The following is a 144,179-nucleotide window of genomic DNA, read 5'->3' as shown; positions in this document are numbered from 1 at the left end:
CCGTTCGTATTTCTGATGTTTCTCCTCGTGTTGTTCCTTCTTTGCCCCCGTGGAGGGTCCCTCTTCCGCGGTTTTGTACATCCTTGACTCGTATCACTAAAGCTTTTACCCCTCCTACAGTTCTAAAACGCCTTTTCCTCGAGCACTTTTCTTCTCACTCCCGCTCCGTTTCTGTCTTCACCGATGGGTCTAAGTCAGCGGACGGTGTTGGCTACTCTGTTGTTTTTCCTGATCGCACTTATATGTGTCGCTTGCCTCCGGAGACTAGCATCTTTACAGCGGAACTTTATGCTATTCTCTATGCTCTTCGTCTCCTGCTTTCTCGTTGTCAGTCTTCCTTTGTGGTTGTTGTTGACTCTCGTAGTGCCCTCATGGCTCTCGGGTGCTTTAATCCAGTTCATCCGGTAGTTGTCGAGATCCAGCATTGGCTGTTTCTCGTTCACAGTAAATTTAAGTCGGTTGAGTTTTGTTGGGTTCCCAGCCATATTGGCGTGTCTTTAAATGAGCGTGCGGATGCTGCCGCTAAGGAAGCTGTCCGCTCTTGTCCCATCTCTCGTAAAGGCATTCCGTATTCCGACTTTTACCCGGTTATCCATTCCTCAGTCCTTACCCGTTGGCAGGCTTCTTGGTTGTCTGTTACTGGTAACAAGCTACGTACTCTTAAATGTTGTGTTTCCTCGTGGCCGTCCTCCTTCCACCGTAACCGGCGGTGGGAAACAGCTCTAGCGAGGTTGCGTATTGGCCATACTCGCTTAACCCATGGTCACTTGATGGAGCGCCGCCCTGCTCCTTATTGTCCTAGTTGCATTGTCCCTCTTACGGTCGTGCATGTCCTTCTTGAATGTCCTGACTTCCAGGACGAGCGTGTGTCTTGCTTTCCGACCGCCCCTCGCGGTCACCTGTCCCTCGATAGAATTCTTGGTGACTCGGATACTTTTGATATCGTTCGCCTTATGCGTTTTTGTTCTCGTATTGGCATCCTTGGTGATATTTAGCGCCCTCTGATTATTTTGCGTATTTGATGGTGCTACATAGCCTTCCCGGTTTGGTGCCTTCTTTTGATAATTACTTACTTACTTCCGACTTTTAACGTATTTGGAAAACTGCAGGGGGGTTTGGGCAAAATATGACTTATCGCCGTTTTCAGAAATTGACATATTTTCGGTGTAAAAAGTCGTAATTTAAAAATGTAGATAGGTGCAGAGATCCAGAATTCGACTCAAAAGGGACGCTCAGGAGTCAAATTTCCGACATTTCACATATTTTGAAAAATGCAGGGGGGGGCAAAATATGACCCATGGCCATTTTCGGTAATTGGCATATTTTCGATATAAAAAGTCGTAATTTGAAACTGCACATAGGTGCAGAGAGTGAGAATTCGGCTCAAAAGTGACGCTTGGGAATAAAGTTTCCGACATTTCACATATTTTGAAAACTGAAGAGGGATTTGGGCAAAATATGACCCATCGCCGTTTTCAGAAATTGGCATATTTTCGGTATAAAAAGTCATAATTTGAAACTGCAAATATGTGCAGAAAGCCAGAATTCCGCTCAAAAATGACGTTTAGGAGTCAAATTTCCGAAATTCACATATTTTGAAAACGGCAGAGGGTTTTGGGCAAAATATGACCCATCACCGTTTTCAGTAATTGTTATATTTACGGTATAAAAAGTAGTAATTTGAAACTGCAAATAAGTGCAGAGAGCCAGAATTCGGCTCAAAAGTTACGCTCAGGAGTCAAATTTCCGACATTTCACATATATTGAAAACTGAAGAGGGGTTTGGACAAAATATGACCCATCGCCATTTTCAGAAATTGGCATATTTTCGGTATAAAAAGTCGTAATATGAAACTGCCAATAGGTGCAGAGAGCTAGAATTCGACTCAAGACTGAAGCTCAGGAGTCAAATTTCCGATATTTCACATATCTTGAAAACTGCATGTTGGGGGGGGGGGCAAAATGTGACCCATCGCCGTTTTCGGTAATTGGCATATTTTCGATATAAAAAAGTCGTAATTTTGACCTTTGGCGTGGTAACTAAAGGCCTTTCGCCTTTAGTTACCACGCAATGAGGACGTGATTCGCCATCTGGCTTATCAAGCGATGCCAACAATCACATCGTACGTCCCGGGAGAGTCGAATTTCAATCATTTCTACGTTAGGCCCTTGCAGTTAATCGGCCTATGAGCGTGCAATTGCTCCAGTAGCAATCTAGGATTGCTTCGGTGGACGTCCAGCAGGTTAAGTGTTTTAGTATTAGTTATATCATGAGATCTCTGTGCATATCTTTTTACTGTGCACTGTCCATCGTTACGCTACGCGGCCTCCCCAAACAATAAGTACGTCCATAAGGAATTAATTTACTCCTTCTATGGCATAGTGAGGATACTAGATAGTTGGTGTAAACAATTAGGATATTCAGTTGAAATTTCAGCTTGCGTTGTAAGCGGTCGTGGACCTCATGTTCCCACGCCATGCTCGAGCTCACGTGTTGCAGCAAGTAGCAGACGACGCCATTGCACCTATACCTCTCCGTTCACTAATACAGGTAAGCAGCTGAACCCTTTTCTATTATTTCTTTGATTGAGAAAAATCTAGAATCGATTATCAGTCGAGGATATTTAGTTTATTTGATTTGAGATATCTAACGTAATATGATAGCCTCATAAAAGTCAAGTGAGAATAATTTCTTGGTTAATCAACATTTTTTTTTTTTTTTGAGATATATACAAGAGTTGTTACATTCTTGTACAGCCACTAGTACGCGTAGCGTTTCGGGCAGGTCCCTGGAATACGATCCCCTGCCGCGAAGAATCGTTTTTTCATCCAAGTACACATTTTACTGTTGCGTTAAACAGAGGCTACAGTTAAGGAATTGCGCCCAGTAAATCCTCCCCGGCCAGGATACGAACCCATGACATAGCGCTCGCGGAACGCCAGGCGAGTGTCTTACCACTACACCACGGAGACTGTAACATGACCCACGGAGACTGTAACATGACCCATAACATATAATCTTCTTACCATTAATCAATTTATCTAATGTTTCTTAATATAGTATTAGTAGAAATTACTAATTTTATTCGAGGAAGAACCAGGCTCAATGAAACGTACTGGGAGTAGATTACTTCTGGTATTAACCCCCCATTTTGTGAAGGACGGAAAGTTTATTCTCGAACATTAATATATTATACAGCCCAGTGAAGTTTAATGAATAATCTTTAATAGTTTCTTATCCATAGGCACTGGTGTTTCAGTCCTTATCATTTAACTTTGTCTGTTTCCTTTTTCAGACAAAATAGGGTGGTCCTTCGATTAATTTAAATTAATCTATTAATTAAATATCAATCAAATAATAGAGAGTAAGCTTTCTTCCCAACACATATTTTCGATATAAAAAAGTCGTAATTTGAAACTGCACATAGGTGCAGAGAGTGAGAATTCGGCTCAAAAATGACGCTCAGGAGTCGAATTTCCGACATTTCACATATTTTGAAAACTGAAGGGGGTTTGGGCAAAATATGTCCCATCGCCGTTTTCATTAATTGCCATATTTTCTGTATAAAAAGTCGTAATTTGAAACTGCAAATAGGTGCAGAGAGCCGGAATTCGGCTCAAAAATGACACTCAGGAGTCCAATTTCAGACAATTCACATATTTTGAAAACTGCAGGGGGGTTTGGGCAAAATATGACCCATCGCCGATTTCAATAATTGCCATATTTTCTGTATAAAAAGTCGTAATTTGAAACTGCAAATAGGTGCAGAGAGCCGGAATTCGGCTCAAAAATGACGCACAGGAGTCAAATTTCCAACATTTTACAAATTTTGAAAACTGCAGCCAGGTTTGGGCAAAATATGACCCATCATTGTTTTCATTAATTGGCATATTTTCGGTACAAAATGTCGTAGTTTAACACTGCAAATAGGTGCAAAGAGCCAAAATTCCGCTCAAAAAAGACGCTAAAGAGTCAAATTTCCGACATTTCACATATTTTGAAAACTGCAGGAGGATTTGGGCAAAATATGACCCATCGTTGTTTTCAGTAACTGGCATATTTTCGGTATAAAAAGTCTTAATTTAAAACTGCAAAGAGGGGCAAAGAGCCAGAATTCAGCTCCAAAAGGATGGTCTGGAGTGAAATTTACGCCATTTCACATATTTGGAAAACTGCAAGGGGTTTGGTCAAAATATGACCCATCGCCGTTTTCTGGAATATTCATATTTTCGATATAAAAAGTCGTAATTTGAAACTGCAAATAAGTGAAGAGAGCTAGAATTTGGCTAGAGAATAACGCTCAGGAGTCAAATTTAAGACATTTCACATATTTTAAAACTGCAGGGTGGGTTTGGGCAAAATATGACCCTTCGCTGTTTTCAGTAATTAGCATATTTTTGGTTTTAAAAGTCATAATTTGAAACTGCAAATAGTTGCAGAGAGCCAGAATTCGGCTCAAAAATGAAGCTCAGGAGTCAAATTTCCGACATTTCATATATTTTGAAAACTGCTTTCTGGGCAAAATATGACCCATCACCGTTTTAAATAATTGGCATATTTTCGGTATAAAAAGTCGTAATTTGAAACTGCAAATAGGTGCAGAGAGACAGATTTCGGCTCAAAAATGATTCTATGGATTCAAATTTCCGACATTTCACATATTTTGAAAACCGCAGGCGGATTTGGCCAAAATATAACCCATCATTGTTTTCAGTAATTAGCATATTTTCGGTATAAAAAGTCGTAATTTAAAACTGCAAATAGGTGCAAAGAGCCAGAATTCGGCTCAAAAATGAAGCTCAGGACTCAAATTTCCGACTTTTCACATATTTTGATAATTGCACGGGAGTTTGGCCAAAATATGACTTTCGCTGTTTTCAGTAATTAGCATATTTTCGGTTTTATAAGACATAATTTGAAACTGCAAATAGGTGCAGAGAGCCAGAATTCGGCTCAAAAATGACACTCAGGAGTCAAATTTCCGACATTTCGCATATTTTGAAAACTGCAGTGGGGTTTGGGCAAAATATGATCCATCGCCGTTTTTAGTAAATGGCATATTTTCGGTTTTAAATTCGTAACTTGAAACTGCAAATAGGTGCAGAGAGCCGGAATTCGGCTCAAAAATAACGCTCAGGAGTCAAATTTCTGACATTTCACATATTTTGAAAACTGCAGGGGGGTTTGGGAAAAATATGACCCATCACCATTTTGAGTAATTAGCATATTTTCGGTATAAAAAGTCATAACTTGAAACTGCAAATGGGTGCAGAGAGCCAGATTTCGGCTCAAAAATGACGCTACGGAGTCAAATTTTCGACATTTCACATAATTTGAAAACTGCAGGCAGATGTGGGCAAAATATGACCCATCGTTGTTTTCAGTAATTGTCATATTTTCGGTATAAAAATTCGTAATTTAAAACTGCAAATAGGTGCAAAGATTCAGAAATCGGCTCAAAAATGACGCTAAGGAGTCAAATTTCCGATATTTCACATATTTTGAAAATTGCAGGGGGGTTTGGGCAAAATATGACCCATCGTTGTTTTCAGTAATTGTCATATTTTCGGTATAAAAATTCGTAATTTAAAACTGCAAATAGGTGCAAAGATTCAGAAATCGGCTCAAAAATGACGCTAAGGAGTCAAATTTCCGATATTTCACATATTTTGAAAATTGCAGGGGGGTTTGGGCAAAATATGACACATCGCTGTTTTCAGTAATTGGCATTTTTTCGGTATAAAATGTCGTATTTTACAACTGCAAATAGGTGCAAAGAGCCAGATCTCGGCTCAAAAATGACGCTCATGAGTCAAATTTCCGACATTTCACATATTTTGAAAACTGCAGTGGGGTTTGAGCAAAATATGATCCTTCGCTGTATTCAGTAAATGGCATATTTTTGGGTTTAAAAGTCATTATTAGAAACTGCAAAAATGGTGCAGACAGCCAGAATTTGCCTAAAAAATGACGCTCATGAGTCAAATTTCCATCATTTCACATATTTTAAAAACTGCAGGGGGGAGGGGTGGTTGGGCACAATATGACACATCGCTGTTTTCAGTAAAAAGCATATTTTCGGTTTTAAAAGTCATCTTTTGAAACAGCAAATTGGTGCAGAGCTAGAAATCGACTCAAAAATCACGTTCAGGAGTCAAATTTTCAACATTTCACATATTTTGAAACTTGCAAGGGGGTTTGGGCAAAATATGACCCTTTGCGGTTTTCAGTAATTGGCATATTTTCGGTATAAAAAATCGCAATTTTAAACTGCAAATAGGTGAAGACAGCCAGAACTCGGCACAAAAGTGACACTCACGATTCAAATTTCCGACATTTCACATATTTTGAAAACTGCAGGGGGGTTTGGGCAAAATATGACCCATCGCTGTTTTCAGTAATTGGAATATTTTCGGTTTAAAAATTTATAATTTGAAACTACAAATAGGTGCAGTGAGCTAGAATTCGACTCAAAAACGACGTTCAGGAGTCAAATTTCCGACATTTTACATATTTTGAAAATTGCAAGGGGGTTTTGGCAAAATACAACCCATCGCTGTTTTCATTAACTGGAATTTTTTAGGTATAAAAAGTGGTAATTTGCAACTGCAAATAGGTGCAGAGAACCAGAATTCGGCTCAAAAATTAAGCAAAGGAGTCAAACTTCCGACATTTCACATATTTTGAAAACTGCAGGGGGGGGGGGATTGAGCAAAATATGACCCATCGCTCTTTTCAGTAATTGGAATATTTTCGGTATAAAAAGTCGTAATTTGAAACTGTAAATTGGTGTAGAGAACCAGAATTCGGCTTAAAAACGATGCTCAGGAGTCAAATTTCCGAAATTCACATATTTTGAAAACTGCTTTTTGGGCAATATATGACCCATCACCGTTTTAAGTAATTGGCATATTTTCGGTATAAAAATTCGTAATTTGAAACTGCAAATAGGTGCAAAAAGCCATATTTCGGCTTAAAAAGATGCTAAGGATTCAAATTTCCGACATTTCACATATTTTGAAAACAGCATGCGGATTTGGCCAAAATATGACCCATCATTGTTTCCAGTAATTGGCATATTTTCGCTATAAAAAGTCGTAATTTAAAACTGCAAATAGGTGCAAAGAGCCAGAATTCGGCTCAAAAATGACGCTCAGGAGTCAAATTTCCGACCTTTCACATATTTTGAAAATTGCAAGGGGGTTTGGTCAAAATATGACCTTCGCTGTTTTCAGTAATTAGCATATTTTCGGTTTTACAAGTCATAATTTGAAATTGCAAATAGGTGCAGAGAGCCAGAATTGGGTTCACAAATGACGCTCACGAGTCAAATTTCCGACATGCCACATATTTTGAAAATTGCAGGGAGGTTTGGGCAAAATATGACCCATCGCCGTTTTCAATAATTGCCATATTTACTGTATAAAAACTCGTAATTTGAAAATGCAAATAGGTTCAGAGAGCCTGAATTTGTCTCCAAAATTAGGACCAGGAGTCAAATTTTCGACTTTTCACATATTTTGACCACTGCAGGGGTGTTTCAGTAAAATATGACCCATCGCCGCTATGAGTATTTGGCATAGTTTCGGTATAAAAAGTCGTAACTTGAAACTGAAAATACGCGCAGAAAGCCCGAATTCGGCTCAAAAAAGACGCTTAGGAGTAAAATTTCCGACATTTCACATATTTTGAAAATTGCAAGCGGATTTGGGCAAAATATGACCCATCGTTGTTTCCAGAAATTGGCATATTTTCGGTATAAAAAATCGTAATTTAAAACTGCAAACAGGTGAAGACAGCCAGAACTCGTCTCACAAATGACGCTCCGGAGTGAAATTTTCGACATTTCACATATTTTATAAACTACAGGGGGGTTTGGGCATAATATGACCCATCGCAGTTTTCCGTAATTAGCATATTTTCTGTATAAAAACTCGTAATTTGAAAATGGAAATAGGTTCAAAGAGCCTGAATTTGCCTCCAAAATTAGGATCAGGAGACAAGTTTTCGACTTTTCACATATTTTGACCACTGCAGGGGGGTTTAAGCAAAATATGACCCATCATTGTTTTCATTAATTGGCATATTTTCGCAATAAAATGTCGTAGTTTAAAACTGCAAATAGGTGCAAAGAGCCAAAATGCGGCTCAAAAAGGACGCTAAAGAGTCAAATTTCCGACATTTCACATATTTTGAAAACTGCAGGCGGATTTAAGCAAAATATGACCCATCGTTGTTTTCAGTAACTGGCATATTTTCGGTATAAAAAGTCTTAATTTAAAACTGCAAAGAGGGGCAAAGAGCCAGAATTCAGCTCCAAAAGGATGGTCTGGAGTGAAATTTACGTCATTTCACATATTTGGAAAACTGCAAGGGGTTTGGTCAAAATATGACCCATCGCCGTTTTCTGGAATATTCATATTTTTGGTATAAAAAGACGTAATTTGAAACTGCAAATAGGTGAAGAGAGCCAGAATTTGGCTAGAGAATAACGCTCAGGAGTCAAATTTAAGACATTTTACATATTTTATAACTGCAGGGTGGGTTTGGGCAAAATATGACCCTTCGCTGTTTTCAGTAATTAGCATATTTTTGGTTTTAAAACTCATAATTTGAAACTGCAAATAGGTGCAGAGAGCCAGAATTCGGCTCAAAAATTAAGCTCAGGAATCAAATTTCCGACATTTCACATATTTTTAAAACTGCTTTCTGGGCAAAATATGACCCATCACCGTTTTAAATAATTGGCATATTTTCGGTATAAAAAGTCGTAATTTGAAACTGCAAATAGGTGCAGAGAGACAGATTTCGGCTCAAAAATGATTCTAAGGATTCAAATTTCCGAGATTTCACATATTTTGAAAACCGCAGGCGGATTTGGCCAAAATATGACCCATCATTGTTTTCAGTAATTAGCATATTTTCGGTATAAAAAATCGTAATTTAAAACTGCACATAGGTGCAAAGAGCCAGAATTCGGCTCAAAAATGACGCTCAGGACTCAAATTTCCGACCTTTCACATATTTTGATAATTGCACGGGAGTTTGGCCAAAATATGACCTTCGCTGTTTTCAGTAATTAGCATATTTTCGGTTTTATAAGTCATAATTTGAAACTGCAAATAGGTGCAGAGAGCCAGAATCGGCTCAAAAATGAGGATCAGGAGTCAAATTTCCGACATTTCGCATATTTTGACCACTGCAGGGGGGATTTGGGCAAAATATGACCCATCAATATTTTCAATAATTGGCATATTTTTGGTATTAAAAGTCTTTATATGAAACTGCAAATAGGTGCAAAGAGCCAGAATTCGGTTCGCAAATAACGCTCAGGAGTCAAATTTCCGATATGCAACATATTTTGAAAATTGCAGGGGGGTTTGGGCAAAATATGACATATCGCTGTTTTCATTAATTGGCATATTTTCTTTATAAAATATCGTAATTTAAAACTGCAAATAGGTGCAAAGAGCCAGAATTCGGTTCACAAATAACGCTCAGGAGTCAAATTTCCGATATGCAACATATTTTGAAAATTGCAGGGGGGTTTGGGCAAAATATGACCCATCGCCGTTTTCAATAATTGACATATTTTCTGTATAAAAAGTCGTAATTTGAAACTGCAAATAGGTGCAGAGAGCCAGAATTCGGCTCAAAAATAACGCTCAGGAGTCAAATTTTCGACTTTTCACATATTTTGACCACTGCAATGGGGTTTCGGCAAAATATGACCATCGCCGCGATGAGTATTTGGCATACTTTTTGTATAAAAAGTCGTAATTTGAAACAGAAAATACGTGCAGAGAGCCAGAATCGGCTCAAAAAAGACACTCAGGAGTCAAATTTCCAACATTTCACATATTTTGACTACTGCATGGGGGGGGGGGGAGCAAAATATGACCCATCGCGGTTGTGAGTAATTAGCATATTTTCGGTATAAAAAGTCGTAATTTGAAACTGCAAATAGGTGCAGAAAGCCCAAATTCGGCTCTAAAATGACGCTCAGGAGTCAAATTTCCGACATTTCACAAATTTTGGAAACTGCAGCCGGGTTTGGGTAAAATATGACCGATCATTGTTTTCATTATTTAGCATATTTTCGGTATAAAATGTCGTAGTTTAAAACTGCAAAAATGGTGCAGACAGCCAGAATTTGCCTAAAAAATGATGCGCAGGAGTCAAATTTCCGTCATTTCACATATTTTAAAAACTGCAGGGGGGGGGGCACAATATGACACATCGCTGTTTTCAGTAATTAGCATATTTTCGGTTTTAAAAGTCATCATTTGAAACAGCAAATTGGTGCAGAGAGCTAGAAATTGACTCAAAAATCACGTTCAGGAGTCAAATTTCCAACATTTCACATATTTTGAAACTTGCACGGGGATTTGGGCAAAATATGACCCTTCGCAGTTTTCAGTAATTGGCATATTTCCGGTATAAAAAATCGTAATTTAAAACTGCAAATAGGTGAAGAGAGCCAGAACTCGGCTCAAAAATGACGATCACAATTCAAATTTCCGACATTTCACATATTTTGAAAACTGATGGGGGGTTTGGGCAAAATATGACCCATCGCTGTTTTCAGTAATTGGAATATTTTCGGTATAAAAAGTCGTAATTTGAAACTGGAATAGGTGCAAAGAGCCAGAATTCGGCTTAAAAATGACGCTCAGAAGTCAAATTTTCGACTTTTCACAAATTTTAAAACTGGATTGGGGAGGGGCAAAATATGACCCCATCGCTGTTTTGAGTAATTAGCATATTATCGGTTTAAAAATTCAAAATTTGAAACTGAAAATAGGTGCAGTGAGCTAGAATTCGACTCAAAAATGACGTTCAGGAGTCAAATTTCCGACATTTTACATATTTTGAAAATTGCAGGGGGGTTTTGGCAAAATGTAACCCATCGCTGTTTTCATTAATTGGAATTTTTTAGGTATAAAAAGTGGTAATTTGCAACTGCAAATAGGTGCAGAGAACCAGAATTCGGCTCAAAAATTAAGCTAAGGAGTCAAACTTCCGACATTTCACATATTTTGAAAACTGCTGGGATAGGGGGTTGAGCAAAATATGACCCATCGCTCTTTTCAGTAATTGGAATATTTTCGGTATAAAAAGTCGTAATTTGAAACTGTAAATTGGTGTAGAGAACCAGAATTCGGCTCAAAAACGATGCTCAGGAGTTAAACTTCCGACATTTCACATATTTTGAAAACTGCTTTTTGGGCAATATATGACCCATCACCGTTTTAAGAAATTGGCATATTTTCGGTAAAAAAAATCGTAATTTGAAACTGCAAATAGGTGCAAAAAGCCATATTTCGGCTCAAAAATGATGCTAAGGATTCAAATTTCCGACATTTCACATATTTTGAAAACAGCATGCGGATTTGGCCAAAATATGACCCATCATTGTTTTCAGTAATTGGCATATTTTCGGTATAAAAATTCGTAATTTAAAACTGCAAATAGGTGCAAAGAGCCAGAATTCGGCTCAAAAATAACGCTCAGGAGTCAAATTTCCGTCCTTTCACATATTTTGAAAATTGCAAGGGGATTTGGGCAAAATATGACTTTCGCTGTTTTCAGTAATTAGCATATTTTCGGTTTTACAAGTCATAATTTGAAATTGCAAATAGGTGCAGAGAGCCAGAATTGGGCTCACAAATGACGCTCACGAGTCAAATTTCCGACATACCACATATTTTAAAAATTGCAGGGAGGTTTGGGCAAAATATGACACATCGCCGTTTTCAATAATTGCCATATTTTCTGTATAAAAACTCGTAATTTGAAAATTCAAATAGGTTCAGAGAGCCTGAATTTGCCTCCAAAAATAGGATCAGGAGTCAAATTTTCGACTTTTCACATATTTTGACCACTGCAGGGGGGTTTTAGAAAAATATGACCCATCGCCGTAATGAGTATTTGGCATATTTTCGGTATAAAAAGTCGTAACTTGAAACTGAAAATACGTGCAGAAAGCCCGAATTCGGCTCAAAAATGACGCTCAGGAGTCAAATTTCCGACATTTCACAAATTTTGAAAACTGCAACCGGGTTTGAGCAAATTATGACCAATCGTTGTTTTCATTAATTTACATGTTTTCGGTATAAAATGTCGTAGTTTGAAATTGCAAATAGGTGCAAAGAGCCAAAAATCGGCTCAAAAATGACGCTAAAGAGTCAAATTTCCGACATTTCACATATTTTGAAAATTGCAAACGGATTTGGGCAAAATATGACCCATCGTTTTTTTCAGTAATTGGAATATTTTCGGTATAAAAAGTCTTAATTTAAAACTGCAAATAGGGGCAAAGAGCCAGAATTCTGCTCAAAAATGACGCTCAGGAGTCAAATTTCAGACATTTCACATATTTTGAAAATTGCAAGGGGGAGTTTGAGCAAAATATGACCCATCAATATTTTCAGTAATTGGGATATTTTCGGTTTTAAGCTTCATAATTTGAAACTGCAAATACGTGCAGAGAGCCAGAATTTGGTTCACAAATGACAGCTAGGAGTCAAATTTCCGACATTTCACATATTATGTAAACTGCAAGGGGGGGGGGGCAAAATATGACACATCGCTGTTTCCAGTAATTAGCATATTTTCGGTATAAAAATTCGTAATTTATACTGCAAATAGGTGCAGAGAGCAAGAATTCGGCTGAAAAACGACGATCAGTATTCAAATTTCCGACATTTCACATATTTTATAAAGTGCGGGGGGTTTGGCAAAATATGACCCATCGCTGTGTTCAATAATTGCTATATTTTCGGTATAAAAAGTCGTAATTTGAAGCTGCAAATAGGTGCAGAGAGCCAGAATTAGGCTAAAAAATGACGCTCAGGAGTCAAATATGCGACATTTCACATATTTTGAAAACTGCAGGCGGGTTTGGGCAAAATATGACCCATCGCCGTTTTCAGTAATTGAAATATTTTCGGTATATAAAGTCGTAATTTGAAACTGAAAATAGGTGCAGAAACCAAGAATTCGGCTCAATAATGACGCTCAGGTGTCAAATTTTCGACATTTTACATATTTGAAAACTGCAGGCAGGTTTGGGCTAAACATGAACCATTTTCAGTAATTTGCATATTTTCGAACAAAAAAAAATAATTTGAATATGCAAATAAGTGCAGAGAGCCAGAATTCGGCCTAAAAAGGGCGCTCAAGAGTCAAATTTCCGATATTTCAAATATTTTATAAACTGCAAAGAGATTTGGGCAAAATATGATCCATCGCCGTTTTCAGTAATTGGCATATTTTACGTTTTAAAAGTCGTAATTTGAAAAAGCAAATAGGTGCAGAGAGTCAGAATTCAGCTCAAAAATGACGTTCAAGAGTCAAATTTCCGACTTTTTACATATTTTGAAAATTGCAGGGAGATTTTGGTAAAATATGACCCATCGCTGATTTAAATAATTGCCTTATTTTCGGTATAAAAATTCGTAATTTTAAACTGCAAATAGGTGCAGAGAGCCAGAATTCGGCTCAAAAATGACACTCAGGAGTCAAATTTCCGACATTTCACATATTTTTGTAAACTTCAGTGAGGGTTTGGGCAAAATATGACCCATCGCCGTTTTCAATAATTGCTATATTTTCGGTATAAAAAGTCGTAATTTGAAGCTGCAAATAGGTGCAGAGTGCCAGAATTCACCTAAAAAATGACGCTCAGGAGTCAAATATGCGACATTTCACATATGTTAAAACTGCAAGGGAGGTTTGGGCAAAATATGACCCATAGCCGTTTTCAGTAATTGGCATATTTTTGGTATAAAAAGTCGTAATTTGAAACTGAAAATAGGTGCAGAGTGCCAGAATTCACCTAAAAAATTCAGCTTAGGAGTCAAATTTCCGACATTTCGGATATTTTGAAAACTGCAGGGGGATTTGGGCAAAATATTGCCCATCGCTGTTTTCAATAATTGACATATTTTCCGAATAAAAATTCGTATTTTTAAACTGAAAAAAGGTGCAGAGAGCCAGACCTCGGCTCAGAAATGACGCAAGGGTTCAAATTTCCGACATTTCACATAATTTGTATACTGCAGAGGGGTTTGGGCTAAACATGAACAGTCGCTGTTTTCAGTAATTTGCATATTTTCGGTAAAAAAAATTACTTTCAAACTGCAAATAGGTGCAGAGAGCAAGGATTCGGCTTAAAAATGGCGCTCAATAGTCAAATTTCCGATATTTCATATACTTTGTAAACTGCAGAGAGATTTGGGCAAAATATGACCCATCGCCGTTTTCAGTAATTAGCATATTTTCGGTTTTAAAAGTCGTTATATGAAACTGCAAATAGGTGCAGAGAGTCAGGATACGGCTCAAAAATGACAGTCAAATCAAATTTCCGACTTTTCACATATTTTTAAAACTGCAGGGAGATTTGGGCAAAATATGACCCCATCGATGATTTCAATAATTGCCTTATTTTCGGCATAAAAATTCGTAATTTCAAACTGCAAATAGGTGCAGAGAGCCATAATTCGGCTAAAAAATGACAATCAGGAGTCAAATATGCGACATTTCACATATTTTGAAAACTGCAGGCGGGTTTGGGCAAAATATGACCCATCGCCGTTTTCAGTAATTGGAATATTTTCGGTATATAAAGTCGTAATTTGCAACTGAAAATAGGTGCAGAAAGCAAGAATTCGGCTCAATAATGACGCTCAGGCGTCAAATTTTCAACATTTTACATACCTGAAAACTGCAGGCGGGTTTGGGCTAAACATGAACCATCGCAGTTTTCCGTAATTAGCATATTTTCGGTATAAAAAGTCGTAATTTGAAAATGCAAATAGGTGCAGAGAGCCAGAATTCGGCTGAAAAATGACGCTAAGGAATCAAACATCCAACATATCACACATCTTAAAACTGCAGGAGGGGTTACCTTGAGGTTACCTTGAGGTTACCTTGAGGTGCATCCGGGGCTTAGCGTCCCCGCGGCCCGGTCGTCGACCAGGCCTCCTGGTTGCTGGACTGATCAACCAGGCTGTTTGACGCGGCTGCTCGCAGCCTGACGTATGAGTCACAGCCTGGTTGATCAGGTATCCTTTGGAGGTGCTTATCCAGTTCTCTCTTGAACACTGTGAGGGGTCGGCCAGTTATGCCCCTTATGTGTAGTGGAAGCGTGTTGAACAGTCTCGGGCCTCAGATGTTGATAGAGTTCTCTCTTAGAGTACCTGTTGCACCTCTGCTTTTCAACGAGGGTATTCTGCACATCCTGCCATGTTCTGGTCTCATGTGATGTTATTTCTGTGTTCAGGTTTGGGACCACCCCCACAATTATTTTCCACGTGTAAATTATTATGTATCTCTCCCGCCTGCGCTCAATGGAGTACAGATTTAGGCTCTTTAGTCGGTCCCAGTAATTTAGATGTGTACTGAGTAGATTTTAGCAGTAAAGGATCTCTGCACGCTCTCCAGGTCAGCAATTTCTCCAGCTTTAAAAGGGGCTGTCATTGTGAAGCAGTACTCCACTCTAGCGAGCACAAGCGTTTTGAAAATTATCATCATCGGTTTGGGCAAAATATGACACCATCTCCGTTTTCAATTATTGCCATATTTTCGGTATAAAAGTTCGTAATTTAAAACTGCAAATAGGTGCAGAGAGCCAGAATTTGGCTCAAAAATGACGGACAGGAGTCATATTTCCGACATTTCACATATTTTGTAAACTGCAGGGGGGGGGGGGGCTAAATTTGACCTATCCTTGTTTTCAGTAATTGGCACATTATCGGTAAAAAAAATTAATATGAAACTGCAAATAGGTGCAGAGAGCCTGAATTCGGCTCCAAAATTACGCTCAAGAGTCAAACTTCCGATGTTTCACATATTTTGAAAACTGCAAGGGGGGGGGGGGTTTGGCCAAAATATGACCCATCGCCGTTTTGAGTAGTTGGCATATTTTCGGTAAAAAAAAAATAATTTAAAACTGCAAATAGGTGCAGAGAGCACGAATTCGGCTTAAAAATGGCGCTCAAGAGTCAAATTTCCGATATTTCAAATATTTTGAAAACTGCTGGGTGGTTTGGGCAAAATGTGACCCATTCCCGTTTTCAGTAATTGGCTTATTTTCGGTATAAAAAATCGTAATTTGACACTGAAAATAGGTGCAGAGAGCACGAATTCGGCTTAAAAATGACACTCAGGAGTCAAATTTCCAACATTTCACATATATATTGTAAACTGCAGGGCGGGTTTGGGCTAAATATGACCCATCGCCGTTTTCAGTAATAGGCATATTTTCGGTCTAAAAAGTAGTAATTTGAAACTAAATAGGTGCAGAGAGCCAGAATTTGGTTCAAAAACGACGGCCAGGAATCAAATTTCCAACATTTCACATATATATTGTAAACTGCAGGGGGGTTTTGGCAAAATATGCCCCATCGCCGTTTTGCGTAGTTGGCATTTTTTCTGTATAAAAATTAGTAATTTTGAACTAAAAATACGTGCAGAGCGCGTGAATTCGGCCAAAAAATAACGCTAATGAGTGAAATTTCCGATATTTCACGTATTTTGAAAACTGCAAAGGGGATTTGGCATTATATGATCCATCGCTATTTTCATTAATTGGCATATTTTTGGCATAAAAAGTCGTAACTTGAAACTGAAAATACGAGCAGAGAGCGTGAAATCGTCTAAAAAATGACGCTCAGGAGTAAAATTTCCGACATTTCGAATATTTTGAAAACTGAAGGGGGATTTGGTCAAAATATGACCCATCGCTGTTTAAAGTAATTGGCATATTTTCGGTATTAAAAGTCGTAATTTCAAACCTGCAAATAGGTGCAGAGAGCGTGAATTTGTCTCAAAAATGACGCTTAAGAGTAAAAATTTCGACATTTCACATATTTTGACAACTGCAGGGGGGTGTTTGGTCAAAATATGATCCATCGCCGTTTTAAGTAATTGGCATTATTTCGGTATATAAAGTCGTAATTTGACACTGCAAGTAGGTGCAAAGAGCCAGAATTCGGCTCAAAAATGACGCTCAGGAGTCAAATTTCCGACATTTCACATATATATTGTAAACTGCAAGGAGGGTTTGGGCTAAATATGACTCATTGCCAATTTCAGTAATAGGAATATTTTCGGTATAAAAAGTAGTAATTTGAAACTGCAAATAGATGCAGAGAGCCAGAATTTGGCTCAAAAATGACGGCCAGGTGTCAAATTTCCGACATTTCACATATTTTGTAAACTGCAGGGGGGGTTTGGGCAAAATATGACCCATCGCCGTTGTGAGTAGTTGGCATATTTTTTCTCTAAAAAGTAATAATTTGAAACTGAAAATATGTGCAGAGAACGTGAATTCGGTTCAAAAATGACGCTCAGGAGTCAAATTTCCATATGTCACATATATTGAAAATTGCAAAGGGGATTGGGCAAAACATGACCCATCGCCGTTTTTAGTAATTGGCATATTTTCGGGATAAAAAGTCGTAATTTGAAACTGAAAATACGTGCAGAGAGCGTTAGTTCGTCTAAAAAATGAAGCTTATGAGTAAAATTTCCGACATTTCACATGTTTTGAAAACTGCAGGAGAGTGTTTGGTCAAAATATAATCCATCGCCGTTTCAAGTAATTGGCACTATTTCGGTATAAAAAGTCGTAATTTGAAACTGCAAATAGGTGCAGAGAGAAAGAATTCGGCTCAAAAATGACGCTCAGAAGTCTAATTTCCGACATTACACATATTTTGAAAACTAAGGGGAGGGGGGGTAAAATATGATCCATCGCCGTTTTAAGTAATTGGCATTATTTCAGTATAAAAAGTCGTAATTTGAAACTGAAAATAGGTGCAGAGAGCCAGAATTCGGCTCAAAAATGACGCTCAAGAGTCAAATTTCCGACATATCACATATTTTAAAAACTGAAGCGGTATTGGGCAAAACATGACCCATCTCCGTTTTTAATAAGTGGCATATTTTCGGTATAAAAAGTCGTAATTTGAAACTGCAAATAGGTGCAGAGAGCGTGAATTCGTATTAAAAATGATGCTAAGGAGAAAAATTTCCGACATTTCACATATTTTGAAAACTGCAGATGGTGTTTGGTCAAAATATGATCCATCGCCGTCTCAAGCAATTGGCATTATTTCGGTATATAAAGTCGTATTTTGAAACTGCAAATAGGTGCTGAGAGCCAGAATTCGGCTCTAAAATTACGCTTAGGAGTCAAATTTCCGACATTTCACATATTTTGAAACCTGCAGGGGGGTTTTGGCAAAATATGATCCATCGCCTTTTTACGTAATTGGCATATTTTCGGTATAAAAATTCTTAATTTGAAACTGAAAATAGGTGCAGAAAGCAAAAATTAGGCTCAAGAATGACGTTCAGGAATAAAAATTTTGACATTTTACATATTTTAAAAATGCAGGGGGATTTGGGCAAAATATGACCCATCTCCTTTTTCAATAAGTGCCTTATATATTCGGTATGAAAATTCGTAATTTGAAACTGCAAATTAGGTGCAAGGAGCCGGAATTCGACTCAAGAATGACGCTCAGGAGTCAAATTTCCGACATATCACACATATTAAAACTGCAGGGGGGTTTGGGCAAAATATGACCCATTGCCGTTTTCAATAATTGCAATATTTTCGGTACAAAATGACGTAATCTGAAACTGCAAAATAGGTGCACAGAGCCAGAATTCGGCTCAAAAATGACGCTCAGGAGTCAAATTTCCGACATTTCACATATATACTGTAAATTGCAGGGCGGGTTTGGCTAAATATGACTTATCGCCGATTTCAGTAATTGGCATATTTTCGGTTTTAAAAGTCGTAATTTGAGTCTGCAAACAGGTGCAAAGAGCCAGAATTCGGCTAAAAAATGACGCTCAGGAGTCAAATTTCCGACATTTCACATATTTTGTAAACTGCAGGGGTGTTTGGGTAAAATTTGACCCATCGCCGTTTTGAGTAGTGTGCATATTTTCTGTATAAAAACTAGTAAATTTGAACTGAAAATACGTGCAGAGAGCGTGAAAGCGGCACAAAATTGACGCTCAGGAGTGAAATTTCCGATATTTCACATATTTTGAAAACTGAAGGTGGGTTTGGTCAAAATATGACCCATCGCCGTTTTAAGTAATTGGCATATTTTCGGAATAAAAATTTGTAATTTGAAGCTGCAAAAAAGGTGCACAGAGCCAGAATTCCGCTAAAAAATAACGCTCAGAAGTCAAATTTCCGACATTTCACATATTTTGAAAACTGAAGGTTGGTTTGTTCAAAATATGACCCATCGCCGTTTTAAGTAATTGGCATATTTTCGGTATAAAAATTTGTAATTTGAACTGCAAATAAGTGCAGAGAGCCAGAATTCGACTCAAAAATAACGCTCAGGAGTCAAATATCCGTCATTTCACATATTTTGTAGAGTGCAGGGAGGTTTGGGCTAAACATGACCCTTTCTTGTTTTCAGTAATTGGCATATTATCGGTAAAAAAAAACATAATTTGAAACTGCAAATAGGTGCAGAGAGCCAGAATTTGGCTTAAAAATGGCGCTCATGAGTCAAATTTCCGACATTTCACATATTTTGAAAACTGCAGGGGAAGGGGGGTCGTTTGAGTAAAATATGACCTATCGCCGTTTTGAGTCGTTGTTATATTTTCGGTATAAAAAGTAGTAATTTGAAACTGAAAATATGTGCAGAGAGCGTGAATTCGGCTCAAAAATTACGATCAGGAGTCAAATTTCCATGTCACATATTTTGAAAATTACAAGGGGGATTGAGCAAAACATGACCCATCGCCGTTTTTAGTGATTGGCATATTTTCGGCATAAAAAGTCGTAATTTGAAACTGAAAATACGTGCAGAGAGCCAGAATTCGTCTAAAAAATGACGCTCACGAGTCAAATTTCCGACATTTCATATATTTTGAAAACTGCAGGAGGATTTGGGCAAAATATGACCCATCGTCGTTTTCAATAATTGCTATATTTTCGGAATAAAAAATAGTTTTTTGAAACTACAAATAGGTTCAGGGAGACAGTATTTGGCTCAAAAATGACGTTCAGGAGTCAAATTTCAGATATTTCACATATTTTTAAAACTGCAAGGGGGTTTGGGCAAAATATGATCCATCGCTGTTTTCAGTAATTGGCATATTTTCGGTTTAAAAGTTGTAACTTGACACTGCAAGTAGGTGCAGAGAGCCAGAATTCGACTCAAAAATAACGCTCAGGAATCAAATATCCGTCATTTCACATATTTTGTAAACTGCAGGGGAAAGGGGGTCGTTTGAGTAAAATATGACCCATCGGCGTTTTGAGTCGTTGTAATATTTTCGGTATAAAAAGTAGTAATTTGAAACTGAAAATATGTGCAGAGAGCCAGAAATCGGCTCAAAAATAATGCTCAGGAGTCAAATTTCCGATATTTCACGTATTTTGAAAACGGCAAAGGGGATTGGGCAAAATATGATCCATCGCTGTTTTCAGTAATTGGCATATTTTCGGTTTTAAAAGTCGTAATTTGGCACTGCAAGTAGGTGCAGAGAGCGAGAATTCGGCTCAAAAATGACGCTCAGGAGTCAAATTTCCGACAATTCACAAATTTTGTAAACTGCAGGGGGGTTTGGTCAAAATATGACCCATCGCCGTTTTGAGTAGTTGGCATTTTTCAGTATAAAAAGTCGTAATTTGAAACTGAAAATACGTGCAGAGAGCCAGAATTCGGCTCAAAAATAACGCTCAGGATTCAAATTTCAGATTTTTCACATATATTGAAAACTAGAGGCGGGTTTGGGCAAAATATGACCCATCGCCTTTTTATGTAATTGGCATATTTTCGGTATAAAAATTCTGAATTTGAAACTGAAAATAGGTGCAGAAAGCAAAAATTCGGCTCAAGAATGACGCTCACGAATAAAATTTTTGACATTTTTACATATTTTAAAACTGCATGGGCATTTGGTCATAACATGACACATCGCCGTTTTCAATAATTGCAATATTTTCGGTACAAAAAGTCGTAATTTGAAACTGAAAATACGTGCAGAGAGCGTGAATTCGTCTCAAAAATGATGCTCAGGAGTCAAATTTCCGACATTTCACTTATATATTTCAAACTGCAAGGCGGGTTTGGGCTAAATATGACTCATCGCCGTTTTCAGTAATAGACATATTTTCGGCATAAAAAGTCGTAATTTGAAACTGAAAATACGTGCAGAGAGCGCGAATTCGTCTCAAAAATGACGCTAAGGAGTAAAATTTCTGACATATCACATATTATGAAAACTGCTGGGGAATGTTTGGTCAAAATATGATCCATCGCCGTTTTAAATAATTGGCATAATTTGGGTATAAAAAGTTGTAATTTGAAACTGTAAATAGGTGCAGAGAGCAAGAATTTGGCTCAAAAATGACGGCAAGGTGTCAAATTTGCGACATTTCACATATATATTGTAAACTGCAAGGCGGGTTTGGGCTAAATATGACACATCGCCGATTTCAGTAATAGGCATATTTTCGGTATAAAAAGTAGTAATTTGAAACTGCAAATAGATGTAGAGAGCCAGAATTTGGCTCAAAAATGACGGCAAGGTGTCAAATTTCCGACATTTCACATATTTTGTAAACTGCAGGGGGAGTTTGGGGAAAATATGACCCATCGCCGTTTTGAGTAGTTGGCATATTTTTTGTAAAAAAGTAGTAATTTGAAACTGTAAATTGGTGTAGAGAACCAGAATTCGGCTCAAAAACGATGCTCAGGAGTTAAACTTCCGACATTTCACATATTTTGAAAACTGCTTTTTGGGCAATATATGACCCATCACCGTTTTAAGAAATTGGCATATTTTCGGTAAAAAAAATCGTAATTTGAAACTGCAAATAGGTGCAAAAAGCCATATTTCGGCTCAAAAATGATGCTAAGGATTCAAATTTCCGACATTTCACATATTTTGAAAACAGCATGCGGATTTGGCCAAAATATGACCCATCATTGTTTTCAGTAATTGGCATATTTTCGGTATAAAAAGTCGTAATTTAAAACTGCAAATAGGTGCAAAGAGCCAGAATTCGGCTCAAAAATAACGCTCAGGAGTCAAATTTCCGACCTTTCACATATTTTGAAAATTGCAAGGGGGTTTGGGCAAAATATGACCTTCGCTGTTTTCAGTAATTAGCATATTTTCGGTTTTACAAGTCATAATTTGAAATTGCAAATAGGTGCAGAGAGCCAGAATTGGGCTCACAAATGACGCTCACGAGTCAAATTTCCGACATACCACATATTTTGAAAATTGCAGGGAGGTTTGGGCAAAATATGACACATCGCCGTTTTCAATAATTGCCATATTTTCTGTATAAAAACTCGTAATTTGAAAATTCAAATAGGTTCAGAGAGCCTGAATTTGCCTCCAAAAATAGGATCAGGAGTCAAATTTTCGACTTTTCACATATTTTGACCACTGCAGGGGGGTTTTAGCAAAATATGACCCATCGCCGTAATGAGTATTTGGCATATTTTCGGTATAAAAAGTCGTAAATTGAAACTGAAAATACGTGCAGAAAGCCCGAATTCGGCTCAAAAATGACGCTCAGGAGTCAAATTTCCGACATTTCACAAATTTTGAAAACTGCAACCGGGTTTGAGCAAAATATGACCAATCGTTGTTTTCATTAATTTACATGTTTTCGGTATAAAATGTCGTAGTTTGAAATTGCAAATAGGTGCAAAGAGCCAAAAATCGGCTCAAAAATGACGCTAAAGAGTCAAATTTCCGACATTTCACATATTTTGAAAATTGCAAACGGATTTGGGCAAAATATGACCCATCGTTTTTTTCAGTAATTGGAATATTTTCGGTATAAAAAGTCTTAATTTAAAACTGCAAATAGGGGCAAAGAGCCAGAATTCTGCTCAAAAATGACGCTCAGGAGTCAAATTTCAGACATTTCACATATTTTGAAAATTGCAAGGGGGAGTTTGAGCAAAATATGACCCATCAATATTTTCAGTAATTGGGATATTTTCGGTTTTAAGCTTCATAATTTGAAACTGCAAATAGGTGAAGAGAGCCAGAATTTGGTTCACAAATGACGGCTAGGAGTCAAATTTCCGACATTTCACATATTATGTAAACTGCAAGGGGGGGGGGCAAAATATGACACATCGCCGTTTCCAGTAATTAGCATATTTTCGGTATAAAAATTCGTAATTTATACTGCAAATAGGTGCAGAGAGCAAGAATTCGGCTGAAAAACGACGATCAGTATTCAAATTTCCGACATTTCACATATTTTATAAAGTGCAGGGGGTTTGGCAAAATATGACCCATCGCTGTGTTCAATAATTGCTATATTTTCGGTATAAAAAGTCGTAATTTGAAGCTGCAAATAGGTGCAGAGAGCCAGTAATAGGCTAAAAAATGACGCTCAGGAGTCATATATGCGACATTTCACATATTTTGAAAACTGCAGGCGGGTTTGGGCAAAATATGACCCATCGCCGTTTTCAGTAATTGAAATGTTTTCGGTATATAAAGTCGTAATTTGAAACTGAAAATAGGTGCAGAAAGCAAGAATTCGGCTCAATAATGACGCTCAGGTGTCAAATTTTCGACATTTTACATATTTGAAAACTGCAGGCAGGTTTGGGCTAAACATGAACCATTTTCAGTAATTTGCATATTTTCGAACAAAAAAAATAATAATTTGAATATGCAAATAAGTGCAGAGAGCCAGAATTCGGCCTAAAAAGGGCGCTCAAGAGTCAAATTTCCGATATTTCAAATATTTTATAAACTGCAGGGAGATTTGGGCAAAATATGATCCATCGCCGTTTTCAGTAATTGGCATATTTTAGGTTTTAAAAGTCGTAATTTGAAAAAGCAAATAGGTGCAGAGGGTCAGAATTCAGCTCAAAAATGACGTTCAAGAGTCAAATTTCCGACTTTTTACATATTTTGAAAATTGCAGGGAGATTTGTGTAGAATATGACCCATCGCTGATTTAAATAATTGCCTTATTTTCGGTATAAAAATTCGTAATTTTAAACTGCAAATAGGTGCAGAGAGCCAGAATTCGGCTCAAAAATGACACTCAGGAGTCAAATTTCCGACATTTCACATATTTTTGTAAACTTCAGTGAGGGTTTGGGCAAAATATGACCCATCGCCGTTTTCAATAATTGCTATATTTTCGGTATAAAAAGTCGTAATTTGAAGCTGCAAATAGGTGCAGAGTGCCAGAATTCACCTAAAAAATGACGCTCAGGAGTCAAATATGCGACATTTCACATATGTTAAAACTGCAAGAGAGGTTTGGGCAAAATATGACCCATAGCCGTTTTCAGTAATTGGCATATTTTTGGTATAAAAAGTCGTAATTTGAAACTGAAAATAGGTGCAGAGTGCCAGAATTTACCTAAAAAATGACGCTTAGGAGTCGAATTTCCGACATTTCGGATATTTTGAAAACTGCAGGGGGATTTGGGCAAAATATTGCCCATCGCTGTTTTCAATAATTGCCATATTTTCCGAATAAAAATTCGTATTTTTAAACTAAAAAAAGGTGCAGAGAGCCAGACCTCGGCTCAGAAATGACGCTAAAGATTCAAATTTCCGACATTTCACATAATTTGTATACTGCAGAGGGGTTTGGGCTAAACATGAACAGTCGCTGTTTTCAGTAATTTGCATATTTTCGGTAAAAAAAATTACTTTCAAACTGCAAATAGGTGCAGAGAGCAAGGATTCGGCTTAAAAATGGCGCTCAATAGTCAAATTTCCGATATTTCATATACTTTGTAAACTGCAGAGAGATTTGGGCAAAATATGACCCCAAAAAAAAAAATTTGGGCAAAATTTGATTTGGGCAAAATATGATTTGGGCAAAAAGATTTGGGCAAAATATGAAAATCGCCGTTTTCAGTAATTAGCATATTTTCGGTTTTAAAAGTCGTTATATGAAACTGCAAATAGGTGCAGAGAGTCAGGATACGGCTCAAAAATGACAGTCAAATCAAATTTCCGACTTTTCACATATTTTTAAAACTGCAGGGAGATTTGGGCAAAATATGACCCCATCGATGATTTCAATAATTGCCTTATTTTCGGCATAAAAATTCGTAATTTCAAACTGCAAATAGGTGCAGAGAGCCATAATTTGGCTAAAAAATGACAATCAGGAGTCAAATATGCGACATTTCACATATTTTGAAAACTGCAGGCGGGTTTGGGCAAAATATGACCCATCGCCGTTTTCAGTAATTGGAATATTTTCGGTATATAAAGTCGTAATTTGCAACTGAAAATAGGTGCAGAAAGCAAGAATTCGGCTCAGTAATGACGCTCAGGCGTCAAATTTTCAACATTTTACATACCTGAAAACTGCAGGCGGGTTTGGGCTAAACATGAACCATCGTAGTTTTCCGTAATTAGCATATTTTCGGTATAAAAAGTCGTAATTTGAAAATGCAAATAGGTGCAGAGAGCCAGAATTCGGCTGAAAATGACGCTAAGGAATCAAACATCCAACATATCACACATCTTAAAACTGCAGGAGGGGTTACCTTGAGGTTACCTTGAGGTGCATCCGGGGCTTAGCGTCCACGCGGCCCGGTCGTCGACCAGGCCTCCTGGTTGCTGGACTGATCAACCAGGCTGTTTGACGCGGCTGCTCGCAGCCTGACGTATGAGTCACAGCCTGGTTGATCAGGTATCCTTTGGAGGTGCTTATCCAGTTCTCTCTTGAACACTGTGAGGGGTCGGCCAGTTATGCCCCTTATGTGTAGTGGAAGCGTGTTGAACAGTCTCGGGCCTCAGATGTTGATAGAGTTCTCTCTTAGAGTACCTGTTGCACCTCTGCTTTTCAACGAGGGTATTCTGCACATCCTGCCATGTTCTGGTCTCATGTGATGTTATTTCTGTGTTTAGGTTTGGGACCACCCCCACAATTATTTTCCACGTGTAAATTATTATGTATCTCTCCGGCCTGCGCTCAATGGAGTACAGATTTAGGCTCTTTAGTCGGTCCCAGTAATTTAGATGTGTACTGAGTAGATTTTAGCAGTAAAGGATCTCTGCACGCTCTCCAGGTCAGCAATTTCTCCAGCTTTAAAAGGGGCTGTCATTGTGAAGCAGTACTCCACTCTAGCGAGCACAAGCGTTTTGAAAATTATCATCATCGGTTTGGGCAAAATATGACACCATCTCCGTTTTCAATTATTGCCATATTTTCGGTATAAAAGTTCGTAATTTAAAACTGCAAATAGGTGCAGAGAGCCAGAATTTGGCTCAAAAATGACGGACAGGAGTCATATTTCCGACATTTCACATATTTTGTAAACTGCAGGGGGGGGGGGCTAAATTTGACCTATCCTTGTTTTCAGTAATTGGCACATTATCGGTAAAAAAAATTAATATGAAACTGCAAATAGGTGCAGAGAGCCTGAATTCGGCTCCAAAATTACGCTCAAGAGTCAAACTTCCGATGTTTCACATATTTTGAAAACTACAAGGGGGGGGTGGTGGTTTGGGTAAAATATGACCCATCGCCGTTTTCAGTAATTGGCATATTTTCGATATAAAAGTAGTAATTTGAAACTGAAAATACATGCAGAGAGCCTTAATTCGACTCAAAAATGACGCTCAGGAATCAAATTTCCGACATTTCACATATTATGAAAACTGCTGAGAGGTGTTTGGTCAAAATATGATCCATCACCGTTTTAAGTAATTGGGATTATTTCGGTATAAAATGTCGTAATATGAAACTGCAAATAGGTGGACAGAGCAAGAATTCGGCTCAAAAATTACGCTCAGGAGTCAAATTTCAGACATTTCACATATTTTGAAACCTGCAGGGGGGGATTGGGCAAAATATGACCCATCGCTGATTCAAGTAATTGGCATATTTTCGGTATAAAAAGTCTTAATTTGAAACTAAAAATCGGTGCAGAAAGCAAAAATTCGGCTCAAAATGACGCTCAGGAATCAAACTTACGACATTTTACATATTTTAAAACTGCAGGGGGATTTGGTCAAAATATGAGCCATCGCCGATATCAATATTTGCCATATTTTTGGTATAAAAATTCGTAATTTGAAACTGGAAATGGGTGCAGAGAGCCAAAAATTTGTCTCAAAAATGACGCTCAGGAGTCAAATTTCCGACAGTTCACATATTTTGTAAACTGCAGTGGGGTTTGGCCAAAATATGACCCATCGCCGTTTTGAGTAGTTGGCATATTTTCGGTAAAAAAAAAAATTAAAACTGCAAATAGGTGCAGAGAGCACGAATTCGGCTTAAAAATGGCGCTCAAGAGTCAAATTTCCGATATTTCAAATATTTTGAAAACTGCTGGGTGGTTTGGGCAAAATGTGACCCATTCCCGTTTTCAGTAATTGGCTTATTTTCGGTATAAAAAATCGTAATTTGACACTGAAAATAGGTGCAGAGAGCACGAATTCGGCTTAAAAATGACACTCAGGAGTCAAATTTCCAACATTTCACATATATATTGTAAACTGCAGGGCGGGTTTGGGCTAAATATGACCCATCGCCGTTTTCAGTAATAGGCATATTTTCGGTCTAAAAAGTAGTAATTTGAAACTAAATAGGTGCAGAGAGCCAGAATTTGGTTCAAAAACGACGGCCAGGAATCAAATTTCCAACATTTCACATATATATTGTAAACTGCAGAGGGGTTTTGGCAAAATATGCCCCATCGCCGTTTTGCGTAGTTGGCATTTTTTCTGTATAAAAATTAGTAATTTTGAACTAAAAATACGTGCAGAGCGCGTGAATTCGGCCAAAAAATAACGCTAATGAGTCAAATTTCCGATATTTCACGTATTTTGAAAACTGCAAAGGGGATTTGGCATTATATGATCCATCGCCATTTTCATTAATTGGCATATTTTTGGCATAAAAAGTCGTAACTTGAAACTGAAAATACGAGCAGAGAGCGTGAAATCGTCTAAAAAATGACGCTCAGGAGTAAAATTTACGACATTTCGAATATTTTGAAAACTGAAGGGGGATTTGGTCAAAATATGACCCATCGCTGTTTAAAGTAATTGGCATATTTTCGGTATTAAAAGTCGTAATTTCAAACCTGCAAATAGGTGCAGAGAGCGTGAATTTGTCTCAAAAATGACGCTTAAGAGTAAAAATTTCGACATTTCACATATTTTGACAACTACAGGGGGGTGTTTGGTCAAAATATGATCCATCGCCGTTTTAAGTAATTGGCATTATTTCGGTATATAAAGTCGTAATTTGACACTGCAAGTAGGTGCAAAGAGCCAGAATTCGGCTCAAAAATGACGCTCAGGAGTCAAATTTCCGACATTTCACATATATATTGTAAACTGCAAGGAGGGTTTGGGCTAAATATGACTCATTGCCAATTTCAGTAATAGGAATATTTTCGGTATAAAAAGTAGTAATTTGAAACTGCAAATAGATGCAGAGAGCCAGAATTTGGCTCAAAAATGACGGCCAGGTGTCAAATTTCCGACATTTCACATATTTTGTAAACTGCAGGGGGGGTTTGGGCAAAATATGACCCATCGCCGTTGTGAGTAGTTGGCATATTTTTTGTATAAAAAGTAATAATTTGAAACTTAAAATATGTGCAGAGAACGTGAATTCGGTTCAAAAATGACGCTCAGGAGTCAAATTTCCATATGTCACATATATTGAAAATTGCAAAGGGGATTGGGCAAAACATGACCCATCGCCGTTTTTAGTAATTGGCATATTTTCGGGATAAAAAGTCGTAATTTGAAACTGAAAATACGTGCAGTGAGCGTTACTTCGTCTAAAAAATGACGCTTAGGAGTAAAATTTCCGACATTTCACATGTTTTGTAAACTGCAGGAGAGTGTTTGGTCAAAATATAATCCATCGCCGTTTTAAGTAATTGGCACTATTTCGATATAAAAAGTCGTAATTTGAAACTGCAAATAGGTGCAGAGAGAAAGAATTCGGCTCAAAAATGACGCTCAGAAGTCTAATTTCCGACATTACACATATTTTGAAAACTAAGGGGAGGGGGGGTAAAATATGATCCATCGCCGTTTTAAGTAATTGGCATATTTTCGGCATAAAAAGTCGTAATTTGAAACTGAAAATACGTGCAGAGAGCCAGAATTCGTCTAAAAAATGACGCTCACGAGTCAAATTTCCGACATTTCATATATTTTGAAAACTGCAGGGGGATTTGGGCAAAATATGACCCATCGTCGTTTTCAATAATTGGTATATTTTCGGAATAAAAAATTGTTTTTTGAAACTGCAAATAGGTTCAGGGAGACAGTATTTGGCTCAAAAATGACGTTCAGGAGTCAAATTTCAGATATTTCACATATTTTTAAAACTGCAAGGGGGTTTGGGCAAAATATGATCCATCGCTGTTTTCAGTAATTGGCATATTTTCGGTTTTAAAAGTTGTAACTTGACACTGCAAGTAGGTGCAGAGAGCCAGAATTCGACTCAAAAATAACGCTCAGGAATCAAATATCCGTCATTTCACATATTTTGTAAACTGCAGGGGAAAGGGGGTCGTTTGAGTAAAATATGACCCATCGCCGTTTTGAGTCGTTGTAATATTTTCGGTATAAAAAGTAGTAATTTGAAACTGAAAATATGTGCAGAGAGCCAGAATTCGGCTCAAAAATAATGCTCAGGAGTCAAATTTCCGATATTTCACGTATTTTGAAAACTGCAAAGGGGATTGGGCAAAATATGATCCATCGCTATTTTCAGTAATTGGCATATTTTCGGTTTTAAAAGTCGTAATTTGACACTGCAAGTAGGTGCAGAGAGCGAGAATTCGGCTCAAAAATGACTCTCAGGAGTCAAATTTCCGACAATTCACAAATTTTGCAAACTGCAGGGGGGTTTGGTCAAAATATGACCCATCGCCGTTTTGAGTAGTTGGCATTTTTCAGTATAAAAAGTCGTAATTTGAAACTGAAAATACGTGCAGAGAGCCAGAATTCGGCTCAAAAATAACGCTCAGGAATAAATTTTTTGACATTTTTACATATTTTAAAACTGCATGGGCATTTGGTCATAACATGACGCATCGCCGTTTTCAATAATTGCAATATTTTCGGTACATAAAGTCGTAATTTGAAACTGAAAATACGTGCAGAGAGCGTGAATTCGTCTCAAAAATGATGCTCAGGAGTCAAATTTCCGACATTTCACTTATATATTTCAAACTGCAAGGCGGGTTTGGGCTAAATATGACCCATCGCCGTTTTCAGTAATAGACATATTTTTGGCATAAAAAGTCGTAATTTGAAACTGAAAATACGTGCAGAGAGCGTGAATTCGTCTCAAAAATGACGCTAAGGAGTAAAATTTCTGACATATCACATATTATGAAAACTGCAGGGGAATGTTTGGTCAAAATATGATCCATCGCCGTTTTAAATAATTGGCATAATTTCGGTATAAAAAGTTGTAATTTGAAACTGTAAATAGGTGCAGAGTGCAAGAATTCGGCTCAAAAATGACGCTCAGGAATCAAATTTCAGACATTTCACATATTTTGAAACCTGCAGGGGGGTTTGGGCAAAATATGACCCATCGCCGATTTAAGTAATTGGCATATTTTCGGTATAAAATTCTTAATTTGGAACTGAAAATCGATGCAGAAAGCAAAAATTCGGCTCAAGAATGACGCTCAGGAATCAAATTTACCACATTTTACATATTTTAAAACGGCAGAGGGATTTGGGCAAAATATGACCTATCGCAGTTTTCAGTAACTGGCGTATTTTCGGTATAAAAAATCGTAATTTGAAAGTGAAAATAGGTGCCGAAAGCAAAAATTCGTCTCAGAAATGACGCTCATGTTACATTTCAGAAATTTTTAAAACTTCAGGGAGATTTGGTCAAAATATGACCCATCTCCGATTTCAATAATTGCCATATTTTTGGTATAAAAATTCGTAATTTGAAACAGCAAATGGGTGCAGGGAGCCAGAATTCGTCTCAAAAAACACGTTTAGGAGTAAAATTTCCGACATTTCACATATTTTGAAAACTGCTGGGGGATTTGGGCAAAATATGACCCATCGCCGTTTTCAATAAGTGCTATCTTTTCGGTATAAAAAATTGTAATTTGAAACTGCAAATAGATTTATAGAGCCAGTATTCGGCTCAAAAATGACGCTTAGGAGTCAAATTTCAGACATTTCACATATTTTGAAACCTGCAGGGGGGTTTGGGAAAAATATGATCCATCGCCTTTTTAAGTAATTGCCATATTTTCGGCATAAAAAGTCTTAATTTGAAACTGAAAATAGGTGCAGAAAGCAAGATTTCGGCTCATGAATGACGCTCAGGAATCAAATTTTCGATATTTTACATATTTTGAACTGTAGGGGGATTTGGGCAAAATATGACCCATCTCCGTTTTCAGTAATTGGCATATTTTCGGTATAAAAAATCGTAATTTGACACTGCAAGTAGGTGCAAAGAGGCGGAATTCGGCTCAAAAATGACGCTCAGGAGTCAAATTTCCGACATTTCACATATATATTGTAAACTGCAAGGCGGGTTTGGGCTAAATATGACACATCGCCGATTTCAGTAATAGGCATATTTTCGGTATAAAAAGTAGTAATTTGAAACTGCAAATAGATGCAGAGAGCCAGAATTTGGCTCAAAAATGACGGCAAGGTGTCAAATTTCCGACATTTCACATATTTTGTAAACTGCAATGGGGGTTTGGGGAAAATATGACCCATCGCCGTTTTGAGTAGTTGGCATATTTTTTGAAAAAAAGTAGTAATTTTGAGCTGAAAATACGTGCAGAGAGCGTGAATTCGGCCCAAAAATGACGCTCAGGAGTCAAATTTCCGATATTTCACATATTTTGAAAACTGCAAGAAGGAATTGGGCCAAATATGATCTATCGCCAATTTCATTAAATGGCATATTTTCGGCATAAAAAGTAGTAATAGGAAACTAAAAATACGTGCAGACAGCGTGAATTCGGCTCAAAAATGACGCTCTTGAGTCAAATTTCCGACATTTCACATATTTTGAAAACTGAAGGTGGGTTTGGTCAAAATATGACCAATCGCTGTTTTAAGTAATTGGCATATTTTCGGTATAAAAATTTGTAATATGAATCTGCAAATAAGTGCAGAGAGCCAGAATTCGACTCAAAAATAACGCTCAAAAGTCAAATTTCCGTCATTTTACATATTTTGTAAACTGCAGGGAGGGGAGGGGGTCGTTTGAGTAAAATATGACCCATCGCCGTTTTGAGTAGTTGGCATATTTTCGGTATAAAAAGTAATAATTTGAAACTGAAAATATGTGCAGAGAGCGTGAATTCAATTCAAAAAGGACGCTCAGGAGTCAAATTTCCATATGCCACATATATTGAAAATTGCAAAGGGGATTGGGCAAAACATGACCCATCGCCGTTTTTAGTAATTGGCATATTTTCGGGATAAAAAGTCGTAATTTGAAACTGAAAATACGTGCAGAGAGCGTTAATTCGTCTAAAAAATGACGCTTAGGAGTAAAATTTCCGACATTTCACATGTTTTGAAAACTGCAGGAGAGTGTTTGGTCAAAATATAATCCATCGCCGTTTTAAGTAATTGGCACTATTTCGGTATAAAAAGTCGTAATTTGAAACTGCAAATAAGTGCAGAGAGAAAGAATTCGGCTCAAAAATGACGCTCAGAAGTCTAATTTCCGACATTACACATATTTTGAAAACTAAGGGGGGGGGGGTAAAATATGATCCATCGCCGTTTTAAGTAATTGGCATTATTTCAGTATAAAAAGTCGTAATTTGAAACTGAAAATAGGTGCAGAGAGCCAGAATTCGGCTCAAAAATGACGCTCAAGAGTCAAATTTCCGACATATCACATATTTTAAAAACTGAAGCGGTATTGGGCAAAACATGACCCATCTCCGATTTTAATAAGTGGCATATTTTCGGTATAAAAAGTCGTAATTTGAAACTGCAAATAGGTGCATAGAGCGTGAATTCGTATTAAAAATGATGCTAAGGAGAAAAATTTCCGACATTTCACATATTTTGAAAACTGCAGGGGGTGTTTGGTCAAAATATGATCCATCGCCGTCTCAAGCAATTGGCATTATTTCGGTATATAAAGTCGTATTTTGAAACTGCAAATAGGTGCAGAGAGCCAGAATTCGGCTCTAAAATGACGCTCAGGATTCAAATTTCCGACATTTCACATATTTTGAAACCTACAGGGAGGTTTGGGCAAAATATGATCAATTGCCTTTTTAGGTAATTAGCATATTTTCGGAACAAAAATTCTTAATTTGAAACTGAAAATAGGTGCAGAAAGCAAAAATTAGGCTCAAGAATGACTTTCAGGAATAACATTTTTGGCATTTTACATATTTTAAAACTGCAGGGGGATTTGGGAAAAATATGACCCATCTCCGTTTTCAATAAGTGACTTACATATTCGGTATGAAAATTCGTAATTTGAAACTGCAAATTAGGTACAAGGAGCCGGAATTCGACTCAAGAATGACGCTCAGGAGTCAAATTTCCGACATATCACACATATTAAAACTGCAGGGGGGTTTGGGCAAAATATGACCCATTGCCGTTTTCAATAATTGCAATATTTTCGATACAAAATGACGTAATCTGAAACTGCAAAAAAGGTGCACAGAGCCAGAATTCGGCTCAAAAATGACGCTCAGGAGTCAAATTTCCGACATTTCACATATATATTGTAAATTGCAGGGCGGGTTTGGCTAAATATGACATATCGCCGATTTCAGTAATTGGCATATTTTCGGTTTTAAAAGTCGTAATTTGAGTCTGCAAACAGATGCAAAGAGCCAGAATTCGGCTAAAAAGTGACGCTCAGGAGTCAAATTTCCGACATTTCACATATTTTTTAAACTGCAGGGGTGCTTGGGTAAAATTTGACCCATCGCCGTTTTGAGTAGTGTGCATATTTTCTGTATAAAAACTAGTAAATTTGAACTGAAAATACGTGCAGAGAGCGTGAAAGCGGCACAAAATTGACGCTCAGGAGTGAAATTTCCGATATTTCTCATATTTTGAAAACTGAAGGTGGGTTTGGTCAAAATATGACCCATCGCCGTTTTAAGTAATTGGCATATTTTCGGAATAAAAATTTGTAATTTGAAGCTGCAAAAAAGGTGCACAGAGCCAGAATTCCACTAAAAAATAACGCTCAGAATTCAAATTTCCGACATTTCACATATTTTGAAAACTGAAGGTTGGTTTGTTCAAAATATGACCCATCGCCGTTTTAAGTAATTGGCATATTTTCGGTATAAAAATTTGTAATTTGAACTGCAAATAAGTGCAGAGAGCCAGAATTCGACTCAAAAATAACGCTCAGGAGTCAAATATCCGTCATTTCACATATTTTGTAAACTGCAGGGAGGTTTGGGCTAAACATGACCCATTCTTGTTTTCAGTAATTGGCATATTATCGGTAAAAAAAACATAATTTGAAACTGCAAATAGGTGCAGAGAGCCAGAATTCGGCTTAAAAATGGCGCTCATGAGTCAAATTTCCGACATTTCACATATTTTGAAAACTGCAGGGGAAGGGGGGTCGTTTGAGTAAAATATGACCCATCGCCGTTTTGAGTCGTTGTTATATTTTCGGTATAAAAAGTAGTAATTTGAAACTGAAAATATGTGCAGAGAGCGTGAATTCGGCTCAAAAATTACGATCAGGAGTCAAATTTCCATATGTCGCATATTTTGAAAATTACAAGGGGGATTGGGCAAAACATGACCCATCGCCGTTTTTAGTGATTGGCATATTTTCGGCATAAAAAGTCGTAATTTGAAACTGAAAATACGTGCAGAGAGCCAGAATTCGTCTAAAAAATGACGCTCACGAGTCAAATTTCCGACATTTCACATATTTTGAAAACTGCAGGGGGATTTGGGCAAAATGTGACCCATCGTCATTTTCAATAATTGCTATATTTTCGGAATAAAAAATAGTTTTTGAAACTACAAATTGGTTCAGGGAGACAGTATTTGGCTCAAAAATGACGTTCAGGAGTCCAATTTCAGATATTTCACATATTTTTAAAACTGCAAGGGGGTTTGGGCAAAATATGATCCATCGCTATTTTCAGTAATTGGCATATTTTCGGTTTTAAAAGTTGTAACTTGACACTGCAAGTAGGTGCAGAGAGCCAGAATTCGACTCAAAAATAACGCTCAGGAATCAAATATCCGTCATTTCACATATTTTGTAAACTGCAGGGGAAAGGGGGTCGTTTGAGTAAAATATGACCCATCGCCGTTTTGAGTCTTTGTAATATTTTCGGTATAAAAAGTAGTAATTTGAAACTGAAAATATGTGCAGAGAGCCAGAATTCGGCTCAAAAATAACGCTCAGGAGTCAAATTTCCGATATTTCACGTATTTTGAAAACTGCAAAGGGGATTGGGCAAAATATGATCTATCGCTGTTTTCAGTAATTGGCATATTTTCGGTTTTAAAAGTCGTAATTTGACACTGCAAGTAGGTGCAGAAAGCGAGAATTAGGCTCAAAAATGACGCTCAGGAGTCAAATTTCCGACAATTCACAAATTTTGTAAACTGCAGGGGGGTTTGGTCAAAATATGACCCATCGCCGTTTTGAGTAGTTGGCATTTTTCAGTATAAAAAGTCGTAATTTGAAACTGAAAATACGTGCAGAGAGCCAGAATTCGGCTCAAAAATAACGCTCAGGATTCAAATTTCAGATTTTTCACATATATTGAAAACTAGAGGCGGGTTTGGGCAAAATATGACCCATCGCCTTTTTAAGTAATTGGCATATTTTTGGTATAAAAATTCTGAATTTGAAACTGAAAATAGGTGCAGAAAGCAAAAATTCGTCTCAAGAATGACGCTCATGAATAAAATTTTTGACATTTTTACATATTTTAAAACTGCATGGGCATTTGGTCAAAACATGACACATCGCCGGTTTCAATAATTGCAATATTTTAGGTACAAAAAGTCGTAATTTGAAACTGAAAATACGTGCAGAGAGCGTGAATTCGTCTCAAAAATGATGCTCAGGAGTCAAATTTCCGACATTTCACATATATATTTCAAACTGCAAGGCGGGTTTGGGCTAAATATGACCCATCGCCGTTTTCAGTAATAGACATATTTTCGGCATAAAAAGTCGTAATTTGAAACTGAAAATACGTGCAGAGAGCGTGAATTCGTCTCAAAAATGACGCTAAGGAGTAAAATTTCTGATATATCACATATTATGAAAACTGCAGGGGAATGTTTGGTCAAAATATGATCCATCGCCGTTTTAAATAATTGGCATAATTTCGGTATAAAAAGTTGTAATTTGAAACTGTAAATAGGTGCAGAGAGCAAGAATTCGGCTCAAAAATGACGCTCAGGAATCAAATTTCAGACATTTCACATATTTTGAAACCTGCAGGGGGGTTTGGGCAAAATATGACCCCATCGCCGATTTAAGTAATTGGCATATTTTCGGTATAAAATTCTTAATTTGAAACTGAAAATCGATGCAGAAAGCAAAAATTCGGCTCAAGAATGACGCTCAGGAATCAAATTTACCACATTTTACATATTTTAAAACGGCAGAGGGATTTGGGCAAAACATGACCTATCGCAGTTTTCAGTAACTGGCGTATTTTCGGTATAAAAAATAGTAATTTGAAAGTGAAAATAGGTGCGGAAAGCAAAAATTCGTCTCAGGAATGACGCTCATGTGACATTTCAGAAATTTTTAAAACTTCAGGGAGATTTGGTCAAAATATGACCCATCTCCGATTTCAATAATTGCCATATTTTTGGTATAAAAATTCGTAATTTGAAACAGCAAATGGGTGCAGGGAGCCAGAATTCGTCTCAAAAAACACGTTTAGGAGTAAAATTTCCGACATTTCACATATTTTGAAAACTGCTGGGGGATTTGGGCAAAATATGACCCATTGCCGTTTTCAATAAGTGCTATCTTTTCGGTATAAAAAATTGTAATTTGAAACTGCAAATAGATTTAGAGAGCCAGTATTCGGCTCAAAAATGACGCTTAGGAGTCAAATTTCAGACATTTCACATATTTTGAAACCTGCAGGGGGGTTTGGGAAAAATATGATCCATCGCCTTTTTAAGTAATTGCCATATTTTCGGCATAAAAAGTCTTAATTTGAAACTGAAAATAGGTGCAGAAAGCAAGATTTCGGCTCATGAATGACGCTCAGGAATCAAATTTTCGATATTTTACATATTTTGAACTGTAGGGGGATTTGGGCAAAATATGACCCATCTCCGTTTTCAGTAAATGGCATATTTTCGGTATAAAAAATCGTAATTTGACACTGCAAGTAGGTGCAAAGAGGCGGAATTCGGCTCAAAAATGACGCTCAGGAGTCAAATTTCCGACATTTCACATATATATTGTAAACTGCAAGGCGGGTTTGGGCTAAATATGACACATCGCCGATTTCAGTAATAGGCATATTTTCGGTATAAAAAGTAGTAATTTGAAACTGCAAATAGATGCAGAGAGCCAGAATTTGGCTCAAAAATGACGGCAAGGTTTCAAATTTCCGACATTTCACATATTTTGTAAACTGCAGGGGGGGTTTGAGGAAAATATGACCCATCGCCGTTTTGAGTAGTTGGCATATTTTTTGTAAAAAAGTAGTAATTTTGAGCTGAAAATACGTGCAGAGAGCGTGAATTCGGCCCAAAAATGACGCTCAGGAGTCAAATTTCCGATATTTCACATATTTTGAAAACTGCAAGAAGGAATTGGGCCAAATATGATCTATCGCCAATTTCATTAAATGGCATATTTTCGGCATAAAAAGTAGTAATTGGAAACTAAAAATACGTGCAGGCAGCGAGAATTCGGCTCAAAAATGACGCTCTTGAGTCAAATTTCCGACATTTCACATATTTTGAAAACTGAAGGTGGGTTTGGTCAAAATATGACCAATCGCTGTTTTAAGTAATTGGCATATTTTCGGTATAAAAATTTTTAATTTGAAGCTGCAAATAAGTGCAGAGAGCCAGAATTCGACTCAAAAATAACGCTCAAAAGTCAAATTTCCGTCATTTTACATATTTTGTAAACTGCAGGGAGGGGAGGGGGTCGTTTGAGTAAAATATGACCCATCGCCGTTTTGAGTAGTTGGCATATTTTCGGTATAAAAAGTAATAATTTGAAACTGAAAATATGTGCAGAGAGCGTGAATTCAATTCAAAAAGGACGCTCAGGAGTCAAATTTCCATATGTCACATATATTGAAAATTGCAAAGGGGATTGGGCAAAACATGACCCATCGCCGTTTTTAGTAATTGGCATATTTTCGGGATAAAAAGTCGTAATTTGAAACTGAAAATACGTGCAGAGAGCGTTAATTCGTCTAAAAAATGACGCTTAGGAGTAAAATTTCCGACATTTCACATGTTTTGAAAACTGCAGGAGAGTGTTTGGTCAAAATATAATCCATCGCCGTTTTAAGTAATTGGCACTATTTCGGTATAAAAAGTCGTAATTTGAAACTGCAAATAGGTGCAGAGAGAAAGAATTCGGCTAAAAAATGACGCTCAGAAGTCTAATTTCCGACATTACACATATTTTGAAAACTAAGGGGGGGGGGGGGTAAAATATGATCCATCGCCGTTTTAAGTAATTGGCATTATTTCAGTATAAAAAGTCGTAATTTGAAACTGAAAATAGATGCAGAGAGCCAGAATTCGGCTCTAAAATGACGCTCATTATTCAAATTTCCGACATTTCACATATTTTGAAACCTACAGGGAGGTTTGGGCAAAATATGATCCATTGCCTTTTTAGGTAATTAGCATATTTTCGGAACAAAAATTCTTAATTTGAAACTGAAAATAGGTGCAGAAAGCAAAAATTAGGCTCAAGAATGACTTTCAGGAATAACATTTTTGACATTTTACATATTTTAAAACTGCAGGGGGATTTGGGAAAAATATGACCCATCTCCGTTTTCAATAAGTGACTTACATATTCGGTATGAAAATTCGTAATTTGAAACTGCAAATTAGGTACAAGGAGCCGGAATTCGACTCAAGAATGACGCTCAGGAGTCAAATTTCCGACATATCACACATATTAAAACTGCAGGGGGGTTTGGGAAAAATATGACCCATTGCCGTTTTCAATAATTGCAATATTTTCGATACAAAATGACGTAATCTGAAATTGCAAAAAAGGTGCACAGAGCCAGAATTCGGCTCAAAAATGACGCTCAGGAGTCAAATTTCCGACATTTCACATATATATTGTAAATTGCAGGGCGGGTTTGGCTAAATATGACTTATCGCCGATTTCAGTAATTGGCATATTTTCGGTTTTAAAAGTCGTAATTTGAGTCTGCAAACAGGTGCAAAGAGCCAGAATTCGGCTAAAAAGTGACGCTCAGGAGTCAAATTTCCGACATTTCACATATTTTGTAAACTGCAGGGGTGTTTGGGTAAAATTTGACCCATCGCCGTTTTGAGTAGTGTGCATATTTTCTGTATAAAAACTAGTAAATTTGAACTGAAAATACGTGCAGAGAGCGTGAAAGCGGCACAAAATTGACGCTCAGGAGTGAAATTTCCGATATTTCACATATTTTGAAAACTGAAGGTGGGTTTGGTCAAAATATGACCCATCGCCGTTTTAAGTAATTGGCATATTTTCGGAATAAAAATTTGTAATTTGAAGCTGCAAAAAAGGTGCACAGAGCCAGAATTCCACTAAAAAATAACGCTCAGAAGTCAAATTTCCGACATTTCACATATTTTGAAAACTGAAGGTTGGTTTGTTCAAAATATGACCCATCGCCGTTTTAAGAAATTGGCATATTTTCGGTATAAAAATTTGTAATTTGAACTGCAAATAAGTGCAGAGAGCCAGAATTCGACTCAAAAATAACGCTCAGGAGTCAAATATCCGTCATTTCACATATTTTGTAAACTGCATGGAGGTTTGGGCTAAACATGACCCATTCTTGTTTTCAGTAATTGGCATATTATCGGTAAAAAAAACATAATTTGAAACTGCAAATAGGTGCAGAGAGCCAGAATTCGGCTTAAAAATGGCGCTCATGAGTCAAATTTCCGACATTTCACATATTTTGAAAACTGCAGGGGAAGGGGGGTCGTTTGAGTAAAATATGACCCATCGCCGTTTTGAGTCGTTGTTATATTTTCGGTATAAAAAGCAGTAATTTGAAACTGAAAATATGTGCAGAGAGCGTGAATTCGGCTCAAAAATTACGATCAGGAGTCAAATTTCCATATGTCACATATTTTGAAAATTACAAGGGGGATTGGGCAAAACATGACCCATCGCCGTTTTTAGTGATTGGCATATTTTCGGCATAAAAAGTCGTAATTTGAAACTGAAAATACGTGCAGAGAGCCAGAATTCGTCTAAAAAATGACGCTCACGAGTCAAATTTCCGACATTTCACATATTTTGAAAACTGCAGGGGGATTTGGGCAAAATATGACCCATCGTCGTTTTCAATAATTGCTATATTTCCGGAATAAATAATAGTTTTTTGAAACTGCAAATAGGTTCAGGGAGACAGTATTTGGCTCAAAAATGACGTTCAGGAGTCAAATTTCAGATATTTCACATATTTTTAAAACTGCAAGGGGGTTTGGGCAAAATATGATCCATCGCTGTTTTCAGTAATTGGCATATTTTCGGTTTTAAAAGTTGTAACTTGACACTGCAAGTAGGTGCAGAGAGCCAGAATTCGACTCAAAAATAACGCTCAGGAATCAAATATCCGTCATTTCACATATTTTGTAAACTGCAGGGGAAAGGGGGTCGTTTGAGTAAAATATGACCCATCGCCGTTTTGAGTCGTTGTAATATTTTCGGTTTTTCTGTACCCATTCTAAATGTGTGCGAGGTTGGTTGGGTACAAAATGGACTCTTAGGACCTCCAGTGAGAGGCAGCCATCATGGAAAAATTCCCAGAATGCCCTAGGGCTGCTGGCTGGGTTAGTGCCGAGTGAGCAACCATGGGTGGCGCACGCGCCTCTGGCTCCCAAACACCTGATGCGGTGTTGAAAGATAACGCTCTGTCAGTGAAATTCAAACCTTATTGTTTGAAGAACATAAGGGTCATAATATTGGTAAAGCTAGGTGCAATAAGAACCTAACACACACAGCACCTATGAGGACGATACAGCGAGCGTATCCAGTTGTAGCTCTGAGCGTTACCCTTGCAATCCTATGTTATCTCCAATTTATTTAGATGATACATAGATGAATCGTTTTCTGCGTTCAGTGATGGTGCATCTGATACAAGTAGCATAGATGAACCGTGTTAGCCGTTTCCATGGAGGTATTTTCCATAGATATTTTCAAGAATACCTGACTCTCTTCTTGACTGACGGACACTCTTTGAGGCTAGCTGATTCTCTTTCTGACTGACGGACACTCTTTGAGGCAAGCTGAATCTCTTCCTGTGTGGGTCCATACAAAGCGATCTTTTCAAGACTACCTTACAAATTGATCTTCTATAATCTTTTCAATACTATCTTATAAAATTTATCTGTACCTGGTGCAATGAGAGTGAAGTTGCGCTGTGCACCATGGACTACTTCATTATTACTCACTTCCGAAGTACTGAGTGTGTAATATAGTGTGTTACTGTGTAGTGTGTGAAACTGTACATATTGTAATTTTAGTGAATTTTTAACAAGTAATATTGCGACAATAAACTTTTATTGTGGACACATTACTGACACATGTCAGTTCCATGGAAGTTCCATGGAACATTATGAACGTTCTACTGTATACATATTGTAAAGGACACAAATATGCATCATATACGATAAAAAAGCAAATAAAACCGCATTGTAAATACATAGAACAAATAATTGAACATATATTTGTGGCAACACCCGGTGCTTGTATGGCCCACGCGACCGTGTTTGGGCGAGTCATGCATGGGCGATCAGGCCCTGATGATGTCACAGCACACCTTGTCCACGTCCCCACAGCCAAAGTAAGTGGAATTTGGTATTTATTTTTACATAGACTTGTTCAGGGAAGGGAATTTATCATTTTACAAAGAAAAAATGTTTTTTGGGAACACGTTATTTCATGCACACGGGGAATTTCACAATAAACTCAGTGCAGCATGGTGGTTAAGAGTATTGCTATTTTGAGGATCTTTTCCTTCCCTGCTCCTTTTGCCAATTCTTTATCCCAACTATCTCATACTTTTAATGCCTCCTTTCCCCATATCCCTTCCCATACCTGGTATACTTCATTACAACTACAGTATATAGAATTGTGAAAACCATACAAATATAATCAGTATACATATTATTACAATGTAATCTCAAACAGTGATGATTACCACATTGGCATAGTATCATTTGTGACGATAACAGCATTTGAATAGTAAGGAATCATCATGAAACAATATCAAGATTTTTATCATGTGCCAAGGCAAACCCCAATGCATCCATATACAGCTATTGTATCAATATCAGCGTCATTCATGTAAAACCCAGACAATATTTTAAATCAACATATAACTGCATTACCCCATGAATTAATGTAAGATGATAAACACACTTAAAGGGTTAAATACTGAATTGCAAGGTTACAAAACTAAGCTAGAGATGACTAAACCCATGCACCTTCTCACTGAATTTACTTCTAATAGATTGGAATAGTCTATTGGTTAATGGAGTGATCTGGTGCAGGTCTTGTGCAGGCGGATTAAATCTTTATACATTTTGATGTTAAAACACCTCATCATGTGGTCAGAACTTATCAGGGAAACCAACCAGAGATCACCTTGGCCAGCCACCCAATCACTCAAGACTATAACTGTGAATATAGCTTGTGAATATTTTTATCTTTGCTTTGCAAATTACCAGATGGAAAAGGATTATGTTAATTTTCTTTTTTACAGTTAAATGGACTGATCATAAGTAATGTAAACAAATTCTGAAATGTTTATTACCATTTGTATATTCAGTTGTCATGCATAATTCATAACAATAGTTTTTTGTATCTATATATTAGAACATTTAATTTTAAACATTTTGACATGAAATATATAACGATAACCACACTAAGTTAGAAAATGTAAGAGAAAAAAACTGCGTTGAATAAATGAAATGCCAGTTTCTGGGCGAGCTCTGGAGGCTCCCTGAAGCTATCCCACTGATATAGTGCTATCCTATTTGGGGTCATTAGTCACAGAGCTCTTGTTGCCTACCGGGGACCAGAACCAGAATCTGGACCACTCAGAGAGGCGCAGGGAGCAATGGCCTAAGAACACTTTACATTTAAAGTATGTCATACATGCCATCGACCAGGGAAGGCACCCAGAAAGGTAGGGGAACAAAACAGACCGCCGTCTGGTTGAAAATTACGACCTTTGTCCTTAAAAAGAGCAAAAAACTCCCGCAGAAAGAAAGCAAACAAGGAACACTTCGTCCAAGTAGCCCCCCACTCGTTAGTGCCGCCCCTCCCCTCCCCTCCCCCCTGCTAGGGAAGTGGAAGCACCTTTGGGGCATCTGTTCGACCTCCAAAAACCCCCGTGCCCAAATATCGTCCCAATATATATTTCCAAAGACAGCCAAAAGAGTGGCATATTTCCTAACATTATGGGCACAAGGATAGAATGCAGGCTAACGAGGCTTAATGACACCACGGACAACCTGAGATACACGAGCCCCAGTGAACAGGGAACCAGGGAAACCAAATAAACCCAGAGCCCGTCCACCAACACAGAGCCGATGGCTTGCAGATAGTGATGCAAAGCAGCTACCGAACAGCACCTGATGCAACCCCTGCCAAACCAAGTATCCACAATCAATGAACTCCTCTGGAAGCCCGCTGTCTCATTCTTCACTAGAAAAGAAGGAACAGGCTGCAAACGAACAAAATGACCACCAGAACCAAACAAACAAAACCCCCTGACACCAGAGAAGAGTATGAAGCTCCCCAACCTTTACCCCCAAAGGCCAAAGCCAACAAAAACAAAGCTTTCCAGAATTAATCACAAACCGAAGGGGCAACAAGATACAGAGGTGAAGGTATCCGAGGTTAACAAACCGAGGTGAAGAAAGGAAAGGACCCAGTCCAAAGACCAAGATGGCTTGGGCGGTGCATGAGCAGACCGGAGATGAAAAAATGCACAAGAAAGCTTGCAGAACGGAGCAGTAACATCCACCCCCAATGCAATTTGCGGTTTCTTTGCACGAGAAAGCACGAAAATATGCATGAGGAAGCTTGCAGAACGGAGCAGTAACATCCACTCCAATGCAATTTGTAGCTTCTTTGCCAATGCAGCACAAAAAGCGACAGTATTCGGCACGAGATGCCAGTCCACAAAAAGCTAAGAGAGAGAGAGAAAGTTCAAGACAATCTTGTCGACACTAATGAAACTTGCTGAAGAGAAAGAAAATGGCGGAAAGTCTTCCAAGAAACCTCGTACTGTTGTTGAGAAGAAGACAGCTGGTGGAACACCATCAAAGAAGCCAAATGATCACCATACAAAAGGTAATGCACACACATAAAAAAAATACCAGACGTGTATTGTGGAAGAGTAAGTCGAACCAGCAAGGTCTCTTACCAGCCCGACCTGCTGAAAGAAGCAGCCACAGAAAAATGCCCGGGTTCGGACACCGTGCAAGCAGCCCCTGAAACCATGACTGGGCTGGCTATGATGGTGCCAGAAGAATTCTACCCCGATAATATTCCAGTAAAACCAGAACCTGGAGCACCAGGGTTTTTTTTCCAGGGATATTCCTGTGTGGGCCCTAAGCCTCTGGTTTCCCCACTAAGTGTTGCTTGTTTCTGTTTTACTTGGTATGGTCTGTATGAGTATTTATGACTCGTATGGTCGCTTCAGTAAGATTTTGTCCCATGTGTTTAACAACACTAAGCTCTGTTGAATCTATGTTGAAATCTTAATGGGTTTGTAACTGTGCACTGTGTTAGATAATGTTCAAGTGGTCTGTCGGGCATTTCTCCACAGTGCGGACATTTCCTTTCATCTTCCGCTACCTGTAAGCCTATTTCCCATGCACATGGGCATCCAAGCCTGATGCAATGTAAGTGTACTTCTGTTGTTCTACTGCTCCCTTTCATCAAACTTAGTGGTTCGTAGTTGGTTGAATTCTTGAACCAACCCACAGATCCTGATGTTGCAACTGCTGTGTTGTGGTCACTGTACATCTTTTGCATTGCTCTGTTTCTTTCTTAATCTTATCTTATCTTGATGTTATTTTGAGATGATTTCGGGGCTTTAGTGTCCCCGCGGCCCGGTCCTCGACCAGGCCTCCACCCCCAGGAAGCAGCCCGTGACAGCTAACACCCAGGTACCTATTTTACTAGAGTCTATCTTTGAATAGACTCTAGTAAGACAAAGATAGACTCTGTACCTAGAGTCTATCTTTGATAGACTCTGTGGTATGTAAATGTCTATATTTCTTCTCTTAGTTGTAAGTTTTGCAGCGTTGTCTGCAATGTCATTTCCTATTATTCCCACATGATTTGGCACCCAGTTGATAAGTACCCGACAGCCTTGTCATTTGAGTGTTTGCATTAATGATATGACATCTGTGATCAGATGGATGTTATCACGTATGTGTTCTTGTTGCAAGGTTTCAATGGCATTTCTTGAATCTGCATACATGATAACATGTTGGTATTCAGCAAGGGCATGTTCCAAAACCTTTCGAATGACTAGCATATCTGTAAAGGCGAACACCCATTTGAGAGTCTCCAACTTTTTACAGAGTTTCCTGCTTTAACTGTAGCTCCGGTTTCTTGTCCCTGCAGGTCTACTGATCCATCTGTGAAGTATGTGAAGCTGTCAGATGCCAAGTTTGCTTCTATAGGCATCTGTGTAATATTACGTAACAGATGAGGATTTGTCTGGTTCTTTTTTCTTTCAAGAGCCATTATCTTCAAAGTCTGCTGGCAGCAATTCCCAAGGGGCTTGCATAACAAAGTCTGCATATATTTCGTCGATGCCCCTCGAAGTGATTATGTTATATCAAATGTATTGATGGTGTTTATCACACAATGGGTTCACCTGTTGCTATTGAAGGCTCTTCTGTCCCAAGTGAACTGATTCTAGGCGTAGTCAATATCTTGGTCAGCATGCATGCAGCAATCCCTTTTACCCTTATTTCTATCGACGTTAGCTTGGTTTGTATTCTTAGGTTCAGTATTTTAGTCCATCTGGGAGCCCCTGTTATAATTCGCAATGCATCATTTTGAATAACCTCAACGTTTGCCCACCGACCAGGAGAAAAAGTGAGTAAGGCAGGCGCTGCATAATCAACTAGGGAACGAACGGTGTGTATGTAAAACATTCTTAACACTTTGTGTCCCGCTCCTAGACTGGGCCCTGTGATTGCTCTCATTATATTCAGTCGTGATTTTGCTTTCTCCTTCAGATATTGATTTTGCTTGTTGAATGTCACATTTTAGAATCTATCCACACTCCAAGATATTGATATTGTGTAACCCACTTCAGGTTAATGTCTTGAATGTGTAGGTGCCTGTCAAGAGTGTTACCACTTAGTCTCATTGCCTTAGACTTCTATGCAGACATTTTTAGCCCTAAAATTCTGCACTCGGATGTTACTTTATCTAATGCCCCTTGTGCTTTATTTAGAAGTGAAGGACCTGTAATGACTAATGCTATATCATCAGCAAAGCTTAGCAATTGAACCCCTTCTGCAAATGTCATGGTAACTAGGTTTTCCATAAGGATGTTAAAAAGACTGAGTAACAGCTGGACCAGGGCGAAGGAGTACAGGAACCCCTACTATGAACAGTCCTGCAGAAAAGCCTCCACCACGCGCCTCAAAGTCGGGGAATGGCGCCACATACAATGGGAGATGCCGAGACCACACTGACACGGAGAGGTCCACCTCTGGGCCTGTACATCCGGTAAAGCCAAAGGTAAGACATGGCATCAACATCCACTCCATGGAAAAATGAATGAAATGAGACAGGACATCTGCCAGGAAGATGGACACTCCCTGAATGTGAGCAGGCCGGATAGCCAAGCCCTGAGAACTTGGCAGAAGAGCTTCACAAAGCAACCAGCTCCAAAGAAACACAAACCGAAGCTCCCAGACTGGATGGGAGCTTACACCAACCAGTCGTCGAGGATGGCCAAGACCTGAAAACCTAGCAGACAATGATGAGCCACCAAAACCAGAGTTAAGTGCATAAAAACGTGAGGTGCCAACCTACAAAACTTAACCAGTCTGTGAACCCCGGATGGATAGGAAGTGCCAATATGCATCTTGATGTTACGACCCTGGGTTCTTCAGTGGAAACCAGAGGTCAAAATTGAACTAAATAAGCTACGTTAGAGTAGCAAAGCGCAACTCGATGTGTCTTTGTTTGTATCTTCCCTGCCAGACGTAAGACTATTCTTGTTTCTCAAAGAGCATTTAAAGACTGAGCTCGGGGTTGATTATTAAATAATAACATAGGCACCAACTATGTTTACTAATACTTTAATCATTTGTAAAGTAACAATACGTTGCATAGGGGAAAATTTTTAATGTGCTTAGCTGCACGATCAATTAGGCTCTTCCCGGCACCACACAAATGCGGGAGGCTGATCAGGGCTGAAGCGGTCTTCTCTGGTTGCTGACTGTGGTGAAAGGAATTACCTCCTCCTTCCTCTTCGTTTCCTTATTTCTGTGTCTTGTTCAAGATAAGTATACTGAGTACATTATTCAGTCTCTGGCATACTCATGTTCTATGTGTAGAGTAGTATATTTTGTGTGTAGTAGGAGTTTTTAGGGTTTATATTACTAGTTATTCTAAAGGGGGTCCCATTGGAACCACGTGGTCCCCTACCCTAAGCTGACTCTAACTTTAAGTTATTCAATAGTAGAGCTTTACCCTAGCTTGTGTTCAGTGTAAAACCTTGTATCCTGCTTATGTGGACCAAGGCTTTTAACGTAAGGTAGTGTGGTAAAGTTATTATTATTATTGTTATTGGTGTGAATGTATATGGGGGGCTGTTAAGGGGTTAATAAATAAGTACATGAATTATAAGAGTATCGTTCTTCCTGTGTAGGAGATCTTGATCATTCCCTAGACTGACCTTGTTGTGTAGCCAAGTAGTCAGCACTACTTCTAGTTTCCATGGGGGCCGGGCCTTACTGATCTCCCCAAATAGATACATCTTTATTCTGACTGACCTGACCCCTGAATAGCACTAGTTTCCCCATAGCAAGCCCACCATTTAATATAACACTTGAGGTCCAGGGAAATCAACTAAGCACTTGGATCGAGAACAAGCCGGACCCGAAACCACATAGTCATCCGAAAGGATGGGCAGGACAACCACCAAGCACATCGGTCAAGAGCTGGAGGATAGGTAGGGGGCTCACCCGGGCCGGCCAGAGGGAGAGGACCCTAACGAACAGGGAGCTAGGCGGATGAAGTGTTGCTTGTGTTTTTCTTTCTGGCAGAGTTCTCTTGCTCATTTGAGGATGAAGGTTGTTATGACCCTGGGTTTATTAGTGGAAACCAGAGGTCAAATTGAGCTAAATAAATTACTTTATATTATTTGAGACCCTTGTCAACGTGTCTCTGTCGTATCTTCCTTGCCAGACGTAAGACGAATCTTGTTTCTCACAGAGCATTTAAAGACTGAGCTTGTGGTTGATTATTAATTAATAAAATAGGCATCAACTATATTTACAAATGATTAGAAAGTATTAGTAAAGTAGACCTGAGTAAACGTGGATATAGGGCTGCTGTACGATTAGCCGAGTAGTCAGCCGGCAGCGAGTCAGCTGGAGAAAGCTGAGACTCGAAGCTGGCTTCCTTCTCTGGCTGGCATCGTGGTGTAAACATCTCTACTGTGTTGCTCTGCATCTCTCTCCCCTTCCTCCTACTTCTCTCCCTTACCTTATCCTGTGTCTAGTTTACCAAACTAAGTAATGTGTTGTATTCTCGTTTTCTGGCAGAAGTGTGTATTAATGTGTTTAGTATTAAAGTGTATTAATTAATTAGGGTATCACTAGTGTTTATATTGCTAAGTTACTCTAAGGGGGTCCCAGTGGAACCACGTGGGCTCCAGTAGTACCAGTAAGCTACCTAGAGTCCTTGCTAGTGTCCCTTGCCTAGTAGACTTTACCCTAGCTTGCGCTAATTATAAAACCTTGTATCCTGCCTATGTGGACCAAGGCTTTTAACGTAAGATAGTGTAGTAAAGTAATTATTGTTATTGTTGTGAATAGATATGGGGGGGTTGTTAAGGGGTTAATAAATTAGTTAGTTTTAAAGGAGTATCCATTCTTCCTGTGTAGGAGATTAATGATCTACCTCTAGGCTGACATTGTCTTGTAGCCAATTAGTTAACACTGTTTTATATTTTATTGGGGGCCGGGCCTTTATGATCTCCCTTAATGGTGATACATCTTAATTCTAACTGCTGACCCTACTCCATAATAATACTAGAACCCCCATAGCAGCCAACTTTTATAACAAAGGTTACAATTTTCAACCAGAAGTCTGTTCTGTTTCCCCTACCTTTCTGGGTGCCTTCCCTGGTCAATGGCAAGTATGACATTCTTTATATGAAAAGTGTTCACAGGTCACTGTTCCCTGCACCTCTCTGAGCGGGACCAGGTTCTGGCCAGTAGGCAACAAGAACTCTGTGACTGATGACCCCAAATAGGATAGCAATATGACCCCAAATAGAATAGCACTTCATCAATGGGATAGCTTAAAAAAACGGATAGGGCTCTCCACCTGGGGCAAAGAAGAGGAGTATAAACATCTTGGAGTCACTGTTCAAAGCCTGGAACATTTACAGTTGGGTATGCAGCAAATGCGTATGGAACTCTTATAACAGCATCAATCTCATGAAGCTATATAGCACAGTCTGTCACAGAATATTAAGAATTTTCTAGATATCATCCAGGATGCCAATACAAGAGCAATAAGACTAAAGACGTCAAAGATTCACCGAGTATTTTATTAAAGGACATACAACTTGAAGAAACAGTGGGAAAACCAAATTTTCAATCAAAAAAATCAGATTATTCTATGATGAGAGGTTTGACTTTCAGTGTAGCACTGTAGTTTTGATAGTAAGATAGTATTAGTCACACAGTTATTCATGTATGATTAATACAGAGCCTAGTCAGGAAAGTATACAATTTTGTTTTAAATTGTGATGGCTGGAATATAACCATGGAACACCTTGCCTGGAAGGAAAAACCAAGCTCAATGAACAGTCTGAGATACAAGGAATGCATAAGCATCCTGGGCCCAATCCCCCAAAGACATACTTGGTCTCTGGACATTAGCATGATAAACATCATGATAAAAGTTTTGTTTCACCTGTACTTTTAGCAGTTTTACTTTTGTTTTGATCATAGATCTCCCAAATTCCCTTTGCCTCTCTGAGAACACTAGATTCTAGTGCTGAACTCTGGCAATCGTGGGAATTCTGTGGATGTCTCTGAAACCAGAGCCAATGTATCAAGCAGCTGCTGAAAACTAGACACAAAAGTTGTGGGTTAAAACTGCCTTAACTCTAGGTATTACTAAACTTAAATTACGTAGTCTAACAATGTGGTTGTCTCTTACATGAATTTTTAAGTGTCTTACTAAATTGACTTAAATGTCCATTACAATTTCCACGCAATAAGGGTATGGTTTCTGTCCTTCATGAACCATCATGTGCCTTATTTTGTGTGCTTTCTGGGAAAAACCTTTTAAACAAACTGAACATTTATATGGCTTCTCTCCTGTATGAATCCTCACATGCTTTTTTACATCTGATTTACATGAAAAGCCTTTTAAACACACTGAACAATGATACGGTTTCTCTCCTGTATGAATCCTCACATGCTTTGTCAGATCTGATCTACATGAAAAGTCTTTTAGACACACTGAACAATGATATGGTTTCTCTCCTGTATGAACCCTCATGTGCTTTACTAAGTATGAGTTACATGAAAATTCTTTTACACACACTGAACATTGATATGGCTTCTCTCCAGTATGAATCCTCATGTGCATTATTAGACTTGATTTCCGCGCCAAATCTTTCTGACACACTGAACATTGAAATGGTTTCTCTCCTGTATGAATCTTCATGTGAAACATTAGATTTGATTTACTTTTAAACCATCTTAAACATTCTGAACACTGCTGACATGATTTCTCTCCTGTATGAACACTCATGTGGTCTATTATATCCCATTTTTGTGTAAAGTCTTTAAGGCATTCTGAACATTGATATGGTTTCTCTCCTGTATGAATCCTCATATGGTTTATTAGATCTGATTTTTCTGAAAAGTCTTTTAGACATTCTGAACACTGAAACGGTCTCTCTCTTGTATGAATCCTCATGTGCTCTATTATATCCAACTTTTTAGTAAAGTCTTTTAGGCATTCTAAGCATTGATATAGTTTCTCTCCTGCATGAATCCTCATGTGCTCTATTATGTCCCATTTTTGTGTAAAGTCTTTTAGGCATTCTGAACACTGATATGGTTTCTCCTTTGAGTGAGTGCTCATAGTTAACTTATTATACCTGAAAGGGGTTTCAGATCAACGTTAAAATGGATTCACAGCTTTGAATTGTCATGTGCTATTATATGAGATTTCTAGATACTTATAGTGTTTTGTACATTCAATGCTGAAGAGTTTTCTTTTGAATAAATTCCCTTTCAATTTACTTGAATGTATTGATAGGAAAAGTCATGTTAATCCAGTTACCTGAAGTATTTCCTACACTTAAACATCCTATATTTTATATCTTGTAGTCACTGCCAACTGCTTTTTCTATTCTGAATAAATTCCTGTCAGACAAAAGTTTTAAATTATATGCAATGTGGCTTTTCACCTGCACAATTTTATGTTACTAAAGCAAATTAAAAAACAAAATTAACATTTGGACCACTGAACATGCAATATTAAGTGTTTCTATGTAGCTGCCAACATAGAGCAGATTAGTTATGAAAAGGTATTACCTATACTGCTAATGCTTGGCTTTGAAGGTCAATAAGCTACTGGAAAACATTCTCTTTGATACAAATATCAAGCAAATGGAATAGCTGTAAGGATATAAAAGTGAATTAAACTTTAACACTATGTAAAATTTGACAATATGTAAACTTTGATAATATATATACCAGTGGTGTTAGTGAATCATAAACCACAAAGAAAATATTGAGTTATTGTATACTATCAAATAACATTGAAGACTTTCAAAGAATTTATGTATATATAAATATATATTTTTATTTTACATTTGCTACACTGGGGGGATGTCTAGTATCAAATACAATACAGTCACAGCACATGCACTCTAATTGTTTTCATACAAAAGTGCATTTGATAAGTAACATCATGAATACTTTTTTTTAATACAACTCATTGTATTAACCTTCTTGTAAATTAATAAGCAAGTTCCGAAGCTTTAAAAAATTATATTTTATATTACCCCCTCTGATTTTCATTAGAATATTAAATTTTCAAAATGATGTAGTCATTAAGTTTTCCAATATAATTTTTAGAAAACCCTTTCACCACTACCACTATATTTCCAATGTGAAATATTTTTGTGATATTTTGGAGTGGAACATTTTTATATTAATTTTTTGTGAAACTAAGTACTGAGAATATACTTATACTGCACTGTAAAATTAATTAATTTACATAATGAAATGTTGTCTCGTAAAATTAAATTATTAATAACAATTTTAGCCCTTATATACAATAATACATGCACAGTTCTTCAGACGTGTGTTACCGAGAGATGTTCGTAATACATGTGTAGTGCTCAAGATACAAAGTGTTGCCACTGTATATGTATTATTTCTGACACAGTGAATTGCTTCATGACACTGCAGACACTTTCATGTATTCAGTATTTCTGGCACTGAGGTGCTTCATGACACTGCTGATATTATCATGTAAGCTGTATTTCTGACTCTTACATGAGCTATAATGACACTGGGTTTCGTCACTTCAGATGTAATTCTTCTGGTGACGGAAGAAACTGTAATTAAAAAAAAAATGAATGAGAGATCATCAGGGCATGAAGAAAACTGATACAAATATCTGACATTTGGTAAAAATTCTCAAAACAGGATAAATTTTTGAATCGTGGAATCTTAGTCTACGAATTTAATCCATTACTGGAGACTGTTCGTACACCGAAAATTCGTACACCAAAACAGATTTTCTCCTAAATAATACAGTGGAACCTAGGTTGACGAATGCTCCTCTTTACGAATTTTTCAGTATACGAGGTAAATTTCCTCTTAAAATTTGACTTTGTATTCGAGGTTTGGCTTGATTGTCGAGTTTGTTGATACATGTATGGGTCAATGAGCACGTGATTCTGCTGGGCGCAGGGCAAAGTGTGCTCAGTTTACCAGTGTATTTCCTGCCTAGTGACAACCACGTTTGAATTCTTTGTCAAGAATTTCCCCTATTTTTTGTTTCTGAACATAAAAGTTCTTATTATATATCACACCATTGGTTCTAAGCAAGTCAGTGGTAAAGTTCAACCTAAGAAAATTGTTGTGAGGATGACAACAGAGTAAAAACACATGATCATTCATAGTGAATGAATGTGATCTCTCACTACAGACAACCTACTTGATACTTGCTTGATGGGGTTCTGGGGTTCAAGCTTCTACTCCCCAAGCCCGGTCCAAGGCCAGGCTTGACTTGTGGGAGCTTGGTCCACCAGGCTGTTGTTTGGAGCGGTCTGCAGCCCCACATATCCACCACAGCCCAGTTGGTCCGGCACTCCGTGAGGAAGACTATCTAGTTTTCTCTTGAAGATGTTCATGGTTGTTCTGGCAATATTTCTTTCTTACCAATATTATCTTTCAATATCTTATCTTTCTAGACAAGTGTTAAAAATTAGGGATAAACAAGTGTATTTAGACAGATTCTTATTAAGACAAGCAGGGATTAACCAACTCCCTGGTTGTGGCAGGGAGTCACAACCAGGTTCTAGTGGTATACCGGCAAAACATACTGTAACCCCGCGATTATCCGGGATTCAAACATCCGGAAAACGCCCTTATACGGCCAAAATTGTGATCGGATAGAGTTACCACAATATCCAGCCAAAATGGCGACAGGAACCGGATAAAAGCTGGTTTGGCTGGAGGAAAATTTGGTCATATCATATTAATCCCGTCTGTGGCTCTAGACGCATGGTGGAGGAGGGGGTGGGGTGGGTGGGTGGTGTTAGGAGGGTGGGAGGGGGTGCGTCGGGAGGGACCACCTGGGTACAGGAATTACCATTAATTTTAGAACAATCAATTATAGCCAAAAACAAATGAAATAAGTATTAGTAATTATGTAATAACAAATAAATAAGTTTCCTAAAAGCAATGTGCACAGGCTGAAGTTTCCTTAAAAAATATTGTGAGTTTTTTCCTCCTGGCGGCTTACGTAACGTGCTATAGCTGCCCCACCCCAAGTGGACCCGTCCAACACTGGTCAACGCAAGTGCGTCCATCCCTCGTGTTATACACAGTGCTGCGCCATTAGTGAAATATTTTTTTAAATAACTTTTTTATTTTCATAGTAACTTTGAACATTTTTGGCCAAGACTATGTCTGGTAGCAGCATCAATCGTTCTGGAGGTGTTAAGAGGAAGAAGGTTGTCCTAGCAATTAAAGACAAGTTACGTGTTGTTCAACCAGTGAGGCATCACAGGCAGCCAAATGCCTTCAACAAGTGTGGCGCCACAGGCAAACCAAGCGCCTTCAACAAGTGAGGCACAAGCAAGTGCCTTCAACAAGTGAGGCTTCACAGGCAAGCCAAGCGCCTTCATCAAGTGAGGCGCAAGCAAGCGCCTTTAACATGCGAGGCGTCACAGACAAGCCAAGCGCCTTCAACAAGTGAGGGCATGCAAGCGTTTCAACAAGTGAGGAGCATGCAAGCGCCTTCAACAAGCGAGGACTCACAGGCAACCCAAATGCTTTCAACCAGTGAGGCTTCAGCAGCTGGCAGTCAAAACTAACTTTGCTTAATGAACTGTACAGTAATTTAAAGTGTTAATTTTAGTGTTCTGTTAGTAAAGGTTATGTAAATTGTTAAGAATCCTTAACTTCAAGATGTGTGGCATCAATCAAGAAGAAGAACATCAACAAGGTAAGTTTAGGTTTCTAGTTGAATATTTAATAATTATATGTGGCAAGGCAATTCAAATTATGTTGTTTGTAGTATAAAAATAGTTGGAAATGGTCACTTTTGGACTCGTAGGTGAAAAAGTACCATTATCCGAAAAATGTGATAATCCGGCTGGGGGTCCTTCCCATATAGTCCGGATGATCGAGTGGAGACAGTAGTAGAGAGAGTACCCTAGAAATGTCATCACTGCCTGATGATATTGTAGCGAGTAGATTATCCCAATAATATACTCGCTCGAAATGCATTGTTAATATTCCTGTCAACCTTTGGAGATGAATGAGGTGAGGCGTTGCCCGGGCAACACGGTGAGGTGTTGCCCGAGCATATAAGCAGCAGAATAGCAAAACATTAACTAGTCTACTTTCAAGTGTGGTCTAGAGCAGACACTTGCGAGATACTGTACCGACACTCAGTGCACTCAACTCACACCAAAGTATCACCTGTGTACTTCTGTATATTCGACCAAATATATATATAGTATCTTAGTGTCTGTGTTTATTTGTCACCATACTTTACGTAACAATAGAACCGTTACATTGGTGACCCAGTGAGTGAAAAAGAACACCTAGTCACAAACTAGATCTTTGCCATTGATTTATCTACCAGGTTTCCAGCATACAACGCAGATGAGCCAGAATTTTGGTTCATGCAGATGGAGGCTATTTTCGACCTTCACGAAATTTCGACTGAGAAAGCCCGATATGCCTGTATCCTGCCAACACTTCCCTCGGAGGCTATGCACACTGCCTCCGCTGTCATCACCGCGCCATCACCGGACACCAGGACGTACACTGCATTGAAGGCCGCTCTTCTACAGGCAGCAATGAAACGCCGCATTCAACAAAGGGACCAACTCCTCACTGACAAAAGATTAGCAGACAAAACACCAGCTCAGCTTCTGCGGCATATTCAGTATGTGATGCATACTGCAACTGGCCCAGCCCCCAGCGAGATTGTGAGATCACTGTGGATACAACTCTGTCCAAAACACATTCAACCGGCCCTATTCAGTATGGCTGACGACACCCCATTAGCCCAGCTGGCTACACTGGCAGACCGGCTTCATACGACGTCTGATAACGCTACGCTGTCCCACCTCAGTGATACACAGCAGACTACAGACACCCAACAACTCGACGTCCTCCAGAACCGGCGTTTCTTCCACCCAGGGAAAACGTACCATGCGAATCCAGTATCAGTCTCTAGGCGACAGCGAGAACATCGTGGAGAGCTTTGTTCTTACCACCAGAAGTTCGGACACCAAGCCCGCAACTGTAGGGCTCCTTGTTCCTGGTCGGGAAACTACTTCGGCGGGGACTGTTAACGGCCAGTGACCCCGCCATTTCAAACACTACACTGCTCTAAGTATCCACTCAATTTAACAGCCTATATGGGGCTGAGCCCAAATCGTTATTTACGGAGCTCCGTTATTTCCGACGTTAAGTCGGGTCGGGTAATTTTTCAAGTAACATTCAGGTAGGATATATTTTATACTGTATAACTAAAATTAAATAAAGTTCATTGTGTAATTGCATTCCAATTTAGTGCACGGCCGACGATTAAGCCAGTTGCTGGCTGCTGCATGGATGATGTGTGAACACGCTCTGATCAAGTCCAGATGGGTGGGAAAAAATTGATTCATTCCTTTGTATTGAAAAATATTTCATGTATCAATCAGTGAGTTAATATTGTCTTAATAAAATTTTAGAGATGTGTTTTGATTTACCCTGAACAGTGCAGGTACAGTACAACCTCGATTCAACGTACCCCGATTCAACGAATCTCCGGCTAGTTCGCACATTTTTCAGGCCGAATTTACTCACCCGGTTCGACGAACAATGGTTCGCCGAAGCGAGGGATGTTCGGATTTGGTTACGATGTCCAGACAGAGTTCACAGACTGGTGGAAAACTTTCCCATTCTATAACAGATTACAAATAATATTTCTCTCATATGACAAGTTGGATCACACAAGTGGATCACACAAGTAGACCACACAAATGGACCACACATGTGGACCACAAGTGGTCCACAAGCTTACGATTTTGGGACAGAGTTCACAGAGTGGTGGAAAACTTTCTCATTCTATCACAGATTACAATTAATAATTCCTTCATAAGAAGTTGGATCACACAAGTGAACCATATGAACCAAACACCAGCCAAAATGGTCCACACAAACACCAGCCAAAATGGTCCACACAAACACCAGCCAGAGTGATCCACACAAGTGAACAACTGAGTTTCCATGATTTTCGTTCACTGATTTGGGGCACACGTATCTTTGTACATTAATTTAAAGGATGAAGCGTGATTACCTAGCTACATGTGGTAAAATCTCCTTATAGACATTTTCTGTGATGAAACAAGATGAGTGAGGGTGGACAGATAAGAGAATACTGTACTGTAAACCTCGCTTTACAGTGAGGTTTCACTCACTTTCGTCTGTGTGTCGTCATAGTTCAGGGACCCATGACTTTTGAAAGTTTCATATTAATAAATAATTTCTAAAACCAGTGTTTTAATAGCTTTTTATTATCCTAATTAAACTAAACTAAATAAAACCGAAAATATGCTGTAACATGATAGACATCTGCTCTTTGAGAAATTACTGTATGTTATTGGAACAACTCCAGCGTGAGTGGACGGGTCTAATCCCTGTACACACACCATGCTTGTTTCATATCCCTCCCTCCCCCCCCCTCTCTCTCTCTCCCTCCCCCATCCATCCATCCATCCCCTCCCTCCATCCATCCATCCATCCCCTCCCTCCATCCATCCATCCCCTCCCTCCATCCATCCCCACTCCATCCATCCCCTCCCTCCATCCATTCCCTCCCTCCCTCCATCCATCCATCCATCCCCTCCCTCCATCCATCCCCGCTCCATCCATCCATCCATCCCCTCCCTCCATCCATCCATCCATCCCCTCCATCCATCCCCCCTCCATCCATCCATCCATCCATAACCTCCCTCCATCCATCCATCCCCTCCCTCCATCCATCCCCCCTCCATCCATCCATCCATCCATCCCCTCCCTCCATCCATCCATCCATCCCCTCCCTCCATCCATCCATCCATCCCCTCCCTCCATCCATCCATCCATCCCCTCCCTCCATCCATCCATCCATCCATCCCCTCCATCCATCCATCCATCCCCCCCTCCATCCATCCCCTCCCTCCATCCCCTTTCTCCCTCCATCCATCCAGAATTGAAGAAACAAATCAAGTTAAAAAAAAGTTAACTGGGTCAGAGTTAGGGTTATCAGCGAGTCGGTCCCTTCACCACCACCGACACACCTCCCCCCCCACCCCCACCCCTATAGCCCATACACACACCCTCAAATCATCCATCCTTCCATCCCTCCCTCCATCCTACCATCAATCCATCTCCATCCTCTCCTTCCCTGCCTCCCTCCCAAGCTCTGCCTGCCTCCCTCCGTGCCTATCTCCCTCCGTGCCTGCCTCCCTCCCTGCCTCTCCCTCACAAGCTCTGCCTGCCCACCTCCCTCCCAACCTCCCACTGATTTGTGGCAGACGTATCTTTGTAAATTAATTTAAAGGCTGAAGCGTGATTGGCTAGCTACATGTCGTAAAATCTCCTTATAGACATTTTCTGTGATAAAACAAGGTGAGTGAGGGTGGACAGATAAGGGAATACTGTTCTGTAAACCTCACTTGGTTTTCCTTCGTCTGTGTCGTTATAGTTCAGTGACCCATGACTTTGAAAGTTTCAGACTAATAAATCATTTCTAAAACCAATGCTTTAATAGCTTTTTGTTATCCTAATTAAACTAAACTAAATAAAACCGAAAATATACTGTAATATGATAGACATCTGCTATTTGAGAAATTATTTGTTATTGGAACAACTCCAGCGTGAGCGAGTGGACGGGTCTAATCCCTGTACACACGCCATGCGTTTCTCGTTTCAATTCGTCGCCACAGTTCAGTGACTACGGCTTCGAAATAATAAAATTAATAAATCAGGTCTAAAATAAGTTTTTTATATCTCTTATTATCCTAATAATGTTACTAATCTAAATATATAACCTAAAAATATATAATATGATGTAAATCCAATATTTGAGATAAATTTATGTTACTGGATCTGGCTTAAACACCAGCCTACTGGAGGGTGTATAGACCTAGTCTGCGTTTATACAGTAGGCACTCAGTGCTGTTACATTTGTCTGCGTGCGAGTGACGTGTTTGTCCGCCAGTGAAAGAATAATCGTGGAATTTACCATTTTTTTGACTACAGCTTTATTAATATACAACAAGATGTCTCAAGGGCTTGCTAATCGTGCTGTATCTGCAAAGAGGAAGAGAAGTTTTTTATCCATTGAGCAGAAATTAGACATGATAGAGAAACATGAACGTGGCTACTCTGTTACTAGGCTGGCAGCAGAATTTAATGTCGGGAAAAGTACGGTGTGTGATATCAAGAGACAGAAAGATAATATTAGGAAGTTTCTTGCTTCGAGTGATAGTGGTGCATTAAATAAAAGGAAAACAATAAAAGGTTCTGCAAATACGAATTTGGATGAAGCTGTGTATAAATGGTTTAACCAGGAGCGCTCTGTGGGGATGCCACTTGGCGGCGACGCCATTAAGACAGCAGCCGATAAATTTGCACAAAAGATGAACATTCCAGATTTTCGAGCAAGTGAAGGATGGTTGCAAAGATTTAAGAATAGACATAATATTAAGAACAGGAAAGTTTGTGGAGAATCGTTAAGTGCAGATACGGATTCAGTCGAGCCATTTAAGCGTAAATTAAATGATTACATAATAACAAATGATCTAAGGCGTTTTCAGGTATACAATGCCGATGAAACAGGCTTTAATTGGAAATGCTTGCAGAACAACACTTTGGCATCTAGGCTAGATGAGAGTGTTCCTGGCCGTAAGGTAAACAAAGAAAAAGTTTCTGCCATGCTGTGTGCAAATGCAGACGGAAGTCACAGAACAAAGTCCGCCATTGTGGGGAAGTCAAAAAACCCACGTGCTTTGAAAAATTTAATGAACAAGCTACCTGTGGTCTACTACAGCTCTAAAACAGCTTGGTTTACTGGAGATATTTTTGTAGACTGGTTCAAAAATCATTTTTGCAAAGAAGTTAGAGATTTTCAGATAAAGAAGTGTGGAGTGAGACGGAATGATGTCAAGGCATTACTCTTGGTTGACAATGCCCCAGCTCATGTAGGGCTCGACAAATTAACGTCACATGATGGACGCATCAAATGTATGGCCTTGCCTCCCAATACCACCTCTCTGATCCAGCCAATGGATATGGGTGTTATATATGCAATGAAAAGGCTCTACAAACGAGAAATGAATAAAGAAATCATGGTGGTGTTTGAGTCAGATGAAGACAAAAGACAAGGAACCGATTCGCGAGGTCAAGCAACACTGGAACGTTACCAAAAATACTCAATTAAGGAAGGCATTTACAACTGGGCTAAAGTTTGGGATGAAGTTCAAGAGTCAACATTAAGAAATTGTTGGAAAAAACTCCTGTTGCTTGATCATGCTGATGAAGTGACTGAGGAAGAAATGGATTTTGAAGGATTTTCAAATGATATTTATCAAGAACTGCGTGCCGCTGGTGAGACGGAGTTGACGCTGAACGATGTGGAGGAGTGGTTAGATATTGATGTAGTCGATCCACCCATTGGTCATTTAACAGATGATGAGATTATACAAAATGTTACTGGCACTGTTGACGACGACGGAAAGGAAGATGAGGATGAGAATGATAGCAGTTTACAATCTGCTACGTGTGCTAACGCATTGTTCTATGTTGAAAAACTCCTTGATATTGTTTCACAAACTGACAATCCAGAGCTACCAGGCTTTTATCAACACCTAAGGACGATGAAAGATATTTGTCTCAAGGACATGACACAAAGAAGGAAACAAATGAAAATGAGTCAATATTTTTCACGAACTAGCAGCAAATCAATCAGCACAGCCGTACCCAGCACCAGCACAGCCGTACCCAGCACCAGCACAGCTGTACCCAGCACCAGCACAGCCGTACCCAGCACCAGCACAGCTGTACCCAGCACCAGCACAGCCGTTCCCAGCACCAGCACAGCCGTACCCAGCACCAGCACAGCTGTACCCAGCACCAGCACAGCCGTACCCAGCACCAGCACAGCCGTACCCAGCACCAGCACAGACGTACCCAGCACCAGCACAAAAGCAGCTAAAGCCAACACAGCAGCAGCGAGCACCAGCAAAGCTGATGCAAACATCTAAAAACATCGTGTGTGAAGTGAACAATTAGAATAAGTGTTAAATTTAAGTGTGTACATAGTGTTAAAATTAAAGTTGCAATAATTCTAATGTACAATAGTTTTCAAGAGCTGTATTGTAGTACTCAACATACAGCAAAACCACTTTTAATAATACAGTGCTAACGGCTTAATGCACTGCAGTACCTATTTACTGTAGAGCATTCACAACTTCACAACACTTCAAGATGAAAATAACTCCAACAATAAGGTAAATACATGAATTACAGTATTTTTAGTAGAGTAGTAAAATATAGGTACAGTAAGTAATATGATACAATGCATTTTTATTGTGTACAAAAAAAAAAAAAGACACTGACGCAAACGCCTCTTGAAGGTCACCTCTTGCAACGAATCCAACGCTCCAACGAACTGGGGGTGGTCCCATATAGTACGTTGAATCGAGGTTGTACTGTAATGTATTTTTAATGTTACGACACAGGCTGTGGCGGCCATGCCATAACAATGGCGATCGAGCCTTGTCACTGAGAGCTAGCCAAGACCAAATATTTTGAGCTCACCTTTTCTCTGCTGACGATAGAATATACATTTGCAGAGACTAATATGTAGCTTTTGTTGAAAAAAAACAATTAATATCTTGTAATACTATAATAAAATTGGTAAATTGACTTTTAATGAAGCTGAAGATTACGAAGCTGTTTTGATTACGTCATCCTCTGCAGCGCTTGTTTTATATGTACAATTATTTTCAGGCACTCACTTCACACAACAGCTAGCCTTACTACTAATTCACATGAGTTCTAATTCTACTTCACTATTGACAATTATTTCTACTGTATATTTACACTGTACAGTATCTTTTTGTCTAGGCTTAATTAATCATTAACACTTACAATACTGTACTCTATCAACACTTTTTACACTAATTTATATGCCTTTCAATCATATTTTATATCGTTAGTGGATGACTTGTCACGACTTGGTGGGAATTCAGCATCGGCGGGTGCAACATGGCTTGTAGAGCATTCGTTGCTGGCGGATGTTCCACGACTTGTCGATGGGAATTCAGCATCGGCGGGTGCAGCATGGCTTGTAGAGCATTCATTGCTGGCGGATGCTCCATGACTTGTCGATGGTAATTCAGCATCGACGGGTGCAGCATCGCTTGTCGACGAAGATTTTTCACGAACCGTTGAAATCATGAATTTATCTATTTTTGTCTGAATCTGATTTTCTCTGGCTAACGTTTTGAGACATTGCTTTAAGGCTGTAAGGTGTACATAAAAATTTCCAATAACCTCATGTTTACTTTTTATTGAATATTCAATGAGTTCCTCAACTTGTTCCAATCTTTTCTGATATCCGACACCTCTAGGCAGAGCCTCACCAACATCGTCCGAGTCATCAGAGTCATCAGTCATTTCCGAGAACACTTTGCGCAATCTGTTCTTCAGTTAACAATTCATAACCAGGATCGTAATCATTTTCTAACCATTCATTGATATCATTCACTTGTACACCCTGACCAGCTTGGAGCAACATTGTTCGGATCGTTTCTTCAAACCCTTCAAAATCATTGGCTTCATTTTCAAAACCTTCGAATTCACTATCAGATACTGCTGCTTCACATCTAGGCCTCTCTGTTAACAGTTTCTTCCATGAATTTGTTAGTGTGGTTTCTTTCACTTTATTCCAAAGCCTAGCCCAGTGGAATATTGCTTCCCTGATTGTGTACTTTTTTAGATTTTCTAGTGTTCTTTGAGCCCTTGTATCCTTTCCTGTCAATTCATCTTCCTCGCTAGGTAAAACAACTAAAACATCTTCAAGCATTGCTGTTTGGTACATACGTTTAGCAGCAAGGATAACACCTTGGTCCATGGGCTGGATCAAGGATGTTGTGTTTGGTGGAAGTGCCATGCATTTTATTCTGCCATCCCTTGAAATTAACTTGCTAATGGGATGAGCAGGGGCATTATCTAGCAGCAACAATGCCTTAACCTCACTGGCCTTTATTCCACATTTGTTGATCTGGAATTCTCTGACTTCTTTGCAAAAGTGGTTTTCAAACCAGTCCGTAAATATTATTTGATTAAACCATGATTTCTTAGAATTGTAATATATTACAGGTAATGCCTGCATTATATTTTTTAAGGCTCGAGGATTTTTAGACTTGCCTACCACGGCACATTTTGTCCTGTGAGAGGCATCAGCATTAGCACAGAGCAAGACTGAGAGCCGTTCCTTGCTTATCTTTCGTCCAGGAATATTTTCCTGCATCCTACTGGTTAAGGATGTACTTGGTACAGCTCGCCACATAAACCCAGTCTCGTCAGCATTATATACTTGATATTTGCTTAAATTATTACTGACAATGTACTCGTTTAATTTAGCCTTGAATGAATCAACATTAGTGGGATCAGCACTTGACGCCTCACCAGAAATTTTTTTGGTGTTTGAAATGTTATGCCGAGCCTTAAATCTTCCAACCCACCCATCACTTGCACTGAAATCTTTTATACCTAATTGAATGGCAAGTTTACTTGCTGCAACTTTAAGCTCTTCAAATCTTATTGCCATGCCAATTGTGCGGTGCTGAATAAACCACTTATACACTGCAGCATCCAATTGTGGATACTGACCAGACTTTACTGTTTTTCTCGAACATGCAGCACCAGAAGTAGCACACTCTGTTGTGCTCACATATTTTAATAGAGTATCCTTCTGTTTCTTGATGTCACTTACTGTACTTTTCCCGATGTTAAACTCTGCTGCTGCTCGTGCATGAGAATATCCTTTATCAAGTTTCTTAATTAACTCCAGCTTCTGTGCAACCGTCAGGCGCTTCCTTTGGGTAACTTTTGGCATTTTGTAAATTAAAAAGATCACAATTACAGTACAGTAATATCCTTCACAATTGAAGCTAGCCGCGCGAGTTCACAGTAAACAATGGGAACACATGGCCCGGCGGAGTACATACTAGGTCCTTGGGAAAAAAAATACCTAGTGCCTATACATACTATAAAAGGTATTTAATAAGAAAAAGACTTTTGCTTAATAAAAACTGTTTCAAAATATTTTATTAATAATAATTTACAATTTTCTTCATTAAAGTGAATCATTTTAAAAGAAAATTAAGATGTAATATATGACTCTGGACGATCCAGGTCGGTGGCGGCCTGGTCGCCATGTGAGGGGACGCTGATGCCACAACAAACCCAATACTGACTGTCGGTAATATCGACCGCAGACCGGTATAGCAGGCTCTAGATACTGGGCTCCCAAACCGGTCGTTAATACCGGCAGATCGGTATAAAAGAGGCCGTTAAATTGAGTGGATACTGTATCTGACGTCATAACCAAACGCCGTTTCCTCGTTGACACAGGTGCAGCAGCTAGTGTGTTGCCTCCCCCACTGGTCAAATCAACCCGTACTCCTGGTTTGGACTTATGAGCCGCCAATGGTACGTCCGTCCGTACATATGGGACCCGCGCCCTGGTTCTCGAGTTCGCCTCTCTGGGTCGCTTTACGTGGACTTTCCTCATAGCGGACGTGGAACAACCCATTCTTGGATGGGATTTCCTGCAACACCATCGACTTATGGTGGACCCCGCAGGTGCAGTACTTCGAGCCTCTCCTAGTACCTCTACACAAGTTAACATCGTCACCCCAGTCGCATCTACGGAACTTCAAGCACTCTTGGATGAATTCAAAGATGTGACCCAACCCGCCAGCCCTTGACCAGAGGTGCAACATACGATTACGCATCACATTACTACAACGGGAGCACCTACCTTCGCCAGACCACGCCGCCTGGCACCGGAACGACTGGCGGTAGCACGTGCTGGATTCAATAAGCTACAGGAGGCGGGAATAATCCGCCCTTCGAACAGTCCATGGGCTTCACCTCTCCATATGATCCCGAAAACAGCCCCAGGGGAATGGCGCCCTTGCGGAGACCACAGGGCTCTCAACGTTCGCACTCTGCCGGATCGCTACCCAATACCACACATCCAGGATTTCTCACAGGGATTGAGCAACGCAACCGTTTTTTCGAAAATTGACCTTGTGCGGGCATTTCACCAGATCCCTGTGGAACCGGCAGACATTCCGAAAACAGCGATCACAACACCTTTTGGACTGTTTGAATTCGTCCGGATGCCTTTTGGTCTACGGAATGCAGCCCAGACATTCCAACGCTTCATCGACCAAGTAGTTAAGGACCTTCCTTTTTGCTACGCCTACATTGACGATCTGCTGGTGGCCAGTACATCACCAACAGAACATCTGCTACACCTCCGACTCCTCCTCACCCGTCTGCGCAACTTCGGCTTGCAGCTCAACTCCGAGAAGTGTATTTTCCATGTTCCAGAGCTGGATTTCTTGGGACACCGTGTGTCAGCAGCAGGGGTCCAACCACTAGAGAAGAAAATCGAGGCAATCAAGGAATTCCCGCGCCCATCTACTCCAAAGAAGTTGCAAGAATTTCTTGGTGTAGTGAATTTTTATCATCGATTCATCCCACATTGTTCGGACATCTTGCGACACTTATACGACCTCTTACGTGGTCGGAAACTCACGTCCCGTCTTCCGTTGGAGTGGACTCCCCAGGCAGAGACAGCATTCACCGACATAAATCACAAGCTGGTGGAATTCACCTTGCTCGCACACCCAGTGTCTGACGCTCCCACCAATCTATCTACCGACGCTTAAAACACAGCAATTGGTGCTGTACTACAACAGCTCGTTGAAGGACAATGGCGCCCAATTGCATTCTTTTCAGCGCGCCTGTCACCCACTGAAGAGAAGTACAGCACTTTTGATAGGGAACTGCTCGCCATCTACTCAGCCATACAACATTTCCGGCACTTTCTCGAGGGGCGGAACTTCCATATCCTCACAGACCACAAACCTCTCACTTATGCGCTGGCGGCCAAGGGTGATGCTCACTCTCCTCGAGTAGCCAACCACCTGGGATTTATTTCCCAATTTACCTCGGATATCCGTCATGTCAAAGGAACTAATAATGTCATAGCCGATGCACTGTCTCGACCCACCATAATCCACGTCGTGACAAACCCAGCTCAGGTGGACTATTGTGTAATCAGTAAGGCCCAACGGGAAGACCCTGATCTGCAGCGATTACGAACATCTGACACAGCTCTCCGGTTCATCGAGATTCCCATGGAAGGTGGCGGAAGGATAATCTGTGACACCTCACGGACGGGAGCACTTAGGCCCTACATTCCTGCCCAGTTTCGCTGGAAAACGTTCTCAGTATTTCACTCCCTAGCACACCCAGGAGTACGTGCTTCCCAGAAACTACTAACGGAGCGTGTTGTATGGCCAGGAATCAATGCCGATGTTCGACGATGGACTCGCTCATGTCTCCAGTGCCAGCGAGCGAAAACACATCGTCACACAAAGAGCCCTCTTCAACAGTTTCCGTTACCTTCTGACCGTTTCGAGGTGGTGCATGTAGACATCGTTGGACCATTACCGTCGGCAAGAGGATATTCTTATCTACTCACCTGCATCAATCGATTCTCCAGATGGCCGGAAGCAATCCCATTAATCAACATCTCAGCTGAGTCAGTGGTCCAGGCTTTCCTCTGGATGGGTCGCCCGTTTTGGCAGCCCCTCTGTCATCATCACCAACCAAGGACGACAGTTCGAATCATATCTATGGAAGGAACTTATGGAATTCCTCGGCACCACACATAACCGAACCACAGCATACCACCCTGAGTCAAACGGAATGGTAGAACGCTTTCATAGACAACTAAAAGCTGCCCTAAGAGCTCAAGCATGCCCTGATGATTGGATCGACAACCTTCCATTAGTCTTGCTTGGCATCCGTTCGGCCACGAAGGAGGGCAGTGGATTCTCGGCAGCAGACTTAGTATACGGATCTAGCCTGCGGCTTCCGGGCGAATTCTTAACCCCAACGCCACTTATCACACCCCCAGACCCCACTTTTGTCCAGAAATTAAAGGCGGCCATGACAAACATTCGGCCTACACCACCACGCCAACCGACAACTCGTGCTACATATGTGCCTCATGAGCTCCACACAACTGAACACGTGTTTGTAAGAGTCGACGCTGTTCGACGCCCTCTACAGTCACCTTACGAAGGACCATTTGAAGTGGTTTCTCGAACACCGAAGTTCTTCACCATTGAACGCCGAGGACAGCGGGTAAACATCTCCATCGATCGCCTTAAACCAGCACACTGTGACGCTGCCCCAGACATCCCTCCAGAGACACATCCGCCGACTACGCAGTTCACTTTTCGACCACAGTTACCAGCAGCACCGCCACCTACGACAACGGACGATCCTGTACGACCTCCCACCCTACAGTTACCAGCCGCACCACAACCTGATCCTACGACGACGGACGATCCTGTGCGACCTCCCACCCTACGACCCCAGTTAGATGACATCAGGGAAGAGGAGGAAGTTAACTTTGATGGTTATGTAACGTGAGCAGGGCATACAATTCACCGACCAGCTAAGTTCCTTGATCAAGTATTTTTCCTTTCATCCCCTGGGAGGGGGAGTTCTGTAGCGAGTAGATTATCCCAATAATATACTCGCTCCAAATGCATTGTTAATACTCCTGTCAACCTTTGGAGATGAATGAGGTGAGGCGTTGCCCGGGCCACACGGTGAGGTGTTGCCCGAGCATATAAGCAGCAGAATAGCAAAACATTAGCTAGTCTACTTTCAAGTGTGGTCTAGAGCAGACACTTGCGAGATACTGTACCGACGCTCAGTGCGCTCAACTCACACCAAAGTATCACCTGTGTACTTCTGTATATTCGACCAAATATATATATAGTATCTTAGTGTCTGTGTTTATTTGTCACCATACTTTACGTAACAATAGAACCGTTACAATATAATGGAACGGGACTGCCCTTCTAAACACACCTCTCCTCTCCCCCTCCCCTCCCCTCCGCACCATCTTCCATATGCCAAAGAGTCTTCAATAAAGGTAAGGTACCTATGAGTAGTATTCTGTATAAAATGTATTTTTAAGTTAATATTTTGGGTGTGTGGAATGGTTTAATTCAATTTACATTATTCTTAACAACTGCACTGCTCTGCCTTAACCCTTAAACTGCGCATGGCATATATATATGCCATGAGTAACATGTCCCACCGTGCGCATGGTGTATATATACGCCAAAGGGTGCCAGACACGATTCAAATGTCCCACAGTGTAAAGGGGTCACCCATACCGTAGCCAGGGGCGATTGTAAACAGATGCCATCTTGGAAAAAAATCTAAAGCAGGCCTCCTTTGTTTCCCAGGCCTTAGTTAGTGGCCAGACACCATGGCGAGCGCATCACGACCCAGCATGCAACCTCTCTCAGCGCACCGCGCCGCGCAGTCTTTGACCAAAGACAAAATTGCCAATGAATTGTTCAAGGACGTTGACGAATCTGATAGTGACGACTCTGATATAGATGAGGACTATAGACAGCCTGAAGAAATAGAAACAACGGATAGTGAGGGTGAACATGTTGGTGCCACAAGGGTGAGGATGCCACAAGAGTTACCCACTAATACTCAACACCACCTCGCGCCCAAGCACGTCATTCATATGTTCCATTGCCCGTTTATGATATGATCGACGAGTCTGAAACAGGTGAATCTTTCTCAGGTTTTAGTGATGAAGAATCGGAGAATAGTTTTACCCCAGCTGCTAGTGCCAGTACAAGTTTCGCCGCATCAGCTACCCGCCCAGCCAAGCGCCGCCGCATGAAACAATATGGCGACAATGAGAAACAAATTCCCTTATGTTCCAAATTTTTTCCCTCATCTACCCTTCCTGCCCCCTACTGTTGCAATGCCTGCTTCAGATCCTGGTCCCCGGATTCCTCGCCGTGGTGCAGCTCATGGCTCTCGGAAGGCAGCAGGTTTGCTTGTGTGGAGTGATAGGGAAGATTTTGTTCCACAAATTCCCGACTTTGACAACAGAGATGTGGGAATTACAGATCTTTTCCCTGATACTGGTGACGAAATGAGTGAAATGGACTTCTTTACTGCATATTTCAATGAGCCGCTCACGAAACGAATAGACTTGCGGCCGATCTCATTGAAGGTGAGGAAGTATCAGAATTTTCATGACTACAGCGTTGGAAAGAGACAACTGTTGGTGAACTGAGTGTGTTTTTCGCAATTTGCATGTTGATGAAATTAATTAATTTCATATTACGTGTGAAACACGTAATATCAGAATATTGGAGCAAAGACAATGCTGTTCCAACAACATTGTTTGGGAAATATGTCCCGAGACAGATTTCTATTGATCCTACGGTGCCTTCATTTTGCAAATAATGCAGACGAGAGACAGGATGATAGGCTTTGGAGGGTGAGGCACGTGCTAAATGACCTGATTGGAAAGTTCCGAGATTACTACGTACCAGCTCAGAAGCTGGTTATTGATGAATCCCTTGTGCTTTTCAAAGGATGTGCTGCCTTCAAGCAGTATATTCCCTCAAAATGTCACCGATTTGGACTGAAATTCTTTGTGCTCTGTGACTGTGAATCAGGAATGGTGTTACACATGATACTGTATTCCGCCACAAATGTAGATATTCCTACTAATGACGAACATGGCTTCTCAGGTAGTGTGGTGAAGGCACTGCTTGCACCATATCTGAACAGGGGCCACATATTGTACACACAACTATTATACCAGTCCCTTGGTAACAAAATTCTTGCTTGATAATAAGACTGAAGTGTGTGGCACAGTAAAGCCAAAACGAAAGGAAATGCCTGTGTTTGACACTGCTAAGCAAAGCTTTCAGTGCGGTGGAAAGACAGACGTGAAGTGAACATGTCGACCACCATTCACCCTGGTACAATGGTGGACAGTGGCAAGGTGAACAGAACAACAAAGCAAATAATATATAAGCCAGATTGTGTGATGGACTACAACATCAACATGCGTTTAGTTGATAAATGTGACATGATGGTGGGTGCTGTAGAGTGTGTACGGAAAACAGTGAAGTGGACGAAGAAAATGATTTTCCACCTTATTGATGCAACAATGCTGAACAGTGACAACATGTATCTTGTGAAAACAGGTAGAAAACCATATTTCCGTTTGTTTAGTTTTCAAGTTGTGAAACAGTTACTAGGTAAATTTGGCAAGACACACCTGGCATACAAAGACCCATTCGAGACCCAATATTGAACCATGCTCTTGCACCCAGGCTCGCTTACAGGGAGGCCTTTCTGATACACCAAATCAAGAAATTACCACCAACTGGATCTCGTGCAGCAGGCCAGCGTCGGTGTGTTGCGTGTTCCAGTACCAAATTGAGGCCACAGAAACGAAAATTGGCGTTAACATGGTGCGAAGCATGTGCCGTCCCTCTGTGCCATATCGACTGTTTCGCACAGTATCACAGTCTCCAGGACTACTAAATGTGTAATTCTTTTGTAAATAAATGTACATAAAGTTAATTTTAGTCCGACACACCTCTGTGTTAGGTGTTTTTCAGGACTGTAGTCTAAATTGTCATCTATGGGTCCATCATCATACAATATGTCCCGTATTTGGTCCTCTGAGAGTTGTTTTGCTGGACCGCGGCTGACCGTACACCAGGGGCTCATAGACGATGCATCAGACATGGTTGCTCTCTTGAAACTGTGGGTCTCCACGGCCCTGGGGTATGCTGAGATTTTTTCCCAAATGGCGGACGATCACCGGAGGCCTCAGGCATCCATTTCGTACCCGAGTCACCACGAGCCAGTTTTGAATCGTATGCTATACCTATGAGATCCCTGAGGCAAGTTACGCACCACCTGTCGAGAACATCAAGGCGAGTTGTGCAGTGCAGTGGTTATGGGAAAATTTGTTTAAGTTTTCAAATTTTCGGTGTACGAACCGTCTCTTGGAACGGAATAAATTCGTAAACGAAGGTGCCACTGTAATGTAAATTTAATTAATCTATTCCACATACACCCAAAAATATTAACACTCTTGCGCGCGGATGACATCAAATACTGTAACTTCACTCATTTTTCTCCCGATTCATCTCGGGTGACGAGGTCTGGCATCACTCATTGAAATATATGTTAAAAATGTAAATTTTATCCAATCAATCTGGGAGTGGTTTCAAAATGAGCACCTTCAGACTGCGCACAATTTGATACCAAAATGAAAGACGTAACATGAAAATTCATATCAGAATACTGGAAAGATATAAATAATTTTGTGGTGATGAGCATCAAAAGTGTCCAAAAAGTTAAAATATTTATTAAAATTCTATTTATTGTTCTATTATTATGGGACTAGTTTTAAAACATGTGCCTTTTTATTGCGAACAATTTGATACCAAACTGAAGAACGTAGCACGAAAATTTATGTTATCAAACTGAACAAGTATATACATTAGTTTGCAGGTGTGCCAATTGGTGCTCGTTCACGAGTAACTTGGTCGACTTTAGGCTCTGCTGTGGGACTCACTCCGGGCTTTTAGACCTTATATGCATATATCACTATAGAGAATTCTATTGCGAACACAATGATACCAAAACGAACGATGTAGCACAAGAAATAAGGCGAGAAAACTGGAACGAGTATACAGTATCCACTCAATTTAACGGCCTTTATGGGGCTGTACCCTCGTCGTTATTTCCGGAGCTCCGTTATTTCCGAAGATAAGTCGAGTCGGGTAATTTTCCAAGTAACATTCAGGTAGGATATATTTTTATACTGTATAACTAAAATTAAGCAAAGTTCATTGTGTAATTGCGTTCCAATTTAGTGCCACGCCAACGATTAAGCCAACTGGTGGCTAGTGCATGGATGATGTGTGAACACGGTCTGATCAAGTCCAGATGGGTGGGAAAAAATGGATTCATTCCTTTGTATTGCAAAATATTTCATGTATCAATCAGTGATTGTTAATATTTTCTCAATAACATTTTAGAGATGTGTTTTGTTTTACCCTGAACAGTGCAGGTAATGTATTTTTAATGTTATGACACAGGCTATGGCGGCCAAGCCATAACAATGGTGATCGAGCCTTGCCAACGAGAGCTAGCCAAGACAAAATATTTTGAGCTCACCTTTTCTCTGCTAATGATAGAATATACATTTGCAGAGATTAATATGTAGCTTTTGTTGAAAAAAAAAATTAATATGTTGAAATACTATAATAAAATTGGTAAATTGACTTACTTTTAATGAAGCTGAAGATTACGAAGCTGTTAAGATTACATCATCCTCTACAGCGCTTGTTTTATATTGTTCAGTACTGATTACAGGGTACATACAGTATGTACACTTATTTTCAGGCATTCACTTCACACAACAGCTAGCAATACTACTAATTCACATGAGTTCTAATTCTAATTCACAACTGAAAATTATTTATACTGTATATATAGACTGTACAGTATCTTTTTGTCAAGGCTTAAATAATCATTAACACTTACAATACTGTACTCTATCAACACTTCTTACACTAATTTATATGCCTTTCAATCATATTTTATATCGTTAGTGGAGGCTACACGACTTTTGATGGGAATTTTGATGTTGCATCAGCGGATGCAACATGGCTTGCAGAGAATTCGTTGCAGGTGGAGGCTGCACAACTTATCGATGGGAATTCAGCATCGGTGGGTGCAGCATAGCTTGCAGAGCATTCGTTGCCGGCAGAGGCTGCACAACTTGTCGATGGGAATTCAGCATCAGTGGGTGCAGCATAGCTTGCAGAGCATTTGTTGCTGGCGGAGGCTGCACGACTTGTTGAATTCCCAGAGGGTACTTTCACGAATCATTGAAATCATGAATTTATCTATTTTTGTCTGAATCTAATTTTCTCTGGCTAATATTCTGAGACATTGCTCTCAGCCACGCGAGTTCACAGCAAACAATGCGGTCACATGGCCAGGCGCAGTACATTCTAGGTCCGTGGGAAAAAAAATACCTATTGCCTATACTATGAAAGGTATTTAATAAGAAAACAAAGAATTTTGCTTAATAACAATTGTTTTAAAATATTTTATTAACAATAATTTAGAATTTTCTTAATAAAACTGATTCATTTTAAAAGAAAGTTAAGATTTAATATACCACTCTGGATGATCGAGGTCGGTGGCTTGGTCGCCATATGAGGGGCTGGCGATGCCAAAACAAACCCAATACCGACCATCGGTAATATCGACCACCAGACCGGTATACGAGGCTCCAGAATCCGATCTCCCAAACCGGTCGTTATTACCGGCAGATCGGTATAAAAGAGGTCGTTAAATTGAGTGGATACTGTATACATTTTACAGATTTTGCGCGCTCATGGGTAACTTTGCCAATTTTAGTCTTTATACTTTGTTATTAGTATTGCTTATATATATTGTGGTTGTTATTGCTTATATTTGTCTTTCTATTTAGAGCATTTTATTGGGAATAATTTGATACCACAATGAACAATGTTGCACAAAAACGTCTGTCAGCAAACTGTTTGTGTTTGTCTGGTGTATTGGGTGTAGCGTGTGTGGCAATGAGTGTGCTGTAGTGGGTAAGGCTTCGATGACTTTAGGGGTCGTTGCGGGCGAGGCACGCCCATGTTGTCTAATTTATATGCATATGTCTGTGTAGGAAATTTTATTGCGAACACAGTGATACAAAAAAGAACGATGTCGAACAAGTTTGGACTTGATAAACCTGAAAAAGAGTAGCAAAATGTTCGCGCTGTTTGGCGTGAACGGCTAAAATGACTTAGTTTTTTATTTGGTGCCGGCATCACGTTAGCCTTGGTGACATGTTATACATATGTTCCTCTAGAACATTTCATTGGCAACACATCGATACCAAAATAAAACTTGTACATCGAAAATGAAGGTCAGAAACATTAAAAAAAGAGTATAAACTTTTCAGTAGTTGTGTAGCCGATGTGCAGTTGGGCGTGCGGTAACGGGTAACACTTGGGCAACTTCCCACGGTCTTGCGGGTGGGATGCGTCGGGCGCGTGAAAGTGTTAACTTAAAAATAATTTTATACAAAACACAACTCATATGTTTCACTATACATTACCTTTATTGAGGACTCTTGTTGGCGCATGGAAGATGGTGAGGAGGGGGGAGGAGAGGCGTTAGTGTTTGGAAGGAGAGTCCCCTTCCATTATAATATCAGGCAGTGATTTCATTTCTGGGATGCTCTCTCTCCTACTTTTTGTAGGCATACCACTAGAACATGGTTGTGGCTCACAGTTTGCCTGTCTTACTAAGAATCTTTCTATAGACACGTTTTTTCCCTACCATCATACTGTACCTACAACCCACATACTGTACCATCTTCATGTTTACGAATTATTTCTTGTTTTTCCTGTATCATCCTACCAACTATTTTCTAGGGTTAACTTTTACCACTGACTTTCTTGGGACACATGGCATGATATATAATAAAAAAATTTATGTTCAGAAACCAAAAAAGCTGAAAACTGTGCAATTCTTCACAGAGAATTCAAGCGCTGTCGTCACTAGGTGGGATATACTGTACTGGTAAACAGAGCATGCCTTGTCCCATGCCCAGCAGAACCCATGCACCTCACCCATACAAGAATCAACAAACAACTTGTGCGCCAAGGCAAACTTCGTACATTGAGTAAAATTTTATGTTGAAATTTACTTCATACTCCAAACTATCGATACTCTGAGGCATTCATAGACCAAGGTTTCACTGTACAAACTTTCCAAAAAAAGTGTATACACACATTAACAGCTAATTGCTCAATTAATGATTCTTTCTGTTTGAATTTAAACAATTCGAATTAATAAGGCAGCCAGACTAAGCTTCAAACAAAGAAAATTCTTCATAAAATGCAGTCCGTCCTTCAAAAATGGGGAGGTAAATGTAACAGCCCCATAAGTGCAATTATATACTATGTATGGATGTCAGGAATTGTACTTATTTACACTTAGTATTAAATCGTACTGTCAAGTATATTGTGAATATTTGAGTTTACCTGAAAAGCTGAATAGAAAACCACGACCTCACCTAACCGTCTTAGTTTTTGAAAATAAGCATTTTATTGCTTCTTAATTCAATTACTACTTAACCTATAGCTATACAATGGGGCCTCGACTTACGATGCTAATCCGTTCCCAGAGACGGATCGTAAGTCGAAGCGATTTTTCCCATAAGAAATAAAGGAATTTGAATTAATCCGTTTCCCACCCTCCAAAATATTAACATAAAAATACATTTTATACTGAATACAATGTTTTTTTTTTCTAACTACAATACAGTATCTAAGTTTATCTTACCTTTATGGAGGGCTCTTGATGGCATATGGAAGATGGTGATGAGGGGGGAGGAGGAGAGTTGTTACTGTTTGGAAGGGGAGTTCCCTTCCATTATCACAACAGGCAGTGATGTTTTCTCTGGGGTACTCTCTCTCTCCTACGTTTTGCCTGAATACCACTAAGACCTGGTTGTGGTTCAGTGCTTGTTTGTCTCACTACAAATTTGTCAAGAGACATTTGTTTTTTCCTTCGTTTTAACATTTGTTTGTAATGATGCATTACTTTAGCACCCATAATGTCCTTTTTCTTAGCCAGTATGGTGGATATCATTGACAGAGATTTGTTGTACTGCCTAGCCAGTTCAACAACCCACACACCATCTTCATATTTACGAATGATCTCTGGTTTCTGCTCTATGGTCATCCTTACATTGGATCTCATATGTTGAGCCTAACCACTGACTTTCCTGGGACTCATGGCGTGCTATATAATAATTACTTTAATGTTCAAAATGCAAAAAATCACCACAAAAACAAAATTTCTTAAAGGCGCGATCATCACTAAGCAGGCAGCTGTAGTAAACTGAGGCAGGTCGGCCGCGTGACCGGGAACCACGCGCTCGGCCGACCCGAACGTATACCAACAAGTATCGTAAGTTGACGACACCATCGGATGTCGGGTCGCATTTTTCGATGAAATTTACATTGTAACTCGAAATTATCGTAAGTAGGGGCAATCGTAAGTCAAGGTGCCACTGTATTTATATTACAGTTTTATAAAACAAATAAAACACAACTAAAATATTTCAATAAATTGTAAAGTAACTCAGGATATTTTCAAATTTTGTATAAAATCTCTATTGTTTAACCCTCAAACCGCTATGGGTCCAAATGGCTTCAACACCCACAGGCGCAACAACAACAAAAAAATCCAAAAAATTCTTTCGTCTTATAAGTATTCATTTTTGTTCCCTGATCATGGAAAAAATAACAAAAATATAGTAGGTGGCATATTTTAGCCGCAATAGGGAAGGGAAGTCAGGCAAAAAAGGGGCGTTGACAGAGCCTTCACCAGACGAGGTCTACTCTGCCCGAGCTGTCAGGCGGCAGTTGCCACAAATATATTATTACCTAATTATTTCAATGTCTCCGATTGATTTTTTCTTAGTTTTTTTGCATTAATATTATTCAATACAGTGAATTGTGATACAGAGCACCACTTGGTTTCCGAACCCCTTGGGGACGAGACCCGTCGGTTAACATGTAAGTTCGTATACGAGAAATAGAGGGGAAAAAAATAAACTATAAATGTAAAAAGAAATTTTTCCGAAAAATTTATGAAAAAAAAAACTCTAGGGGAAAAAATCGTCAGGTTCATGGCGTAAATGCGACCGTGTTTTGTTTGTACTCATCAATAAGTGAAGTCCTGATCCGCTTTATAAAAGTCCTTAATTGTTCCTAACTGATTATTAAGACGTCTGGCAAACATCCTCTGGATGTTTCCTGCCAGCCTGCAGGCACATCCTGCCTAAAATATACGATGATGTACTGTACATTTAAGAAACAAATCTGGGTCACAGGTCTGTGGAGTGTGGTTAGGCTTACGGAGTCAGCCGGTCCCTCCCCCACCACCAACACACCTCCCCATCTCCCCCCACCACCGACACACCTCCCCCTCTCCCCCCACCACCGACACACCCCCCCTCTCCCCCCACCACCGACACACCACCCCCACCCCCCACCCCAAACCCATACACACACACACACACTCTCAAAGGTCACGTGGTTCACAGTTTACTTCAACACCCATATATCGCTTCCTGCCTGCCTGCCTCCTTCCCAGCCTGCCAGCCTGCTTCCTTCCCAGCCTGCCTCCTTCCCAGCCTGCCTCCTTCCCAGCCTGCCAGCCTGCCTGCCTCCTTCCCAGCCTGCCAGCCTGCTTCCTTCCCAGCCTGCCTCCTTCCCAGCCTGCCTGTCTGCCTCCTTCCCAGCCTGCCTCCTTCCCAGCCTGCCAGCCTGCCTGCCTCCTTCCCAGCCTGCCAGCCTGCCTGCCTCCTTCCCAGCCTGCCAGCCTGCCTCCTTCCCAGCCTGCCAGCCTGCTTCCTTCCCAGCCTGCCTCCTTCCCAGCCTGCCTGTCTGCCTCCTTCCCAGCCTGCCTCCTTCCCAGCCTGCCAGCCTGCCTGCCTCCTTCCCAGCCTGCCAGCCTGCCTGCCTCCTTCCCAGCCTGCCAGCCTGCCTGCCTCCTTCCCAGCCTGCCAGCCTGCCTCCTTCCCAGCCTGCCAGCCTGCTTCCTTCCCAGCCTGCTTCCTTCCCAGCCTGCCTCCTTCCCAGCCTGCCTCCTTCCCAGCCTGCCAGCCTGCCTCCCTCCCAGCCTGCCAGCCTGCCTCCTTCCCAGCCTGCCAGCCTGCCTCTTTCCCAGCCTGCCAGCCTGCCTCCTTCCCAGCCTGCCAGCCTGCCTCCTTCCCAGCCTGCCAGCCTGCTTCCTTCCCAGCCTGCCTGCCTGCCTCCTTCCCAGCCTGCCAGCCTGCTTCCTTACCAGCCTGCCTCCTTCCCAGCCTGCCTCCTTCCCAGCCTGCCAGTCTGCCAGCCTGCCAGCCTGCCTCCTTCCCAGCCTGCCTCCTTCCCAGCCTGCCAGCCAGCCTGCCTGCCAGCCAGCCTGCTTCCTTTCCAGCCAGCCTGCCTCCCCCCCTGCCATCATGCTAACGGGTAGTGTGTGTTAGGCTTATCTTCGGGAATGAGCCGGTCTCACCCCCACCACCAACAAACCACCCGCCCCCCCTACATCCCATCTCTCAAGGTCACGCGGTTCAACCGCGTGACTACCACTCACTCCCTGCCTGCAAGCTAGCCTGCCTGCCTTCCTGCCTGTCTGCCTGCCTGTGCCTGCCTGTGCCTGCCAGCCTGCCTTTCCCTCCCTAATTCTCACTACTTCCATCCCTTCCTGCCTACCTCCTAGCATCTCTCCCTACCTCCCCCTCCCTCTTAGCATCTCTCCCTACCTCCTAACATCTCTCCATACCTCCCCCTCCCTCCTAGCATCTCTCTCCCCCCCTCTCTCACTGATTCTCCCCCCCCCCCTCATTCATACTGCCTCCCACCTCAGCTCCATCGTCCATCCACCCACCAGTCAGCCATCACTGACGCAATGCGTGCATTTGGAGCCAACATGGTGCACAGATGTTTCTTGATTGTGCAGATATGTAAAACAAAAGCACAGAATGAACATTCCAGCCTTATGGCAATTCAAAATAATAGGAATAATAGGCCGTGAATCTGTGAAGTCACAGTGGGCAAACTGGACCATCGCCCACCCACCACCACAAGCCGGCGTGACGCTTGGTGGACCCCTTCCTACCCGAACTTTGTTCGGGTAGCATGACTCCCCAACCCCAATCGGGAAACTGGAAGTTTCGGATAACTAAAGTTCGGAAACCAAGTGGTGCTCTGTATATTTATATAATAAAATGTATGAACCATCGCTGTACTCAAAATTATGGTGTGCATATTAGTGATTCAATTATTATATTCATAAAACAATAAACCAATAGTTTTGCTGTTATTATACTATATACACAGGTTATATATAAGTATCTGCATGTTTTGTTCATCATAACAAACCACTAAGTTGGTCTTGTGAGTCAAAATGCAACGAGGAGTGACCGCCACACACCAGCCAGCCACTCTCTGCCACTCACTCCCTCAACAACACCTTACTCACCCTCATTCTCCTCCCACAATACTGTTTTTGCATTTGGTAGCCACTTTTCAAAAGTTGAATAAAAGATTATAGAAATTTCATTTACAAAAACCTATTGTATGAATTGGAAGATGGTCTACCCCTCTCGTATATGTATATATTAACCCCAACTTTCCCCTCTGAATCATCTTGGTATGCAGTTATAAATCTTGCCAGAAAAATATTGCACTCCCTTTCCTTCCAATTGTATTTTACTCTGTATTCTCCTATCACACATTCCTCTCTCTCGAATGTCTATTGCCGCTATACACAGACGTTATATATAAGTATTTATATGTTTTGTTCACCATAACTGTACATCTAAGCTTGTATGGTGAGTAAAGGCACAAAGACGTAGCAACTCACACAGTCAGCTGGTAGCGGCCGCCCTCAAAGCCAGACACACTAATATTTTGCCTCCAACAATACTGTTTATGGTGTTATTATGGTATATACAAACATTACATATAAGTATCTACCTGTTTTATTCACCATACCTATAAAAATAAGCTGGTATGGTGCCCAAAGTCCATAGTGGCCACCAGTAAACAACATGATAAGTCATGCAGACGACGCACCTCCCTCACCAAAATGGCGGCTCCCAACCTACTCCTATTGCTGTTATTCCACTCTATACACACTTTATATATAAGTATCTACATTTGTGTTCACCATAGCGAACCACTAAGCTGGTATGGTGAGTGCAGTCAACAAAAAGTGGCTACACACACAGTCAAAAGATGATGCCACCACCCTCCCTCCCACAGCATTTCTCCTCCCTCCCACAGCATTTCTCCTCCCTCCATGGTTCACAGCGCTAAATATCACCACAATCCTGCTATTATCAGAATCCTGGTCAGTTTTATCACAGTCAGGGGACTTCTGTAATACTATCATCACTAAATAATAACATGAACATATATATTTTGACTTTTTAGGTGATGCTGTGGTCACAAGCTGAACAGCAGTGCTGTGCGTTTATGCTGCGTGCGTCAACCTTGGTGGCTCGCTCAATACTGACGCTCTCACACCCAGGAATGTTGGCCACGATTTTTTTTCTAGGTGGTGTCTGTCAACTATCTATCGTGGCTGCACTAAAGCTGCCCCTATCCCACGTGCGACGTTTAAATTAATTTAAGGCGCTAGACACTAAAACAGTTATTAACCCTTAAATTGCCCACTGCATCATATGATGCTTTGGAGTACCGCGCAAGATTTAAACGGCCCGCGGATAAATGGGGTTCACCACACCTTCATCAGGGCTCTTGTAAACGGACACCATTAAAAAAAAAATCATAGGCCAAATTCCCGGGTGTCAGGGGCGTGTATTGAGCGAGTTACCAAGCCTGATGCACGCTGCATGAGCTCACAGCATTGCTGTTCAGCTTGTGACCACAGCATCGCCTAAAAATGCCATAATATACTTGTTCATGCTATTATGTAGCGATGATATTATTACAGATGACCCCTGACTGTGATAAAACTGACCAGGGTTCTGATAATAGCAGGATTGTGGTGATATTTAGCTCTGTGCTCTATAGAGGGAGGAGTAATGCTGTGGGAGGGAGGGTAGTGGTGTTGTCTTCTGACTGTGTGTGGCCACCTTTTATTGACTGCACTCACCATATCAGCTTTGTGGTTCACTATGGTGATCACAAATGTAGATACTTATATATAACATGTGTATAGAGGGTATAAACAGCAAGAGGAGTAGGTTGGGAGCCGCCATTTTGGTGAGACCGGTGGCATCGTCTGCACAACTTATGTTGTTTACTGGTGACCACGATGGTCTTTGGGCACCATACCAGTTTACTTGAACAAGTATGGTGAATAAAAGAGGTAGATACTTATATATAATGTGTGTATATAGCGTAATAACACCACAAGCAGTATTGTTGGAGGAGAAATATTAGTGCCCCTGGCCTTGAGGGCGGCAGCCACCAGCTGTGTGAGTAGCTACGTCTTTGTGCCTTTACTCACCATACAAGCTTAGATGTACAGTTATGGTGAACAAAACATGTAAATACTTATATATAACGTCTGTATATAAAAGGAAAAACAGCATTGTGGGAGGAGAATGTGTGTGAGTCAGGTGACTTGAGGGAGGGAGGAAGTAGCAGCCAGTGGCGGGCTGCCACTGCCACTCAGCATGCCAACTTAGTGGCTCGTTATGGTGAACACGAATGTAGATACTTGCATATAACGACTGTATATAGTGAATAAAAGCAAAAACAGTATGGTGGGAGGAGAATGTGGGCGAGTGAGGTGTTGAGGGAGGGAGTGAGTGGCGGTCACTCCTCGTTACTTTTTGACTTGTAATAGCAACTTAGTGGTTCGTTATGGTGAACAAAACATGCAGATACTTATATATAACCTGTGTATATAGTGTAATAACCAACAAAGTATTTGTTCACTGTTTGATGAACATAATTGAATCAACAATATGCACACCATATTTTTGAGTACAGCGATGATTCACTCATTTTATTATATAAATATATCACACTACACACTATTGAATAATATTACAGGAAAAAAACTACAAAAAATCAGAGACATTGAAATAATTAGGTAATTATCTCTTTGTGGCAACTCCGGCCTGACAGCTGGCGAGCAACAGACCGCCTGGGATACATGCCGAGTCAGCGCCTGTTTTTTGCCAGACTTCCCCGCCCTATAGCAGGCAATATATGCCACTTACGATTTTTTTTCCATGATCAGTGAACACAAATTAACAGGTTTAGAATTTTTTTTTTTGTTTTGTTTTTTGTATGGGCCTGTGAGTGACATGCTAAATAACCAGGCGCTATTCAAGGGTTAATGTATTGTGCGTTTTCGGTTTTGTTATGGAAATCATCTATATATGTATTGTGTGGTTTAACCCTCAAACCGCGCATATCATATATAAATGATATCAGTGACAAAACCGAAACCGCACACATCATTTATATATGATTTCGTGTCTAGCGCTATAATTTAAACACCCCGCCTGGGATAGGGGCAGCTATAGTACAGCCACGACCGATAGTTGCCAGATGCCACCTAGAAAAAAAATCCAGGCCAACATTCTTGGGTGTTAGAGCGTCAGTAATGAGCAAGCCACCAAGGCTGGCGCATGCAGCACGAGCTCACAGCACCGCTGTTCAGTTTTTTACCACAGCATTGCCTACAAATGCTATAATATACATGACACTGCTATTATTTAGCAATGATAGTATTATAGAAGACCCCTGACTGTGATAAAACTGACCAGGATTCTGATAATAGCAGGATTGTGGTGATATTTAGCGCTGTGCTCCATGGAGTTAGGAGCAAGGCTGTGGGAATGAGGGTTGTGGCGTTGTCTTGTGTGTGTGGACACCTTTTATTGACTGCACTCACCATACCAACTTAGTGGTTCGCCATGGTGAACACAAATGTAGATACTTATATATAACGTGTGTATAGTGCGAGATAACAGCGAGAGGAGTAGGTTGGGAGCCACCATTTTGGTGAGGGAGATGCGTCGTCTGCACGACTTGTCATGTTGTTTACTGGTGACCACGATGGTCTTTGGGCACCATACCAGCTTATTTGTACAGGTATGGTGAATAAAACAGGTAGATACTTATATATAATGTGTGTATATAGCGTAATAACACCACAAACAATATTGTTGGAGGAGAAATATTAGTGCGTCTGGCCTTGAGGGCGGCCGTCACTAGCTGACTGTGTAAATAGCTACGTCTTTGTGCCTTTACTCACCATACAAGCTTAGATGTACAGTTATAGTGAACAAAACATGTAAATACGTATATATAATGCCTGTGTATAGTGAATAAATGCAAAAACAGTATTGTGGGAGGAGAATGGTGAGTGAGGTGTTGTTGAGGGAGGGAGTGGCAACGAGTGGCTGGCTGGAGTGTGGCGGTCACTCCTCGTTGCTTTTTGACTCACAAGACCAACTTAGTAGTTCGTTATGGTGAACAAAACATGCAGATACTTATATATAACCTGTGTATATAGATAGTGTAACAACAGCAAAACTATTTGTTTATTGTTTTATGAACTTAATAATTGAATCACTAATATGCAAACCAAAAATTTTAGTACAGTGATGCTTTACACATTTTATTATATAAATATACCACAATTCACTGTATGGAATAATATTACTGCAAAAAAACTAAGAAAAAATCAATCAGAGACCTTGAAATAATTAGGTAATAATACATTTGTGGCAACTGCCGTCTGATAGCTCGGGTGGAGTAGACCTCGTCTGGTGAAGGCTCTGTCAACACCCCTTTTTTACCAGACTTCCCTACCCTATTGCGGCTAAAATATGCTACCTACGATTTTTTGTTATTTTTTCCGTGATCAGGGAACAAAAATGAACACTTCTATATGACAAAGATTTTTTTTTTTTTTTTTTTTTTTGTGCCTGTGGGTGTTAATTCCATTTGGGCCCCTGGCGGTTTGAGGGTTAACCACCGTGCTGCTCCGAGTTTATTGTGAAATTCCCTCGGTGCGCATGAAATAAAGTGTTCTCAAAAAATTATTTTTTCTTCGTAAAATGATAAATTCCCTTCCCTGAACAAGTCTATGTAAAAATAAATACCAAATTCCACTTACTTTGGCTGTGGGGGACGTGGACAAGGTGTGCTGTGACGTCATCAGGGCCTGGTCGCCTGTGCGTGAATCGCCCAGACACGGTCACGTGGGCCATTCAAGCACCGGGTGTTGCCACAAATACATTTTCAATTATTTGTTTTATGTATTTCCATTGCGGTTTTATTTTAATTTTTTTTATCGCTTGTAGATGCATATTTGTGTCCTTTACAATATGTATACAGTAGAACGTTCATAATGTTCCATGGAATTGTGATAAATGTGTCAGTAATGTGTCCACAATAAATGCTTATTGTCACAATATTACTTGTTAAAAATTCACTAAAATTACAATATGTACAGTTTCACACACTATTTACACAGTAACACACTGTATTACACACTCAGTACTTCGGAAGTGAGTAATAATCAACGAAGTAGTCCATGGTACACAGCGCGACTTCGCTCTCAGTTCACCAGGTACAGATAAATATTCTCTTCCTGTTTCTTCCTTCTGTGTGCTTGCAAATAACGCACTCACGTACACCCTTGGCTTTAGTACTTGTAGGTTGTATGTAGCCAAGCTTGTAAAGCATATCTTGAGGTTATCTTGAGATGATTTCGGGGCTTTAGTGTCCCCGTGGCCCGGTCCTCGACCAGGCCTCCACCCCCAGGAAGCAGCCCGTGACAGCTGACTAACACCCAGGTACCTATTTTACTGCTAGGTAACAGGGGCATAGGGTGAAAGAAACTCTGCCCATTGTTTCTCACCGGCGCCCGGGATCGAACCCGGGACCACAGGATCACAAGTCCAATGTGCTGTCCGCTCGGCTGACCTGAGCTCAGCATTCCACTTCAACTGATTTTTTCAGGCATCCCTGTGTACATGAGTTGTAGCTGATGTGTGGAAAAAGGCTAACATAGTTCCAATCTACAAAAGTGGCAGCATGGAAGACCCCCCTCAATTATAGACCTGTATCAATGATAAGTGTAATAGTCAAAATATTGGAAAAAATAATTAAAACTAAATGGGTAGAACACCTGGAGAAAAATTATATAATATCAGACAGACAGTATGGTTTTCAATCTGGAAGATCCTGTGTAAAGAATTTACTCAGTTTCTATGATAGAGCCATAGAGATTTTATAGGAAAGAGATGGATGGATTGACTGCATCTATCTGGACCTAAAACAGGCTTTTGACAGTTTGACAGAGTTCCACATAAGAGGTTGTTGTGGAAACTGGAACATTTTGGAGGGGTGACTGGTAAGCTTCTAACATGGATGAAAAATTTCCTAACTGATAGAAAAATGAGGGGCCATAATTAGAGGCAACGTATGGAATACAGAATTATATGAACATGTTGCTGATTATGCTAAGATAATAGGAAAGATAAGAAACCTAAATGATTGTCATGCCCTTCAAGAAGACCTGGACAAAATAAGTATATGGAGCACCACTTGGCAAATGGAATTTAATGTGAATAAATGCCATGTTATGGAATGTGGAATTGGAGAATATAGACCCACACAACCTATAAATTATGTGAGAAATCTTTCAAGAATTCTGACAAAGAAAGGGATCTAAGGGTTATCTTGAGGTTATCTTGAGATGATTTCGGGGCTTACCGTCCCTGCGGCTCGGTCCTCGACCATGCCTCCATTTTGTTACACACACCCCAGGAAGCTGCCCATAGCAGCTTACTAACTTCCAGGTACCTATTTCCTGCTAGGTAACGGGGGCATCAGGGTGAAAGAAACATTTTGCCCATTTGTATCCGCCTCCACCGGGGATTGAACCCGGAACTTCAGAACTACGAATCCGAAGCGCTGTCCACCCAGCTGTCAGGCGCCCCTGACTAGGGTGGTTCTAGATAGAAAACTGTCACCTGAGGACCACGTTAAGAACATTGTGCGAGGAGCCTATGCTACACTTTCTAACTTTAGAATTGCTTTTAAATACATGGATGGAGAAATACTAAAGAAATTGTTCACGACTTTTGTTAGACCAAAGCTGGAATATGCAATGGTTGTATGGTGCCCATATCTTAAGAAGCACATAACAAACTGGAAAATGTGCACACTGAAAAATTTTCTGACAGAAAAATGAGGGCAGTAATCAAAGGCTATGTGTTGGACTGGAGAAATGTCTCAAGTGGAGTACCACAGGGTTCAGTTCTTGCACCAGTGATGTTCATTGTCTACATAAATGAGCTACCAGATGGAATATAAAATTATATGAACATGTTTGCTGATGATGCTAAGATAATAGGAAGGATAAGAAACTTCGATGATTGTCATGCCTTTCTAGAAGACCTGGACAAAGTAAGTATATGGAGCACCACTTGGCATTTATTCACATTAAATTCCATTTGCCATGTTATGGAATGTGGAATAGGAGAACATAGACCCCACACACATCCTATAAATTATGTGAGAAATCTTTAATAAATTCTGATAAAGAAAGAGATCTAGAGATGGTTCTAGATAGAAAACTATCACCCGAGAACCACATAAAGAACGTTGTGCGAGGAGCCTATGCCACGCTTTCTAACTTTAGAATTGCTTTTAAATACATGGATGGCGAAATACTAAAGAAATTGTTCACGACTTTTGTTAGGCTAAAGCTAGAATATGCAGCGGTTGTGTGGTACCCATATCTTAACCACTTAACTGTGCCAGCCGAGTATTCTCGGTCGGCGGGAAACTGCGCCAACCAAGAAATCTCTTTTTGATTTTTCCGTACCCATTCTAAATGTGAGCGAGGTTGGTTGTGTACGAAATGGACTCTTAGGACCTCCAGTGAGAGGCAGCCATTATGGAAAAAATTCCCAGAATACCCTAGGGATGCTGGCTGGGTTAGTACTGAATAAGCAACCATGGATGGCGCACGCGCCTCTGGCTCCCAAACACCTGTCCGACACGGTGTTGAAAGGTAACGCTCTGTCGGTGAAATTCAAACCTTATTGTTTGAAGAACATAAGGGTCATACATACTGGTTCCCAAACCATATGGCAAGGTAAGGCTGTGCACCGATTATAGGAAGTTAAATGCAGTTACCATCAAAGACTCTTATCCTTAACCCTCGCATCGACGACATCTTAGATGCAATAGGTAACGTCACCTATTTGTCCCAAATAGACCTCTTAAAGGGCTATAATCAAATTAGACTTTCTGAGCGTGCTAAAGATATCTCAGCCTTTATCACTCCTTTTGGCCTTTTTAGGTATGAACGGTTACCTTTTGGACTTTGCAATGCCCCAGCTACTTTCCAGTGAGCTGTTAACCTCGTCATTCATGATCTTGACAACACCTATGCCTACCTGGACGACATCGTTGTAGCAACCAACTCGTGGGAAGAACACCTTGACCGACTACAACGACTATTCTACAAGCTTCTCCAGGCTGGTCTCACCATTAATTTGGGCAAGTTCATGTTTACTAAAGGTAAAGTACAATATCTTGGTCATGTTATAGGCAGTGGAAGCTTATCTTGAGGTTATCTTGAGATGATTTCGGGGCTTTAGTGTCCCCGCGGCCCGGTCCTCGACCAGGCCTCCACCCCCAGGAAGCAGCCCGTGACAGCTGACTAACACCCAGGTACCTATTTTACTGCTAGGTAACAGGGGCATAGGGTGAAAGAAACTCTGCCCATTGTTTCTCGCCGGCGCCTGGGATCGAACCCAGGACCACAGGATCACAAGTCCAGCGTGCTGTCCGCTCGGCCGACCGGCTCCCTAAAGCTTAGCACCTTTAAATATACATCTTCAAGCCATCCAAAAATATCCACAGCCCACTTCTCGTAAACAACTTATGAGATTCTTGAGACTAGCGTCTTACTACCATAGGTTCTGCAAGAACTTCAGCAAAGTTGCCACACCTTTAATAAATATTACCAGCCCTAAAAAGAAATACATTTGGACCAACTCACAATCCATTGCCTTCAAACGATTGAAAACTTTGCTGTGTACTAACCCCATTCTCACCTCTCCAGATGTGAAACAATCCTTCATTCTTAATGTTGATGCCAGCAGCACCAGCATTGGGGGTGTCCTGATGCAGCAAAGAGAGGGGGGAAGTTCTACCAGTCAGCAACTACAGCTACAAGCTGAAGCCTCACCAACAAAACTACAGCACTATAGAGAAGGAGCTACTCGCCATTGTCCTATGCTTGCAACGATATGAACCTTACCTTCAAGGACACCAACCCATCACCATCTATTCTGATCATAATCCTCTTTGTTTTCTACAACAAGCCCAATTCTCCAACCAGCATCTACTTCATTCGGTCTTGTACCTACAAAACTACAACGTCCAGATCTTTTACATCAAAGGATCAGACAACATAGTAGTTGCGGACGCACTATCACGTGTTCATGAAGTGGAACCTTCTGCTTCCACACTCCTTCCAGCATCGACATCTCAGGCATTAAGAAAAGGCTTCGAGGAGCTATCACGTGAATTCCCTGCATAGCAGTGGAACTGCCTTTTCCCTTCACCTGCAATGCCTCTGCACTGGAAGTCTATATCTACATTAGCCCAGATAAGTCATCAGTCCTGCCACCTCTCAGTAGTTTGCCCCCCCCCCCCCCCAAACAAGCAGTTAGCCACCTTCAACTGGCAGTGGTGCAGCTCAACACAAAGGCACCGCCAGCCACAACAAGCAGTTTCCTAGTTGACCAGATGTCCACCTTACATTGACACTGGATGAGTCATCACCGCCGGACTATATAAAGGGTGCCGCCTCCCTGGAGAGCCAGTCTCTCCCTTAGTGCTCTAGGATCACCTTCATGTCTCTCACCCATCGTCCGCCTTCAGCCAACGTCATGTGACTGATGCCATGGTGGTATGGTAGCCGTCTTCAGTACACCAGTATATACAGTGGCACCTCGATTAACGAGCAGTTCTATTTACGAGCATTTCCAGTAACGAGCGAGCCACTTGCAGCAAATTTGTCTCTATTAACGAGCAAAACCACATGGTGCTTCCTAGCGTCTCGTGGGTTCTCGCAAATTCTCGGACGCCTCCGACGCCAATGTTGTTTTATCACACACGACAAGCATCCCTCTGGATTTATTTGCGCTTTTCTCTGGGTTTTTTGTGGTTTTGTGACTACAATTTGTAACGCACGATGTCGCCAAAGAAGCTGTTTGCTATAGTGTTGTCAAGATGAAGAAAGACACAATTACTGTGGATTTGTAGAAGGAAATTATAGCAAAGCATGAGCGTGGTGTCTGTGTGACTGATCTCACAAGGGAGTATAGCAGGGCCTCATCAACAATTTGCACCATTAGTATGGGGGATGAGGTGGTAAGGGAAGATGCTGCCTCTTCCAGTGAGATCAGGGAAGTGTTCAGAATGTTTGAAAAGGTGACCGCATTCTTGGAAAAGCTGCCCTGATAAAGCAGTAACAACCCGGTGTGTGAACATGTTTAATGACAATTTGCTGTCTTGTTTTAGGAACATCCTAAAACAAAGACAAAAGCAATTGTCAATAGATACGTTCTTTGCAAAAGTAGAGAAAAGAAGAGCCAGTGATAGTGAACTACAACCCGGTCCCAGTGGGATGAAATTCCCAAGAGAGAGCCCGCCTGACTCAGAGGTGGATTCTCCTTCCACACCATAACCCCTCTCCTCCTTCCCACCTCCCCATCATCTCCCTCAAGCCAGCAACGACTCTTCATAAGGTAAAGTAAACATGAAAACAGTACAACAAAACATTTATAATTACATGTGCAATATTATATTTACAAAAATGTCATACAAGTATGGATGTTTCTGGGAGTGGAACGGATTAAATTTATTTCCTTTATTTTAAATGGGGAAATTTGTTTCTTAACACTTTATGCGGATCAGGACATAATCTGGAGTCCTGTTTCGCCTACCCGCTTCCGCAATGTGGACATAAAATGATGTCCTGAAAAAAATATTTGTATAAAATTCAATTTTAATCCGATTTACTTTGGGTTTGTTTCAAACTGCGCACCATGAGGCTCTCTTTCTCACCACTAGGCTGCATGGTACAATAAGTTCGTGAAAGGTGTGGACCAATTCGATCAAATGGTATTACAGTGGTACCTCGGAATGCGATTGTCCCTGTATGCGAGGTTTTCGGAAGGCGAGGTGTATTTACTCCAAAAATTTGTCTCGGAAGGCGATGGTTACTTCGGGAGGCGAGTTTGGACGCGAGTTTGTTGATACGCGTACAGCCGACCTAGCGCGTGGTCGTTCGGCGATCATCGCCCCTCTGCCCCGCTGCCCCTCAGTTCACCATTGTCTCGCGCTCAGTGACTACCCCCACATCAATTCTTGTCATGGATTTTCAGTGTTTTGTTGGATTTTTGGTGATTTGTCTATACAATTTGTTATTATATATCTCACCATGAGTCCCAAGAAAGCCAGTGGTAAGGATAAAGGCTAGAAAGCTCATGTGAGGATGACAATAGAGGAGAAACAAGAGATCATTCGGAAGCATGAGAACGGTACACGTGTTGTTGAACTTTGTAGGCAGTACAAGAAAGCCACATCAACAATATGCACTATACTTAAGAAGAAAAATAAGATTATGAGTGCTAATGTGGCAAAAGGAGTAAGAACATTAACGACACAAAGACCACAAATACTTGAAGAAGTGGAAAAGTTGTTATTAATTTGGATACACGACAAGGAGTTGAGGGGTGATAGTGTTTCGGAGGCCATTATTTGTGAGAAAGCCAGGGTGTTGCACGAAGACCTTCTAAAGAAGACCCCTGCAACGAGTGATGCAGATAAGAAAGAGTTTAAGGCAAGCAGGGGCTGGTTTGAAAAATTTAGAAAGAGAAGTGGTATCCATAGTGTTACAAGGCATGGGGAGGCAGCCAGCTCAGACAAACCAGCCGCTGGACGATTTATTGACGAATTTAAAGAGTTTGCAGAGACTGGGGAATACCTACCGCAACAAGTGTTTAATTGTGACGAAACAGGACTGTTTTGGAAAAGAATGCCTAAGAGGACATACATTACCAAGGAGGAAAAATCCTTGCCTGGACACAAGCCTATGAAAGATAGGTTTACGCTTGTGCTGTGTTCAAATGCGAGTGGCGATTTGAAAATTAAACCCTTGCTAGTGTATCATTCTGAAAATCCAAGGGTTTTCAAACAGTATAATGTGCAGAAAACCCGTTTGTCTGTGATGTGGAAGTCTAATAAAAAAGCATGGGTCACTAGGCTTATTTTTTCGGAGTGGGTGAATGAAGTGCTGTGCCCTGCCATAGAAAAATATCTGCAGGAGAAACAATTGCCACTCAAAGCCGTGCTTCTCCTTGACAATGCTCCTGCTCATCCTCCAGGCTTGGAAGATGATTTGATGCCTCAATACAATAAATTCCTCACAGTTAAATTCCTTCCTCCTAACACCACTCCTCTAATTCAGCCTATGGACCAGAAAATCATAGCGAATTTTAAGAAACTGTATGAAAGGGCACTTTTCCGGAAATGTTTTGAAGTGACTGAAGCCACAAACCTCACCCTCAAAGAGTTCTGGAGAGAGCATTTTAACATTTGTAGTGCTTTAAAACTCGTTGACAAAGCCTGGCAAGAAGTGACTCAAAGAACCCTGATCTCTGGCTGGAGAAAATTGTGGCCTGAAGGTGTGAGAGAACTAGACTTTGAGGGGTTTGAGCCTATAAATGATGCGCCTATTGTTGAGGAAATTGTTAGTCTAGGCCAGCAAATGGGCTTGGAATTGGATGGTGATGATGTGGAGGAGTTGGTGGAAGAACACAACGAAGAACTGACCACCGAAGAACTCCTAGCCCTTCAACAGGAACAGCAAGCCAACACAGCAGCGAATGATTCTGCAGTGGAGGAGGAGGTGGCAGCAGCACCAACAGCACCAGCGAGTGTCCCTTCTGCAGTAATTAAGAAGGTGTGTCAGATGTGGGAAGAGATTCAAACAACTATTGAACATACTCACCCAGACAAAGCTGTAGTAGGCCGTTGTCTTAATCTTTTCAATGACAATGTGATGCCTTACTACAGAGAGAGCTTGCGAAGAAGGGAAAAGCAAGCTTCCATGGACAAATTTGTGGTGAGTTAATCGAGCAGTGAGCCTCAACCAGGACCTAGTGGCACTCAGGTTAAACGTCCCAGGGAGAGCACACCAGAAAGGTCCTCACTGCCTGATGTGATTATGGAAGGGGACTCCCCTTCCAAACAGTAACTCCTCTCCTCCTCCCCCCTCCTCACCATCTTCCATACGCCTACAGCACTCGACAGCAAGGTAAGTAATAACTGGAACATAGTTTTGTAGGTTTATTTAGATGAATTAGGTAAATTAGGTATAAAAATTTAGTTTGATGTGGGGTTTTTGGGGTAGTCAGGAACGGATTAATTCATTTCCCTTTATTTCTTATGGGGAAATTAACTTCGGAATGCGAGTTTTCGGAAGGCGAGGCGTCTCCAGGAACGGATTAAACTCGCATTCTGAGGTATGCCTGTACCAATTTACCAGGAAAACTCACAAGTGGACCAAAAAGATAATGTTTTATTTCCTGCAAATGGCATTGCATAATGCCTTTGTTTTGTACAAATACAACACAACTGATCAAAAAAAGCTAACATTGCTACAGTTCCACGAGGTGGCAATTTGGGCCCTATTGCGCTGGGACCCGGAAGATTGGCCTCAAACAGCAACAGTATCTCAACACTTGCGGCACGCTCCAGACATAAATGATGACACAGGTCCTGCCTATGCTGACGCCATGCAAACTCCCGGACCATCTGGTGTGAGGCGGCCCTTGTTCACTTCAACACCTCAAGCTGAAGAAGCAACCGAATCAGAGCCAGAGATGTCTGCCACACTGCCATTTGACAAGATGGTTTTGTCAGATGACTCTGACTCTGACTCAAATGTTGAACCTCCAGGGATTCAGTTGATTCTGAAAATCGCATGAACTACAAACTGAAACAAGTATTTTGATACCAGAATGAACACTGTATCACATAAACTGCCGTAAGTAGACTCAAACCTTCATAGATTTTTTTTTGGGTGTAGCGTGTGCATGAGTGTCCCAAACAGGTTGCAGGTGGGTGACTTTAGCCGTTTATACTAGTAATGCTTCCCCCATATCATGTATTATATGCATATGTCTGTTTAGGGAATTTTATTCCGATCAATGTACAACCAAAAATAACTGTGTGCAACAAGTATAAACTTGACAACCATAACAACAGTAAAAACATTTCGTGTGTGTTTGACGCTCACTGATATGGTCCAGCGTTGTTTTATATTTTTCTATCTTACGTTTTGTTGATCTTTTTTACCTACGGGCTCATAGAACATTCTATTGCGAACACATTGGCACAAAAATGAATGACGTACATAGAATAATAATGTCAGGACAGTGAAATAAGTATAAACTTTCAAAACGCCATATTGCACATGTGTCGTCGCGTCACCGATACCGGGTAACAGTTCCGCCACTTCCCACACTCTTGCGGGTGGGCCACGACCATTATTCTACGTTTATATTCATATCACCATGTTGGTAATTTCATTGCGAGTCCATTGATACCAAAATTAACGCTGTAGGACAAGTGTGGAGGTGATAACAATCCCAAGAGTAAAAACATTTTGTTGCTGTTGGGCGCTCACGGCGAGTCATCTACGTAGTTATTTATTTGGTGCTGGTATCCCTATACCTTTTGTGACCTTTTTTTACTGATATTCTTCTAGAGAATTTTATTGCGAACACGTTGGTACCAAAATGAAATACGTAGCTCGAGAACTAAGGTCAGGAGAGTAAAAAGAGTATACACATTTTTGTTTTGACGCTTAAGCGACAAAAACGCCGCGCGCACATACCGCTTTTTTTATTTTAACCTTAGCCGGGCGCGCGAAAGTGTCAATATGAGTTTTCCAGATAATTATCTCGGTGCCAGAACGGATTAAACTCGTTAATAGAGGTGCCACTGTAATTGTGATTTGTATTCATTGCTTATAGTTTATTTTTGTATTAATGTCATATTAACTTGTTCACCTTTGCATTACATGATCTTCTTGAGGTTATCATGAGATGATTTCAGGGCTTTTAGTGTCCCTGCGGTCCGGTCCTCGACCAGGCCTCCACCCCCAGGAAGCAGCCCGTGACAGCTGACTAACACCCAGGTACCTGATTTACTGCTAGGTAACAGGGGCATAGGGTGAAAGAAACTCTGTCCATTGTTTCTCGCCGGCGCCTGAGATCGAACCCAGGACCACAGGATCACAAGTCCCGCGTGCTGTCCGCTCGGCCAACCGGCTCCAAGTATTATAGCCAAGTATTTTCAGGGGCACTTATGTTCAATAATATTTCAGTAAATTGTTTATTTATTTGATGATTTTCATTTGTTTCCACCTGCTACTTACACACTGCAAGGCCAATAGCAGCATTTCTTATTTGTGTGAGGGAGAGCCATACTATCTTGGTTCAGTATAGCTGCGATACCACAACCCGTCACACGGGAAAGGAAAGAGGGACCCCAGAGAAGACCATGAAAAATGCCACAAGCAATCCCCAACACACAACCCCAGGCACAAAACTGCAGTAAAATGTCACCCCACAATATCCTGACACAGTAACAAGTACCATATGTAACTGTGCTACATGTTACCAATGCACACGTGTACCAGCAACATGTACCTCATGCAACATGTAGTAACTACCCTTGGCGAAGGCAGAGAATTGGAGGAGGCTGACTCCAGACAGAGTCAAATGTAGATACAATAGAGCCCAGCAGAACCAGGAACCTGCACACCAGGCGACCGATGGCAGAGAGGCAGGACCAAAGAGCCAGAGCTCAATCCTTATAAGCACAACCAGGTGAGCACAATTAGGCGAGTACATAACCGGCACCTCATCCATCATACCTCATAACATGGATGAGGTGGGTCCCCCGATCGACTCGAGCATGGGTTGGACATGCATATGAGTGGGACTGGATGGGCTGAAATAGGGACAGTCACCTGTGTGCTGACGGTCTTATATCCATATCCAAAAATATATTATATATATTTTTGTAAAGATATATTTATTTATAAAAATATACTTATATATATATATATATATATATATATATATATATATACGTATCCAACGCCTGACCGAAAGAGACGCCAGACCGCAGAAACTCACCTACCGAACGTAGGCACGAACGTGTCACGACACAACATTGCCGAGAAGATCCTGGGAGCAGTGCCAGGAGAAGAAGGCGAGAGCCGCACACACAGGAGAGCAGGGTAGAGGCAAAGGAGGCGCCCCACACCAATAACAGGGAAAACCCTGGCGTCTCCCCATAGCTGCAATCCAGAACACCCCAGGCGCTACGGGGCACAGACCGGAGAATGGAGAAGAGCAAGAGGCAAAGCACCCGAGAAAAAAAGGACGCAAAACACCAGCACTGATGCACACCGCCCAGACAAAAACAAACTCCCACGGCATATGCGCAGGACACGCTATCCGAACCACACAACCCGCTCTGCAGGAAGGCGCCAACTAGGACTACTTCACAAAAAAAATTGCCAAACAGAACGTGACCCGAGTGAACCACGAAATAGAAGAAACAGCCCATCACATGGGACAGGAGCCAAAAGAGGAGTAAGCAGCGACAACATAGCCAGCTTACGAAATGAAGACAATGAACCCAATTGGGCTACAAGTAGCCCAATCCGGCATCCCGGACCAGGAGTATGCAAAGAAAATGAGCAGTGCCGAGACAGAGCACAGAGAGAAAAAACAGCACAAAAGAACGAGACAGGACTGAAAATCAAGAATAAGCACAGAAAAGAACCAACAAGCCCTAGAAAGGACCAGAGGGAAGCCACACCGAAAGACGACAGACGTTCCAATAATACGGGAAGTAGTGAAAACCTTCCCAACCCCTCGAGAACACAGAAGCAAGCACAAGTCACGAAAGCACATAAAAGCACAGTCACACCCGAGACCAAAAGTCATGTAGAACCCAAGAAGAGGGGAACATGATGGAGATATCTCGTCCCAAAGAAAAAAAGAGGGGAATAACGGAGAAGAGCCCCCACCTACAGAGAGAGGGAAAATAATTGAGGGGCTGGTCCCAAACCTGCACACAGAAATAACAGCACATGAGACCAGAAGGCATGGCAGGATGTGCAGAATACCCCCGTTGAAGAGCAGAGGTGCAACAGGTACTCAGATAGAACTCTATCAACATCAGAGGCCCGAGACTGTTCAACACGCTTCCGCTACACATAAGGGGCATAACTGGCCGACCCCTCACAGTGTTCAAGAGAGAACTGGATAAGCACCTCCAAAGGATACCTGATCAACCAGGCTGTGACTCATACGTCAGGCTGCGAGCAGCCGCGTCTAACAGCCTGGTTGATCAGTCCAGCAACCAGGAGACCTGGTCGACGACCGGGCCGCGGGGACACTGAGCCCTGGAATCACCTCAAGGTAACCTCAAGGTACAGGACGGAACCAATCGACTCAAGGGACAAGGAACTGAGCCCGGGAAGGGGCCAACGCCCAACAACTCGTACGGCGAGGGGGGGAGGAAAAAACCCCACATCGCGTAACTGCAAGCCCCGCCTAGAGGGTAGAAAAAAAAAAGCGGGGTTAAACGGGGCCCTAGGCCCCCCAAGTAAGCCCCTCCCTAGCCCCGGGAACCCACATGGCAGGCCCCAGGCCAAGCTGTCCCCCCAAAGCCTTACCAAAGCCAAAGCTTTACAAGAAAAAACCGGGGCAGCTGCAAAAATACTAAGGAAGGGAGCCCACTGGCACACTCTTATAACACAGCTGGAGGAACAGGCTCGAATGCCCCCGTCACTACCCTGGAAGGGGAAATCCCCGAGATCACCCGAGTCTCAAAACTAACGACCCCGCCCCAACCCCGAACTCACAGAAGGTAAGGATCCGGATGCAGGTAGGAAGGGGGGACCAGATTAGATCACAACAGGGGAAAGACAAGAGGGCGTGGAAGGAACCGAACCAACCAACACCCCCAAGCCCCAACACCAACCAAAACGGGGCAGCCTTGGGGCTTCCGGGAAGCAAACGACTAAGAGCATTGCCACCATCGAAGCTCAACGTGCAAAGCCCGTGCTGCCTGCTCCCGCATAGTCAGCACAAGACTGGGTAACCGAGTCACAACAAGCAACAAAACTTGCAGGACTCCGGGCCGAAGGTGTCACTGACCCCACAGGCAGCAGACGGAGGAAAAGACATAGTGAGTCACCCTGAGACAAGGGGTGAGAGCAACCCTCAAACTCGCTGGAAGCAAGGGGGGGGGGGGGGACTCCCAGGTCACATCCATCAGACCCCGTGCGCCCCCAGGGGTTTCCCAGGGTCCTGAGCATTTACTATAATAGGACTCACGCTCAGGTAAACCAAAGCAGGGTACTGCTAACCAGCGCCCAAGGCTACCAAACAACCTTCTAAGAACTGAACCCCAGGGATGTGTCCACTCACAGGAACCTAGCAGGGAAAAACCACCGGAAGAAGGAAGAATACTTAGTACACAGAGGGGCAAGAACGAAGTCAGACACCCCCCCCCCCCCACCAGGCAGATAAACAAAAGGAAAAAGAACGCAAGAGGACAGCGTACCCAGGCGGAACAGAGCCGGCCGTCATGATTGGTGAAAACAAGCTGCGCAGTACCCTGCATCCCACCAGTGCAAAACTGCCCCTTACCCCTAAGGTGAACAAGGAAGACAAAACACCCAAACACACAAAGGGCAGCCGAAAACCAAGCAGTAAATGGCCTAGCAGGGGCAGAACCCAAGGAACTTGTGGACAGTGGCTCCAAGCCCCAAGGGCAGTACTTACATGGCACCTAAGGAAGGAAACCCTAAGCACATGCAGCCTGAGAACTGGACAATCATTCCCGGCTCACACCACCTAGAAGACAGTCACCACACTCTAGGTACAGTGCTGAAACAACAACCGGAGCCGGAGCACACGACCTCAGCCTCTAGCATCAGCTGAAGATCTGATGGTGGATAGTCGGCACGGTAGGTCTAGGGTTCCCCCTTCCCCCTCCCGGGGAGGGCGGAGCTGCGCAGATTGCGACGCGGCAACGTGTGACGTCATGATCATTTGCTCATTTCTTTTAGGGGGAGTTCTATCCACCTGTTCGGCTTGTGGTAGCAATTTTCACCAGAATAGGGGTTTGTTTTGGGACACTTATCTTTCTGGGTGCCTGACCCGGTCGATGGCAGACATAGAATGCTTCCAACCACACTGGGGTTTCTATAGGTCATTGCTCCCCTTGCCTCTCTGAGGGGGCCAGGTCCTGGCTCGTGGTCCCCGGTAGGCCCATAGAACTCCATACACATGACTGATGCCAAAGTCTGACATTAGCATATCAGCCAGGATAAGCTTTGGGGAGCCAAAGGGGCTCCTCCCAGAAAATTAGAAAAAATCAATGGAGACACTGAAATAATTAGGTAATTATATCTTTGTGGCAACTCCTGCCTGACAGCTCAGGCAGCACTGACGCCTCCAGCGCTTGCTCTGTCAACGCCTCTTTTTTGCCAGAGTTCCCAACCCTATTGCAGCCAAAATATGCCATCTAGAATTTTTTATATTTTTTTTACCGTGATCAGGGAACACAAATGAACACTTTTATATGACGAAATAATTTTTTTTTCTGCGCCTGGGTGTTGAAGGCCAAATAGCCCAGAGCAGCTTAGGGGTTAACCCTTCAATTGCGCATCGCATCATATGATGCTTTGCCCGACTTGCAGTAAATTGCGCATCGCATCATATGATGCGCGGGCATACCGAGCACGATTTGAAAGGCTCGCGGGGTAGAGGGGGTCCCCATACGCTTCCCAGGGGCTATAGTAAACAGCCACCATTTTGAAAAAAAAATCCAGCTCATGCTACCATCGCTTGGGAGGCCTCAGTTACCCAGCAGCCACCATGTCGAGCGCACGGCCGAATGCTTCCCGGGCACGCCTCACGCAATCACTCACCCAAGAGCAAATAACCAGTGAATTATTTTCCGATGGTGAGGAAAGTGACTTTGATGACTCTGATATTGATAAAGACTACACACAATTGACCGATGTTGATAGCACGGACAGTGAATATGAGATACAGCCGCCTCCCATGGCGAGGCCTATACGCTCACCCATGCCGCCTCGCCCAGTGTCTACCCCAATTCTCCCTCGGCCACACAGTTCCTGTGATTATTTAGAGTCTGAGGATATTTTTGGTGACGAGTCAGAGGAAGGTGACTCTTTTTCTGGTTTTAGTTAAGTGGAATCAGAACATAGTGTTACCGAGCCTGGTGCCAGTACCAGTGGTGTTACTGGGCGAGATTTTCTCGCGTCGGCAGCGTCTCGGCCAGCCAAGCGCCACCGCATGGAACAACATGTGGCACCAAGAGCCTCATGTTCACGGGCCTCTACCTAACATGCACGTGCCTCTACCTCACGTGCATGTAGCGGCCATACTGTGCGTAGACGGGCTTCAGTTTCTGGTCCATTGGGTGCATCGCTTCCTCGCCGTAGTGCCTCTGCTGCTTCCCCTGTTGCGTCCCCTGCATCTCGCAGGACACCTGGTGTACTAGTGTGGAGTGATGGTGCTGGTTTTATTCCCCGAATTCCTGCCTTTAACAATAAAGACGTTGGGATTACAGATCTTTTCCCTGATAATGGTGATGATATGAGTGAATGTGATTATTTTACCGCATTCTATGATGAGCCGCTCATGGAATACTGTAACCCCGCGATTATCCGGGATTCAAACATCCGGAAAACGCCCTTATACGGCCAAAATCGTGATCGGATAAAGTTATCACAATATCTGGCCAAAATGGCCACAGGAACCGGATAAAAGCTGGTTTGGCCGGATGAATATTCGGCCATACCGTATTAATCCCGTCTGTGGCTCTAGACGCATGGTGGAGGAGGGGGGTGGGGTGGGTGGGTGGTGTTGGGAGGGTGGGAGGGGTGCGTCAGGAGGGACCACCTGGGTACAGGAATTACCATTAATTTTAGAACAATTAATCATAGCCAAAAACAAATAAAATAAGTACTAGTAATTATGCAATAACAAATAAATAAGTTTCCTAAAAGCATTGTGCACAGGCTGAAGTTTCCTTCAAAAATATTGTGAATTTTTTTCCTTCTGGCGGCCTACGTAACGCGCTATAGCTGCCCCACCCAAAGTGGACCCGTCCAACACTGGTCAACCCATGTGTGTCCGTCCCTCGTGTTATACACAGTGCCGCGCCATTAGTGAAATATTTTTTTAAATAACTTTTTTATTTTCATAGTAATTTGAACATTTTTGGCCAAGAATATGTCTGGTAGCAGCATCAATCGTTCTGGAAGTGTTAAGAGGAAGAAGATTGTCCTAGCAATTAAAGACAAGTTACGTGTTGTTCAACCAGTGAGGCGTCACAGGCAGCCAAGCGCCTTCAACAAGTGAGGCGCCACAGGCAAGCCAAGCTCCTTCAACAAGTGAGGCATTACAGGCAAGCCAAGCGCTTTCAACAAGTGACGCGCCACAGGCAAGCCAAGCGCTTTCAACAAGTGAGGCGCAAGCAAGCGCCTTTAACAAGTGAGGCATCACAGGCAAGCCAAGCGCCTTCAACAAGTGAGGGCATGCAAGCGCTTCAACAAGTGAGGTGCAAGCAAGCGCCTTCAACAAGTGAGGCCTCACAGGCAACCCAAATGCCCTCAACCAGTGAGGCTTCAGCAGCTGGCAGTCAAAACTAACTTAGCTTAATGAACTGTACAGTAATTTTAAATGTTAATTTTAGTGTTGTGTTAGTATAGGTTACGTAAATTGTTAAGAATTTTTAACTTCAAGATGTGTGGCATCAATCAAGAAGACGAACACCAACAAGGTAAGTTGAGGTTTCTAGTTGAATATTTAATAATTGTATGTGGCAAGGCAATTCAAATTATGTTGTTTGTAGTATAAAAATAGTTGGAAATGGTCACTTTTGGACTCGTAGGCGAAAAAGTACCATTATCCGAAAAATGTGATAATCCGGCTGGGGGTCCTTCCCATATAGTCCGGATGATCGAGTGGAGACAGTATATTGTACACCAAACAAAACTTCATGCGGCTCATCTCATTAGAAAAGAGATAACAGAATTTTCACGCTTGCAACGTTGGAAAAACACTAACATAGGTGAAATGTATGTGTTTCTTGCAATATGTATGTTGATGAAACACTGTGTCAAACACGCTCTCACAGATTACTGGAGCAAAGATCTGACTATTCCAACACCTTTCTTCGGGAAATATATGTTCAGAGACAGATTTCAGATACTCCTCAGGTGTGTGCATTTTGCAACTAATGAGGACCGGACTGAGGATAGACTTTGGCGAGTGAGGCACTATATGAATGAGGTGATTGGAAAATTCAGAGATTTTTACGTACCAGCACAGAAGCTGGTGATTGACGAATCCCTTATACTATTCAAAGGACGTGTTTCATTCAAACAGTATATTCCCTCAAAATGAAACAGATTTGGCTTGAAATTCTTTGTACTGTGTGACTATGAAACAGGATACGTGTTACACATGATTCTGTATTCAGCTAGTGATGTAGACATTCCCGGTAACGACGAACATGATTTCTCTGGTAGTGTGGTGAAGTCACTGATGGCACCATGGATGAACAAGGGCCACATCCACATTATACACAGATAATTACTATACAAGTCCATTGCTAGCTAAGTTCTTGATTGAAAATAGAACCGGGTTGGTTGGCACAGTAAAGCCAAGAAGAAGGGAAGTGCCAGTGTTTGTCGGTGGACTTGCAGTTGGTGAGTGCCAGGTACAGAAATGTGATGAAATTCTCTCAGTACTGTGGAAAGACAAGAGAGAAGTGAACCTGCTGACAACCGTTCATGAGGGTACAATGTTGAACAGTGGCAAGGTGCACCGTGTAACGAGAGAACCAGTATATAAGCCAGATTGTGTTCTTGACTACAATATCAACATGCGTTTGATTGATAAAAGCTGACATCATGATTGGCACTATCGAGTGTGTGCAGAAAACATTGAGGTGGACGAAAAAAGTGTTTTTCCATCTTGTTGACATGAGCATGTTGAACTGCTATAACTTGTACCAGGTGAAAACTGGACGTAAACCTATTTTCCGTTCATTTGCTTTAACACTTGCAACACAGTTATTAGCAAAGTTTGGTCAAGAAGTCCCTGGCATACGAAGACCAATCATGAACCCAGTGTTGCAGCATGCTGCAACACCCAGGCTCGCTCACATGGATGCCTTTCAGCAACACAGACTAAAGAATTTGCCAGCAGGTGGAAAGCGTGCAATAGGCCAACGTGCATGCGTAGTATGTAAAACAACAAAACGAAGAGAGCAAAAACGTAAAATGGTGCAAACATGGTGTGAAGGGTGTGGAGTTGCATTGTGTGCTGTCGACTGCTTCAATGACTACCCTCACTCCAAGACTTCTAAATGTGCAATAATAGTGCAAAAACCTGTACATAGTGCATGCTAGTGTGTACATATAAAATAATGAACATTGTGATTACTGTACATAATATAATGCCATAATGGAAAAGTTTGTGTGCGCATGTGTATACTCGATGTGTGCAACATATATTGACAATAACTGTCAAGTGACATTATGTGCAACATAATTAGTGACTAATATTGCAAAGAATACACGCGTAAACACTGTAAATAATGACGTGAAAATAAATTCGTGGCAACTGTGGCTGCTTGAAGACCTCGCGCGACGCCTCCGGGACGCACCATGCATGAGCGAACATGCAAACTGTGACGTCATCATTCATCTTCTCGGCTCAATTACATCGCCGTTAAGTACAATTGAATTTTTTTTTTCTCCCCCCGTGATCAGGAAACACGACTTAACAGGTTAGGAAGAAAAAATAATTTTTGTTGTTTTTTTGTTTGCGCCTGTGGGTGTCAATCAGTATATAGCCATGCGCCATTTAAGGGTTAAAGGTCTTTAACAGCCTAAGGGTTAAGGTGCCTGATTCAGGGTTTGCAGAGCACCATATGGCACTTTTAGGTATAGGGAGAGAGTCAAAACTCCTGCAGGTACATGGGCCTCACATCCTCTTGACTCAGGACTCCTGTAAACAGACACCATCTTGAAAAAAAATCGTCAGCATCTTTGCTGGCTGTAAGAGCCTTAACCCTTCCACTGCTCAGGGATCCTGAGGACATTTACACCCCTGTACCCAAGGAAAAAAAATTCAAAATTTTTTTTTCGTCTTCTAAACATGTTAATTTGTGTCCACTGAGCATGGGAAAAATAATAAAAAAATTCTATTGTACATACCAACGACACAATTGAGCCGACAAGTTGGCCGATGACGTCACAGAACGTGAGCGCTCAAGGGTGCTGCGTCAGGCAGTCGTCACTCACAGCCGCTCAGGCGGCCCGAGTTGCCACGAATTTATTTTCGCGGAATTATTTACAGTATTCTTGGGTCATTTTACACTATTTTTTTCGCTAGTATTGTTCCAATTATTACCACTAGACGTTGTATTATAATAAAAATGGTATAGACTCACTAGGCGCTCACATATTAGTGTCACAAGTATGCCCACCAAAATGGTATAATTTACAGGAAACATTCAATGTATTTGTTTTTTTTTTTCAATAAAAACACAAAAATTAACTTGATACGTACATTTATTTACAAAAGAATTACACATTTAGTAGTCCTGGAGACTGATACTGTGCGAAACAGTCGATATGGCACAGAGGGACGGCACAGGCTTCGCACCATGTTAACGCCAATTTACGTTTCTGTGGCCTCAATTTGGTACTGGAACACACAACACACCGACACTGGCCTGCTGCACGAGCTCCAGTTGGTGGTAATTTCTTGATTTGGTGTATCAGAAAGGCCTCCCTGTAAGCGAGCCTGGGTGCAGGAGCATGGTTCAATATTGGGTCTCGAATGGGTCTTTGTATGCCAGGTCTGTCTTGCCAAATTTACCTAGTAACTGTTTCACAACTTGAAAACTAAACGAACGGAAATATAGTTTTCTACCTGTTTTCACAAGATACATGTTGTAACTGTTCAGCATTGTTGCATCAATAAGGTGGAAAATCATTTTCATCGTCCACTTCACTGTTTTCCGTACACACTCTACAGCACCCACCATCATGTCACATTTATCAACTAAACGCATGTTGATGTTGTAGTCCATCACACAATCTGGCTTATATATTATTTGCTTTGTTGTTCTGTTCACCTTGCCACTGTCCACCATTGTACCAGGGTGAATGGTGGTCAACATGTTCACTTCACGTCTGTCTTTCCACCGCACTGAAAGCATTGCACCACTTTTTCTTACCTCGCAATCACCTATTTGCATAGCAGTGTCAAACACAGGCATTTCCTTTCGTTTTGGCTTTACTGTGCCACACACTCCAGTCTTATTATCAAGCAAGAATTTCGTTAGCAAGGGACTGGTACAATAGTTATCTGTGTACAATATGTGGCCCTTGTTCAGATATGGTGCAAATAGTGCCTTCACCACACTACCTGAGAAACCATGTTTGTTATTAGCAGGAATATATACATTTGTGGCTGAATAAAGTATCATGTGTAACACCATTCCTGATTCAGTCACAGAGCACAAAGAATTTCAGTCCAAATCGGTGACGTTTTGAGGGAATATACTGCTTGAAGGCAGCACATCCTTTGAAAAGCACAAGGGATTCATCAATAACCACCTTTCGAGCTGGTACGTAGTAATCTCGGAACTTTCCAATCAGGCCATTTAGCACGTGCCTCACCCTCCAAAGCCTATCATTCTGTCTCTCGTCTGCATTATTTGCAAAATGAAGGCACCGTAGGATCAACAGAAATCTGTCTCGGGACATATATTTCCCGAACAATGGTGTTGGAACAGCGTTGTCTTTGCTCCAATAACCTGAAATTACATGTTTCACACAATGTTTCATCAACATGCAAACTGCGAAAAACACATACAGTTCACCAACAGTTCTCTCTTTCCAACGCTGTAGTCGTGAAAATTCTGATACTTCCTCACCTTCAATGAGATTGGCCGCAAGTCTGTTCGTTTTGTGAACAATGTGTTCCATGAGCGGCTCATCGAAATATGCAGTAAAGAAGTCCATTTCAAACATTTTGTCACTAGTATCAGGGAAAAGATCAGTAATTCCCACATCTCTGTTGTCAAAGTCGGGAATTTGTGGAACAAAATCTTCCTCATCACTCCACACAAACAAACCTGCTGCCTTCCGAGAGCCATGAGCTGCACCACGGCGAGGAATCCGGGGACCAGGATCTGAAGCAGGCATTGCAACAGTAGGGGCAGGAAGGGTAGATGAGGAAAAAGATTTGGAACATGAGGGAATTTGTTCCTCATTGTCGCCATATTGTTCCATGCGGCGGCGCTTGGCTGGGCGAGCAGCTGATGCGGCGAAACTTGTACTGGCACTAGCAGCCGGGGTAAAACTATTCTCCGATTCTTCATCACTAAAACCTGAGAAAGATTCACCTGTTTCAGACTCGTCGATCATATCACAAACGTACAATGGAACAGATGAACGACGTGCTTGGGCGCGAGGTGGTGCCGAGTGGTGTCGAGTAGTAGTGGGTAACTCGTGTGGCATCCTCACCCTCGTGGCACCAACATGTTCACCCTCACTATCCGTTGTTTCTATTTCTTCAGGCTGTGTATAATCTTCATCTATATCCGAGTCGTCAATATCAGATTCGTCAACGTCCTTGAACAATTCATTTGCAATTTCGTCTTCAGTCAAAGACTGCTCGGCGCGGTGCACTGAGCGAGGTCGCACACTGGGTCGTGATGTGCTCGCCATGGTGTCTGGCCACTAAGGCCTGTGAAACAAAGGAGACCTGCTCTAATTTTTTTTCAAGATGGCGTCTGTTTACAATCGCCCCTGGCTACAGTATGGGTGACCCCTTTACACCGCGGGACATTTGAATCGTGCCTGGCACCCTTTGGTGTTTATATACGCCATGCGCACGGTGGGGCATGTTACTTATGGCGTATATATACGCCATGCGCAGTTTAAGGGTTAAACCGCACAATACATATATAGACGATTTCAGTAACAAAACCGAAACTGCGCAATACATTAATGGCTGTTTTCATGTCTAGCGCTATAATTTAAACGCCCCACGTGGGTTAGGGGTAGTCATCAGCGAGCCACACCCGACCATAAACAAACGCCACCTGGGAAAGAAATCCCGCGAAGGCCGCCATTGTGTAAAGGCCTCAGTTACCCGGCGGACACCATGTCGAGCGCATCAAGTTCCAACAACCGACCCCGCTCAACGAGGCGTTCCTCCCAACCTCTGACCGAGGAAGAAATTAATAAGAATTTGTTCCTGGATGGTGATGAATCTGATACTGATGACTCAGACTTTGATCATGACTACACACAGCCCTCAAGGGTGGATACGACCGACGACAAGTGCGAACATGCTGGCTCCACCAGGGTTGGGCCTAGCATCTCACCCCATGTCTACTCGCCCTCACTCGACTCCACTTCGTGCCAGACCCCTCAGTTCATGTGCTACTTTGCAGGATATTGATGTTTTGGTTAACGAGTCTAAGGAAGATGAATCGTTTTCCTGTTTTACTGACTTAGAATCGGAAAATAGTTTCGGTGCTAGTGCCAGTGGAATGTGTGGTGTTGCCAAGCAACATTTTGTCGCGTCAGCAGAATCTGGCCTGGCCATGCGGCACTGCATGGCACCACATGGGGACGCTGATGAACAAATACCTTCAACATCAAGTAATTTTCTGTCACCGTCCCTGCCCACCCCTACTGTTCCTAGACCTGCTTCAGCTCCTGGTCCATGGTTTTCTCGCCGTGGTGCCACTATTGACTCTCGAAAGACACCAGGTGTTTTTGTGTGGAGTGATGGGACAGATTTTGTTCCACAAATTCCTGTTTTTGATAATTCAGATGTTGGGATTACAGACCTTTTCCCTGATAAAGGTGCAGATATGTGTGAAATGGACTATTTTACCCCCTATTTCGATCAGCCGCTCATGGAATATATTGTTCAGGAAACGAACAAATATGCGGCTGATCTCATTGATGAGGAGGAGTTGTCTGATTTTTCACGTTTACAGCGATGGAAAGATACGATTGTGGGTGAAATGTATGTGTTTTTGGCACTGTGTATGTTGATGAAACATTGTGTCAAACATGTACATGACCATTATTGGAGCAAAGACCATACTGTTCCAACACCAATGTTTGGCAAATATATGCCTCGAGACCGATTTGGGATAACACTCAGGTGTCTTCATTTTGCAAATAATGAACACCAGAATGATGATGATAGACTTTGAAAGGTAAGGCACGTCCTGAATGAACTTATTGAAAAGTACAGGGATTTCTACGTACCAGCTCAGAAGCTGGCGATTGACGAATTCCTTGTGCTTTTCAAAGGATGTCTTGCCTTCAAGCAGTATATTCCCTCCAAATGTCACAGATTTGGATTGAAATTCTTTGTACTGTGACTGTGAAACAGGAATTGTGTTACACATGATCATGTATACGGGTACAAATGTAGACATTCCTGCTAATGACCAACATAGCTTCTCAGGTAGTGTTGTGAAGTCACTGCTTGCACCATAACTGAACAAGGGCCACATATTGTACACATAACTATTATACCAGTCCCTTGCTAACTAGGTTCTTGCTTGATAATAGAACTGGAGTGTGTGGCACAGTGAAGGCAAAACGAAGGGAAATGCCAGTGTTTCACACTGCTATGCAGGTTGGTGATTGCGAGCTAAGGAAAACAGGTGAAATGTTTTCAGTGCGGTGAAAAGACAGGTGTGAAGTGAACATGTTGACCACCATTCACAATGGTACAATGTTGGACAGTGGCAAGGTGAACAGAACAACAACACAAATAATCTATAAGCCAGATTGTGTCTTGGACTATAACATCAACATGCATTTGGTGGATAAATGTGATATGATGATGGGGGCAGTAGAGTGTGTACAGAAAACAGTGAAGTGGACCAAGAAAATGTTTTTCGACCTTGTTGATGTAACAATGCTGAACAGTTACAATATGTATCTTTTCAAAACAGGTGGTAAACAAAATTTCCATGCATTCAGTTTTACTGTAGTGACACAATTACTAGAGAAGTTTGGCAAAGTAATTTCTGGCACACAGAGACCCATTCTGAACCCGGTATTGCACCATGCTCCAACACCCAGGCTCACTTTCAAGGATGCCTTTGTCACACACAATCTAAGGTATTTACCACCAACTGCAAAGTGTGCTGTTGGCCAGCATGAGTGCAATGTATGCAAGACAACAACAAAGAGGCAACAGAAACAAAAAATGGTGATGACTTGGTGCACAGTGTGTCAGGTCCCTCTGTGCTATGTCAAATGTTTTGACGAGTATCACAGTCTTGATGAGTTCTAAATGTTAAAGACTGATGCAAACACATGTAAATACAGAATAAGTGGGTGTAAATATTGAAAGTAACTCATAAAAAATAGTATACTTTATTGAAAATAAGACATTTTTGTGCAAATACTTGTGACATTAATATGTGGATATAATATACATTAATAACAGTTCTATGCTAACAAATCGTCAAGCGAGAACATATTATTACGTTGTTATTACGCTATATACACACATTATATATAAATATCTACCTGTTTTATTCACTATACTTGTACAAGTAAATTGGTATGGTGCCCAAAGACCATCGTGGTCACCAGTAAACAACATGATAAGTCGTGCAGACGACGCCACCGCCCTCACCAAAATGGCGGCTCAAAACCTTCTCTTGCTGTTTATACCCTCTATACACACGTTATATATAAGTATCTACATTTGTGTTCACCATAGCGAACCATTAAGCTGGTATGCTGAGTGCAGTCAATAAAAGGTGGCCACACACAGTCAGAAGACATCGCCACCACCCTCCCTCCCACAGCATTACTCCTCCCTCCATGGCGCACAGCGCTAAATATCACCACAATCCTGCTATTATCAGAACCCTGGTCAGTTTTATCACAGTCGGGGGTCTTCTGTAATAATACCATCGCTACATAATAGCATGAACAAGTATATTTTGGCATTTTTAGGTGATGCTGTGGTCACAAGCTGAACAGCAGTGCTGTTAGCTCATGCTGCATGTGTCAGGCTTGGTTGCTCACTCAATACTGAGGCCAATAACACCCGGGAGTTTGGCCCGCGATTTTTCTTTAAAATGGCGTCTGTTTACAAGAGCCCTGATGAAGGTGTGGTGAACCCCGTGTATCCGCGGGCCGTTTAAATCTTGCGTAGTACTCCAACACGTCATATGATGTGATGCGCAGTTGACTGGAACAACGTCCAACACGTCATATGACGTGATGCGCACTTTAAGGGTTAATACTGAGAGAGCAACCGAGGCTGGTGCATGCAGGAGCTCACAGCATCATTGTACAGCTAGGGGCCACAGCACCACTTAGCAATGATGAATAAAATAGGTAATTAAAATTATTTTGTGCTGATAGTGTCATAGATGATCCTGACTGTGATAAAGACTAAGTACAATGTTCAGATATCAGTGAATACAATGCTAGTTATGATATTCACAGCATGAGGTACAGACACAGCACCCAGCCATTGTTTCCTGCATCTACACATCATGAAACGATCTTATGTTCCTTCACTGATGTTCAGTTCCATATGGAAATGGATTCATATTTGGAATTTTGTGACAAAAATGTGATAATAACAGCAGTTTTGTAGCCAGTCATAGCAAGATGTGTAGAATATTAGGGCATTGTCTTCCATCTTATTACTACTGGCGTCGTCTGCTTGTGGCTCTTTGCTGTGTTTTGATTTCATCACCATACCCACCAGAACTGCTTATTTGTAGTTATGGTTCAAATAAATGTTAATTAATAGTGATATATAATGTGTGTGTATATAGCATAATAACAAAAGGAGCAATGTTTGGTTGATCTAAGAATATAATATACGTGTCACCATATATGAGCCTCATATTTTTTTAGAATAGTGACATTCCATACACTTAATTATATAAATTCCACATATTACATCTAATTTAATAATATTACTGCAAAAAACTGGATATAAAACCATTCACAGACAGTGAAATAATTATGTAAAAATGTATTTGGGGCAGCTCCTGCCACACTTAGCTGTTGGGCACTAGACGAATGAGACACTGAAATACAGTAATTTTGACAAATTATATTCGCAACTGCCGCCCCACGGGGTGGCAGGGTCAAGTGTCCCCGAGAGTATCATTACTCAGTGCCCATAATTTGCTCAACTTCTCAGCTCCATCACGGCAAAGTATGTCACATACAACATTTTTTTCTTGTTTCCCGTGATCAGAGATCGCATTTTAATAATACAGCGTAAGAAGATAAAATAATTTTTTGGAAATAATTTATTTTCTGCGCACCACAGGGGTGTCAGATTTTAATGCAGTGTAGTGGTTAATCTGATGTACCAATCTGCATACAGAAATGCACTTACTAGGGAGCTACAGAGGAGACAAGCTCATACTGCTTTGAAAAGTATGATAATGCATGTACATGGATGGGATTCTGGGAGTTCTTCTACTCCCAAGTACAGCCCTGGGCTAGGCTTGACTTGTGACAGCTTGCTCCAACAGGCTGTTGCTTAGAGTGGCCCGCAGGCCCACATATCCACCACAGCCGAATGATCCTGCACTTGAAGAAAACTATCTAGTTTTCTCTTGAAGGTGTCCTCGTTTCTTCCGGCAATATTTCTTATACCTGCTTGGAGTATGTTGAACAAACGTGTTCAACATACTTCTAATGTTTATAGTGTTCTCTGATTTTGCCTATAGCACCCCTGTTTTTCACTGGTTCTATTCTGCATTTTTTTTCTAATCATTCACTTCAGTATGTTATGACTGGCATGTACCTGTAGTTAATTTGTTTGGGCGTGAACTCACTCTTTGACTTTGGAGGTGAACTCTTTTTTTTGGGGGGGGGGGGAGAGGGGGGAGGGGGGACTCTGGGACCTTCTGGCCCACTCATTGCAGTGGCCTTGCGGCTCTAGTTTCTTTGCCTTGTGGCAAATTTCTTGTGTAGCCTTCTGGCTATTTTCCTCATGCTGTGCCATTGATATCCAACAACAATGTCTTCCCTGCTGCCACAGTGTGACTGGTAACCCCCACAAGGTCTCCTCCACCACCAACACACTGAGGTACCTCAGACATATGCACTACTGCCACAGCAGGAGCAGTACCCCCACACTAAACCCTTACTTGCCACCATAGCAATGTCTCTTCTGCTGTGTAGAGGTGACCCACGTGTTACAACAATAGCACAGTAATTCACCTGGAACTGTCGTCGTAGGGAGAGGAAGGGCTGGTAGGGTAGGTGGAGCAAGTCTAGGCTCCTCAGGAAGGGTAGGACAGAGGGAATCAATGCCTCTTAGGGGTCCTATGGGCACATATCCTAAGTGCCAGTGGTGCCGGGCAGGCGTCGTCCGCGTTGGGTCACATGCAGTTCAAATCTGCCCCACTCGGCCTGCGCGGGCTGCCGCGCGGGTAGGCCGTGCGCCGTCGTCGTCCACCAATCAGGGCACAGCCCTGCCTATACTGTAAAATGTCTCCTTGGCGGGCACTTTGAATGTGGTTCCCTCTACAGCTGCCAGTGGGACTTGTACACCACAGCTATACCTACTCTCCACCACTGCGAGACTGGTACCTCACTGCAACACTTCTCCCACCATTGCAGAGGGTCTGGAACCCATACCTATGTCTTCCCCACCACCACAGTGGGGCTGGTTTCCTTACACCATTGTCTCTACTACCCCACTGAGTGGGGTTGGTACCCCACAGCAACATCTCCCCAGCAACCAGTAGGGCTAGTACCCCACAGCAACACTGACCTGGCCACCAGCGAGGCTGGTACCCCACAGCAACATCCCCTGCCATTACTGTTGGGCTAGTACCTCCACAGCAACATTTCCCCCGCCACCACAAACGCTGTCTCCCTCCACACTGTTTCCACCTGCTGCCACAGTGCAGCTGGTACCCCACACCGTCTCCAGCTGCCGCCAGTGTGATACACAGCTCTCTAAAAGGAAGGCGCGACGTAGCGTGACGTTGAAAAAAAAATGGTAAGATATAACTTGGTGGTTACACAGCTAGTGAGCAACACTACAGGAAAGCATCATGAAGGGCAGTAAATATTGGCCAGTGACTACGGCCAGTCTGAGTAAACACGGCTTCATGCCCAGGGAGGCCACAATATTTTCCAGTGTTCTGGTGTCATTAGCAGCTGCTACCTGTGAGAAATGACTAAACTGATATTCCAACGTACCTCAAATGTCAACCAACCCACCATATATCTCCATATGGTGAAGATAACTGACCAAACGCCCGGGACACCGACCAGCTCAGCTGTTGTTGGTAAACACTATGGTGGCGCCGATGACGTCACATTGGGTAATTCGAATTTGTCGATACGGAGGGGACTGGTCAAGTCGTATACTGCAATTTCGGATACCGGGCTAGAAACAACTTCGTTCACTGAGAAGTTTGTACATACAAACCATTCCGTTCGTATATGCGCTGGTTTGTGTTCGCTGTTGCTCTCGTCTGAATAAATACATGGCACTTGTTCATATAATTAGCGCTTCCATTATTAGAATTAAACCATACCCCCAACCATAGGTGCAAACCATACCCCCTTACAGTTGAAATCTATTTATTTATATACAAGAAGGTACATTGGGTTGCGAGAGTACATAACATATAGCAGCCACTAGCGGTCTCCGTGGTGTAGTGGTAAGACACTCGCCTGGCGTTCCGCGAGCGCTATGTCATGGGTTCGTATCCTGGCCGGGGAGGATTTACTGGGCGCAATTCCTTAACTGTAGCCTCTGTTTAACGCAACAGTAAAATGTGTACTTGGATGAAAAAACGATTCTTCGCGGCAGGGGATCGTATTCCAGGGACCATAGGATTAAGGACTTGCCCGAAACGCTACGCGTACTAGTGGCTGTACAAGAATGTAACAACTCTTGTATATATCTCAAAAAAAAAAAAAAAAAAAAAAAAAAATATATATATATATTAAGAGGTACATTGTAGCAAGATTTGAGATTAAAGGATTTAAGACTAACACGTTTAGAAACAAGGCGCCCCCGAAGGAGGCTGTTATTTGTTATGCACCCCATACTCAACCAGTAAGTAGTGGAGCAAAACATAGATTACATGGTCATAAAGTCTTAATCAGACCAATTCAATTCAATTTCTTTCTTTATTATGCACCCCATACCCATCCCGTGGGCGGTGGTGTAAAGGATTACAGAGGCACATAATCGGTTCAGGAACTGAACCCTCTAGTTCGTTTAGCTAAGCAAATAACAATTTGTGACGCTAGTTACAAAATTATTACCTCGGTACCCCTACTCAAATCTCTGAATATGTTAGACATTAAGTCTCTGCACATTCTCTCATGTGTATTATACATATATAAAACGCTAAACTATAATGCCAATCCTGATCTCAAAAGCTTCATAGAAGGTTGTAACAGAACCCATGAGCACCACACCAGAAATAAATACAGTTTTGATATTCCTAGAGTACGACTTAATCAAACTAGAAATGCTCTACAAATCAAGGGGCCCAGAATGTGGAATGACCTTCCCGACCATGTTAAAGACTGTACCTCTCTCAACCAGTTTAAGTTAAAAACGAAGCTATACCTAATAAATTCCCTGTAACCTACCTTACCCTTCTATTGTCAACCAATGTCTGTTTTTCTTTAAAGAGCGCTGTTTGTCGACATATTTGTATTTGTGCTGCTTTTTCATCTATGTTTTCATTTCTTGTTTTCATCTACTCATTATGCTCAATTAGTATTAAGCTTGTCATTTAAGTTTATCATGCCCGAAACGCTTTGCATAATAGTGGCTTTAGGCATTGTATGTACTAGCTCTACCTTAAGTCAACCAATCTTTGTAAAAATTTATTGTATGTATGTACCTTACCTAAATAAAATATTATTATTATTATTATTATTAATATTATATATACATGTACACACTCTCATACATACATGTACATATATATATATACGTATACATATATACATACACATACATATCTAATCACCTACACAAATACACACATCAATAATCTTTGTGTCACAAGTGATCAACAAGAGGCTCACAACAGTCACTAAACAAGGCACTTTACATCTATGGTGAGTCACGCAGTTACTAGTCTTGCTGCACACCCACCCAACTGGGCGGCAGCTTTACAGTCATGTGCATGCATTACCTACAGTAAGCAAATTTTGGATATTTCGCTAAGATTTCGAGCAGCACATCATTATGAATGAAGTACTTACACATTTCTTGGACACTATTGATGGTGTTATCTCTAAATTCCGCGATTTTTTCACATTCCATTATATAATGACGCAAAGTATGCGAATATTTCTGCTGACAGAGTTTACATTTAGTCAAATCTACATCAGCAGATGTTACAAACTCCCAGAGGTACTTGTAGCCGAGCCTAAGCTTAGCAGTGGTAACATCTAGAAGTCTGCTAACATTATTGGATGACCCATAGACGTGCGGTTCTTCCTGCATAATAGAATGATGATAGATGGAGTAACTGGTGGGAATTTCACCTTGCCTCAAGTCTCCGAAATATAGTTGATGTTCCTGGGATATTGCTGCCCTGATTGGCTGCTTGCTCGGTGCAGGGTGCGGTCACGGCGTTGGCGCTCTCTCAGTTGTTGGCTGACGTCTGGTGCGGGCAGGTCGCTGTTGTTGGTGTGTGGTGTGCCGGCTAGCCTGTGGGGGCTGCTAGTGTTATGGCGTCGTCGGTGACGCGGATTCGGAGGGTGGATTCCGCAGGATTGGAGTTCTCGGCGGCTGCTGATTGGGCGTTGGTGGAAGTGACGCTTTTGGATGTTTTCCAGGTGGACCTGCTCACTGTTTACGGCCTTGAGAAGATCTCTGATAAGCGTGTGGTGATCAAGTTCTCTGCCCCTGGTCCATATCAGCGTTTTGTGAGTGATTTTGCTGGGCGTTCTCATCTGCTCCCGGGCTCTGCTGGTACTGTGGAGGTGTCGGACCGGTGTGTGGCGCCGACGTTTGTCAGCATCCATGGAGTTCCCTTGGACTTTCCCGAGGAGGTCCTTCGCACCTGCTTCTCTCGGTACGGTACTGTATTCACTCACCGTATAACCTGCCTCCGCTCAGGCCGCCTGTCGGGCTTGAGGACCAATGTGCGGACCCTTGGCATGCGCTTGACGCGTGATATTCCTTCTCAGGTCAAGTTCTACGGCTTTAACATGCGGGTTTTCTATGAGGATCAACCACGCACCTGTTTTCGGTGTGGTTTGCGAGGGCATCTTGCGGCCGGTTGCACTGCTTCCGGGATGGGGGAACCAGCTATCTTCCAGGAGGGTGATTTTCCCCCCTTGGGGGTTAGGGGGGCCAAGCCAGGTGGTGCAGAGACCGTGTTTGTCCCCCGCGGCCCCTCCTCGTTGTTGGTGCCTTATTCTGCTTCGACTGATCCTACTCCGGCTGTTCAGCAGTTTGACCCACCTGGCTCGTTGGTGTCTGATGTGGCGCCCCCACTTCCTGTGCACGTCGTCACTGCGGAGGTTCATCGGGCTTCAGATGTTGCTGCCATGGAGACAGGTACGTCTGTGGAAGCTGCTCCATCGTGTGTAGGTGGGAGTGGCGATCCTGCAGGCCCTTCGTGTGGGGTTGCTCCTTCGTCTGGTGGCCGTTCATGCGACGTGGTTGCTGCTGCTCCGGAGGTGCTGCGGTCCTCTCGTGGCTCTAGAGGGCCTTCCCCGGTCGCGACGTCGGACCAGCCCCGTCGTAAACGGGAGGCACGGGCGCGTTCTTCTGACAAAAGTCCTCCCATTAAGCGAGGGGGGTCTACGGCTGGAGCTGCTGTGGCGTGCGCCCCTCCTCCTCCTCCCTCTGGTGGCCTGATGCGGTCTGTTGCACCCGGGGCCCCCCTCTGGGGGCAGTGACGCCCCAGGAGCAGTTGCGGTTGATCAGTGGGTGGTGTCCTCTGGTGTGGAAGGTCCTGGACGGGATGCGCTGACGTTGAAGTTTACAAAGTCTACAAAGAGTGCGAGCGCCGACGTTCCTGTGGGGCCCTCCTCTGCAGGGTTGCCAGATGGTGCGCCTACTGTTCCTACTGCCTCCCATGTGGGGGGCTCTGCTCCACCTTCTACGGAGGCTGTGGGGTTGGTGGGGTCCTCATTGCCTTCCTGATGGCGCCCTCTCTGACTTGTGCGACGCTGAATGTGCGTGACTTGGCTGTGCAGATGGGCTTGGTGGCTGTGCTTCGTGAGCAACGTGTAGATGTAGCCTTTATTCAGGAGCATAATGTGCGTGACTTGAGTGCTTTGTCTGGGTTGACTGATGATTTTCATGTAGTGCTTAATCAGCCGAGGATGTCCTTTGGGGGCACGCTGATGCTGTTCTCCCGGAGGGCGTCCATTTCCGTGCTTCACACGGAGATGGATGAAGATGGCCGGGTGTTGTTCGCTCGTGTGCGGTACCTTGGGGTGGAGATTCTCTTATTGACTGTGTATGCTCCCTCTGGCACGGTGCGTCGCAAGGAGAGGGAGGAGTTTTTCCAGGGTGGGCTGTTACACTTCTTGTGTCATGACACAAGGGACATGGTTTTTGGGGGCGATTTTAATTGTGTCACTCTCGCACGGGATTGCAATAGTGCGCATCCGCAGAATGTTTCTCGGGCGTTGGTCTCCACCTTACAGAGTTGTGGGTTTCGTGATGCTGCTCTCATGTTTGGGGGCGATTTGGAATTCACCTTTGCTGCGCGAGGGGCGTGTTCCAGGCTGGATCGTTTTTATGTTCATGGGCGGGAGGGCTCTATTTTTGCATTTCGTACGATTCCTGTTGCCTTTTCTGATCATTGTTTGGTTGTGGTGCGTGTTGCTGTTCATAGTCAGGTTCGTGTGGGGAGGGGTTGGTGGAAGTTGAATTGTCGGTTGTTGCGTTGTCCTTGGGTGCGTGAGGCGTTTCGTGGGTGGTGGGTGGGGCTTGTTGCTCGCAAGTGCGAGTTTTCGTCTGTGTTGGACTGGTGGGAGTGGTGCAAGGTGAAATGCAAGTCCTTTTTTGTTGTGGTTGCGAGGCGTGAGGCGGCGGGGCGGTTTGGTTTGTTGCGCTTTCTTCAGGCGCGGTTGACTCGGTTGTATGTGTTGATAAATGGTGGGGCTGATTGTTTTGATGCTATTTCGGTGTGTAAGGAGCGCATTTATGGTTTGCGGGAGGAGTTGGCAGAAGAGGTTCGGGTGCAGGCTCGTGTTGACGAGCGTGTGTCTGGTGAACGGCTTTCTCCTTTTTTTTTTTTGCAGAAGGAGAAAGCCCTTCGGGACTCGGTTCTTTTCACTGGTCTCCAGCGTCCAGACGGTTCTGTTTTGTCTAACACGGATGGGGTCCTGTTGTATGTGCAGCAGGAATTGGGAGCGCTGTATGGGGAGGTAGGGGTGGATGAGGATTTGGCTGCTTTCTTTTTGCGCCACTGCTCACCTGGTTTGTCGGCTGCGGGTTGTTCCGCTTTGGTGAGGGACGTGTCGTCGGCTGAGCTCTGGGATGTGGTGCGGTCTTTCCGTTCCGGCAGAGTGCCTGGCTCGGATGGGCTCCCCGTGGAATTTTGTGACTTTCTGGGATGTGATTGGGGAGGCTTTTTTGGAGGTGGTGCGATTTTGTTTCCTGACCTGTTCCTTACCCGCATCCCATTATGATGGGGTTGTGAGGTTGCTTCCGAAGCCAGGTGATTTGCGTTTTCTGTCGAATTGGAGGCCGATCACCTTGTTAAATGTTGATTATAAGGTTGTCTCGAAGTTGCTGGCAGGTCGGTGTCGGGATGTTATTGGTTCTGTGGTTTCGGTTGAGCAATTTTGTGGCATTCCGGGTAGGTCTTTGCTTCAGTGCAATGCTCTTTTACGCGATGTGCTTCTGTGTGCCTCTGAGCTTCGCCTACCTGCGGCGATGCTCAGCTTAGATTGGTCAAAAGCATTCGACCGTGTGTCGATGGGCTTTGTGCTGCAGGCTATGGAGAGGTTCGGGTTTCCTCCGTTGTTTCTTTCTTGGGTTCGTATGTTGTATGCCCGCTGTCATAGTCGTGTGTGCATTAATGGTTTTTTTTTTTTTTTTTTTTTTTTTTTTTTTTGAGATATATACAAGAGTTGTTACATTCTTGTACAGCCACTAGTACGCGTAGCGTTTCGGGCAGGTCCTTAATCCTACGGTCCCTGGAATACGATCCCCTGCCGCGAAGAATCGTTTTTTCATCCAAGTACACATTTTACTGTTGCGTTAAACAGAGGCTACAGTTAAGGAATTGCGCCCAGTAAATCCTCCCCGGCCAGGATACGAACCCATGACACAGCGCTCGCGGAACGCCAGGCGAGCGTCTTACCACTACACCACGGAGACTGTTTTTTAGTGCCCCCTTTGCCGTTCGCCGCTCGGTGCGGCAAGGGTGTCCCTTATCTATGCTCCTTTATGTTATTTTTCAGGAGCCTTTGTTTCGTGCGGTTAAGTCATGTGCTTTGGTGGTTCCTCCGAGGCTGCCTGCTGGTCTCTGTTTACCGATCTGTGGGTATGCTGACGATACGGTTCTGTTTGTGGCGACCGATGGCTCTGTGGTTGCGGTTCAGGACCTTGTTCGGCGTTTTGAGCTGGCCACTGGGGCCCTTGTTAATAGGGATAAGTCCTGTCTGATGGGGCTGGGGAGCTGGACCTCCCGTTCAGTGTGGGCGGGGTCGTGGTTTCCAGTGGTCAGGTCGCTTCGGGTTTTCGGAATTACTTGGTTTAGCTCGTATGCCCACTCCTTGGAGTGGAATTGGGATGCGGTGTCTCGGTCGGTTGAGGTAGCGGTTGGTTTGTTATCCTCGCGTCCATTGGCGGTTTATCAGCGGGCGATTGTTGTTACTAGCAAAGTTCTTTCGAGGGTGTGGTTTTTGGCTCAGTGCTTCCCCCTGGATCAGCGGCGTGCTCATAGATTGGAGTGCAGAGTCTATCGGTATGTGTGGTGTGGGAAGTATCATCTGGTTCGTCGCTCCTCCATGGTTTTGCGGGTGGAGGAGGGGGGTGTTGGCATCCCTGATGTTTTTACCAAGGCATTGGCTTTGTTTTGGGTGTCGTTGTGTCAGTATTTGGGGGTGGGTGGGGGGCCTTGGTGCGCTAGGGATTTATTTCTGTTCAGTTCGGTTTAGCTATTTGCTTGAGTTAGGGGCTGGGTGTGAGGTCGCCTTTTGTACACCTGCTGTGTATTCGTGGGCAGTTGGGATTCTGCGGAAGCTCTGTCGTGTTCCTGGGTTTTTGTCCCTGTCATGTCGGGGGGGGGGTTTATGGGGTTCTCCTTCGTCGTGTGAGCCATCGGGTTGAGGGTTTGTTTCCATGCTGGGATTGGGGGGGGATTTGGTCGGTCTTGGGTGGGCGGCATTTGGCTCCGCAGCAGCGGGAGTTTCTCTTTCGGATGCTGCACGAGTCCTTGCCGTCGAATGATCGTTTGTGTATGCTTGGGTTGCGTTCTTCCGCGACATGTGCACATTGTGGATTGGTTGAGACGCAGTTACATGTGTTTTATTTTTGTGAGAGGGTACAGGGTTTAGTTGCTTGGTTGTGTGATGTGATTGCGGTGTTCTGTGGGCTCGAGTTTCAAGGGGATGTTTTACGGTTCCTGTTTCTTTCGTTTCCTCAGGGCTCCGGGCGGTTTCGGAACACTCTGAGTGTCTTGATTGCGGATTATGTGTTTTGCGTGTGGGTTGGGCGTTTAGAGGGCTATGGGGTTTGCCGGATTCTGGGTTTTCTGCGGGGGCGTTTGCGTTTCACATGGTGGTGGTTGCGGCGTGCTTTTCCGGTGAGGTTTGCTGATTGGTTAACTGACGCGTATGTTCAGGGTGATGCTTTGGGGTTGGTGGGGGGTCGGGGGTTTGATTAGTGTATTGGTGTGGTGTCAATGGAATTGGGGGGAGGGCTTCTTGGGTCATTTGGGCGTTTGGGTTGTGGGTATTCCCCCTGCCCCTTGAGGGCTTCCTCGGCGGTGCGTTGTGTGTATTTGCCTGCGCTGTGCTTTTGTGTTGCTCCTTGTGTGTGTGTGTCCTTGTTGTGTGTGTTTTGTGTTCCTTTGCCGGATCCTGCGTGTTCCGTTTTTTTTTTGTGTTTATTTGTGTGGGCGTTTTTTGTGGTGTGTATGTGTATGTATCTTTTCGTTTGTTCCACCGGTTCCTGCGTGCTCCGGTGCTGTGCTCCTGGTTATGTGGGCTTCTGCCTTGTGTGTGTGGCCCTTTTGGGTACTTTTATCCGTCATGCTTCATGTAATTTTTCCCTTGTGTTATTTTAATTTATTTTCTTAATTTATTTTCTTTTTTTTATGCCGCTGGCTTATTATGTGTAGCTGCTCTGTGTGAGCCTTTGTGTTCTCTGTGTTACTCGTGTGGATCTTGTGTTATGCATGATTGGATTTCTTTTTTATGTTGTATTCTTGTACAAAAAAAAAGAAAAAAAAAAAAAAAAGGAAAAAGTCTTCATGCTCTTGCATTTGTTCTGTATAATGTTTGTTGTCTTAAGAGTTTCTTTGGGTTCTTTACTATGTACTTTGTCAGGCTTTGTATCTTTTTTATTGTGTATATTGTACTTTTATAAATAAAAAAAAAAATGTGCATGCATTACCTACAGTAAGCAAATTTTGGATATTTCGCTAAGATTTCGAGCAGCACATCATTATGAATGAAGTACTTACACATTTCTTGGACACTATTGATGGTGTTATCTCTAAATTCCGCGATTTTTTCACATTCCATTATATAATGACGCAAAGTATGCGAATATTTCTGCTGACAGACCCCCTCCCCTTCCGGCCCGTTGGCGTCGTGAGGGGGCTTGGTGGACGGCTGCCGGAGTGTGATGCTCCGTTGGGCAGTCCTCTGTCCTTTTCTGGCCTTGCACTCCTGCTGCTGTCTTCTCCAATTGTGCCAGATCGCTTTTCCTTTTCCTTATGTTTCGTTTTTCTCCCCCCTCTTCTCCTATCTGCTTGTCGTTTCCTGCCGACCTTTTGCTTGTTTTGGATTATTTCTTTGGACTTCTTCTATTTTGACGCCCGGGTGCTTGAGGAGGCATACTCTTGCACCCGTAGAACTGTAGTACCCGACGTCTCGAGCGAGGGGAACCTTTTATTGTCAATCCCCCTTTCGTCGCTGAACCCGATCTCGACGGACTGACGGTTCTTAAGGTGGCGTTTGTGGGGCGTATACTCACGACGCACCCGTAGGGGGCCCCGGCATGATCGGCGATAGCTTCCTGTTGGGTGTCCTGCCTCTAATTGTGGCTCCATGGTGGGTATGGGGGCACATTCGTGGATGAATTTGTCACTTTTCGTCTCTATGTCGTTGAATGTTTCCGTTGTACCCTCTCAGGCTCGTGGGGTGGGCGACCAAGCCCCCGAGTCGGCCTGTATTGGAAGACCAGGCTCTGTAGCTCCCACTGCGTTGGGCCCCGACCTTGCTCCTCCTTTGACCGTCCTGACTTCTTCCCCCAGCTCCCCTCCCTCCTCTGAGGTTGGGTCGAGCCTCCAGCCCCCGGTGGTGACCACTTCGTCCCCTGGTGTGGCTAAGTCTTTCGTTGTGACTACTGCGCCTTTTGACCCCTCTCTCTCTCTAGGGGTTCTCAACGCCGTTCGCGCCCCAACCGCACTCGCTCGATTCCTTCCCGTGCTGATGTGTATCAGGCCTTGTTTGGTCCTGCTTCATGGGCCAAATACTTTGATCTCCTCCCTCTTGATTCTGCGCCTCCTGACGATTTCTCCCTCCATCGGCATCTTGTAGATTCCGTGGATGCGTGTGTTACTTTCAACCCCACTCGTCTCGGTACACGTGTCGTTGCTGCTCCTTCTCAGGATGCGGCTTCCCGCTTGGCTGCCTTATCTTGCCTTGGCGAGATCCCTGTTCGGGTCTCCAAGAACGTTCAGATGAATTCCAGTGTTGGCACTATTCTCCTCCCACCCCATATGTTGCAACCGGTGTTCGGAATCTGCAGGATTGCCACGATGATATTCGGCATATCCTTGATGCCCAAGGCCATTCTGTCCTCCAGGTTGACTCGTTTACTCGTCCCCCTCGTGGTCGTCGCCGTCAACCCCTTCGCGTTGTGAAGATCACCTTTGATGGTAGGACCCTTCCATCCTCTGTCATTCTTGCTGGTGCTAGGTGCTCTGTCCAGGAGTATATTCCTTCTCCTCGACTTTGTAATAAGTGCTGGAGGTTTGGGCATGGTGCCCTCCGCTGCTCTGGGACTGCCTCTCTCTGTCCTTTGTGTGGGAGTGAAGGTCACTCTAAGTCGGAGTGCACTTCTCCCCAAGCTCGCTGCCTCAACTGCGGTGAGGCCCATCCTACGTTCTCCCGTGCCTGTGTCCATTACAAGCTTGAGGCGGCCGTCCTTAACCTGAAGTACCGGGAGCGTTTGTCTTTTCCTGAGGCGAGGCGCCAGGTTCGCCGGCTCCCGCCTTATACTAACATCTCTTATGCTCGCGTGTTGCGCTCTTCCTCTCCTCGTCCTTCCCCCCTTCCTCAGACTCTCAACCGTTTCCGGGCCTTGGACCCTGATACGCCCACTGCCCCCTCCTCTGTTCCTTTGAGTTCTTTCCCGAGGGGTCCCCCTCCTGGTCCTCTGTCTGGGGTTCCCCTTCTTTCAACCCGGTCTGTCATGTCTCCTGTGTCTTCTTCCTCGTCCCCCTCCGATCCTCCTTTCCATCCTCTTCCTCCATCTATCGGCTCTCCCCGCCGCCTGTCGGTGCAGGCGGATGTCCATCGCTCTCCTAACGGCCGTCGTGTGTGCTCTCGTTCGGCTTCTCCTGTTGAGACACTGGAATCCGTTGCCCGGTACGTAGTTGCTGGGACACCTGTCTCTTTAAGTCAGAAGCGTAAGCCTGGCTCCTCTCCTTCCTCTTCCCCGGCGGGTAAGAAGGCTTCGCTTTCTTCCTTAGCTCCTACTTCTGGCTCTGTTGCTCCTTCCCCTCCCGTTTCAGTGGTTGCGCCCCCTGTTCCTGCTATGGAGGTTTCTTTGGCCCCTGCTTCCCTTTCGGTTGCTGCTCTTGCTGGGGTGCGCTCCCCTCTTTCTACTCCCCCTCTTCCTACTGCTGTCCTTGACTGCTCCTCTCCGTTGTCACCTCCTCTTCCTCCTCCTCCTCCGGACCCCGCCCGCCCACCTCTGATCTGTTCTCCCGTTTCCTTCTCTCCGTCTTTGCTCAGTTTACCCATGCCCCCTAACCCTGACTTTGCTGACCCTGATCCCGACCCTGATATTCTTTAACGTGCCCTGTTGCTCTTTCGCCTTTGTTTCTTCCTTGTTCTCTGTTTTTGTCCTTTCTCTTCTCGTTGTTGTCCATTCTTCAATGGAACGTTCGAGGTTATTACGCCAATTTCCTCGAACTCCAACTTCTGATTTCGTGGTTTTCGCCCCTTTGTGTCTGTCTCCAGGAGCCAATGCTTGGTGCTCGTCCTGGTCGTTTTCGTGGCTATTCCTTTCTCTCCCCCCCCCCAGCCATTGCTGGGGCTTCTAATTCTTCTGCTCTCTTGATTCGTGCAGATGTTCCCTTTGTTCCTTTACTTTTTCCTTCGCCTCTCCATTGTTCTGCTGCTCGTATCTTTGTGGGAAAATGGTACACAGTTTGTTCCATTTATCTTCCCCCGAGTGTCCCGCTCTCTCTTCCTGATTTGAAACACCTCCTAGACTCCTTGCCGGAGCCTGTGCTCCTGCTGGGTGACTTCAATTGTCGTCATTCTCTTTGGGGTGACGTTCTGACGAATACCCGGGGTCGACTCCTTGAGCCGTTTCTCCTATCTTCTTCCCTGTCTCTTCTGAATTCTGGTGAGCCCACTCATTTGGACTCTCGGACTCGCACCCTTTCTTGTCTTGATCTTTCTCTCTGCTCTTCTTCTCTTTACTTAGATTTCACGTGGCAGGTTCTTGATGACCTCCATGGAAGTGATCATTTCCCCATCCTTGTTTCCTTTTTCTCTTTTCGCCCTTCCCTCTCTTTCCCTAGGTGGCAGTTTGCTAAGGCAGACTGGACCCTATTTACCCTCAGTCCTCTCTCTCTGACCTCTCCCTTCTGCCTCTCTCTCGCGCTCTCCTCCTTTTTCATGACACTGTCTTCAACGCTGCCCTCCGCTCTATTCCTCGCTCTTCCTCTCGGGGTCCACGGAAGTGCGTTCCCTGGTGGAATGCGGACTGTGCTCGGGCTGTCCGCTGTAAGCGTGCAGCCTGGAAGAGGCACCGCCGTAGGCAGACGACCGATTCTTTTCTTTTCTTTCAGAAAGCGAGTGCGGTGGCCCGTAGGGCCATCCGTACGGCTAAACGTGAATGTTGGGCATCTTATGTCTCAACAATTACGTCCGAAACCCCTCTGGCCCAGATCTGGAAGCGTATCCGCAAGATAGCGGGTAAGTTCGTTCCCGATGTTTCACCGGTCCTTCACCTCCATGATACTCTTGTAGCGGACCCGTTGCAGGTCGCTTCCGAACTGGGTTCCCACTTTTCTTCTGTTAGCTCTGGTCTTCATCTTCCCCAATCTTTCCTTCTTCGTAAACCTGTCCTTGAGTCTCGTCCTTTAGATTTCTGCACTCATCTTCAGCTTCCCTATAATGATCCCTTCTCTCTCTCTGAACTTCGTTCTGCCCTGGCCCTCTGCGGTTCTACGGCGGCGGGCTCCGATGGTATTCATTATGAGATGCTTCGCCATCTCCCTCCGAGCACGTCTCAGTATTTACTGAGTCTGTATAATCGGATCTGGGAGTCGTCGTCAGTCCCTGAGGACTGGCTCGATGCCGTTGTCCTCCCTGTTCGCAAACCGGGGTCTCTGGGTACTTCCCCTAAGGACTTTCGCCCTATTGCTCTCACGAGTTGTGTCTGCAAACTCTTTGAACGTATGGTTAACGTTCGTCTGATGTGGTTCCTGGAACACCATCACCTCCTCTCCCCTTCTCAATTTGGTTTCCGCAAGTGCCGCAGCACGACAGATGTCCTGGTGAACTTGGAGGTCTATATTCGTACTGCTTTTGCTGCGAAGACCTCCGTTGTTGCCGTCCTTTTTGACCTGGAAAAGGCTTACGACACCACTTGGCGATATCATATCCTATCTCAACTTCATTCTTTTGGCCTTCGTGGTCATCTCCCTCTCTTTCTCCGCAGCTTCCTCTCTCGTCGTTCCTTTCGGGTGCGCCTTGGTACCGCTCTCTCTCCCTCTTTTCAGCAATACGAAGGTGTGCCCCAGGGTAGTGTTCTGAGCACTACTCTTTTTCTGGTTGCCCTCAATGGTCTTCTTTCCTCTCTTCCTTCTGGTGTCTTCTCCGCTCTCTATGTCGATGATCTTACCCTTTGTTGTCAGGGTGATGATTCGCCTCTCCTTCAACGCCGGCTTCAACTTGCAATTGATGCCGTGTCGTCTTGGGCCACTGATCATGGCTTCAAGTTCTCTACTTCTAAGACTTGTGCCATGACATTTACGCGGAAACGGGTTGTTCTTCGTCCCTCTTTGTCACTTTATGGTCATCCCCTTGAATACAAAGATTCCGCGAAGCTTTTGGGGTTATTCCTTGACACTCGTTTGTCTTGGTCTCCCCATATCTCTTACCTCCGTGTTGAGTGCTCTAAGGCCCTTACCCTCCTTCGGGTCTTGTCCCATACTTCTTGGGGGGCAGATAGGCGCACTCTCCTTGCTTTACATTCCTCTCTCGTCCTGTCTAAGCTCGATTATGGTTGCCCTGCTTACTCGTCTGCTTCTCCTACTCTTCGCCGTCTTGATGCTTTGCACCATACTGGGTTGCGCCTCAGTTCTGGTGCCTTTCGTTCGACTCCCGTCCTTAGCTTGTATGTTGACACTGGCTTCCTGTCTCTCCAGGACCGCCGTGATCGCTACTGTCTTCGCTATCTTGCGCGGTCCTTGCAACATCCTTCCTCTCGCCTCTGTCGTGCTTTAACTTTTACCCCTCCTGCGGTTCCTGTTCCTCTTCACCACCTCCCTCTTTCTGTCCGGTTATCTCGCCTGCAGGATTCTCTTTCCGTTCGTATTTCTGATGTTTCTCCTCGTGTTGTTCCTTCTTTGCCCCCGTGGAGGGTCCCTCTTCCGCGGTTTTGTACATCCTTGACCCGTATCACTAAAGCTTTTACCCCTCCTACGGTTCTAAAACGCCTTTTCCTCGAGCACTTTTCTTCTCACTCCCGCTCCGTTTCTGTCTTCACCGATGGGTCTAAGTCAGCGGACGGTGTTGGCTACTCTGTTGTTTTTCCTGATCACACTTATATGTGTCGCTTGCCTCCGGAGACTAGCATCTTTACAGCGGAACTTTATGCTATTCTCTATGCTCTTCGTCTCCTACTTTCTCGTTGTCAGTCTTCCTTTGTAGTTGTTGTTGACTCTCGTAGTGCCCTCATGGCTCTCGGGTCCTTTAATCCAGTTCATCCAGTGGTTGTCGAGATCCAGCATTGGCTGTTTCTCGTTCACAGTAAATTTAAGTCGGTTGAGTTTTGTTGGGTTCCCAGCCATATTGGTGTGTCTTTAAATGAGCGTGCGGATGCTGCCGCCAAGGAAGCTGTCCGCTCTTGTCCCATCTCTCGTAAGGGCATTCCGTATTCCGACTTTTACCCAGTTATCCATTCCTCAGTCCTTACCCGTTGGCAGGCTTCTTGGTTGTCTGTTACTGGTAACAAGCTACGTACTCTTAAATGTTGTGTTTCCTCGTGGCAGTCCTCCTTCCACCGTAACCGGCGGTGGGAAACAGCTCTGGCGAGGTTGCGTATTGGCCATACTCGCTTAACCCATGGTCACTTGATGGAGCGCCGCCCTGCTCCTTATTGTCCTAGTTGCATTGTCCCTCTTACGGTCGTGCATGTCCTTCTTGAATGTCCTGACTTCCAGGACGAGCGTATGTCTTGCTTTCCGACCACCCCTCGCGGTCACCTGTCCCTCGATAGAATTCTTGGTGACTCGGATACTTTTGATATCGTTCGCCTTATGCGTTTTTGTTCTCGTATTGGCATCCTTGGTGATATTTAGCGCCCTCTGATTATTTTGCGTCTTTGATGGTGCTACATAGCCTTCCCGGTTTGGTGCCTTCTTTTGATAATTACTTACTTACTTCTGCTGACAGAGTTTACATTTAGTCAAATCTACATCAGCAGATGTTACAAACTCCCAGAGGTACTTGTAGCCGAGCCTAAGCCTAGCAGTGGTAACATCTAGAAGTCTGCTAACATTATTGGATGACCCATAGACGTGCGGTTCTTCCTGCATAATAGAATGATGATAGATGGAGTAACTGGTGTGAATTTCACCTTGCCTCAAGTCTCCGAAATTTAGTTGATGTTCCTGGAATATTGCTGCCATCAGGCTGCTCAAAGGCAGTCCAAGTTGGTAATCAATTCCCTCTTTACGAGCAAAAGTCTTGGCCAACTCATCAGTTCTCAGTGGCTATTTTTACATTATCATTTACAACTAACTTTAGTTAAATAACAACCAGTAAACAGACTGCTGTTTTCTAATTCTAGTTCAGGCACTTCCTGGGATAAAACGCGAACATTCCTTGAGGAACTGTGAGGTGCTTATCTGTTTTTCCTCGTAACGGTCCCAAAGCTTCCACAAATGTTCCTGTTTCTCTTTATTGCCCTTGCGGCGACTGGACTTTAGCTTTTGATCAGAAACCAGTTGGTATTGCAAGGTTACCAGGGACGCCTCACGGTACAGTAAGGGGATTAAAATATATAAAGCCAAGTTGTCCCTCACTGCCCCTTGATTCAGACGCTAGTGCCATCCTTCTACGTCATTGTTGGTCCTCACCAGTCGTCTGAATGCACACCAGTTCCCCAATTCCCACACACTGTTGCACAGCCACGTACTTTTTATGTAATGAGTTAATTGTGTCGTTAAGGGTGGACTGCTAGCCGACTTTTCTAATTCAGCAAACGCCTTACAATTATGTAGTACATACGTACCACATAAGTACGTGTGTGTTATACACGTACACACACACACACACACCTTGTCAAGCACAGGACGAAGCTTGAAAAAGTTTAGTGGTATGCCAATAGGCTAGCCGCAGGACTAAGAGGCATGAGTTACGAGGACAGGCTGCGAGAAATGCACCTCATGACACTGGAAAACAGAAGAGTAAGGGGAGACATGATCACTACCTACAAAATTCTCAGAGCAATTGATAGGGTACATAAAGATACTGTTTAACACAGGTGGTAGGCGAACAAGGGGACATAGGTGGAAACTTAGTACCCAAATGAGCCACTGGGATGTTAGAAAGAACTTTTTCAGTGTCAGAGTAGTTAATAGATGGAATGCATTAGGCAGTGATGTGGTGGAGGCTGACTCCATACACAGTTTCAAATGCAGATATGATAGAGCGCAGTAGGCTCAGGAATCTGTACATCAGTTGATTGCCAGTTGAGGTTATCTTGAGATGAGGTTATCTTGAGATGATTTCGGGGCTTTAGTGTCCCCGCGGCCCGGTCCTCGACCAGGCCTCCACCCCCAGGAAGCAGCCCGTGACAGCTGACCAACTCCCAGGTACCTATTTACTGCTAGGTAACAGGGGCATTCAGGGTGAAAGAAACTTTGCCCATTTGTTTCTGCCTCGTGCGGGAATCGAACCCGCGCCACAGAATTACGAGTCCTGCGCGCTATCCACCAGGCTACGAGGCCCCTCGTAGGTGAGAGGTGGGACCAAAGAGCCAGAGCTCAACCCCCGCAACCACAACTAGGTGAGTATACACACAAACACACACACGTACACACACACACAGTACCCCATTAAAAGGTTGATGCATAAGCTGGAGAAACAGGCAGGAGTAACTGGTAGGGCGCTCCAGTGGATAAGGGAGTACCTAAGCAATAGGAAGCAGAGAGTTACAGTGAGGGGGTGAGACCTCAGAATGGCGTGAAGTCACCAGTGGAGTCCCACAGGGCTCTGTACTTGGACCTATCCTGTTTCTGATATACGTAAATGATCTCCCAGAGGGTATAGACTCATTCCTCTCAATGTTTGCTGACGACGCCAAAATTATGAGAAGGATTAAGACAGAAGAGGACAGCTTGAGGCTTCAAGAAGACCTGGACAAGCTGCAGGAATGGTCGAACAAATGGCTGTTAGAGTTTAACCCCAAGCAAATGTAATGTAATGAAGATAGGGGTAGGAAGCAGGAGACCAGATACAAGGTATCACTTGGGAGATGAAATACTTCAAGAGTCAGAGAGAGAGAAAGACCTGGGGGTTGATATCACGCCAGACCTGTCCCCTGAGGCTCATATCAAGAGGATAACATCAGCAGCATTTGCCAGGTTGGCTAACATAAGAACGGCCTTTAGAAACTTGTGTAAGGAATCTTTCAGAACATTATATACCACATATGTCAGACCAATCCTGGAGTATGCGGCTGCAGCATGGAGTCCATATCTAGTCAATCATAAGACTAAACTGGAAAAGGTTCAAAGGTTTGCCACCAGACTAGTACCCGAGCTGAGAGGTATGAGCTACGAGGAGAGACTATGGGAATTGAACCTCACTTCGTTGGAAGACAGAAGAGTTAGGGGGGGACATGATCACCACATTTAAGATTCTCAAGGGAATCGACAGGGTTGATAAAGACAGGCTATTTAACACAAGGGGCACACGCACTAGGGAACACAGGTGGAAACTGAGTGCCCAAATGAGCCACAGAGATATTAGAAAGAACTTTTTTAGTGTCAGAGGGGTTAAGAAATGGAATGCATTAGGAAGTAATGTGGTGGAGGCTGATTCCTTACACTCTTTCAAGTGTAGATATGATAGAGCCCAATAGGCTCAGGAACCTGTACACCTGTTGATTGCCGGTTGAGAGGCGGGACCAAAGAGCCAGAGCTCAACCCCCGCAAGCACAACTAGGTGAGTACAACTAGGTGAGTAAACAGACACAAAGATACACACACTAATGCCTCTATTCACCTTGCAGTAAATAGGAACCTGAAAGTCAGGAAGCTGCTAAAGGCTGCATCTTGGGGATGTGTGTATGTGTTAGAATATGAATATTCGTGCAGAATACGGATGTGCAGAATACCCCCGTTGAAAAACAGAGGTGCAACTGGTACTCTGAGAGAGAACTCTATCAACATCAGAGGTCCGACCATCAGTTGGTCGGACCATCAGTTGGTCAGTTGTCCTCAAGCTAGAGGAGGAGCAGGCAGGATGTATCCATCCTCCTGTTTGACATAGGCCTAGGCCTAAGGTCTAGTCTTCAGTGCGCCAAGTAGGTCAGCTACAGAGGCACTAAGTGTGCACCGCCCCTCCTAACAACTGTGGTAGGCCCTAGACGTGTGGATTGGCCAGAAATTAAGGCAGCAATTGTTAATGTGGCAATATCGAGGCCTGCTGAGGGAAGAGTTGTGAGGTAGTTTGGGCCGCCTCGCGGTACCTGAAGCCTGGGGCTCCACGCGCGTGAAAAATAGCCTTTGTGCCCTCCCTACCCAAGGTCGTGGTCTGTGTGCGCGACTAGTGTGTTTACACAAGAGACTGCCAGGGCACACCATAGAGTGCCCCTACGCTACGTGTGAGTGTAAACCTTGTGCCTTGTAGGTGTCTATATGTACATGTGTGTGTACGTAGGGCAGAGTGCAGTGTTGAAGACATACCACCCAACAACACATGAAGTGAGCCGCAGCAAATAGATGGTTGTTGACACGAGAAGTAAGACTTTGAGACAACAACAACAAGTGACCATGGCTGGTGTACCCGGGAACTATAACGACCCCCATCCCCGCCAGGGGCCCCTGGGTGATGGTCCACACCCGGCCGGGCCCTCCGGTCGGGATCCCAGCCCTGGACCCTCCAACAGTACTGATACAGGAGACTCTACAACAGACGATGAAGGTTTCCAAATAGTCCGAGGTAGAAGTAGCAGGAAACGGGATAAGTTACGGCGACAGGGTGAGCAGCAACAGCAACCTCAGCAACAACAACAACAACAACAACGACGACGACAAGACGAAGACAGTGAGTGGCACACCCTAATCTTCCCTGCAGGGGTAATGACAGCATCAGAGAAGTACCGATGGATTATTGAGGCCGCCCGCGCCCACAGAGAAGATTATCGTATAGACAGCAGGTGTGTAGGTGACAATGTTAGTGCACGGGTGCAGGGGCACAGAGCCCTGAAGTTCTTCACAGAGAACAGTCTCGAGTATCAAGGTAAGAATGTCAAATTGTTAGAAGCAAACAAGCAGACAAGACAAACTAAAATTATAATTAAGAACTATAGCATTCATGTTGACGTGGAATATCTCAAGGACTATAACGAGATTGTTTGGGTCGAGCGCAACACTGAACCAGGGGGACTGCTCAAAAATCAAGCAATTGCTATACAATACAATACACAATACAATTTTATTTAGGTAAGGTACATACATACAATAAATATTTACAAGGATTGTTTGACTTATAGGTAGAGCTAGTACATACAATGCCTAAAGCCACTATTACGCAAAGCGTTTCGGGCATGATAAACTTAAATGACAAGCTTAATACTAATTGAGCATAATGAGTAGAATGAAAACAAGAAATGAAAACATAGATGAAAAAGCAGCACAAATACAATTATGTCGACAAACAGCGCTCTTTAAAGAAAAAAACAGACATTGGTTGACAATAGAAGGGTAAGGTAGGTTACAGGGAATTTATTAGGTATAGCTTCGCTTTTAACTTAAACTGGTTGAGAGAGGTACAGTCTTTAACATGGTTGGGAAGGTCATTCCACATTCTGGGCCCCTTGATTTGTAGAGCATTTCTAGTTTGATTAAGTCGTACTCTAGGAATATCAAAACGTATTTATTTCTGGTGTGATGCTCATGGGTTCTGATACAACCTTCTATGAAGCTTTTGAGATCAGGATTGGCATTATAGTTTAGCGTTTTATATATGTATAATACACATGAGAGAATGTGCAGTGACTTAATGTCTAACATATTCAGAGATTTAAGTAGGGGTACCGAGTGATGTCTGGGGCCAGAATTGGATATTGTCCTAATAGCAGCTTTGTGTTGAGTAATTAGAGGACGTAAGTGATTTTGGGTAGTAGAGCCCCAAGCACAAATACCATAGTTGAGATATGGATAGATAAGGGAGTAATAGAGAGTCACCAGGGCAGGGCGTGGTACATAATATCTGATCTTAGAAAGAATGCCCACAGTTTTTGAAACTTTTTTTGATATGTTTAGAATGTGTCCCTGGAAATTAAGCTTGTGGTCAATGAGAATGCCAAGGAATTTGCCATCTAATTTGTTACAAATTTGGGTATTGTTTATTTTGAGATTTATTTGATTAGAGGATTTATTGCCAAACAGAATATAAAAGGTTTTGTCAATGTTAAGGGTGAGTTTGTTGGCAGTTAGCCACAGATGGACTTTATTTAGCTCAGTATTTACTGTGGCATTTAGAGCAAGGGGATCAGGACTGGAGTAAATGAAGGTTGTGTCGTCAGCAAATAGAATTGGTTTGAGGTGTTGGGAGGCATTTGGAAGGTCATTAATGTAGATGAGAAAGAGGAGAGGGCCAAGTATGCTGCCCTGGGGAACACCAATGTTGATGGGTAGGGTGGGAGAAATTGTATTATTCACAGAAACATATTGGAGCCTGTCAGTAAGGTAGGATTTGAGGTATTGTAGGGAGTGTCCTCTGACTCCATAATGATGTAATTTAAGAAGAAGGTTTTGGTGGTTGACAGTGTCAAAAGCTTTACGCAGGTCCACAAACAACCCAACAGGGAACTCATTTTTATCAAGGGCTGTATGAATCGAGTTAAGCATACTAATAAGTGCATCGTTAGTGCTTTTTTTGGGTCTGAAGCCATATTGGCAAGGGCTAAGTATATTGAGTTTGGCTAGATATGAGTAAAGCTGCTTATAGATTAGTTTTTCAAAAATTTTTGACAAGTTTGGCAGGATAGATATAGGTCTGTAGTTGTTGTTGTTGTCCACCATGCCTGGAACAGATATTGCAGCAAGAGGCCTGACTGGCAGGGCTTGAGAAGGACGCCGACGCAGACAGCAGGTGGACCAGTGAACAGGGGCGGGAATGGCTCCGTGAACAGTACCACAGCAAGCCAGGGTCCAGCCTCCAGTAGGCAGACAACAGCCTGGGGGTAGTGGTGGAGTGACCCACCACCACCCCGCACAGGCCCAACCAGACCCCATTTCTCTCACAAACCAACTTACCTCAACCCCACTCACTAACCCCAACCCTATCTCCCTCACTAACCCCAACCCTACCCCACCCAACAACCCTATTCCTGCCTCATCACCCATACCCCCTAACGCCTCCCAGTCAACCAGCCCTTCCGCCTCTCAGGCGACCCTCCCTTCCCCCCACCCTACCACTCCCCCTCCCCACTCACCAGTCAACACCTCATTGGGTCCAGATAAAACAATGCCGCCCGATATGGTAGCAATGATTACCCACATTATAAAAAATCACCCACTCATGCAAGAACTAATAAGCAAGTAAAATAAACTTGAGAATACCCTATGTACAATCCAGAAGACCCAGGAGGACATACTTCACATTCTGCAGGGCCTGAAGTTGCCTCAGGCGAGTTCAGCAGGTTGCAACTTGGTGCATGGGGATGCAACACGTGCCACGGCACATAACAGCAAACTCAGTGCTACCCAAGTGAACTCAGTGCGACCCAGTGAACACACCACCACCAGTGAACACACCACCACCAGTGAACGCACCACCACCAGTGAACACACCACCACCAGTGAACACACCACCACCAGTGAACACAACACCACCAGTGAACACAACACCACCAGTGAACACACCACCACCAGTGAACACACCACCACCAGTGAACACACCACCACCAGTGAACACACGAGCTTAATAACGAGTTCACGAGTTCATTAACCAGTGAACACACCACCACCAGTGAACACAACACCACCAGTGAACACAACACCACCAACAGCACCACCATTGAACACAACACCACCAGTGAACACAACAGCACCAGTGAACACAACACCACCAACTGCACCACCAGTGAACACAACACCACCAGTGAACACAACGCCACCAACAGCACCACCAGTGAACACAACACCACCAACAGCACCACCAGTGAACACAACAGCACCAGTGAACACACCACCACCAGTGAACACAACAGCACCACCAGTGAACACAACACCACCAACAGCACCACCAGTGAACACAACACCACCAGTGAACACAACAGCACCACCAGTGAACACAACACCACCAACAGCACCACCAGTGAACACAACAGCACCACCAGTGAACACAACACCACCAGTGAACACAACAGCACCACCAGTGAACACAACACCACCAACAGCACCACCAGTGAACACAACAGCACCAGTGAACACAACACCACCAACAGCACCACCAGTGAACACAACAGCACCACCAGTGAACACAACACCACCAGTGAACACAACAGCACCAGTGAACACAACACCACCAACAGCACCACCAGTGAACACAACACCACCAGTGAACACAACACCACCAACAGCACCACCAGTGAACACAACACCACCAACAGCACCACCAGTGAACACAACACCACGAACAGCACCACCAGTGAACACAACACCACCAACAGCACCACCAGTGAACACAACACCACCAACAGCACCACCAGTGAACACAACACCACCAACAGCACCACCAGTGAACACAACACCACCAACAGCACCACCAGTGAACACAACACCACCAACAACACCACCAGTGAACACAACAGCACCACCAGTGAACACAACACCACCAACAACACCACCAGTGAACACAACACCACCAACAGCACCACCAGTGAACACAACACCACCAACAACACCACCAGTGAACACAACAGCACCACCAGTGAACACAACGACACTAGTGTACACAACACCACTGGCACCCATACAAACAGTACCACCAGCACATGACGGTGGTGCAACACCACATACAACACCACCAGTGAACACAATCTCACCATCAACAACACCGCACACAGCACATCTGATGACCAACACCTCCACAATGGATAACCACGCTGAAGAAAGTCTCACTATCCTACAATGGAACTGCAATGGCGTTCGCAATAGAATTAATGACATCATACAATACGCTCGTGAACACCAAACTGACGTCATAGTGCTACAGGAGACGATGGTAGGTGATGACTTCAACCCAAGGTTCAGCGGTTATCGCAAGTTCTCCCTGCCACATGGGGAAAGAAAACGGGGTCTCATCACTTTTGTAAATAACAACATTCCCGCACAGATTATTGATGACCTGCACATGGGGGATGAGTATGAATCACTGGGAGTAACCCTTTACTTAAACAATAATGCCCTACATATAATCAACCTATATGTGCCACAGAGTAAACTTGACCTTGACGCACTGCCTGAGTTTGTTAATGAAGAACCTACCCTGCTGGTCGGTGACCTGAATGCCAGACACCCACACTTTGGTGCCAACTGTCATCAGCCCAATGTCAATGGACGGAAACTGTCACTCTTTGTCAGGGGAAGTGAAAACCTTAGGGTCCTGGGTGATGAACAGCCAACTCACCTCAGAGGAGGAAGATTAGATTATGCTCTCCTGCTGAATGCACAGGACACGGATGTCAGTACACACATTGTGCACAGTTTATGTAGTGACCATTGGGCACTGATTACCACCGTCGACATGAGCAAGAGAAGGAAAGAGACAAATAAAAGAAAAAGGTTATCACTCGGACCAGATATGAGGCCGCACTTCATAAACAGGATGAGTGACTGGTTCACGGAATACCAAATCCCAGAAGACATTAACACATTTGTTGATGACCTTAACCACCAAATTGAGAGCTGTCTAAGAGTTCCGCGCCGTACGCCTGGGCGAAGTAACCATCAGAGGAAGAAAATAAAATGGTATGAGAATGATTACATAAAGATGCTTAACGCAAATGTGCGAGACATGAGTAGAGAGTACCGGAGACATCCCACTCAAAGTAACCAAGAGCTGTTTAAAACTGTGTGTCAAGTAGCCAGGGAAGAGAAGATTAAAGAGCGGGAAAGACAATGGCTTGAGTTCACTAGCTCTATTGGACGGGAAACATCTGCAAGACAAGTGTGGGCAAAAATTCAGATAGCTAAGGGGGGCAGAGCCCGGCCTGCGGCTCACAAAGACCCCCAGGGTAAGGCTGAGGAACTAATTCACAAGTGGAGTGATGCATCCTCCTCCTCCTCCCTCCCTGCAGAAATCAGCAGGGAACAGCTCCTGCGACATGATGACAGAAGAATTAGGATAACAAGAGCACTGTCTAGTGATGACGAATATGGGGAACCAATCACAGCCCAGGAAGTAAGGGGCGCTATGAAAAAGGGTAAAAGTACAGCACCTGGTGAAGATGGCGTCACCTACGACATACTCAATGCACTGTGTGAAGTGTCTGGGAATCCACTACTCCACCTGTTTAACAAGTCATTCCTAAGTGGAGTGTTGCCCACACAATGGAAACATGCAATAATTATTCCCATACAGAAGCCTAATGATCCTGGTAATTACAGACCTATCAGCCTCGTGTCATGCACTTGCAAGATGCTTGAAAGGATCATCCTAAACCGACTGTTGCACAAAATAGGCAGGTTAGGGGAGGGGGTCAATGGATTTGTTAAAGGACGGAGCACAGCAAATTGTATAGTTAATTACTTGGCTAATGACACGGCTAGGTACTCTGTATTTGTTGACATCAAAGGAGCCTTCGACAAAGCACAGGGGATTGCGATCCTGGACGAGCTTGCATGCATGGGTGTCAAGGGGAGACTCATGAAATGGGTTGAAGACTACCTCACAGGAAGGAAAGCCAAGGTTTGCTTCAATGGAGCAGTCTCCAGAACAATGAATATGGAACTCGGGACCCCCCAAGGCGGAGTCTTAAGCCCTACACTATTCAATGTACTTATGAACGCCATTGCAAATATTGATTTTCCGGAAGGAACACAACAAGTGGGATATGCAGATGATGTCCTAATACAAGCTCCCACCTTGGGAAAAATTGAACAGTCCATTGAACTCCTCGGAAGGAAATGTATTGAGCTCGGTTTCACTCTCTCCACAAACAAGACGAAGGCATACTCCCATCACAAGCGGAGAGCAAATGAAGAACTGCAAATTAATGGTGTAACACTTGAATGGGTTGACCACTACCGGTACCTTGGCGTCACTGTCGGCTCTAACAAGGGAAAGAAAGAGGAGCTCAATCAACTCATAGGAACATGCAAAAGTCGACTCAGGGCACTGAAAGCTATGACCTGGAATGGACATGGAGCCTCTATTGCCGTGCTCAAAATGATGTACACAGCCTATGTGCGCTCCGTCATAGACTATGCCGCACCAGTACTGTGCACCTACTCCCAAAGCGATATGAAAAGGCTTGAAAGCATTCAAAATGAAGCCATGACAATCATTCTTGGAGTCCCAAGAACTGCCAAAACGTCTAATCTACGAGAGGAGTTGTCCCTTCCCAGTATTAAAAGCAGAATTCAGGAGCTGAATGCTAAGCTTGCAATTAGGATAGCCAGAGATCCCCATTACAATGATATTGCCAAGAAAAAACTGAGCTCTGTGCTACTTTCAGGGGGAAACAGGAGAAGCAAAAAATGGCATCACAGAGCAGTCTGCTACCTTGAAGAGCTTCACCTGCTTGAGCAAGCCCGTGAGCTCCTGCCTGTAGAGAGGTTACCTCCCTGGAAGGATGACTCATGCAAGATCATCATCAATGAAATGGCAATGAAAAAATCCAACATGATACCACAAGAAATGAGGCACAAGTATCTCGAGGACATTTATAAAGAAGCCGGAGATGAACTAGATCAAATCTACACTGACGGGTCATCTAATCCTATCAATGGCAGGGCTGGTGCAGCATACACGGTAATCAAGGATAATACCTTCCTACGCAGAAATGAAGACAAAGCACGTATTGAGAACAATGCCTCTTCAACGCAAGCAGAGCTAACTGCCATTGTTATGGCGTTAAGGTTTCTTGAACGGAACACTAATGGTGCAGTGATTTGCACCGATTCAAAAGCAGCACTGCAAAGCCTAAGTAAAAATCAGGCAGAAAATCTTGCAATAGTCGCTGAAATCAAGAGAGCTGTGAGAGTACTTACCAATCATGGAAGAGTCATCAAGTTTCTGTGGATCCCCTCCCATGTTGGAATATGTGGGAATGAACGAGCAGATGTGCTGGCTGCTGAAGGCGCTGAAGGAGACCATATTGAATACTTCATACCCAAGACTCAACTACAAATTAGAGGTATTATCAGGCAACATCACCGTGACAAGGTAACTGAGGAAAGGAGGATAGAAGCACAAACCAGTGAATCTGTACGATGGTACAACATGGTTGCAGCTGGCAATCCCAATCAGTATGGCCGAAGAGGAGGACGACGAGGGAGAGAATCTGTAATAGCGAGAATCCGTCTTGGATACAAATATCCATGGAGATTTGGAATGGAAACAACAGTTAATCAGCGAAGTTGCAGAATCTGTGGTGAGAGTGATGGACACCGCCTTGACCACTATCAACGTGAATGTGAACACCTGAGAGACATTAGGAATAACTGTAGAATAATAAACCCCACATTGTTTGAGTTAGGAAAACACTATTTGTCAGATATTGATACTGTTCTTAAAAGATTTCCCCATTTTGCACCCGCAAGATAACGTAAGCTTTTAAGGGTTGATAAATGTTAATCTTCTTGTTTGAGGAGCTGTTCACTTGAGACAGTTAAGCAAGTCCCAGCTATGTCTGGGTACAAGTGACAGGATGAACAACCCAGCGGGTTTTCTTCCTATTGGGGAGTGTTGTACATTCTGCTATGGCGGTATGTTCACTCACAAGATGAGTGGCGCTGCCCAATAAACTCGCCCCTCGGGGCAAAATTTTAAAAATTTTTAATCAGAGGTCCGAGACTGTTCAACACGCTTCCACTACACATAAGGGGCATAACTGGCCGACCCCTCACAGTGTTCAAGAGAGAACTGGATAAGCACCTCCAAAAGATACCTGATCAACCAGGCTGTGACTCATACGTCAGGCTGCGAGCAGCCGCGTCCAACAGCCTGGTTGATTAGTCCGACAACCAGGAGGCCTGGTCGACGACCGGGCCGCGGGGACGCTAAGCCCCGGAAGCACCTCAAGGTAACCTCAAGGTAGATAAAAATATATGTTGTTTAGATATGATGGAGGAAAAGAGGTCGAGAGTCGGTACATTAGACAACCGACGCTTAGAAAGGCGGGGTCCAAGAGCTAACAGCTAAATCTTGGAAATAATAAATTAAAATATTTAATACACACACATACATGTTTCACATGAATTTGGCTGAGGGCACACTGAGGGCTGGTGGCCCCGTCGACGGGGCAGGAAGTCGGCGGTTGATTAAAGGCCTCCCCCATCCTCCACATACCTGAGGATTATTCCGGCTTAATTTTAAACGGAAGTAATGTCTTGGCATTTACGGCTTTAGCGGGTGGGTGAGTCCTTGAGTTTATTACACTATGAGTGAAAACAATCGCCTGTTCTCTATTTTATATTGCCGCTTGTAGAGCTAGAAGCTGTTGCCTCTTGTGTGCGTTGCACAAGGGGATTAATATCTGGATTAATATCTTTCAATATTTCCAGTATTTTTTAAGGTATCGCTTAAATACCGAAGATACTGTTATTGGACACCGCTTAATTGACAATGGCTCAACAACGCAGGCTGAAGATGTGCGTGGCTCCTGATATTGCATTGATGCTCATTTGCTTTTCAATGATGCTCCTTAGTTGTCCCCTCTCTAACTTACCGTTCTAAATACCCCTTCTCCATATCTCGCAAACATTCCCCCCTCATACATCTCCCCCCTTCCCTTCTGTCCCCCTGTCCATCTTTGTCCCCCTGTCCATCTTTGTCCCCCTGTCCATCTTTGTCCCCCTGTCCCTCATTTTGTCCCCTTGCCCACATTTTCTGTCCTCTGTCCCCGATCCCTTTCCCCCTGTCCCCCTCTCTGTCCCCTGTCCCCCTGTCCCCCCTTTCCATCTCTCTGTCCCTCTCTATCCCATTGTCCCTCTCTCTGTCCCCCTGTCTCTCTCTGTCCTCCTGTTTCTCTCTCTGTCCCCCTGCCACTCTCTGTCCCCCTGTTCCCCTGTTCCTCTATGTCCCCCTGTCCTTCTCTCTGTCCCCCTTCCCACTCTTTCTGTCCGCTGTCCTTCATCTGCCCCCCTCCCTTTCCTCCAGTCCCCCTATCCATCTCTGTCCCCTTGCCCTGTCTCTGTTCCCCTGTCCCTATCTCTGCCCTCTGTCCCCCTGTTCCTGTCCCTCTGTCCCTGTCCTCTGTCTGCCCCTGTCCCTCCCTCTGTCCCCCTGCCCACTCTTTCTATCCCCTGTCTCTCCTCTGTCCCCTCTCTCTTGGTCTCCTGCCCTCTCTCCTCCCTCTGTCCCCCGGTCCCCCTCTCTGACCCCTGTCCCTCTGTCTCCCTCCCTGTCTCACTGCCCCCCCTCTGTTCCCCCGTCCCTCCTCTGGCCCTGTCCGTCTGTCCCTGTCCCTTTGCTCCTGTCCCTGTCCCCCTCTGTCTCTGCCTCTCCTCATTTCTGCCATTCTCTGTGTCAGCCTATCTCTCTGTCTCTTTCCTCGCTCTATCTCTGTCATTATCTCACTGACTTTACATATCCTTATCTATCCGTCTCTGTGTCTAACATTCTCTCCCTGACTCTGTCTATATCTATTTCTCTGTCTCGGTCTTCATCTCTTTCTCTCTCTCTCCTTCTCTTTCTCTCTCTCTCTCTCTCTCTCTCTCTCTCTCTCTCTCTCTCTCTCTCTCTCTCTCTCTCTCTCTCTCTCTCTCTCTCTCTCTCTCTCTCTCTCTCTCTCCTTACATACATACATACATACATACATACATACATACATACATACATACATACATACATACATACATACATACATACGTACATACCTACATACATACATTTATTTAACAAATGTGGTACACGAACAAGGGGACATAGGTGAAAGCTGAGTACCCAAATGAGCCACAGAGAGATTATAGAAAGAACTTTTTCAGTGTCAGAGTAGTTAATAAATGGAATGCATTAGGCAGTAATGTGGTGGAGGCTGACTACATGCACAGTTTCAAATGTAGATATGACAGAGCCCAGTAGGCTCAGGAATCTGTACATCAGTTGATTAACGGTTGAGAGGCGGGACCAAAGAGCCAAAGTTCAACTCCCGCAACCACAACTACGTTAGTACATACATACATACATACATACATACATACATACATACATACATACATACATACATACATACATACGATATAAAACAGTGGAGGATTCCCAAGTAGAACAATCAACCACAATGCCCATTACCCCTTTACCCTGTTGTCCTTAACTACACAACTATACAAGAGTCATTAACACGTGTAATGGCTGATCCCCCATCACGATAGCATGAAGACCAATTGCCTGACCCACAGTCCGTCTTGCTCCTCAAATAATTTTCGGGTTAACATGAAAACGTCTCTCGAGTTTATCTCTCTAATGTTGTTTTCCCATCTTTCATTTTATCAGCTTAGTTCCTTTATTATGCCCCAATTACTCATCCATTGAGCGGTAGTTAAACTGAACCCAAATTTAAAAAAAGTTTCTTTTGCTAAGCAAGCTACAGTCTTGATAAAGTCAGATATATTGTTTGTTAACACATTTCTCAACAATGAACAGTCAGTTTTATCAAGCTAACATATCCTAACACAACGAGTGAGAGTATTAACTGGTCTAATTATTTTATTAGACCAGTATATATTATTAGATTATACTGGTATAATTATATATATATATATATATATATATATATATATATATATATATATATATATATATATATATATATATATATATATGACAATGTCAGACCACGGAGGAAAAATGAAACAGGAATTTCCTTAAGTACTTTCGTATATTAAATACATCTTCAGAAGGTCATTAACCTTCTGAAGATGTATTTAATATACGAAAGTACTTAAGGAAATTCTTGTTTCATTTTTCCTCTGTGGTCTGACATTGTCACATTCTTAATCACGTGTTTATTTTCGTGATATACACATATATATATATATATATATATATATATATATATATATATATATATATATATATATATATATATATATATATATATATATATATATTGACTGACTCCGAAAGAAACGGGTGAGTCACGTCGTCCGCCTAAAACCTTTCTTCACTGTGGAAGGGGGAGCCGCCAGGCAGGAAGGAACGATGATCCGAGAAACCCAGCGGAAGACGGTTCTGTGTGTACAGGGGGACCGAGAATTCCCGGAGGAGGAAAGAAAGTGGTCCAGGGCGGACGGCACCAGTCTCACCAGCACTGAGAGTCTGACAAGGATCAAAATCAAACACATCAAGGGGAAGGACAACGTAGTAGCGGATGCCCTATCCCGCATACACTAACCAGACATGACTCTTATTTTAAGGGGAGGGGTATGTGACGGTGTTCCCCCCCCTTATATTTCTCCCACGCCTGCAGTAAGAGTCATGTCCACTTTTCCCAAGCATTCTCTACGTAGTAGGCTTCAATTTGATATATGTGAGAGAGTGGAGTGTTCTCGGAGTGCCGAGAAATTTGTGAAATAGTAATATTTTGGCCTGTGGTATAGGCCCTTTAGGAAGCCAAGATGGCGCTGGCCTTCCTGATTTCCCGCCAAAACCGTGTGACGTCAGTGGCACCGGATTGGTCACCGACAGCAATGTGGCACCGGGAGCCAATGAGAACTTCCCGTGGCGAAAGTGACGTCACGAAGGAAGGGGGTCCAGGCTGCGCGCCGCGCTGGCATCATCAGTCAGACACGACACGTCAAAGAGGTCGGACGTGCGACGATTGGTCCTGTCAGTTTGACAGTCGTTTCCCGCTCCCGTGGATTTACGCGTCACCTGAAGTCTGCCAGTACTCTGTGAAGTCTTCCCTAGTTCATGTGTTGAACCAGAGAGGGAATCGACGGTTATTTGAGCAACAAGTGCTCCAGTCATTTACTGTGCAAGAAGCAGTGAAGCCGTGCAGTGACGTATGTGACGTCTGTGGCAGTTCACCAGTTCGTGACAGCGTAGTGGCTGACAGAGCCACTGGGTAGCTGAGGAAGGAGAGGACTATTTGGGAATCCGGACGACTGTAGCTGAGACGTAGGCGGCAGCCGTTGCTGGGAGAAGACGACGGCCAGGAGACCGACTCCAACCCTTCAAGAAGTCAAGAAGGAGGACGGACCTGCAGAGGAAGAAGGCACGGAGACGACGCGCTAAACGGTGGGACGACGAGAGGCTCTGGTAGGACACGATGACGTGTCGTGTGGGGGCGTTCCCAACATGAGGACCAGGAGCTACATCTCGACTCTCATCGAAGGATAGGTCGAAGTAGGTGCTTCTAGTTTCCCTCCCCATTCCCCTTTAGTTAGCTATGTTATTCGGCTATATTATCTAGCCTGAGGATTTTATATGTCGTGAGCAAGTCTCACCCGTGTCACAGTAAGGCACCAGTTTGCCGTGTAGTACTATCAAGAGTACTTATAATACTTATGTTGATTATTGGTGTGTACAGGCACCAGGAACGAGTGATAAATTTACTGTGTTGTGTATATCTTTCTAGAGATTTTGATGTGAACATATAGTGATAAATTATATATAATATTATGCCAGTATTTGGAGGTTAGGCTACGTGCCCAGAAACTATTTATTTTCCATGTATTGATGTTTGATTGGTATACACTATATATATGTCTTATGTTCATGCAGTGACTAATCATTTGTGAGTACAGTGAATTATTGCGTTATCGCCCACGAGAGAAAGTACTGAATACTCCAGTGTTAATATTTCATAATATATCGTTGAATGAAGGGCAATGTAAAACCATTACAGTGAGATATTGTAGCATTGATTGTAGAAACGACTGTTTGAGCCCGAGTATAG

At 42.7% G+C, this 144,179-nt stretch overlaps 4 protein-coding genes across 6 annotated transcripts; 1 reads left to right on the top strand and 3 right to left on the bottom strand.

Moving 5' to 3' along the window:
- Positions 1–50,013: 50,013 nt before the first annotated feature.
- Positions 50,014–112,584, bottom strand: LOC138353522 (zinc finger protein 271-like). Of its 3 annotated transcripts, none has more exons than XM_069306512.1 (2): positions 112,427–112,584; positions 50,014–53,073 (listed from the first exon to the last, which is right to left on the bottom strand). In XM_069306512.1, exon 2 carries the CDS (start codon positions 51,585–51,587, stop codon positions 50,682–50,684), a length of 906 nt encoding a protein of 301 aa, XP_069162613.1. In that variant the 5' UTR covers positions 51,588–53,073; positions 112,427–112,584; the 3' UTR covers positions 50,014–50,681. The 3 variants fall into 3 exon arrangements, with proteins under 3 accessions (XP_069162613.1, XP_069162614.1, XP_069162615.1); XM_069306513.1 differs by having other exon boundaries at positions 112,448–112,544; XM_069306514.1 differs by lacking the exon at positions 112,427–112,584 and adding an exon at positions 111,993–112,116.
- Positions 59,515–61,724, top strand: LOC138353511 (tigger transposable element-derived protein 7-like). Its single transcript, XM_069306490.1, has 2 exons — positions 59,515–61,209; positions 61,677–61,724. The coding sequence occupies exons 1-2, from the start codon at positions 59,515–59,517 to the stop codon at positions 61,722–61,724; spliced, it is 1,743 nt and encodes a 580-aa protein (XP_069162591.1).
- Positions 62,432–66,125, bottom strand: LOC138353510 (tigger transposable element-derived protein 7-like). The gene is made up of 3 exons (XM_069306489.1): positions 66,056–66,125; positions 63,058–64,264; positions 62,432–62,936 (listed from the first exon to the last, which is right to left on the bottom strand). The coding sequence occupies exons 1-3, from the start codon at positions 66,123–66,125 to the stop codon at positions 62,432–62,434; spliced, it is 1,782 nt and encodes a 593-aa protein (XP_069162590.1).
- LOC138353509 (piggyBac transposable element-derived protein 4-like) lies at positions 104,687–105,913 on the bottom strand. Its single transcript, XM_069306488.1, has 2 exons — positions 105,319–105,913; positions 104,687–104,997 (listed from the first exon to the last, which is right to left on the bottom strand). Exons 1-2 carry the CDS (start codon positions 105,911–105,913, stop codon positions 104,687–104,689), a joined length of 906 nt encoding a protein of 301 aa, XP_069162589.1.
- Positions 112,585–144,179: the final 31,595 nt, after the last annotated feature.

Source organism: Procambarus clarkii, chromosome 58 (genome assembly GCF_040958095.1).
Source record: "Procambarus clarkii isolate CNS0578487 chromosome 58, FALCON_Pclarkii_2.0, whole genome shotgun sequence".
Lineage (NCBI taxonomy): Eukaryota > Metazoa > Arthropoda > Malacostraca > Decapoda > Cambaridae > Procambarus > Procambarus clarkii.
The sequence above is the reverse complement of the archived record's forward strand: the minus strand, read 5'-3'. Positions and strand labels throughout refer to the sequence as shown.

Excerpts from the sequence above, each read along its gene's own strand:
- LOC138353522 (XM_069306512.1), bottom strand. The coding sequence starts at position 51,587 with ATGAGCACTCACTCAAAGGAGAAACCATATCAGTGTTCAGAATGCCTA.
- LOC138353511 (XM_069306490.1), top strand. The coding sequence starts at position 59,515 with ATGTCTCAAGGGCTTGCTAATCGTGCTGTATCTGCAAAGAGGAAGAGA. Across the intron at positions 61,210-61,676 it reads GCAAATCAATCAGCACAGCC|TACCTATTTACTGTAGAGCA; the intron begins GTACCCAGCACC and ends AATGCACTGCAG.
- LOC138353510 (XM_069306489.1), bottom strand. The coding sequence starts at position 66,125 with ATGTCGGTGAATGCTGTCTCTGCCTGGGGAGTCCACTCCAACGGAAGA. Across the intron at positions 64,265-66,055 it reads GGACGTGAGTTTCCGACCAC|CAGCAGAGTTTAACATCGGG; the intron begins GTAAGAGGTCGT and ends ATGCACGAGCAG. Across the intron at positions 62,937-63,057 it reads GAAGCCAATGATTTTGAAGG|ATTGCGCAAAGTGTTCTCGG; the intron begins GTTTGAAGAAAC and ends ACTGAAGAACAG.
- LOC138353509 (XM_069306488.1), bottom strand. The coding sequence starts at position 105,913 with ATGGCGAGCACATCACGACCCAGTGTGCGACCTCGCTCAGTGCACCGC. Across the intron at positions 104,998-105,318 it reads TGGCTCTCGGAAGGCAGCAG|GTTATTGGAGCAAAGACAAC; the intron begins GTTTGTTTGTGT and ends ATGTAATTTCAG.